Raw genomic sequence first — 144,179 nt, forward strand, 5'->3', positions numbered from 1 at the left:
TGAGTTCTGGGACAGCGGTTGGAAGATGTTCAAACGCAGAGCTGAAGAGCTGTTCCCAGACTGGGACCTGAGTAGTGTAACGATTGGTGAAGATGATGTGGCCCAGACCCCCCTGGACGAGGACATTGAAGAAGAAGAGCTTATATCCAGCGAGGAGGAATAACCAAGGGAGATGAAGAGCCCCCTCTCTGTGTTTGTTTTTTTTTTTATTATAATGAACTTGTGTACACATTGTAAATGAATAAAATTTCGTTTATGTTGTCAGTTGACTGTGTTGGCCTGTATTGTCTAAAATGAATGAAGTCTTGTCATAAAAACTGGTCATAAAAATTGTGCAATAAAAATTTCGTTCAAAGTTAAGTTAAAAGTTCCTCCCTGCAAAGTGAGATTGGATTTGTATGAAAATTGAAAGGATGATAGTGGTTTATTGAAAAATTGGATTATGAAATTGTAGAACATAATATTCGAATGGGGTTAGTACTTCCAGTTTAATAAGTACGGATGAAAAATCCATGGATGAGGACAGAAAAGTAGGTTGCAAATCGTAACTAAACGGTTAATTGTAAACTTGTAGAGAAGAGATTGGAGAAACAAGCTGGGTGGGGTAGGAGATAATCTGATTAGTAAATGAAATACGTGAGAACACCTTTGGAATCTAACTAAGTAAAAACGTGGTCCTGGAATTGTGAATAAGTTTCAAAATGTGACTGAGTGTTAAAAACGTGGTCCTACTTTACGAAATTTCGTGGATAGGATGATCTCAGCATGGAGTGCTCAGTTCTGGCTGAGGCTTTGAAGTGCTCAGTCTGGCTGAGGCTTTGAAGTGCTCAGTCTGGCCGAGGCCTTGAGTGTTCAGTCTGGCTGAGGCTTTGAATGCTCAGTCTGGCTGAGGTTTCTGAAGTGCTCAGTCTGGCTGAGGCTTTGAAGTGTTCAGTCTGGCCGAGGCCTTGAGTGCTCAGTCTGGCTGAGGCTTTGGGTGTTCGGTCTGGCCGAGGCTTTGAGTGCTCAGTCTGGCCGAGGCTTTCAGTGCTCAGTCTGGCGGAGGCTTTCAGTGCTCGGTCTGGCCGAGGCTTTGAGTGCTCAGTCTGGCTGAGGCTTTGAAGTGCTCGGTCTGGCTGAGGCTTCGAAGTGCTCAGTCTGGCTGAGGCTTTGAAGTGCTCAGTCTGGCTGAGGCCTTAAGTGCTCGGTCTGGCTGAGGCTTTGGGTGCTCGGTCTGGTCGAGGCTTTGAGTGCTCAGTCTGGCTGAGGCTTTGGGTGCTCAGTCTGGCTGAGGCTTTGAGTGCTCAGTCTGGCTGAGGCTTTGAGTACTCAGTCTGGTTGAGGCTTTGGAGTGCTCGGTCTGGCTGAGGCTTTGGGTGCTCAGTCTGGCTGAGGCTTTGAGTGCTCAATCTGGCTGAGGCTTTGGAGTGCTCGGTCTGGCTGAGGCTTTGAAGTGCTCAGTCTGGCTGAGGCTTTGAAGTGCTCAATCCGGCCGAGGCCTTGAGTGCTCGGTCTGGCTGAGGCTTTGGGTGCTCAGTCTGGCTGAGGCTTTGAGTGCTCGGTCTGGCCGAGGCTTTGAGTGCTCAGTCTGACTGAGGCTTTGAGTGCTCAGTCTGGCTGAGGCTTTTAGCGCTCGGTCTGGATGAGGCTTTGAGTGCTGCAAGTGAAAGTGTCATGGGAGCGACATACAGACAGTTGAATTATAAAAGCTGAGAACTTCGGTCGGAATTTGCATTATGTATTAAAGAGGAAAATACAACAATGTGACAATACAAAAGTATGAACTCATTGATAGTAACGCTTCAAATGTTCTGCATTCCAGGGATGGGGGAGGTCTCGGCCTTCCATGCCTTGAAGTTGGTAAGTGCCTGGTCGTGGTCGGGCTTTCACAACGTAGGGTCCCTCCCATTTGGCTGCCAGTTTGCCCTCGGTTGGATTCTTTGTGGCAAGAGTCGCTTCTCTCAAGACAAGGTCCCCTACAGAGAACTCTCGTGGTCGAACTCTGCGGTTGTAGCGTGTTCTCATTTTCTGCTGGTACGAAGCCAATCTGACAGTAGCAGTCTCTCTGAGCTCTTCGATGAGGTCCAGGTCTGTTCGATGGAGCTCTTCGGTTGAGGCGAGATCCAAATGTAAAACCCTGGGGGTGGGCAGACTGACTTCTACCGGAATAACCGCCTCAGCGCCATATGTTAAGCGAAAAGGGGTTTCCCCAGTGGGAGTGCGAGCAGTGGTTCGGTAAGCCCAGAGTACATTTGGTAGTTCCTCAGCCCAAAGGCCTTTAGCAGCTTCGAGCTTAGTTTTGATGATTTTCAGAAGAGAACGGTTGGTGACCTCGACTTGGCCATTTGCTTGGGGATGACCGGGGGAAGAGAAGCATGGTTGAATCTGGAGATCTGCACAAAATTTTCTGTACTCCGCGTTATCAAATTGTTTGCCGTTGTCGGAGATAATAGCTTGAGGGATGCCAAATCGGCAGATGATCGATTGCCAGATAAACCTGGTGGTGTTCCGCTCGGTGATTGTGGCAAGGGGTTCGGCCTCGACCCACTTGGTGAAGTAATCAATGGCGACAATTGCGAACTTGGTCTGGCCTCGACCGGTGGGAAGTGGACCAACCAAGTCGATCCCCCATTTGGCAAATGGATAAGGGCTGCAGAGTGTGATTAACTCTGTAGGAGGAGCATGGGGGATGTTGGCGAAACGTTGACATTTATCGCATTTGAGCACGAAATCGGTTGCATCCTGATTAAGAGTTGGCCAAAAATACCCAGTACAGAGTATCTTGTGGACAAGGGACCTACCGCCTGAATGATTACCACAAATTCCCTTATGGATCTCCTGCATTACATAAGTTGCTTGAGCTGGATTGAGGCACCGTAGATATGGCCGGAAAAAACCGCGCTTGTACAATATACCATCGACAATGATGTAATTGGATGCTCGGGATCGGACTTTGGCTGCCTGCTGTTGGTCATCTGGGAGTGCCCCTGTGGTCAAGAATAGAAGAATGTCGGATGCCCAAGGGATGGGTTCGTTTTGGATGAACTGTACAGCTTGCAGGTCGGGTGAAATGGCCGGGTGGTGTAGGTATTCGAGACGGACATCATGGCTGAGATTACGATGGTCAGCAGAGGCCAGCTGAGCCATCTCATCTGCTTTGGAGTTTTCCGCCCGAGGTATGTGCCTGATGTGGAAGGTATTGAAGAAGCGAACAAGAGGGAGTGCCATATCCCTGTAAGCTCGCATTGTGTCTTCCTTGGCGTCGAAGTCCCCCGTCATCTGACCGACGACGAGCTGGGAGTCGCTGAATACTTAGAGGTGGCTGACACCAATGTCCTTGGCAAAGCGGAGTCCTGCTATCAATGCCTCATACTCGGCCTCATTGTTGCTTACTTCAAACAAGAAACGGAGGGCACATTTGAAATAGCCGCCCTCGGGGGAGGTGAGGATGAGGCTGGCCCCACTTCTTTCTCAGCGAGACGAACCGTCGACATTGAGAGTCCAAGAATGAGGATCTTCTGGCTCTGTTGGAGTTGGTGGGAGTGGAGAGGTAGTGGTTAGGGCCGGATTGGTGAACTCCAGGATGAAGTCAGCTACAGCTTGCCCCTTGATTGTTGTTCGAGGGCGGTAGGAGATGTCGAACTGGCTGAGTTCTACTGACCACTGCATTAGTCTGCTTGAGAGTTCTGGTTGCTGCATGACCTTTTTCAAGGGCTGGTCGGTGAGGACCACTATGGAGTGGGCTTGGAAGTATGGGCGGAGTCGTCTGAAGGCAATGACCAAGGCTAGGGACAATTTTTCTAATAAGGGGTAGTTCTGCTCCGCTCCCCTGAGAGCCCGACTATTGTAATAGACCGGCCGTTGGATTGAGCCATCTTCTCTGAGGAGAGCTGCACTGACTGCGGTGCTCGACACTGCTAAGTAGAGGAAGAGAGGGGCTCGCCCATGATTGCCTGTGAAAGAAGGGGAGGATTGGCCATGCATTGCTTTAACTGTTGGAAGGCCTCTTCGGATTCAGCTGTCTATTCAAAAGTTTGCCGAAGAACTTTGAAGAATGGTAAGCACTTATCTGTTGCACGGGAAATGAAGCGGTTGAGGGCCGCCACTCGGCTGGTGAGTCTTTAAACTTCTTTGACCGTCCTAGGTGACTGTATCCCAACCAAGGCCTTGATCTTCTCAGGGTTAGCTTCAATGCCGCGCTGACTGACCATAAAACCCAAAAACTTTCCAGATCCTACGCCGAAGGCGCACTTCTCTGGGTTGAGCTTCATCTGGTACTTGCGCAAGGTGGCGAAAGTCTCTCGTAAGTCAGTGAGGTGATCGGAGGAATATTTGCTTTTGACTAGCATGTCGTCGACGTTGACTTCCATATTCCGGCCTATTTGGTGATGGAAAACGGTATTAACCAGTCGTTGATAGGTGGCCCCAGCATTCTTCAACCCGAACGACATTACACAATAATGGTAGGTACCTCGGTCGGTAATGAATGATGTGTATTCCCGATCAGATATGTGTACCAGGATTTGGTTATACCCAGAGAAGGCATCCATGAAGCTGAGCATTTGATGACCGGCCGTTGCGTCGACCAGCAGATCTATGCGGGAAAGGGGGTAGCTGTCTTTGGGGCAAGCTCGGTTCAGGTCAGAGCAATCGACACAGAGTCGCCATTTGCCATTGTGTTTGCGGACGAGGACCACGTTGGACAACCATCTAGGGTAGTCCACATTTTTGATGAATTGGGCCTCGAGGAGCTTGTCAACTTCTGCGGCTATAAGAGTGTTGCGCTCCGGATGGAAAATGCGTTGCTTCTGGCGTTGGGGTCGAAAGTGGGGTTCGATGTTGAGGCGATGGGTTATGAAGGAGGGGTCAATGCCTGGCATGTCTGAATGGGTCCAGGCGAATACATCTCTGTGCTCGGTCAAGAGAGCGGTAAGGTCGGCCTTGGCTTGGGAAGGTAGTTGGCTACCGATTTTGGCAGTTTTTATTGGGTTGGTGGGATCAATGTTAACTTCAACAAGTTCCTCCACAGGTTCTCCTCTGACCAGCTTATCCTCGTCTCGGACGTCAAGCCCTTCAATGATCATGGCCTCTTTCAGCTTGACTTCTTTGAGTGAGGCGACATAACACTCCCTGGCCACGGTCTGTTCTCCTTTGACAGTTCCGACGCCGAGATCGGTAGGAAACTTGATGGCAAGGTGATAGGTGGATGTGATGGCTTGGAAGGCGTTTAGGGCTGTGCGGCCAAGGATGATGTTGTAAGCAGAGGGGCAGTCGACCACAATGAAGGTGAGCAACTTAGTGGTCTGTCTCGGGTATTCGCCAATGGTTATAGGTAGATCGATGGAGCCGATGGAGGTCACACGGTCGCCGGTGAAACCGACCAGAGGGGTTTGGAGAGGAAACAAGCTTTTTTCCCCAATCTTAAGCTGGCGGAAGCAATTGAGGAAGATGATGTCTGAAGAGCTGCCATTGTCTATGAGAACTCGTCTGACCTTATAGTTGGAGAGGATGGCGGAAATGACAAGGGGGTCATCATGTGGGTAACGGACTCCTGCACAGTCGGTGTCCGTAAAGGTGATGGATTCGATCCACTGTTTTGACTGTTTGGAAGGTCGGTCCACCGTCGCCACTGCTTTGTCTGAGCCCTGCCTTATTTTTCTAAGCTCTGCCTTTTGAGCCGAGCGGGATGGTCCCCCGCAAGCAAGGCCGCCTGAAATGACTCTGATTTCTCTGACTGGTGGAGGGGGATTACCTGGAGGTCGAGGCTGTGGCGGTGGGTGATCATGGCCTTGGTTAGGTGGGGCTTGGTTCCGGGGTGGTATATGCCGGCGATTGTTCCTGGGAAGGTCGGTTCTTTGCCTCTGCTGAGGGCGGGTGTCTGTGAATCGGCTGAGGCGGCCCTGACGTATGAAGGTCTCGATCTGATCTTTGAGGTTAATACACTCGTCGGTGGTATGGCCATGGTCTTAGTGGAAACGGCAGTATTTGGATTGATCTTTCCGATTGGAAGGGTTTCGTGAAGGCAGGGGCCACTTGAGGGGGTAGTCCCGCTGGATCTGATTGAGGACGTGTTCCATGGGAGAGTTGAGTGGTGTATACCGCTCGAACCGATCGGACGGTCGGGTCGGAGCCGACTGGTCGGCTCGGTGGGGTCGGTAATTATAGTGGGGTGTTTGGCTATTATACTGGGCAGTCCTGGGTTCTGAGTCTTTCCTCTTGTCTCTGGGGGTCGGATTTTTAGTGATTGGCTCCTGCCGAGCGGCCAGGGAATCTTCAGCATTCATGTACTTCTAGGCTTTGGATAGTAGGGCTGCCATGGTGGTTGGAGGGTTTTTGGAGAAGGAGAAAAGAAAATCAGACGACCGTAGGCCGGCCATGAAAGCTGTGAGGATGACCTTGTCGTCGTTCTCCGCTACTTGAAGGGCTTCGGTGTTGAAGCGGGTGACGAAGCTGTGGAGCGACTCCCCCTCGGTTTGACGAATGTTAAGGAGTTGGGTGGCTGGGCGTCTCTGACGCTGGGCTCCGATAAAATGGCTCAGGAAAGAGTCACTGAGGTGTTGAAAGGTGGAGACGAAGTTCGCCGGTAACTGCCTAAACCACAACCGAGCTGATCCCTTCAGTGTCACGGGGAGAGCTCGGCACATGATCTCGTTAGGGAAAGCATGGAGGATCATGAGGGTGCAGTAGGTTTCCAGATGGTCGACTGGGTCCGTCGTGCCATCGAAAGAGTCAATGGTGGGCATTTTGAACTTGGCGGGCAATGGTTTGTCTTGGATGGAGGTAACAAAAGGCGAGTTGGCGGTGACTGAGGGCTTGTGCTGAATGTTCTGTATGACCCCTTGTAGTTAGAGCTTCATAGCTCGGAGTTTAGCGTCCCAGAGGGGAATGTTGTGGCCATGGTCGGTCAATGGAGGCTGGACGCTGCTGGCTTCCCCCACAGGGGCTAGTGCCACGACTGACGGGCGTGGGGGTGGAGGTGGTAGGCTCATATGTGGAGGAGGAGGAGGTTGTAAACCTTCTGGGTTGAGCGGAGGGGGTTATGGAGCAGTGTGGACCGGGGTTCTTTCTTGGTTGGGTGGAATATCTAGAGGTGGAGCGGGGAGGTTTCTTTGGAGTAAAGCACTGATCAGGGCCTGGTTTTGCTCCGCCATGCGGTTAATGCTATTGGTAAGTTCGATGATGTACTGTGGTGGGTTGTTTGGATGGGGAGGGTCTGTTTGATGATCGGCGGTATTATGGTGAGAAGCCATGGATCTAGTCGTGACCATACACCTGGACGGGTGAGAGGAAAAGGTAACGGGGAGAAAGGGGGGCTCCAGCGATAGTGAACACAACTAGCGCACAAACAAACCACAAGTTCCCACAGACGGCGCCAACTGATGATGTAGTTCGTCCTGGGTGGATGGGTCGGGCTGGTCCAAGCTCTTGAAGTTCCGATCCAGGCGGATGATTCCACCAGATGACCTGCAAGCAAGTCCAAAGGGGAACGGGGTAGTCCCCTAGTGAACCCTCCGGCGAGCAAATCAGTAGAGAAAGAAGGAAATATAGAGAGAGAGAGAGAGATAGAAAAGCTTAACCCTCCTCTTGTCTTCGATTCTTGCTTATATCCTTTGGTAATCATTTCACTGTCCCTTGCGACGTGCCCCCTTCCGCCGAAAGCCTGTGCCGTAGCTTACCTTGTTCAGGGTGAAGGGGCCCTGTTCCGACGGGGAGGTGTTGTCGTAATAAATGCTGTGATGGGCTGCATTAATGGTGATGTGTTGTGGCAATAACTCTGCAGATTTTTGTCTACTGATGTGGCCTGTGTTTCACCTGCCATGTGCCCGAATGTCATTGGCCCTCCATGCCCAGATGGCCTCCAGCTGTCCTGGGCTTTGCCAGTCGGGTTATGCTATGAGTCCCCAGCGATGAGTTTGGGGTTATTTGCTGTGGGCTGTAAGCCTTATAAGCCTATCCATGTCAATGTTTATTCTCTTTCAAAAAGTCAAATTCTCCACCTCAAATCCCACTTTTGGTGATTGAATGAAAATACTCCCATTTGCCCATTATCTTTAGTTGGTCTTTCTTTTCTTCTTTGCTTTATAGCTTTGAACATTTATAAGAATCTAACAATTTTTCATATTTTCTATATTTTCTATTTATTTTGGATCATACCTTCACTGTATCTTCTTAATTTAAATTTTAGATTTATGGAAAAAAAAAAACAAATAAACAATGTAAAAAAGTGAGCACGCAATTATTTTAGGTTAAATTATATATATATATATATATTTATTTATCCCTATAGCTCAATTCATATTTCATTTTGATTATTATTGTTTCATTTTAAATAATATTAGTCATAGATTTTAAATTCAATTTTAATTTGATGATTTTGTTTAAATTACCATCAATTTTATCTACGTTTACACTAGGTGTTTGGGATGGGCTAAAATAACTCATCCTAGACTAAAATAGTTAATAAAACAAAATATTCCATCATATCTCTCTATTTTTTTACACATCTTTTTCGTAAAAAGTCATATAATCAACTAAAATAACATATTCCCAAACGGAGCATTATGATTAATACAAGTTTAAAAATCTTGTAACTTACCATTCAATTTAAATAAACAGATCAAATTAAGAGTTCATTTAGAATGTGGGTTGACTTTTTGACTTTTTTATCCTAAGACTAAAAAGTTTCGTTTATGATGAACTTTTTGATTTTTTTGCCTTTTGTAAGAAAAAAATAAAATGATTATGATTTAGATGTGATATTTTATCTTATTAATTTTTTAGTTAATTTTGTCTTTTTGTGGCTATTTTAACCCCATAGCCTTTTCCTAAACGAGTGCTAAGGCTTTGTTTGGCAAAAAAGTTGGGGATAAATTAGCTACTAACAAAATAGGTTAAAACGACAAGACAAAACGTCATATCCAAATTATAATCATTTCACTTCTTATCTCATAAAAATCAAAAAAAATAAACCTAAACAAACTTGTTAATCCCAAATTAAAATAATCAAAAAAATTTAAAAATTAATTAAAAAAGTCAATTGCCAAACCACAACTAAAACTATATATAAAGCAAATCAAAATATCAAAATACTAATAAGGATTAGAGTCAAATTAGAGAATAAAAAATATAACTTATCTATTATTTTATTAACTTATCTATTATTTTATTTGATGTTAAATTGAAATGACGTGGCATAAAAAGGCAATTGAATTGGCATCACACATAGCGTCACAGCTAAGCCGTTGAAACGTTGAACAAATATTCCAATCGCACGATATAAAATCTGAACCGTACCGTTAAATACAACTGCTCTACGCTATCTTTCCCATTCGACTCTGATCGAACCGTTTGATCCCTCTCTTCGTCTCCAGTGCAGAGTTTATTAGAGAGAGAGAGAGAGAGATGAAGATCACGGGGCTGTTGGTGTTGAAATGCACTCCGGAGGGAACCGATCCGGTGATTCTTGCGAACGCCACGGATGTGAGCCATTTCGGGTACTTCCAGAGATCGAGCGTGAGGGAGTTCATCGTCTTCGTCGGTCGGACCGTCGCTAAACGAACCCCACCTAGCCAACGCCAATCGGTCCAACACGAAGGTTCGATTTCTCAATACTTGTTATTGGAATTAGGGTTTTGGATTTCTCAATTGTTGTGTTTAGATTGTTTTTGTTTTACCGACTGATCAGTTTTTTTTTTTTTTTTTTTAAATGTTTGGCGGAATTGGGAATTAGGGTTTGGATTTCGAAGTTTGATCCAATTTTGGGCAATTCGGTTTGTCAAGAATTTAGGCGTGAATTCTGTACTATTTTGGTGAAGAAATCGATGGTGTTGTGGTTTTGTAATTTTGGTGATTTAGATTTGGATATTTGAAGCTTGATCTGAGTTTGGGCAGTAGTGTTGTTAGGAAATTATGCTGGGAATTCATGAAATTCAGTAGTACCTTTTTTTTATGGAGAAATGGTATGAAGTACTGGTTTTGTATTTGAGTTTGCTGAGATGCTTGTTTGGTTTGAGTTTTCTGAATTAAATTTTTTGAATACTGATTTCTGTATTCTTTGGTTTTGTTTTTAGCGAATATTTTTTAAATTTTAAATATTTTTTTTACTTTTTTTTAGATGCACCTTAGTTAGATGTATCTAAAAGTAAAAAATTTGTGAAAAAATATTTTAAAAAATTAATAAATACATAAAAATATAAAAAAAATGTACTGAATTCTTTTCTTTTTTTTATATTTTTGGTATTTAGTAAATTTTTAAAAGATTTTTTTTTACAATTTTTTTACTTTTTAGGTGTATTTATGCTAGATGTGTCTAAAAAGTAAAAAAATTGCTTAAAATATTAAAAAAATTCAGTAAAAATAAAAAAACACGGAAAATAAGAAAGTAAAATTTTCTAAAAAATGAAAACAAGCAAGCTGACTTAGTGAATGGGGGTTTGGATTTGGAAGCTTGATCTGACTTTGCACTATTCTTTTGTTAGGAAATTAGGCTGTAAATCATAAAATTCAGCATTATTTGGGTGAAGAAGTTTTGGAACTTTTGCTTTCTTAAAGAAGCTTGAACTGATATTGAATTGGGAGTCTAATTTGAAGTAGTGGACTTTGGAAAAAAACTAGGAAGAGTTGAAGCATCTGGATGTTGTGTTGTTTTGGTATTAATTTTTCTTAACAATAGTTTTAATTGCTAGGAATTTGGTTTTATTTATTTATTTTTTAAAATAAATATGAAATTTCCCAATAATGAAAATTGATTAGAGCACTAGATCACCTTTATTTTATGGTTAGTGATTTGTGGATAAACTTTTGTCTTAAAGTGTGATATATATTGATTTTTTTACACAAATGAGAAATATATATATATATATATATATTTTGGTTCATTATTGTGTTAAAGTTTGGATCCTTCAAGGCCAGCATTGCCTTGTTTCTCAAAAGCAGATTAAGTAAAATTCATTCTGAGTTTTGCTCTACTAGTGGAATTTTTTTTTTTTTTTTGGTTTATGTCAAGATGCACTTTGAGTTGGCTAAATTAGAATTCTTTTGTTTTCTGCTTCACAGAATACAAAGTACATTCATACAATAGGAATGGCCTTTGTGTGGTGGGTTTCATGGATGATCACTACCCAGTCCGTAGTGCATTTTCTCTGCTTAACAAGGTAATCTCACTTTTGTTGCTTTATTTGCACGTGTATAATTTGATTTGAAATAATTTGGTTCCTTACCTGCTGGGCACCATAAAGTGTATAATTCTTGTACTATTTGAAGTGGATTATTAATCTGTCATCACTATACAAATTTATTTATGCTGCTAAGAAATGGTTCCTAGAAATGAACAGGCGCATTCAAAGAATAGTTCAATAATCATTTTATGTTGTTTTATTCAAATGTTATTATATCATCAAAAACATGTTTGTATTCTTTTAATTGAGGTCTAAGAAACACGGACACGAACACGAGACACAGTGATTTCAAAAAAATGGGGACATGGTGGGGACATAGCATTAAAATATTTTTTCATATATTTTTATTTGCTATTTAGATTAATATTATATCCGCAAACAATCAAAATTAACAAAAATTGACACTAATTCAATATTAAAAACAAAATCACTTTTAAATTAACACTTATCATTTATATCTTATTTATGGATGATCTATTAAGTATTTAAATCTCAGCAAAAAGAAATAAACATTCAACATCCATTAAAAGCACTAAAGAAAGGGGGGAAAAACTAGTTGGTGTGTCCCATCCCAAGTGTCCGTGAAAAATAAATAAATAAATAAAGAGACATGCCATGTGGGTTGTCCCATACGTGTTCCCATGTTCGACACGACTATGGCACTTATTTTGAAGTGTCGTTGCTTCATAAACCAAGGTAAATCGTTGTACAGAAAGCAGGTAAATCGTTGTATAGAAAGCTGCTTACTTGTTGGAGAACAGCGGGTGCTCAAGCTCAACTAAAATCTTTATGTAGAAATGCTAGTAATCATTATACCTTCAGATTCTGTGCTCCTGTGCTAATATGATTTAAAATTCAATTTTCCAATTCAAAGAAATACTATTACATACTTGGAGAGACATTGATTTCGTAAACGTTTACTACATATGTAGTTGTGACAAGAAATTTATTTTTAAATCATAAATTGTTGTTGTATGTTCAATTTTATGTAATTATTGTAGTGAGATCTCTGTAAGTAGCGGTTCATTCATTCATTCACACGATTAATAAAGATAAACGATGAAAAATAAGAAGAAACCATAAGATAGAAAATTTTCCACACACTGATTTCATATGATGTCGTTTATATCTTAGCATCTGTTATTGACATCAATGAATGAGATGTTAAATGATAGGCCTGCAAGATTTAATTATGTATGCACTTACATTTATTCTTGGGAAGGATCAATGTTACCAGAAAACACTAACACCCTAGTAATTTACATTTTGGAACACATGTTTCAAAATATGGTACACTTTCGTTCTAAAAAAATGAATTTAGCAATGTTTTTCATTAAAAGTTCTCTTTCAATAGGGAAAAATTTAAATACAATCAACTAAAATCTAGATGAAGTGGCGTTTTAGATTGACAAAATGTAAAATAATGGGTCATAGAATTATGTTATTGAATGATTACACTAACATATTGGATGCCAAAAATCAAGAATTTATCTCTATTGCACCACATTTCCGCGTTCCCATTGTTGTTCCTTGTACTAGAACAATTTGCATTCTAGGTAACATAGGGAAGGATTGATGACTTTAAATTTTTACTCATTCACTCTTTCAATAAATGGTTGCCTGAAGTTTATTTAGATACTATGTTTCTGTTGGATTTTGTGTACATGGTATGCAAATGTGAACATGTGCAGATGTTTTTATAATTCAGATTACAAGAATATGTATGCTGTTGATCCCAAATGTAATTTTCAGGCTGTTACCGTTTTCTTCTTGGAAAAAGTAAGTAGTTTGATTATAAACACAGTATGCATGCCTCCATTGGAGAAGTTGCAGATTGATGACTGCTAAAAGACTGAATATGTTGATAAGCATTGAAATGGGGACATATGGAAAATTTGTGTCTTGTTAGTCTATTGTTATTTTAACCATCTTCAGTAATAATTATTTGCTTCATTTGTCTTGCTTAAGGTTCTTTTTACTTCAATATGTCGCTTGCACGGCAGTTGATGTTCAGAAAGTGGAAGAAAGTTATTGGTCATGGCTATTACATTTACTTATACTATACCAACCCCTACTCAAGCAATTGGTAGAACTTAGTGGTTCAATTGTTTTACCAATTGGGTTTGGTTGGGGCTTCAAGTTGTGTTGGGTTACAAGACCAATTTATCCCTTTGTTCCTTTGTGTTCGTTCTAGTGTTCTAAAAACAATGGTCGTTATATAACAGTTTCAGTAGGCTATGGCCCTCTACAGGCTGATATACCTACACTGAAGTTCACAGACATATGTCTTTGTAGAGCTGTAGTGACTGCTATTACAGTATATCATAATGCTTTTACCAGCTTATTATGGTGCCATAATGGTAGATTGACAGTAGGAATTTTGAAAGCCATATATATATATACATATTTTATGGCTATATTTTGCTCCAAACCTTTCAAACTCCCCTTTTAACTTTGATCTAAATTTCTAAATTACTAATCTATAAGATTTGTGGGTAGATTTTTTTTTTTTTTTGATAAATAATAACTTTATTAAGAAAGCATCAAGAAGATGCATCAAAACCAAGACAACAAAAAGAAGAAAACCAAACTCGCCTAACCAATTACATTATCCAAGAAATCTAAAAAAGAAAATATATCCGGATCCACTTTACATTCTAACCAACTATACAAAGTAATCAAGAAACGATCCTCCAACCACAACACCGAACATTGAAACCCTTGAAAGATTCTCCTATTGCGTTCCAGCCAGACCAACCACATTAAACAAAAAGGCACCAACGACCACACCCGTCGCCGAGATCTCCCAACTCGGGCCCCCCTCCAACTCCACAAGATGTTGACAACCCCTTTTGGCTGCACATTAAACAACATTACGTCGTCAAATGTCTAATCATTGGCCTATTATGCTTGGTAGTGGTGGGTTTCGTAGTAGGCCGATGCCTTTCCGTTTTGAAAATATGTGGTTGCAGTCAGAGGGGTTTGTAGAGATGGTTCAAAGATGGTGGAGTAGTTATTTGGTTCGTGGTTCTCGTAGTTGCATGTTGGCTTAGAAATTAAAACTTGTTAAACCATCTCTACAAACCTCTCTGATTGCAACCACATATTTTCAAAACGGAAAGGTGTCGGCCCACTACGAAACCTACCACTATCAAGCATAATAGGCCAGTGATCAGACATTGGATGAGGTAATGTTGTTTAATGTGTAGTCAAAAGGGGTTGTCGACATGTTGTGGAGTTGGAGGGGGGCCCGAGTTGGGAGATCTCGGTGACGGGTGTGGTCGTTGGTGCCTTTTTGTTTAATGCGGTTGGTTTGGCTGGAACGCAATAGGAGAATCTTTCAAGGACTTCAGCGTTTGGTGTTGTGGTTGGAGGATCGTTTCTTGGTTACTTTGTATAGTTGGTTAGAATGTAAAGTGGATCCGGATATATTTTCTTTTTTAGATTTCTTGGATGATGTAATTGGTTAGGCAAGTTTGGTTTTCTTCTTTTTGTTGTCTTGGTTTTTATGCATCTTCTTGATGCTTTCTTAATAAAGTTGTTATTTATCAAAAAAAAAAAAAATCTACCCACAAATCTTATAGATTAGTAATTTAGAAATTTAGATCAAAGTTAAAAAGGGAGTTTGAAAGGTTTGGAGCAAAATATGTATTGAATGATATTATAGAGTTGAATATATTCTATACAATACAATGCATATTATTTCCTCTCTTTCTCTACTATTCTAACATGGTATCAGAGTTAGGTTAAGAACCTAGTATTTTTGCTTCACCGGTGGGCGGCAGCCTCGCCTTGGCCACTCGCTGGACCTCAACCTATTCCACTGTCATATTTTCTTGTCAATATTGCTTCGTGGTGATCTCTTCTTTTATCCGTTGGTTTATTCCTACCCTAAATGTCTCTATCATATATATATATATATATATATATATATATTTTTTGTGCTTCTGCTCCACTCGCTGAGAGACAATTTATGGTCGTGTTGGACCATTGTCGGAATTGGCTGGAACTAATGCCAGGACAGTTTAAAAGGGTCATGCCGGACCGATGTAGGAGTTAACCGGAATCAATGTCGGGACAATTTGAAGGGGTCATGCCAGACTGATGTAGGAGCTAATCGGAATCAATGTCGGGACAGTTTAAAGGGGTTATGCTGGACCGATGTACCGATGTAGGAGCTAACCGGAATCAATGTCGGAACAGTTTAAAGGGGTGTTTTTCTACCATTTTAAGTCACCATGAACCTCATAGCTATCATGAATGAAGCTTGCACTAATCCTCTTTGGCAACAAGTAATGGCAGATGAGTTACAGGCTTTACATAAGACCCATACATGGGATATGGTTGCTCTTCCTTCTGGCAAAACTCCTATTGGTTGTAAATGGGTCTATAAAATCAAAACTCATTCTGATGGTACAATTGAACGTTACAAAGCCCGTCTAGTTGCTAAAGGCTTCGCTCAGGAATATGGTATTGATTATGAGGAGACCTTTGCTCCTGTTGCTCGTCTTACATCTGTTCGTAGTTTACTTGCTGTTGTTGCCTCACGTCAGTGGGGTTTATCTCAGATGGATGTCAAGAATGCATTTCTCAATGGTGACTTGACTGAAGAAGTTTACATGCAACCTCTTCCAGGCTATGAGCATCCTCTAGATACTGTTTGTCGCCTTCATCGTGCTCTCTATAGCCTCAAGCAGGCTCCTCGTGCTTGGTTTTCCAAGTTCAGTACTACCATTACTCAGTTTGGGTTCTCTTCAAGTTCCTATGATTCTGCTCTTTTTATTCGCAAGACGCCCCGTGGCATTACTCTTCTATTGCTTTATGTTGATGATATGATTATTACTGGTGATGATCTTGATGGCATTCATGAGCTGAAACATTTTCTCAGCTCTCATTTTGAGATGAAAGATCTGGGTTCTCTTAGTTATTTTCTTGGTCTTGAGATTTCTTCTGCTCCAAGTGGCACTTGTATCTCACTCAAGCCAAATATGCATCTGATCTCTTATCTCGTGCTGGTTTCACGAATAGTAAGACTGCTCCTACCCCGCTTGAGTACAATGCTCGTCTTACCTCTTTGGAGGGCACTCTCCTTTCTGATGCCACTCTATATCGACAATTAGTAAATAGTCTGGTCTATTTGTTTGTTACTCGGCTTGATATCTCTCATGCAGTTCACATTGTCAGTCAGTTTTTGGCTATTCCTAAATATATCTAGGAAATCAATACCTAATATATTTAGGAATACCACATATACATTAACATCCTCCCTCAACCTCAAGGAGGATAAACATCTTGAGTTTGGAGAGAGAAACTTTTTTTTTTTTTTTTTTGAATCTTAAAGAGTGAAAGGTTGGTGGATATACCCATTTTTAATATGCTTTTAGATTTCTCTGTAAGATTAGTTTGGATCTACTCGATTTAAGTTAGCTTTGTTGGTGGATGACTTATTTGGTACTCCCTCTATCCCATTTTGTTAGTTCTTCTTTCCATTTTAGGATGTCCCAAAATGTTAGTCCTATTTTGAATAGTCAGGTTAAAAAATATTTATTTTTCCACAATTACCCTTTTTAAATGGCTAGAAATATATCAAAAATTGAAAAGAGAAGGGCATTATTGGAATAAGGCTCTAAAATTTGAATTCAAATGCGATGATTACATGCACCCTAAAAAAAGTTAAAATTTTCAAAAGGGACTATCAAAATGGGACGGAGGGAGTATTACATTTGTTGGTGAAGGTTCGTTTATGCCTTTCAGTGAAGAAATGAAAAACAAAAATAGTGAATCATATTGAATTATGAATTGTAAGATTCACTTTTTTAATATCATATATAATTTTATGTATGCTTACACATATAAAAGTTCACACAGTGTTTAAAATGAAATAAGCATTGATATAACTAAATTGTATGAAGAAGAAGAAATGAAAGAGGTGGAAAAAGGGAAAGTACAAAGAAGAAGAAAATTGAATGAGACCCCAAAATGGTAATTTTGAGCATATCCTCCATAAGTATTTGTATAGAATTGTCTCTTACACTTGCTATCAATAAATGACTTTGAATTTCTGACTGGCTGAGTTACTGAATTCTACATAAGCCAAGTATCAAGATTGTTAAAATTAGTGCCTTGAAATCCAGCACATATAGTTTATTGAGAGGTTGATTCACTGGGTTGATGATTTTAGGTGCTAGATGAATACCAGAAGAATTTTGGTGATTCATGGAGAACTGTGCAAACAGATAGTACTCAACCGTGGCCCTATTTGAATGAAGCTCTCGCCAAATTTCAGGTATCTGCCAGTTTTCGTTTAAGTTGAGTTAGCAGCGGTCATATGACATCATATTTATGCTCCTATTCATGTTTTTATCATAAAACATTCTCTGTTCAATTTGTTGACTTATACCGAAGATGAACTGAAGCAATTACTTATTCTGTAAATAAATTTTCATTTTCTAAATATAACGTTTGAATTTGATCATAGTATGCACATAGATAAACGAAATAGTAATAATTTACTTGCTGTAACCTCTGTCTTTTGCTTTCAATTCTTCAGGACCCAGCTGAAGCTGACAAGTTGTTGAAAATACAGAGGGAATTGGATGAAACAAAAATTATTCTTGTGAGTGTTGCGTTATAACTGCATTAGCTTAACGATATTTACAAAATCTTGGTTCCTGTTCTTATTTATTTATTTGAGTTGATACACTAGTTTTATTGAGTAATTAGTTTCCGTTGAGAGTGGAATTAAGAAATTTGATAGCTGATGATGGCATCATGTATCCATATTTTTAAGATTTACTTCTGCTGTGGTGTTCATGGTAATGTTGTTTTAGATGTGCACCTTTTTGATGGGCAAACTTAAAATTGTGTTTGTCATATATCATATAAGGTCATTTGGTGTCATTCAATTAACCATTTATATGTAACACATTTCTTGATCTCTATTGTAATACAAATTCCTTTTTGCATTTGTCTTTATGTTGACTTATGGATCTTCCTTGGTGCAGCATAAGACCATTGATAGTGTACTTGCACGAGGTGAGAAGCTGGATAGTTTAGTTGAGAAGAGTTCAGATCTCAGTGCAGCCTCACAGGTAATTTTCATAATGTGTTCACAATCTCGTACTGCATGTATTCACAATCTCATAGCCACTGTGATGTGTTCACCTAAATATTCAGTCTTAAAATGTGTATGGAATGTATCTGGTTTATTTGAACTATTTTATTCTATATAAAAGGTCAAGGTATGAATTTTATAAGCCCAACTTGTAGAGTGCCACAACAATCTTGGCCTTTTAGGTGTATAATTATCAACAAAATTCACAATGTATGAGCAAGTGTTCCTTTGTTAGTGTATCTGTTAGCCTGTTTGAAGTGCTGTTACAGTTCAAAATTGGGTGATGGCATTTTTGTCCAACAGATTAAATGGTATGCGTCTGGCTGAATCAATTCCAACTCATAGGCTTATCTCGTATATATTAGTTTGATTTGTATAGATATCATTGTTCTAGCTGTGAAGTGGATTTTGAGTGGGACATGAGCAATTAAGCATTTATGTCATTGGTTTATATTTAGCAACTGAGTGTGCATAAAAGGCTTTTGAGGTTGTTGGTGGTTAAAGCTATCTAACATGAATATGACTGTTCATCTAACTTGAGTACTTCTATAAAATGCTTCTAGTGGAGGTGATAATTGAAGTAGTGTGCTTGCACGCATGGTGCTCTTTTACTATGGGGGCATTCTTGGGATATAGTAGTTTTTGGGAAAAAAATCAAATTACTATTGTGCTACAGTACTATTGTGATCATAGTATCTGGATATTTCTTATCAAGGAACAACATATACTTTTAACTCTTTATTTGTTTTTTTAGTAATTTTTTGGAGGTCCCCTTGGCCGACATTAATAATCGGTGCAAAATGGCTTGTTGAGTGGAGTTGAATTAGAGTCCCAGTCATATAAAATGTAGTAGCTTTATGTCTCTCATGGATTTCATGTTATAAATACATTCTGATAAGTGAAACAGAGCGGCAACTACTGTAATGAACACTTCCCACATGGTAAGATTTATATTAGAGTACTGTGTTTCAATCTGATCTGATCTCTGAGCCGTATCCTTTCCCTATTCAGTGGACTGGTCTCCTCCATGTAATGCAAACAGGATTCAAGTTCAACTTGATAGGATAATCCACACATTCTTTTGTCCAATGAGTGGAATACATCATTAAGAAAGGCTTGAGTTTACATTTGTCTTCCCTATGTACCTAAAGTTGGATCAAATCAATTGTTATTCTTCTTATCTTCATTCCCATTTTAGGGTGCATAAAATAACCGTTATATCATAAATTACATTCTTGATTTTATTGTTTACCAATAATACTTGACTTCAGGGACGACAGTCAGGATGGGCCGGTGCCAAGATAAACGGATCCATTCTGAAAATTTGAGACATCTATAGTTGTCAACCATAATCATGTCCAACCTAAAAAGCTTGCAAAAAGGCATCTAGCGTTGACCACTCTACATGAATCTGCTCATCTATCAACTAATTGTTGTTTGGTAGAAAGATTTTTCTTTCTTTCTTTCTTTTTTTTTTTTTTTTTTTTGGTTCTTTAGGATGAAAAAGAAATAACTAAAGGAATTTGGACAATTTTGATAGTGAGATTAATGATAGTGATTCAGTTTTGCATGTTTTGGAAATAAAAGATCATGGACCAAATCTAGTGATGGTTATTCAATTTATTAAGATAAAATTTGTGATGGGCGATTTATTGTACTTGGCTTCTAAATTATAGATCTCATTTTAGATGCATCTCTTTTGTATTTGTTATAATAACTACCATGGAATATTTTTATTTATACTAATACAGGTACTTGATGTTGGTTTGTTTTTAATAGATGTTCTACAAACAAGCGAAGAAAACCAATCAATGCTGTACAATATTGTAAGCTTCTGAAGTGAGAAGGTGATCTTATCATGGCATTTACTTGTTTCTGGTGTTAAAATATGATGGATGACAAAATGTTGATTGTTGTTTTTATCTTTTACGATTGTTTGCTTGGCTGAATTCTATGGATTTCTCTCTCTTGTATCTTGGTTTCCAGATTGAAAAGGAAAAAAAAAAAAAAAAAAAAAATTGGAAGTGAATTGATTGACATTTGCAATGCCTTTCATAATTCATATCCTAATATTAGTGCATGTTTATGGTCCTTGAGTTCAGTACTATCTTCTTGTGTTACACGGATCATTCTTTTTTCCTTGTACAGATTTGAAATGGTAATATCAATTGGAATGATTCAATCATAGTACCATCATGTTTTCTTGTATTTGGAATTATATTGTTCTCTTGTGTTTTGGTTTGTTAAAAATTTGTTTGAAATTGATTCATTATGTAAAAGATATAAACAAGTGTCTAGTTTGTATGCATGATAACAATCATGATAACAATATTGTACGATCCTAAAAGATACTATCATGATAGTTAAAATATGATGGATGACAAAATGTTGATTGTTGATTGTTGTTTTGACCTAGATTTGAATTTGGTTTGGTTAAATTTTGAGAGGTGAACAAGTGTCTAGTTTGTGTGCATTTGAAAAACATAAACTACAGACTAATTGACTTGGCTTGTTACAACCCTAGCTTTATTTGTACCATCTTAATCCATTATCTCTCTTAAGTTCTGTTCCTGTTTGATATGATATGATTATCACAGTAAGTTAACTTGCCCTGATGACTGTAAAGGGTACATCTATCTGTAAAATAATCATTCACAGAATGGTTCATATACACGAGATAAACAGGACAAGACTTACATATGGGCTCTACTTTCTGTCTCTATAAAACTAAGGGTTGGTTTGGGATGATTAAATAAGTGTATTTTTTGACTTTTTATAAAATATGGATTAGGTTTGAAGTGATGTGGTAGAGAAGTGATGTGACTTAAATAGGATAATGATTTTTTGACTTTTTTAAATTATGACAAACAAGACTTAACTATTCTCTAATGGTTTCTGTGCATATAGCCATTGTTGGTATGTAAAACCCAAAGTCCCCAGGGTAAAATTTATTGCATTTTCCAACCCCTTCAAAATTATTTGATCTTATTTGATTGAGTTCGATTTTGTTCAGAGACATGACAAATGTTGAGCAAATCACCTATTTAGTGGTGGATTCTTTTGTTTTAAATGGGATTATTACACTTTTAAGTGGAGTTCATTACACTACTTCAATCAAAAGAAAATAGGATTGGACTTGCCTCACCTTGGACAGGAGGGTGTTCTTTGGGCTTATATAGAGCTCATCAGAAATTTTGTTTCGATGATTTGAAAAGTTTATGTTGTAGGATCCTTCATGTATATTGTCCATGAAAAAAGTTATATCAATTTGATAATTGTAGCTTATTCATTTAATTGTGTTTGTGTCTGAAAAAATAAATAACAATAGTTTTTTAAAAAATAGACTATCTAATTCTTTTTTTTATTTTTATTTTTATAGACGATGCAATAAAATAAAATTTTACAATTATTGAATTAATCTTTTTTTTATTTATGGACAATATATATGAGTAAAGGGTCTTACAAATTGAATGGTTTGGATAATCGAAATGGGTTCATCTCTAGAAAATATATTTTGTTGGGGCGGATTACACTAATAGTCCATATAGTTTGGGACTCGTGTCATTTAGATCCTAGACTTTTTAATTGTAACACATTTGATTCTGTATTTTAAATCTTGTTCTAAATAAAAATAATTGAAGATACAATTACTTAATTTCAAGGGCAAAATCGTTAATTTGATAAAATATAAACTAATTTGACAAAAATAAATATCAAAAAATATTTTTAAATTTTTAAAAATTATTTGTACCCACCAAAGATAAAATTATGAAAATTTGATAAATCTTTTAGACATTTATTTATTTATTTATTTATTTTACCAAATTAATTATTATTATGTGTTTGGATGATGGTCATATAATAGGTAGTTGTTAAGATTTTAATGTGTAATCAATATATTTAATATAGGAAATGTTTTTAGTTTTGGATTTTTTGATTTAATGGATTGATTTAATAATGATATCAAAGTTGTTGATATATTTAACTTTTGAAAAAATAGAAACTAATTTAATGAAAATAAAAACAACCACCCATATTATCATCCAACCACATAATAAAAATTAATTAGGTAAAAATAAATAAATAAATAAATAAATGTCTAAAAGATTTATCAAATTTACATAATTTTATCTTTAGTAGGTAAAATAATTTTTAAAAATTCAAAAAAAAAATTGACATTTATTTTTGTCAAATTAGTTTACATTTTATCAAATTGACGATTTTGTTGTTAAAATTAAATAATTGTCCTTATTTAAAACAAGATTTAAAATTCATGATTAAATGTATTACAATTAAAAAATTAAGAATTAAAGTGACACAAATCCTAAAGTGCAGGGACCATTACTGTAATCCGCCTTGTTTGTTTACTCCACCTGTCAATTGTGTGAACAAAATAATTTTCTTTCATTGCATTCACCTCAAAAGGAAGGGAGACATATTGGGGAATCGAGGGGGTGTCATTTAATATTAGATACGTGGTGTATTCCTATTGATATTGGATACATGGTGTGCACTTAATCAATGGCACAGTGGTAAACTTTAGGGTTGACTTTTATTATTATGTTACATTTTTTCTATTTGTTTACATATTTTTAATTCAATCTCAGCATTAATTTTTTTAAAAATATATAACCAAATTTAAGGGTGATTTAAGATTTAAAATTAAGCTAACTTAACTTACTAACTCACACATCTCTTGCCAGGTTTGAATAAAAAAACCAACTTTGAATAGGTGCCACAGTGCCAGTTACATCAGATAATGAGAACATATTTGAACAAGGGTGTACTAGAAAACAATGAGCATAAAATAAACAGTCAACATGATAAGGGGACCATTATGAGTTTCTATAGTTAAGGTCCACATACTAGAATTTAAGACCCCACTTGTCCTCCTTAGACCCCAAGTTTCTAAAAACATTATTCATTTCAAAATCTCACACTCAAAATTCAAAAAGCTTCACCACAAAGGAAGCTAAAAAATCTAAAATTTCAATGCACATGCTTCAAAACTTTCGTTCACAAGTTTTTAAAATGAGTTTTGAATTATATTTCGAAAGATAAGTTATTGAAAAAAGTTTTAAAAATTAAATATTATTTGGTTGTGAGTTTTTAAAATAGTTTTTGAATGATTTGTAATTTTTTTTTCAGTTGAATAGATGAAAGTGGGAAAAAAAATTTGATTAATTGATGCGTAGAATGTGAAAGAATGAGAGAGGAGAGAAAAAAAAAAATTGATTGATTTATTAATAATAAAAAAAAAAAAAGAGAAAGAGAGGGGAAAAGGAAAATTGAGTTTTGAGTTGTATTTTAAAAATTTGTTGACCAAACATACTTTTTATTTTTTCATCCAAATCATATTTTAAAAACTAAACCAAACATTACCCTAATCTCTTTACAAAATTATTGAGAAAATTACAAATTGAACTCTAAAAGTGATCTCCAAATCATATTTTAAAAACTAAACCAAACATTACCCTAATCTCTTTACAAAATTATTGAGAAAATTACAAATTGAACTCTAAAATTTGATCACTGTAATAAATCTTGACTTTTTGGTTTAGTTGTTTGATTATGGAGAATTGATAGAGGGATTTAATCCAGTGTCATCAGGCGGATTATAACATTATTATAGGCATCACATCTGATGGATTGTTGATGAATGCAGATGAGTATAGATTGGATTTGAAAATGGGAGATGGTGTCATGTGATGTGTGCATCAAAAAAAATTCTCTTATAAATAGGTTAATGGAAAAAGTCAGATAATTATTTGATACCACCACTTCAAAATCTTTTAATTTGAATTTTTTTTTTAAAAAGACTCAAGATTTTATTTGTTACAATAGTCTGGTAATGCCCAATTTTTTTTTTTTTTTTTTTTTTTTTGTGCTTAATTTGGCTGAATAATACCTCCTTTTTTAAGGGGTAAACCTCATTTAAGAAAAATATATTTCCTTATTGGTTACCCACCTATCAAGTGAGCAAAAAATAAAAAAATTTCCACAAAACTAATATGGGCAAAGGATAATCAAATACAGTAGAATTTGCAACTAGGGTTTTAGCCCCCATTATTTCTATGTTTCATGGACAACATTGAAAATTCAAAGGAAGCTATAAATCCACAGTGCTTCAAAACTTTCAACCACAAACTAAGCTTGTTACAAGAAATAATAGGGGTAAAGGGCACTAATCAAATAACAGCACTTTCAATCTAGAATTTGCAGCTAGGGTTTTAGGCCTAAAACCCTTTTATTTCTATGTTTCATAGATGACATTCTTTATCTAGCATTAGCCACTGCCTATTTTCCTAACATGGATTTAATCCACCAAACTCCTTTGGTGTCCTTGGGGCCTTCTTCTCCCTCTGGTGGGGGATTAGTGTGCTGTGTCTTCTTAAGCTTGCTCACATCATACCCTTCTTCTTTGGCCTTCTCAACAAGCTGATTGTAGGTCTCTTCATCAAGATGGTTCTCCCTGCATAATATCTAAAACCAAATAACACCACAAAAGAAAAGAAAAGAAAAGATTAACAATGAGAAATTGAGTTATTGAGTAACCAAATACATAAAACTAGCAAAAATTTCTTTGAAACTACAAGCTATCTTCAGCCTTTCATTATCCAAACTCTGATCAACATCATCATTTTGTATGAAAATTTGGTTCAATTTTTGTGTTTGCACAACATTACTCAAAGCAACAAACAACCATAGATAAACCAGGAAACCAAAATTGAAAGTAACTTTCGTATATATATATATATATATATACATACAATCTTGTGAGCAAAACTATATAGGAATCAAATTCATACAAGGAAAAGTATAAGTATCCCCCATAATTTTTACTGCCAAATATACAATGCCTTACTTGATAGTCTCTTAATTTTTACTCAATATTACCTTTACTTCCAATAATCAAGATAGAAGAAGAAAAACCCATGTCAAGAACTGAGATTAGAAGGTCAAACCATGCTAAAAACACTTAGAAACATTACAATCAGAACAATTACAAACATACATTCTTACAAATATTCATAACATTTTTAGATTTTTGTTTTCATTGCTTCATTCTTTTTCTCCATAATAGAAAAATAACCATTTAATTTAATGGAGCATATGCTTTGACAGAGAAAAATGGTATTAAATGATTCAGGTAACCAACCTCATTTGATTGAGACACAAGGCCTAATCTGATTTGGTTTGTTAAAAAAAAAAAAAAACAAAAAGTAAAATTGCATAAATCAATGTAAAAGAAGAAAAACACTTGTCAAGAACTAAACAGATCAGCAAGACAGCAACCATAATAAGAAAAGCCTTAAAAAACATACAATTAGATCAATTACAAGCAATTAAATTCTAACACAATTCATAATTTCATATATACAGACATAAAACATACATACCCAAAGATAATTTCTGGTGGGCTGTCCAATTAGGGCATGGTGATAATCACCATCAAGATACAAAACCCAGTAGTCCCCAACAACAGGGATGATGGGCAAGAATGGAGGGACATAGAATTTGACTTTGAGCTTGGCCTCATCACTAGATGGGTCAGCCTTGTAAGCAGTCCCTTCTATGAACCCTCTCTTGCCATCACTCCAAGTCTCATTCAATACATGCACAGTCCCATCATCCCTCAATGTGTAGGTAGCCCTTGTGTTCATCCCATTTTTGGGTTGAAATCTTGAAGGGAATGAAGCTATCTCATACCACCTACCCATGTACCTCTTTAGGTCTACACCCTTCATCACTTCCATTGCTTTCTTGGCCATTGATTCAAACAGTTGGTGTGTGTATGAGAGATACTGATTTGTGGGTATTGAGATATGTATGTATATATAGCTTTTGGGTTGTTGGCTATATATAAGCAGGAATGGTGTAAGACGTGGATTACTGAGGGCCTTGTGGTCAGTGTGGATCTTAGAAATGCCAAATTGAATGGGTCATTCTAGAATTGCTTTACTTTCACGGGAAGTTAAGCTGTGTGAACAGAGATATAGCAAGAGGAGGCCCAAGGTACAGAAGTGCCAGGCCGTTTGTTTTCAAGGGTTGGAGATTAGTAGGGTGGGAATTAAATAAAATTGCATTTATTTTTATGATAGAAGGGGTTGTTTGGGGTGTCCTAAATAAGTGTATTTTTTATTTTTTTGAATTAAAAAGTAAAGAAAAAAATATGGATATTTGGGTTAACTTTTTGACTTTTTATGAAAAAATATATATTAAAATATTGTATAAAATTATAAAATTATCATATTATTCTCGCTGACACAAGCAGCTGGACTGTGTAGTGTACCTATTGTCCCTTTTCAAATTTATTTATTTTTATGGCATGTGTGGCTGCACAGTGTTATGCAGCGCTGTTTTGCACTTCTTTTCTTTTCTTTTCTTTTCTTTTTTTAATTGTTTTTCAATTGAAACTTTTCCCCATCAAAAAGTGGTAAAGAGTATGGACTTTTTGGCTTTATGAATTTTTTTGATGATGCCAAACTTGGCCAGTTGTATAAGAATTGTTAAATTATTTTTATATAAAATAATAAAACAATTAAAAATTATAATTTTTACTTAAAAAAAACATAATTTATTAAATAATATTATTTCAAAATGTGCTACCCAACATGTGAAAAAAATAATAATAATTGCACTGAGCCGGTTGATTGGCCGGATGTCCAACCAAACGACTAGTAAACCCTAAGCCCAATAGACTATTTTTTAATACTATTTTCTCGCCCAGGCTCATAATCCACTCACTCAAGACATAGTCTGAAAGGAGTACGAATCTGAACTTCCATAAACAAAACAAACATGATATTCATTCCATAGGGTAATGTGAGGTTGGCTGTGAACAAATTAATTTACTTGAGTGGGAGATTGTTAAAATTTAATTTAAAAATGCATTAAAATTAATTTATTTATTTTTTTGAGTCAATCTTAAACTAACATTCATTACAGGATAAATCACCATGTGTCAGACCCCGACTTATTTTATCAGTAATGACAAAACATTACCCCCACAACTCCCAACCACTCATTTGTGATTTGTCCAAGTAAGAAAGAGAAAAAAAAAATAATAATAATACAAGCACATCATTGATCTACATCACTGTAAGAGTGATGGGAACTTCCCTAAAGAGGTTCCAAACATTTTCCCTTATTTTATCATAGCGGTCAATGAAAGATAATAACTTTTCCAAACACGCCTTACAACTTTTATTATAATGTGCTCCCCAAAAAATAACTCTTTCCAAAATCTCACTGAAAAGGGTGCTGAGTTGAAATTACATTCTAATCAAGGATTTTTATGATTTCGAAGAATCCAGCTGCAAGAGAATCACGACTGGAGAGTTTCCCCCCCCCCCCCCCTTTTTTTTCTTTTTCTTTTTCATCCAATTCCTTGGTCTTTTTCTTTTTTAATTTTTTTTTTTATTTGGACTCCTTAAGTTCATTTTAAGAATGATCATGAAAAACACCGTATATAATTTTAATATAAAATTAAGTTAAACACAAGTTCGTGAAAACTTAAGTGATTTTGTGAATTTACACGAATTTGTGTTAAATTTAAATATTTTTGTGAGATCATTTATATAAATTTGTAAAAATTTGTGTAATTTTGTATTAGAGTTGCATATGGTGTACATTACACACCAGAAAATTTTTCCTCCAATATTTACTGCCCAACTTTTTAGTTTTTTATAATACTGACGTTGTATTTAAACCCTCCAATAAGAATCAGATACGTGTTCATCCATGACCATGGAGATGCGAGTTATTTCAAAGGATAAATGGCAGAATTATGTTAAGAATCTAAAATAATCTATCAAATTTTTTATCAAACCTCTTATGTGGGTGTGAGATCCACATACCATATGACAGGTTTGATAAAAAATTTGATTGATTATTTAAGAACCATAATATTTTCCCAAATGGCAAGAAATAAGAGGGAATGAGGAAGGGAACGAGGCAGCCTTCAAAGGCCACATGAATAGCTGATGTAACAAAATAGTTATGCACAAAACTCAAATTCAAATTCACATAAATAGCTGATGTAACAAAATGGTTATGCACAAAATTCAAATTCAAATTATTTAAGGAGGAAAGTAAAGCCACAAATGTAGCTAAGGGAGTGGGGGATCGTGGGAACCACTTCGGCAGTTGCCATACACCATGTGAAGCCCATAAGTAGCTTACTCATTGAAGAAAAGATGCCTCCAAACAAATCAACAACTCCAACACTTCATTTCTTTTATTTTCAGTCCTGTTCTTTCCTTTTCGGTAGGAGTAGCCATAGTTTTATGCTGTTTTTAATTGAGAGATTTGAAAAGAAATTTAAAAAAAGAAAAAAAATATATATGTGAAATGTAAGTATATTTTATTTACATTTTATTTATATTTTTCTTTTCTCTTTTCAAATTCTTTATCAAATTTTCCAATCAAATACAGTATTAAAGTTGCTTTTCTTATACTGTACTTTCAACACTTCCCATTTCAAAGCAACAGGAGTAGCAGTGTAATGTATATAACACTGTAATTGAATTATGTATCTGTTTCTCCCTCAGTTCTTTCCAAATCGTTTGCTCATTAATTGTCTTCCTTGTAAGAATTGGCTCTTAATTTGACACTCACATTCAAAGTTGTCTTCATTGAGACCAAAAAAAGAAAAAAGGAGCAATTACATCCCTCTGTGACTTTAAAAAAATAATTATATATACATAAAAAAATTTATGATTATTTTTTAAAAATGTCACTGATTTGATATCCCCCCCAAAAAAAAAAAAAAAACTTTACACAATTATTTTATAATTGTTTGGCTTATCTTTAATTCTTAAGAATTATTCAATCCTTAGGCATGCTCGCAATTACAATTTTGACCTTCGAACTGCGAAAAAAGGCAATACGTACAAATTTATCAAGCCAAATAGTATGGTAAAAATTAAATCGCTCTAAGAATAACATATACGGAGAGGGACTCTCAAAACATAATATTATGATCTGCATTGAGTTAAAATATGACATTAACTCTTTGAAAAAATAGCACAATCGGTTAGAAATGGTCTAATGTGAATAAGTTGGCAATCTCTCCAAAGGGCATTTACATCGTTGAAATTATATTTGTCATTTAATTTTTTAAAATAAATATAATTTAATAATGTATTTACTTAGGGTTAACTTAACTCTCTACGAGCAATAAGCAAAATTTTATTGGGAGACTTTTTATATTTAAATGTAAATGTAAATAATATTTATTAGTTTTATGTTATAAATAATCATGTAAAATCCACATCTCTTTGATTCTCATGACTTAAATTTGGGGGTTTTTTAAAATATTTAGCTATAAAAAGAAATTAAAAGTATCAGAAGTTATCAAATGAATAGAACTTATAAATTCAAAATAGAGACTAAAAAAGGTGAAGATTAAACTTGTAGAACATATTCCAATTGGTAGGGGCCTCTTTTAAAGTGGGCTTTTTAAAAATTATATGTCATATGTTTTTAAAATTTGTGGAGCCCTTTTCAATATGGATATTTTTTTTAATGGAATGTGCATCTAAGAAACATATAACAAACCGGTGGACATATTTACCAAAATTTTGAAACATGTATATTATTTTCATATGAATGGATATTTTTTATTTTTTCATGAGTTGATTTTGTGGAGGCCTTTTTCAAAGTAAATTTCATGGAAAAATATTGAATTGTGTTATGACTTATGGTTATATTTGGAGAATTTGTAGCTTTTTACAAATGAGGCATAAAGTCATTGCCTCAATGGCTTTACACTACAGTCTACCTTGTATTTACTGATGTCTACTCAATTTATTTTGTTATACGAATTGTTGGAAATGGTTTTGAGAAAAGTTATTTTAGCAAACTTTGTGCTAAATTATAAGTTGGTCCCACTCACTATTTTGGTGAGTCCGAGTGGTGACGTGTTCTATGTCGTGTGGTGATGAATGCTATGTATTTGGTTTGACAGAACCATTTACAAGTGAATTGGAAATCGACTCCAAAATGAGTTTCATGAAAATGGAGTTCGGTGGGTTTCCTACACCAAGTTGATGTAGGCTTGTCTCACATAAGAAAGATAATGAAACTTATTATATATGTATATAAGATTCAAGTTTGACATTTGAGTATGGGCCCTTGAGGCATCTAAGTTTTGAAAGATAATGAATCTTATATATGTATATAAGATTCAAGCTTGACATTTGGCTATGGGCCCTTGAGGCATCTAAGTTTTGTAAGGAGAGTGATTATGGACAAAGTGGGTTTGAACTCAAACTACCACATGCATGCCGCCACCCCCACCTTGAACCGAGCCAAGTCGGGATCAAGTTGGTCTATATTATATTTTTTTAGATAAAATTTGTTTGAATTTTTTCAAGATTTTCTATGTGAATTTCAAACTTTAAATTTGTTGCGCCAAAATTCGAATTTGAATTTTGAATTTCCAATTACAGCCTTTCTGACCAATTGCCTTTTCCGGTTGCATCTTTCTGGCCAACTCCGAACAACCGCCATGGCAATCTGAACAACAACCTTCAATGCTATAAATAGCCTTTTCCATTCCAACAAAATTTTTATTCCAATTTTTGAATTTCTTCCCCTGTCTTCCTTCTTTACTTTATTCTGTACAACACTGATTTGGTTCGTCAAGCTTAAAATTATAGTGCTACAATTTTAAGTATTGGCATTGCATCTTGGGAAGCAGATGACAATCAAACTCAAAACACCAGAGTGAGAACAAAATCTGCTTTAAAAAGATTGTATCCAATACAAACATCGACTTTTTTATTACAGATTTTACAAAAACACTGTAAACATTTTGTAATGACCCCGTCCCACATTGAAAGTTTGCATGGATGATCTTGGACATATAAAGTACTACTATTTTACTACTAAGTAATTTGAGCTTAAACTTTTGGGTCATGTCAGTAGATGTGACGCCCTAAAATTTGGGATCATCATAATAAGGTTTAAAACTTAAAATCAATTTTCTTAATTAAGAATCCTTATCAATGTTGTCACCAAATTTACCATCTTCCATTAAATAACAGCACCAAAACTAAAAGTTCTTAAATTACAACTCCAGTCAAACTTAAAACTTTGTCTTAGTACACAAATAAAGAAAAACTAGAGAAAAACTAGAAAACTCAGAAAAATGATTTATGAAACTTTGGCACGCTTCAAGCTAATCAGGGCTAAATGTTACCTTCCAACACCTCGGTGTTTCCTTCAGTTTCTTCGGTACCTGGCATGAAACGCCAGGGCAACGAGGATGCCAATGAGCGACGAGCTCAATAAGATACTACAACCCGAAATACCCACCCCGATAATAATACCCATAATGAATAATGCGTAGTAATAGAATAACAGGTAGCATTTAATAAGTATAATAGGAATGCCATCAGTTGAAATAATAACAATAGATAATAAATAAATAAAAATGACAAACAGAGCCAGTATTTCATTATAAGGAAAATGCCCACTTTTCTTTTTAAATTCTCATAGATTTAATTTATCAGATAAGTTTAAATAACTCCCCGCGGAGCACTATTTCCACTCAACCGCTAAGCACTGGCCACGGGCAATTCTGACTCCCCCTTGGTCAAATATTCAAATGTTACTTACAGTAACTACCAATGATGCCCACGCACTAGGGTTACATACCCGAGTCGTGACATTACGGTCTGCTCCAAGGGAACGGTCTATGTTGTGACGCTCGCACCACCAACCTTATATCACCTACACCGATAAGAGCCGAAATACCTTCCCGTGCCATGTTAGGGTTCGCAACTCACTTGCGCAAGATTCTAAACCAGGCTCACCCCATCACTTTTACATTTTAATGTATCATTGGTTAAATTCCGTGTCTCTTTACTCGTTGAGATATTCACAATAATTCAAAATTTAATTACCAATAATGTTATACCAACTCATTAAAATTCAAACATAAAATATTACACATGTCACACAATAATAAACAATTGTACAACATTTAAATAAACAATTTATTTAAACTATGGTATGAAGTAATAATTTAGATACCAAAAAAAGAAAGGAAATAAATCATAATTACACACATGCATGGACTTTTAATCCATAAGATTAGACTAGCACAATATTAAATAAACCACAATACACCCATACATGGATTACTAATTTACAATATTTGATGAATTAGACCAACACAATAACTGATTTTTATCCAAATAAATAATTGAAGTGATGATCTTAAATCTGTCCAGAAATTTTCAGGTTATACTTTAGGTAATAAAAATTATAAATAAATTACTTATACAACTCTAAAATTTATATAAATCTACAGAATACTCAATAAACATGTTATGATCATTTTTCAGAAAGCATTTTCCAAAATAAATTATAAATAATTCTTAAAAATTCCAAGAGTGTTTATGACACAGATTTATCACATTTCCTTAATTAATTCCATACTTAAATTTTATAAATCAATTCCATGATCTAAAAATTTATTATGAAACTAGACTTCTAAAATTTCATTTTTTGCTTAGAAATTATCAGATTTGGTTTAATATAAATTTTTTAATGATTTTTCAAACACATAATAAAATCTGTCTATAGCTCCAGATTTGGTTAAAAATCTGTATAAATTCGTACAAAACTCAATAATTGTTGAAAAATTTTGTGGATGAACTAGACATCATTATCAACAGCTTTGTAGAAGAAATCATCTTCAAATTTTGAGTATAAAATTGTCTAAAAATTCGTACAACGTTTTAGCAGATTTAAAGGGCCAAATAACATCTTTAACAATCTTTTAATGGAATAAACTACACATGCAAGTCCAAATTCTACAATATTATCATGATTTTCAGACTACCAATATTTGATATACCATCATAAATTTTCATACTATTATAAATAAAATTCTATCTACAAGTTTGGATATTTTATCATATGTATATAATCTAAAAAATTTCAAATATAAAAAAAATGAGAGGGTTGAGAGGGTTTTCTTACTATGTTAGGTTGCTAACGATTTATCGTCTGAATTTGATTTATGATTATGATTGTAAGATATGACTGTCCTGGCTCCGTGATCGTCTTGCTGAAATTTCACATTAATCGGACGCGATCTGACCGTTGATCTTCCATTGGATTCTCTAAGAGCTTTTAGTTGTTGATCATCATCTTAGACTTAGAATTTGAAAGATCTAACCCCAAAAATAGATTCTACACGTCGAAAAACCTAAGGGTGGTCATCCTCAAAGTCATAGGACCACTCGATTAATCTAAATGTACTAGGATGCACCGTAGTACCATGAGCCGAGAAACGCTGGATAAAATTTACTTCATCTTCTCCTACAGCCACAGCATGCACGAACATAAGACCCAGAATTTTTGTTTCAATGTCACCAGTTCAAATGCTTGTATCTTCTTCATCGTAACTCCATTTTATCTTATTTTTCTGTCATTGGATTCACCTCACGGCTTAGTTTTTGGTTCACTACTCACACGCCTCGTTCCGTCTCTTTTTGCATGTCGTCAAATCTCCAAAATTTGACAAAAAATAAGATTATTTTCCTACCGTCTCGGACATTTTTTTTCGAACCCCATAACTTTCTTAATTCTTAACAGTTTTACTTCATTCTTTCGTCAATCTCTTCAACTTACTTCGTACTTCATCTTACATGGCCTATTTGTCTCACTTCTTCCCGAAATGGATGGTTTTGGCATGTCAAAAATAAGTCGAAAACCAACTTTTGAACTTCAAAATAAACTTCTCTAACTTTGCTTCTTTCTCCTCCATCTTCCTTCTTCTTCTCTTTCTTCACTTACAACACTTTGTGAATGGTGGTTCTAGATGATAATGGAAATAGGTGATGGTGGTGGTGGTGGTGGTGGCGGTCTGACAGTGCGCCAATGGTGGTGAAGTTCGCGGGTTGGTGGTTCGGATGGTGATAGTATGGGTTGAAGCCATGGCTATGGAGGTCGGGGGAGGAGGAAAAACATAGATAAGGAAGGAGAAAGAGAGTTTTGAGAATGAGAGGTGGAGGGAGAGGGAGAACTGAGAGAAGCTCAATTTATGGAAAAGATGAGGAAGAGTAATTGAAAAGAAATTAAAAGAAAGGATAAAAGGAATGGAACACCTGGTGGTATTGCATGTCCACTACATTTTTGATGCATAAAATGGATGCACGTTGAAGGTGGAAAGTGAGAAAACCTAGGGAGTAAGCCCATGGCTTTTTTTTTTTTTTTTTTGGATTAGGTTTTAGTATATAAAAATATTAGGTTTCAATGTAATTTGATTACAAAAAAATATAGAGAAAAATATAATAAAAATATCATAAGGTTCAGAAATTAATATTAAGTAATAATATAAAGTCAAAAAATATTTTATTTTATTTTATTTTGAATAAATGTTCAGTATAAAAATATACAGACTATTAAATTTAAAATATTGTGCATAATTATTTAAAAAAATTAAAAATATATATTATTTTTATTTTATAAAAATACGGGATTTCACAGTAGACTTACTGGTAACTTGGGTTACCAAGTAGTGGGCCGTTATACATTTATTTTATGAATTTGTTTATTATATATGCATTTATTTGCACCCACATTCACATAAAGAGCCACTAATATCACTTTGCTTGGTTCCATTTTTTTAAAAATACTTTTCAAAAAATTCTACTTTCTTATTTTTTGTTTTTTTTTTACTGAATTTTTTAATATCTTAAGAATTTTTTTTTTTTACTTTTTAGACATATCTAACATAAATATACCTAAAAAAGTAAAAAATTTGTGAAAAAAACCTTTTTAAAAATTCACAAAATACCAAAAATATAAAAAAAAATACGAGAATTTAATACATTTTTTGTATTTTTATGTATTTATTAATTTTTTAAAATATTTTTTCACAAATTTTTTACTTTTTAGATACATCTAAGTAAGGTGCATCTAAAAAAGTAAAAAAAATGTTTAAAATTTTAAAAATATTCACTAAAAACAAAAAAATACGAAAACCAAAAAATTTAATTTTAAAAAAAATTAATCTAAAAAATTTAAACTAAACACACTGAATATTATTTTCTAAAATTTATTTATTAAATATATACATTTATTTACACACACATTTACATAAAGAGCTGAGTTCTAACATGAATAATGTACTCGGAAGGTATTATAAGATGAACAATACGTCTTCTATGGAGCTCATCATAGGCACAATATTCACTGCTATACAAATAGTTTTTCAAGGCCGCTAGTCCTACAAAAATCAAAGGTAAGGGTATGAATGTGTTCATGATATTAATTTTTTATTTTTTTTTGTATACCCACAATTAGACCCTTTTCTCCTCTTTTTTGAGTGAAATTTCAATGAATCGGTGAAACCATGTCAAGAATAACAAGTGGTATCATTGTCAAATAATAAAACACCACATAAGACCCTACTTCAAAACATATCTACCATTCAACTCAATCCACTAACACACTCATTTGTATAGTGGGATATATTATGATTACATAGTAAGTCTTAATTGAATAGCGATATGATGTGTTAATGTTGATATGGTGATCACCATAGCAATAATTTTTTTTCTCCTGTCTCTCGAAATTGGAGGGATGAGGGATTGATGCATTGCGGCACTCACATTTCATGGGCTTCACATTTTTTTTTTTTTTTTTTTTTCCCTTCTCCTAATGACATGTTTCATGGATTCATAGTCCAATGGTTTTGCTAATAGCCTAAACTTCATTTAATAGTAAAAAGTAATTACGCACCTTTCATTTCATGTTACTCTATATATAAATTTCTTGTCTGTAAAATAAAAAAAATATATGTAATAAAATATAAATTTATTGATTTACATTAAGGTGATTATAATTTCTAGGATACTCTTGTATAAAAGAATAATCTTTTGATTTTTCTCTTCAAAAAGTTGACTTGAGGACTTGATAGTTTTTTCCCAAATCGAATTGCAAAATCTCCTCCAAGTAGCGCGAACGAATTTGTAGAATTTTGACTTGAGGGCTTGATAGCTTTTTCACAAATCAGATTATAGAATCCTCTTCAATTTAGTAGAAGAAGATAAATTTGATTTGTAGAGTTTGATAATGAATATTGATTTGAATCTCCAAACTTTATACTTTATGGAGATTGATAGGCTTTGGTTAAGAGATCTCGAGGCTTAGAGTTTTAATTCAATTGAGCTTTCTCTTACTTGATGTAAATTTTTTTCTCTACAACTTGATTTTGCGTATGTAGAATTATATGGAGAATTTTAAAAAATTCTAGTGGAGATCACCCTATTTATAGGAATGGATGAAGGAGAGTCTTAATGGACTTTAACTTTTTTTTAATAATTATCTCTCATATATTTAAAAATAAATATCAAAATAGCACTTTAATGGTATGTCATAATTTTATTGGCTTGACCACCTCAATGTGACAAGTGGCTTAATTTAATTAGTCAAAAAACTTATTTGTTGTATCACTAGACTTAATTTGATTAGCTAAGGAATTACTGCATCATTTTGACATGTGACAACTTGTGATTTTATTATTCATGTAATCTTGAATTAAGACCAAATAAGCATAGCAATATTTGATTTGCTAATAACTATATCATATTTTGTAGGCCTTTGTAGTACATGACAATCTATAATTGGCTGAAAATTTTCATGCTTACATTTAGTATTCTTGTTAAATATAGAGTTGTTTTAGGAATTGATTTTTTTAATAATTTTTTAACCTTTCATGAAAAGATGTGTTAAAAAATAGAGAGATGAGTTGATATTTTTTAATGACTTTTTAATTTTTTAACTAAAATATTAAGTTCCCAAAATAGGCCATAATACATAATATAAATACTCAAAACAATATAAATAATCTCATCTATCTATATAATAAAGCAAGTAGGTTTTTGCAAATGTGTTGAAAATGTCACAAATGTCATTGTGAATGGTGATGATTAAATCAATCTAGCGGTTGAAATTGTTCTACTTCAAATAGAGATGTTATTGAATCCATGGGTTGAAATCAACCCACTTAATTTTTTTTTTTTTTTTTAATTGGTAAAATTTTGAAATTTTGTTCTACTTATCCAACCCACATCTATTCTTATGACTGAATTCAAATTTTGAAACTATTTCATACATATCCTCTCTATTTCAATCTTCTCCTCTCTCTCTCTCTCTCTCTCTCTCTCTCTCACAGATCCATCACTCTTCCTCTTTTTTCTTTTTAAATGCATTTGAAAAGAAAAAGTGAGTTATAATGCATAATTTTTGTACAAAAAATTTATATATAATAATGTGTCAAATTAAACACTTGTTATCGTGGTTTAAAATTTTAAAAATATCGCTACCAAATATTTTGTACACATTTCATATATATAAATTTTATGTAAATTATTTTTTGTGTTATATTTGGTAGGCCAATTAAAATTTCATTACCTACTATGTGACATGAGATTTAAAAAATATTGAACATTTATCATTTTTTTTTCCTGTCTTTGATCAATTTATATCGCTTTTTTTTTTCTTCCATATAAATTGTAATAGTTATCAATGGTCACTTAATGGCTTTTGAAATCTATTACTTCTATTTTCATGATTAGTTTATGCTATTAAATATGTCGCTTTTTTTTTAGTGCTTTCTACTTATGTAATATTTAAAAAATAATAAATGATGAATTATTGATTTTTTAGTTTTATGGTGCCTTTTAGGCATAATGGCTATGGTCCAATAAAGAATGATTATATTATTGATATTTTGTTTTTAATTATTATTATTTATCTATTTTTGCGTACATTCCAATGTGATGCATTTGTGTTTTATTCTTTAGAAAGCAAATCCATTTTTTTTTTAAAGTTTCACCAAACTCATTTTTACATAGAATTTGTACCTAATAAAATTTTAATATGACGTAACATGTTTTTCAATATGTCACTATGACAAGTGCCTTTAGGCATGGGCCATAGCTAGTTATTTTAGATTGGATTTTAATTCGATAATATAAAATGCAAAAACTTAATATCAAATGGGCTTAAGGCTTTCCAAATTAGGTGTCGGTAACGTTTACAATTACTATTTTTAGTTTACAAAAAATATTGAACGTGTTTATATTTGTTTTGGATAAAAACAAAAACAAAAAATAAATTTGTTACACAATATTTCAAAATTTTATTTTGAAAACAAATGAAATGGGTGGTTGCGGGAGGTGATTGTCGATAATTGGAGATGATGGCTGAAAGTGATGGTTGTGGTTGCCACTGGTAGAAAGTGGTTGGTGGTAGTCAAAAGTAGTTGTTAATAGTCAAAGATAGTAGCCGAAGGTGGTTACGCTAGTGGGGGGTGGTTGGCGGTGGCCAGAGGAGGTCGTCAGAATGGTGGCCGGAGGTAGTGATGACAAATTTTTGGAGGTTGAAAAGCATTAGAGAAAGAGAAAGAAATGAAAAAAAATAAATTAAGGGGTTGTTTGGGAGTGTCCTAAATAAGTGCATTTTTTTGTCTTTTTGGACTAAAAAATTGTGGTTGAAAATATGAATGTTTGGGTTAACTTTTTGACTTTTTATGGAAAAATATGTAATAAAAAATTATAAAAATTGATTTGTAGGAAAAAATTCGAATTGGGAGTTGTGCAGCCGTAATTGTTGACTTTTGGTGAATAGTGTTAACTTTTTAACTTTTTGAGTAACTTTTTGACTTTTTTACAAGTTCCGAAACTTGGCCTAAATCTTAAACAAGTAAAATCAATTTCTTTTTGTGTTTACAAAACTTAAGTTTTATAAATGATTCACAAATTTTTGAAAACAAAAACATAAGGCAAACAAGTTTTTATTTATAATTTTTACAAATTTTGTAACATAAATAAAAAATTATAAATACAAATGTTATCAAATAGGCTTTAGAAATTTGGCTTGTTCTATATTTTTTTTTTTTATAATTTTTTTTTTAGGGTCATAAATGTAATTGTCCACCGTACAATTATATACTATCGAGAGCTTTTTAATTAGTATAATTTAGGGGTAATTCTATTTACAAAACACTTTAATCTTATTATACACAATTAAAAAAAATTTAAATTTTATTTAATCTTATTATACACAATTAAAAAATTTTAAATTTTAATTTTATCTTTTCACACTCATCAATATATCAATTCTGTCCCTATCTTTAGTCTCACATTCTCTCTTACACCCATTTTCTTCTCTTCTCTCTCCTCTATTCTTTTCATTTTTCTTTTTCATTCCACCATCTTCGGGCACCACTATTGCCACCTTTGACTAGCAATCTCCAGTCCTTCTCCACAGGCAACACCTTGCCACAGCCCCTCACCAGCAACCCCCCTTTCCCACAGGCAACATTTCTCCTTAACTTCCATTTTCTATGAACAACCTCTTCCTTACTACGTCACCCTTATTCATTTTTCTACCAACAACCGCTTCCTTAAGGCTATTTTGGAAAGATGATTATAATTAGTTTTTTGGTTAAAAGCTGATTATAAACTAATTATAATCAATTTTTTATAAGAAAGGGAAGTAGGTTATAATTTGAGAAATGGATTATAACCCACTTCCCAAAAGACCTCTTACTACGTCACCCTTTTCTTGCTCTCTTCGCCCATCGTGACTTTCTTTCCTAGTGGGCTGGTGGATGTGGTAAATAATAGGGGTGTAATGAGATATTATATTTAAACTTCTAAGGTTGCTTTTAATGGTCATTTTAAGTAGGAATAAAATTGTAATGGGTAAATTACATTTACCTCCCCTAAGATTTCTGACAAATACAGGGACCTTCCCTGTGGTTTAAATAATTACAGTAACACCCCCTACTTTACCTGACAATGTCAAGATTCTCCTAAAAGTTGACAGCCGTTTAAACCCCTAACAGACCCTGCTTATGTCATCAAATGTAAACAATAAAATGCCCATAATACCACTACATGAATTAACACTTTTGGCAACAAAAAAATTAGTTGCTAAAAGTCAATTTTTGGTCGGCAAAAGTTATCCACAACTAATTTTTTTGGTCGCTACTTTGGTCGCCAATTGAGGGTCGGCAAAAGTTAGATTTCGCGACTAAATTTTTGGTCGCTAAATATTTAATTACCGCGACTAATTTATTTTGTCGCCAAAATACTTTGGTCGCGAAAAGTGGTATTTTCCCGACCAAAAAGTTTGGACGCCAATTATCACATTCAACGACCAAAAAGTTTGGTCGCCAATTGTGACATACCGTGACAAAAAATTTTGGTCGCCAATCGTGACATTCCGCGACCAAAAAGTTTGGTCGTCAATTATGACATTCCACGACCAAAAAAGGTTTTGGTCGCCATTTGTTACTTTTCGCGACCAAAACTTTTGGTCGGCAAAAGTGAGTTTCCACGACCAAGAGCTGTTTTGGTCGGCAATAGATGTATTTTTTGCGACCAAAACTCTTGGTCGGCAATTGTCATTTTTTGCGAAAAAAATAATTTATTTGTCGCGACTAATAAATTGGTCGCCAAAGCAGGAAAACAATACACCTGTAATTCCTAATAATTCATTCAATCCATAATAAACCTATAATTTTAAAGTATCATTCAAATTAACTGAATCATTAACATTCGACACAATACATAATTCATTAACATTCGACACAATACAACTATTCTAAGTTTTCATTCACAAGTCACATCCATCTAGCATAACAAATTGAAACAATACATAATTCAGATTTACAGTATCAGGAAAATTGCTTAATCCACTAAGTTGCCTTGATAGCCAATCAAAAAGATCCTTGCGCCCTTCCGTGCCAAGCTTCGCATCCATCAAAGCAGTAGTGATGTAAGACACCTAATAAAGAAACAGAATTGAAAAATTTATCTGAGAAGCATGATAGTGGCAGCAACACTGGATTGCAAACCCGTATCTTTGCAAAAATCAATTAAATCCTGTAAACATGTACATCGTATTGAGACAACTAGCTGGCATAATAAAACTGTACCTGTTGCTATACCTGCAAATTTCAGTACACGATGATTAATAAGCTAACAGCCATAACAAATACAGGCATAGTTAACTATCAAAGCTTCATTGATTCAGTTCACTTTTATATATGATTTTTTTAATAAAGTTGGTAAAGATTGTTTTAACGAATAATACCACAGATTAATTAAAACATGAATGATTCTGATGTTCTTAGCTTTAGATTAAACTTTAGGTTGTAGATGAGCAGCTTGAGCAGACATTCAATCAGCACTGATGATCAAGGCCCCTAATCTAAGTAATCACACACAAAAGATTAACATGTACCAAAAATATATATAAATTTGCAGTTCACATAAATAAGGTGGCATCACATTTGTGCCTCCTTTACGTTCTCTTTCCCAAGACATCAAGGGAAAGCATATTCATCCATTCTGCTACCCTACCTACCAGATATGATATGAATGAATACATCTTCTGACGAGTTTTCCTTAAAAATAATAATAGAAAACAAAATTCCTTAACCATAATCAGGGAAAACTCCCAAAAAAAAAAAAATCACATTCATTTGTACAATGGTCGAAAGTCACTCACCTTCCTATAACAAATTAGAAACTAATGGCAAAAAAAAGATATATGGTAGCAGAAATCCTTCAATAGAGAACAAAAATTTCAAGAAACAAACAAACAAACAAGAAATGACCAAGCATCATATATAGATATCAAAGTAATGTATAACACAAAATTCTTACAGAATATATGCTTTCTGTCAAAAAGTTTAAGAAACAAATAAATTCATTAATCTAATACTAATAAAATGCCATAGGAATTTTGAATTAAGCTCACAGTTTTCATTGTCTTGCCTTTTTCTTTTCAACAAAAAATGGAAACGAATAATAGGAATAGACAAACAGTCAAGGTAAAAAAGACCTTATAATTGACGATTTGGACCCATATCACTAATTATTTATATATGGCTTTTCTATACCAAGAAGAATCCTAAAATTCAGCTAAACTGATTTATTAAAATGGTAACATCATAAATTATTAAACCTGGTTCAGTGTAACCAAGGCTTTTAGCAGATTTGACAACTTGGCTGAATGGCTTTCCATCTTCTACCTTGCTCATTACATAACCCAGCGTACCTATTCACATACAAGGATATGAAACAAAATGATAAAATTACAACTTAAAAAACAAAGCATGTTCGATATATGCAAGCAAGCATGAAGAAGAAATAAGACATTTCAAAAAAAAATAAAAAAATAAAAATAAATGCTATACCACCTAAGCCCCCAATGATATGGTGCACGGGATCTCCAGATGAAAATATACAATTTAAGGATGCTATAACAGGGAGGCCAGCACCAACCTGCTAGTTGTCATAGCATGAAATTATTATTTTTTATTAAATATCACAGCATGAAATTATGCAGACTATAAATGATTAATCCTATCAAGCTCAATTTTTATAAACAAAAACTAACAGAAACAATGAAATTTTTATAGTTATAGGAGAAGCAGAAGCAGGTTTAGGGAGCAAGATCAACTCAAGATAAATGGTTTTTCCCAAATGAAACAACTAATTGGCCAAAACTATTTAGAAGAGTTTATATTAAAAACAAGACTCCGTAAAGAGGTTTCCAATTTATTACAAATAGTGTCTTCCAAGTACCACCAAAACCACTTCCAATTTATTACAAACAGCTTACAAACAGTGTATGGAAAACATTCATAAGTCATAACTGGTTGAATGCTAATATTGGCAGACCCATCTCTACATCAAACAGAAAGCATACAAGTTGAAATATTTAAACCTACATTAAGAGACTTTATACATCTTAACTGGTTCGTAATTGCAGTAATATGTGAAAGAATGCAACAATGTATTTCAATTTAGTATAATTTCATCAACTGAATCACAATTTCAGTCTTGAATATTAGCTCTAAAAGACAAAGAAGAGATTAGCAAAAATTTCAGTTTTGATCTGCAAGTCATAATCATCTGTCCACTCACTATTGCACAACAATAGTCTCCGACCATCACATTCATATGTTATCTATGTTCCAAGGTGTAAAAGCACTTCTATCTACACCAACCAAGTAAAAAGCACACTCACAGTTGACTCGTGTCGAATGCGACGTGGATATGCAAGCAACTTATCATAATCTTCCTGCAATCCAGACAAAAAATAACTTTTCTTCAGACAACAGAAAGCAGATGAAATATTATATGAAATTTTTCCCCACAATTTGTCATGGTAAGCAGAACAATCAAACAGCAACCACATACTATCATTACCTTTATCACAAACAGAAACATCAAAAGGCATCCATTAACAAACTAGGGTGCGTAAGAAATACATAAAAGGATTAGTTACCATTGAAGAAGTAAGAGGTTTCTTATTGGCCATCACAACACAACAACCCAAATCTACCATTCGGTTTAGCACTCCAATAGGCTCAGAACTGGCAGAGCAATCAATGAATGCCAAACCTGTTGCAACAATTATTTCTTGCAATCATTCCAGACTGATCTGAGGCTGAAATTATGATGTACAAACTCTAGCTCAAGATATATGGAGATAAAGTTGAATGCTGGCACTTCTTTTTTAAGTTCACATGGGATAGCAAATAGAACACATGCTGGGAAGATAAACTGCTATGTCACCACCTTATGCAACACCATCTCTAAAAGTTTGGTAACGTTCAAACACACAACAAGAGAACCAACATTACAGCTCAAATGTGCACAAACCTGTAAATCCACCCAGAAGAGTTGTAACGTCGATGATTTTTCCCATAGCTTCAGGGTTTGAAAATACCTTGCATTGACCTACACAAGTACCCGACAATAACAAGAAGTGTAAGCATGTTGATTGGCTTTGATAAGCCAATAGCACTAGTTTGAGCCTTTTCAGTTTTTTGTTGTTAGTATGCTAATATATCATTTATAAAACACCAATTACATATACATATAAGAAAAGGTCAAAGATCAGACAAAAATTTATTCTTCAAATAATTCTTTCTATAAGCCTAAATAAAAGAAGCCATAAAATAGTATTCCATACTCATTGCTATTTATTTATTTTTAATTATATATTAAGAAAAAGCAAAAAACAAAAAACAAAACAAAATGGAATTACCTGAATTACCAAGTGTCAATAGAGAAGAGCCTTTCAACTTGACCTGGCAAACTTCTGTCAGAGAGGTATCATCCAACTTCGTTGTGAGCACATCTGATGCAACAAGTAATGCTTTACTATCACATACTCCCACAACATGCAAGTGCACTCCCTGTCAATCAAGTATAGTATACTCAAAAATTGCTATCCCCAAATTAAATTTGTCAAAAATATAAGCATAAAATTATTTATATTTCATATCTAACCATGTTTTGTATTTGAAGAGGTCAATCTAATATTGAAACTTCAAACAAGCACAAAAGACTATAAGTGGCACCATTGAAGCTTGAGAGAAGAAAAAGCTTAATTGCCCATGCTTTGACGAATTCCCACATCACCCTAATCTTAAAAAATTTAAAAATTCAAATCATAAAAAAAAATACGTAAAGTTAAGATAGCCATCAAACAAAAATCCATCCTACGAATGGCAAGCCTTAATGAAGGTCATGCCATCAAATGCACAATTTACTTAGTTATTGAAGGGAAAATCTACACAAATGTCAAATTACCAGAATTACAAATTTTTAGTTCAAACAAAAATCCATAAACTTTACACATTCCCCGGTATTCTGCACAACTCATCAGTTAGGCTTAGATGTAAGTATGCACAAGTGCAAAAGACACTCATAAATCATAGAAGTCAATGTTGTTAAAACCAAGACGCAGTCTTGTTGCATTATATTCCCTTTCCACTTAATTCAAATAGTATAACAAACTAATACAGTAATCACAGGGTGTTTGATATCCCCTTTAACTGAATTACCTCATAGAGTCTTCCATCTAATTCAGAGGCCCATGATTGACAATACAGTCATGACATTATCAATGCTAAAAGGAATTTTTTCAATGATAATTGACAACAACAAAAGTAAAATCAATGCTAAAACGAGCCTAGAAAAAAATAATAATAAAAGAAAATAAAATAAAAATGGAAGGAAACCAACAACGACAACAAAAAAAAAAATAGTAAACCAAGACAGTTGCCATCATTGGAATGCCAACTTGCCATTTAAAAAGTACTTTTCAGAGAAACAAAATAAAAAATAAGGTTCTTGAATGCTCTATATAATTTAAATGATCTTTTACCTTAGAGATATTCTATCATGTACTTTTTGGTTAGATTATATCACATTCAGGGTCGGCCCTAACTTGGGAATTAAAGATACCTCATATTGGTGCAATTTTTGAGAAATGAGGTTAGCATATTCTAAGAAGTCGGTTTCAGACTTGGGAATTAAGTTGTCAAGGGACTTCTCATTGCCACTCTCTGTAAATAGTTCTTCACTGGATTTAGGATTGCCCTCGTCAGCAATTCTGTAATAAGAGAAGCAATGGTACAAAACATTAGACACATTGTTACAAGAAATAATGCCAACCACGGAAAATTTAGACTTCTCAACTTCCAAACTCGTGAAAACAGAAATGAATGGTGAAGAAATGAAAATGGCAACATTATGTGGATGTACAAAAACACACTACTGCTCAAAATAATGGAGTTCAGAAACATGAACTGACAAAGAAAACAATGATTTACATAATAGTGTAAGCATTGTCGCAACTCATTAACATAAAAAGAACAATTAAGAATTATCAATGGCTAAAACCAAACAAAATAATTCCCAATAACGAATTCCAGGAGAACATTTCGAGTTCACAATCTATCAGCAACTCATTAACATAAAAGAACAATTAAGAATTATCATTGGCTAAAACCAAACAAAATAATTCCCAATAATGAATTCCAGGAGAACATTTCGAGTTCACAATTTGTCAGCAAGTGGCTCCATGTGATGTTGTTTATATAAGAGATGTACAAAGATGCTAAATTGCTAGAACCGATTTAAGTACTTGTTAAATATAACAATTACCAAACTAATATTTCAAGTGCACAATTCATATGCAAGGAGCACTATGTGATAAACTTAACGGAACAGTCAACATCATACCAAAAAAAATTCAGAATTTCATTTGAAATCCAAACTCAATTTGATAAACATGTACGATTGGCATCTCATGATATATAACAAAGACCATTTAAGCACTACAGAATCAGAACCTTGGCCTTGATTTATTGCAATAATAAGAAAAAAGGAAATAAAAATATTAAGACACAACTACATAAATGAATTATTTAAGCATAACTACATAAATTGTCCCCCATGCAATGGATCTGGAAAGACAAAATCAAACTGCTGTTCCTAATAGTTGACATAACTATATAATGAATTTTTTAAGCATTGTTTTTACTACTTAAGGAAAGAATGCAGCATATTGTAATTAATATTGTTAAACTATGTTATATAAATGTGATGTATTGCAACTTCTTTTTCTTAAGCTAAGCAGGAAACAAACCATCACCTTTGTTGTTGGAGCTTCTGTGCCAGAGGATCCAAAGAAGCTTCCCTTGCTACTTCAGAAGTCTTTGCTTTCTTGTCTATAGCGATCATGGTTGTCCCTTTACTGTTCTGTTGTATTCCGGACTCGGTTCTGTGGAGTTGGTAATTGTATCTATCTTGTTGTCGTCCTTTAATTCCATTTGTTTGAGTTATAGGATGTGTTGGGCTTGTTTCGAACAGATGGGTTGAACCTTGGTCTAAAAATCTTGTTGCCAGGTTTTTGGTCGTTCCGCTCGAGCGGGACTTGTTGCGCTCGAGCGGAGATTACACACTCCCAGTTTTTCGTGTCCCTGCAAAACTTCTGCAGGTGTGATTTTTACGCTCGAGCAGGTTTCTTTACGCTCGAGCGGTAGCGCTCGAGCGGGTACTCTGGCGCTCGAGCGGGTAGTACTTTTTGGTGTAAGTTCTGGGAGGGGAAAATCTACGCTCGAGCGGACTGGTTTTCGCGCTCAAGCAGATGTACTTTATTCTTGTATCTTGGCGCTCGAGCGAGCCTTCTTGCGCTCGAGCGTACCTAGTTTTTTGTTCTTGACGCTCGAGCGTTGTGTTCTCCGCTCGAGCTGGAATGTCGTATATCAGTTGGCAGCTGGGCATTTTAAAATCACTTTTTACTTTTTTTCTCTCTCTCTCTTACTTTCTAAAATGCTATTCTGAGAGCTCTTCTCTCTAGAAACTCCATTCTCTCTAGGGTTTGATCTAGTTAGAGTGTCTCTTTATTCTCCGGCCTTTGTAAAAAGTGTGTTGATCGTCAAGGGCTTCGTGTTGATCCGAGAATCGTAGTGTTTGGAGCATTTTCACTTTCTTCTCCTTCTCCGTTTGAGCTCTAACTTCGAGGTAGGGATATCCTACTCCTTCTCATGAGTTTTGTCTTTGAATTTTAGTATTTTGATGAGTTGGGGGTTGTTGGGTAATTTTGAGAAAGTTTGGGCCTTTGTGTAATTTTACAAAAGTTGGGGTTTTGTTTATATAAACGTATATGCATGTTTGGCATAGAGAAATGTGATCAATATTGGTCTATTGGTAAAAATGGAACCTTAGGGTTATGATGTTAATTAAGGGAAATGCTCTAATTACATTGATGAATTAATTGGTATAATTAATTTGAAGAAAAGAGGAATTAAGTTGAGAATGTTGGAATTGGAGGTGTTTGGGATTAAATGGTGTAGTTTGATTCGTTTATTGCTCACCTAGTTGAAATGTTGATTATATATCCATTTGGTGCATTTATTTTTAGTATAGAAGTAACTGCTTTGGGCCATCGGTGGAGGATAGTCTTGATTGTTGTAGACACTGCATGATGATTAGGCAAACTAAAACTAATCGATTGAGTATGCTATTGAATATAGCAAGTGGAATAATACATAAATTCTATGTATTGATTGATTGTATATGATCTATGTTTATATACATATATTATGTGGGAGGAGATGTGGGATGTACTCCACGATTTAGGGAAAGATAGGGGATGGACCTCTAAACTGGATTTTGTGTGACATTGATACAGCACTACAATGTGTATCAGGCTGCGAATGAGAAGTGTTTTTGTTTCATTAATACAGCACTACAATTGCCCTGTTTGGTACAGCTTAATTTCAGCTTATTTCAGCTTTCAGCTTAATTTAAGCTATTTTGATGTGTTTGGTTTAGCTTATAGCTTATAGCTTATAGCTTTGTGGAAGTCAGAAAACAGCTTATTCTTTAAGTGGGGCAGGAGATGCTTTAAGAATAAGCTGGAAATCAGCTTAAGCTGAAAGTTATAAGCTATAAGCTGTTTAGGCATAAGCTATAAGCACTTTCCCACAGCTCTACCAAACAGGGCCAATGTGTATTATTTGAGACTTATGGAAGTGTCTGAATTGATTTGATATAGCATTAAAATGTATATCGTTATCAATTGTAAAGTATAGAAGTGAATCTATGTTATGTTGATACAACATTAAAATGTGTATCCCTCATGAATTTTGAAAGTGTTTTAAAGATGAGTCTAAATCTCATTAAGTTATTTGGCTAGGTGTTGAGCCTTGTTTTCAAACTCAAAGTCGGAAAAGACATGAAAATGAAATGTAACATGGACTTAACGTCATGAAATCAAAATGTGATATAAGTGGATGTATCTGTGTTGACCATCTATCAACTGCTAATCTTTTAGTCATTGTTCATGGCTGGTTTAGTGTATTTCTACTGGGTTGTGGCTCACCCTTTATGGGATATCATTTTCAGGTACAGGCAGCATGCCACCTCCAAGGACATAACTTGGGAGGCTAGAGGCAGGCAGATTGTTTTGTTTACTTTCTTTTGATGTATTACATGTAAATTCAAGCCAAGGGCTTAATATGTATTGAGTTAGCACTCTTCTTTTTGTAACCAAGTGTTAACTTGGAAAGTTGTAAGCCCGTAGGGCATCTGCCTTTGTTGTTAACATGTAATACTTTTATAAGGAACTACTCTGATGAATAGAATAATATTTATCTTTTATACCAATGCATGTCTAAGTTGATGGATTTTAATGTTATTATTTTGAGGGCGTTACATTGTCTCCAGCCTTCAACATATTTTTTGTTCCATTTTTTGGTTGGTTCCTTTCACCCCAAACCAACCACATCAACGCCGACAGAATCAAATTCCATGACGTCCTTTTCCCCTTCCCTACCCAAAAGAGACAGAGATCGTAAATTAGATATTCAATGCGGTTTTCTTTCTTTCTTTCCTCCAAACATTTTAACATAGACCAAAAAACAAACACCTTATAGGCATGCCAAACACTAAGGAGAGACCATATGACTACTATCATTGATACATACAAACACTCTATTGTGTGTGTGTGTATATATATAGATGTAGAGTTCATCAATACCTGGTAAGGAGAGGCCAAACACACAAGCACACACTATATATGTACCTGGTAAGGATAGACCAAACACACAAGCGCACACACACACACTATATATATATATATATATATATATAGAGAGAGAGAGAGAGAATAAGAACTTCACCACAATACCAATAACGAAATTAAAATGTTTTTTGAAAAACGAGATGGTGAGGTTGGACAATGAAGGGGCAAAGATCTGAGAAGTTGAAAATTATAGTTAGGGTTTGAAATTAGGGAAACAAGAGAGAGAGAGAGAGAGAGCGTGTTTATCTGATGCAAGAGGTCTGAGATTGAGAGGATTAGCAATCGTAGAGTGTAGGCGGCTCGACACACTACCACTGAACATCCTTCCTCTCTCCGCCAAACCCATTGCTGCTCCGCCGCTGCTCCTGTTTTGTTTCGTGTTAGCGCCTTCTTCGTGTTTGCTCTCTACTTTGGCTAGTTCGCCGCCGACCTCACAGTAGGGAAACAGAGCGACACGACCATGGTGTGAGACATTTTTGGTGGTAATGATTTTGAATGGTGGCCTAGGGTTTGTGTTTATGTGAATGTCAAGGAGAAAGAGAAATAGACAGAGAGCAAAGAGAGAGATAGAGAATACATTGTGGGCAACGGTGAGAGAGAGGGAGAGGGAGAGCAAGCGAATTTTTTTATTATGTCTTCCACGTTTCAAATTTTCCTCCCAAATTTTTGGCGACCAAAAGACCATATTGGTCGCAAAAGAGGTACTTTCGCCGACAAATTTTTTTAGTCGCCAAATCTCAATCAACGGGGACTAAAATATTAGTCGCTAAAAGTACAACATTTGGCGACTAGTTTTTTTGGTTGCTGAAAATAAGTTTTTGGCGACCAAATTTTTGGTCGCCAAAAAATATGTGACCTTCCGCGACCAAATTTGTAATTGGTCGGCAAAAGTATACCACTTTCTGCGACCAACTCATTTTTGGTCGCCAAAATATAACCTTTTGCGATCAATAATATTTGGTCGCCAAAAATAATGATCATTCGCGACTAATTAATATTTGGTCGCCAAATGTCATTTTTTTGCGACCAAAGAATTTTTGGTCGGCAAAAATGGTCGGCAATTGTGTAAATTCTTGTAGTGTACCCTCAACCCATCTATGTATAGCAATTGCTAGAGTCTCCAGCTTCAGTAAATCCAAGTGAAAAAGAAAAATTTACAAAGGCAACCAAAACTAAAGAACAACAAAAAGAAGAAAGGGCCAAGCACAACACAGGTATGCTCCCAGTCACATTAACTATTTAAAAAAAAATAAAATTTGCATATGAAAATGCATTATAACTATGATCCATTATTGAGAAATGAAGCACAAGCACAACACATATGTTCCCACTCACATTAACTATTTAAAAAAAAAAAAAATTGCATTTGAAAATGCATTATAACTATGACCCATTATTGAGAAATGAAGCACAAACACAAGTATGTCCCATCAATATATATGTCCTGAAAATGCATTATAACTCTCACATTTCATGAATGTAGGTTCATTAGATGGATATATCATCATCAAGTAATGGAGGAGGGGTGATGAAATATAGAAGCAAGATCTGTTACTGTGGGAGCAAAGCAACAATTAAAGTCACTGAATCTGAAAAAAAACAGAGGCAAATTGTATTATTTATGCCCAAATGGGAAATGCGGATTCTGGGAGTGGTGCAAACCAGTAAACTCATCTATTGGAGAAGAAATGATGATGGAAGACACTCAAACAACTGTTAACAGACACACTTTATCTTATGAAGAAGAAAGTCCTGCAATGAATTTAATGAACCAAATGGGGGCTATGCAAACAAGGATGCAAGTACTTGAAGCAAACATGGGGTTTGTAAAGATGATAATGATCATGAATTTTGTGATGTGTTTGATTTCCCTAATGGTTGCTCTAAAAATGTAATGGTAATGATTTACCTAATGTTTTGTAATAGCCTTGTAATGGCCCTTTTGTAATGGCCCTGTTGTAATGGCCCTTCTGTAATGGCCCTTTTGTAATATTTTGTAATAGACCTTATGTTTGTAATGCAGTATGTTTTGTAATGGACCATATATAAATAGGATGAAGTTATTTCAGCATTATGTAAATATGCACATCTCATTTGACTAACATAATGACCTGTAAACATAAAAACCATTCCATTACATCATCTAAACATCAAGTAAAACCATTCCATAAATATGCACCTGTTTAATTACATCATGATTGTTGTCAAATATGTTCAAATAGTTTACTTACATCATTCCTATAAGATATGTTCAGTTACATCATCATTTATAAAATACTTCATGGCCACTACAAAAAAACAAAAATGGCCACATCATCATATTGCTATTCTTAGCATTGCATGTCCACTACAAAAATACAAAAAAAGTGGCACATGATCCTAACTAACTATACAGTCAAGCAACGTATATTTTATACCTTCAACCTATGTTAATCCTTGTACCCAAAATATCAACAGCTTAGCTAAGTCATCTGCAAAAAAAGTCAAACAAACAAACAAATAAATTGATGTTGTCTGACCTGTGTCACAAACAAACAAATATCAACAGCTTAGCTAATTTCATTGTAACTTCATAAGTAAGTTCATAACTAACATGATGTTGTGTGACCTGTGTCACACATTCAGCAGGCATTGGGGGGGGCCCTCTTGGAATATCCTAAATTGAAAACCAAAGTAAGGTAATAAATATGCATATCAATATCATAAATTGATAGAAAACAAATAAAAATCACAAATGAAAAGTCAAAACAAATAGAAAAAACTTACTTGTGCATGGTTGGCCTTGCCCTTGCCTCTCACTTGTGCATGGTTGGCCTTGCCCTTGCCTCTCCCACTTGAACTTCCCTTTCCAGCTGAACTTTCTCTCGTAGTCGTATTTCCCCTCCCAGCTGAACTGTCCCTCCCACTTGAATTGCCTCTACCACTTGCATTGCCCCTCTTAGCTGAACTACCTCGCCCACTTGAATTGCTTCTACCTCTGCCCCTACTCACAGATCTGCCACTACCCCTACCAGCAGTTTTGGCACTGCTTGTACCACTGGATGTGCCATCAGTTTTGTCACTGCCCCTACCAACAGCAGATGCTTCACCCCTGACTGGACCTCTTTGGCAAGTTCTCTTATTGTGTCCAAATTGCATGCACCATTTGCATCTCAAGGTACTAGACCTTTTGGTCTGACTTGTTCCAGCTGGTGGCTCATGAGCAACCCTCTTTCTTGAAGTCCTTGGCCTTCCTGGCAATCTTTTCAGTGGTGGGGGTTGTAAAGGGTCCCCAGGTATAAGTGTCCATATGCTATGGTGTAAGATGGGATGTATCATTCCACCATTGGCTCTCAAGTAAGTTGCCTTAGAATAGTAAGGGTGGACAAAATCTTCTATGTTTAACCTACTGTGAGAAATTGCAGCCACAGCATGCTTGCATGGAAGACCAAATATTCCCCACTGTCTACATACACAAGTCATTGCCCCAATATGGACAATGTGATTAACCCCCTCATTATCCTTCACCTCATACTCATTGCCTCCTTCATACTCCACTGTGCAAGTCCTTGACCATTTCAGTGTGACCTCAAGCTGTTTCTTCACATTCAATGTGACATTAGATTTCCATTGCATTGCCTTTTGGTACCTCATCTGAAACTTACCCATCAACTTGCAACTTATGCCCTCTAACATAGTTAAAATTGGCTGACTTCTCAAATTTTCTAACCAATTGTTGAAGGACTCTGTCATGTTATTTGTGATGTGATCACTTCTAATCCTACCATCAAATGCATGCCTAGACCTTCCTTCAACTGGAACCTTCTGCAACCAAATGAAAGCATCATTGTTCAGGTCCTTAATGGCTTGCATAGCCTGATCATACTCCATCTGATTGTAAGCCCTTGCTGCTCTCCAAAATTGCTTCCTCAAAATTAAATCAGGAAATTTGGCTCTAAAATTGTTATATAAGAGCATGCAACATCTTCTATGAGTTGCCTCCGGTATAATGTCACTCACAATCTTATCAAGGCCCTGCATATAAAAACAATGAAACATTACTAACCATTACAAGTTTAAAATTAGAGAGTCATTTGTAATTATGTAAGTAAAGTAGTTGTTGAATATGTCAGTAAAGTACCTTTTGTTGATCAGACATGATGGTCCATGGTCTAGAAGGTAGTGTATCTTCTATGATTGTTCTCAAGTTGTGCAAAAAAAAAAGACCAACTGTCCTTGCATTCACCCTCTACTACCACCAATGCCAATGGAAACAAGCCATTATTTCCATCTAAGGCAACTGCTGAAATTAAAACACCACCATAGGGACCCTTCAAGTGACAACCATCTACCCCTATGAATGGCCTACATCCATTAATGAACCCTGCTTTCATTGCATCAAATGATATGAAAATTCTTTGGAACAATGGATATTGAGGAATGGTAGGGTCTGGTTGTTCTCCATCTTCTGAAACTGGGGTAGAGGGTATGTCATAATTTATGATAACCAAGCTGCCAGGGTTTGTTTTGTTGATTTCCTTACCATATGTTGGCAACAACACATATTGGCTCCCATGATCACCCTCCAGCTCCTCCTTGCACCTTCTGTTGGCTCTATATAGTTGCATTCTTGAAGCCTCAATCCTAAATATTTTATTCAGTTTCATTTGCATGGTATTTAAGCCCATGTGTGGATTGTCCTTAAAACTTTCAACCATTTTTTTAGCAATCCAAGCTGATGTAGCTTCAGTGTTTGTGTTCATCCTACTACATGTGTGAGTAGGTACTAAGGTTTTAATCTTGTAGGTGATCCCATCTGGAAGTGGAGATGCATGAATTCTCCAAGGGCAGCCCTCAGCAGCACAATGGGCTGTTACTCTAGACTTCTCATTTTTGTCTCTTACTATCTTGAAACCAGTTTGCACTGTATAGTCCCTCAATGTAGCCCTGAAAGTATTCACTTCTGGAAAAATCATCCCTTCTTCCAATGCAACTTCTCCATCTTGATTCATATATGGCTCTTTCCCATTGTAGGTACCATCATACTTCATGCCTGGAAACCTCATCTCTTCATCATCTAGACAGTCTGTTTCATCATCATAATCATCATCAATAGTAGAATATGGCACTTCATCATCACCAGATTGGTAATCACTAAGTTCAGCATCATCACTTGAGCACTCATTATCATCATCACTCAAAATCTCATTGCCATCTGATTGGTTTTCATCCTCAGCAGTTGCATTCCAATCCCTATCCTCATCACTAAACCCATAAACATTGTCCTCATGGTACTCTTTATCTACATCTACAGTATGGTAGTCTTGCTCTACATCTACAGCATCTACTCCATGATTTTCATTTCCAACATTACTTTTATGTCCACTATCACTCATTCCAATAGAATATTCTATGTCTACATACAAGTTAATTGTTTTACTCCTACCTTGCACATAAAACATGTCTAGCACATTAAGATCATTTTCTACTAATCTTCTTGTGTTAGTACCAGGCATATCACAATGCAATGTGATTGCTATTGCTTCACTACAAGAAATGTGAGATATGACTGTTGCAGTTACATCCTTCAAGGCATCAATGTAGCAATACATATTTGGGTCCACATCAAACACTCTTCCCACTTTTCCTTTGTAGTTGATGATTAAATCAAAATAAGGAAATGCAGCCATACTGTGATCATAATGATGTACCAATTATAAAATAAAATAAGCAAGCCCATACAATGACAAATTGACAAGAAAAATAAGAAAAATGATGTAAAAATTAACTGAGTACTCAACAATTAACTGAAGAAAATATGAAAACATGAAGAAATCCCTAAATTACACTATAATTATACTAATATTAAACAATCATAAGTAAAACCCAACAAATCAGAAATTCATTCTAAACATACATCTCATGAATAACACCCAGAAAATTAGAAATTTATAAATTTTCAACAAATTCATTTTTTTCGAATCAGAAATTTTGCAAATCAAATAAAAGCCCTAAACATTGCAAATCAAATAAAAGCCCTAAACAGACATCTCATAAATAAAATCAAAAAAATCAGGAATTTATATTAAATCCCTACATTACACTATTATTATAGTAATATTCAACAAATTCCTTTTTTCCAGTCAGAAATTTTGCAAATAAAATATAAACTCTAAATATATATTTTCGAAGAAAACCATTTTCACATACATTTCATCAAATCAAACACAGAATACAAACAAATTTGTAAGAAAAAAGATGGAAAAAAAAATCGAAAATCATCAACACACATTTTAAAACACTATTCGAAGCTTACAGAGTTCGAAATCTTACCTGGAAGCCATAACAGCAACTTCTCACCGATGAAACTCTTTTACATTGTGTACTGCCAACGACGATCGGTTCAAAACCTCAAGATTTTTCGTTTTCTTCACAATCGACGATCGGTTCACGACGATCGCCTCCCTCTCTCTCTTCTTTCTCTGAACAATTCGATTTGTATTGTGAATGTATTGATTAGGGATTTTGTGAACAAAGGGCTTTTCGGTCTTTTTGCAAGCAAAAGCAAGGGTCACATGGTCATTTTCTATTGGATACTAACGTCGTTTGTGCAAAATAGACGGAATGGGGGAATCTTGACATTGTCAGGTAAAGTAAGGGGTGTTACTGTAATACTTCAAACCACAGGAGAGGTCCCTGTATTTGTCAGAAACCTCAGGAGAGGTAAATGTAATTTACCCAATTGTAATAAAATAAATTATAGATTGGAGTGTGTGATGAGCAATGTGTGTGGAATAAATAGAATCACTCTCCAGTTTAATATTTTATAAAAATGTGACATTAATATTTAGTGGGAGTCAAAATTGAGATTACACAAATAAAATATTATGCTACTTGATAATTTTAATTATTTGATTTGTGAAAATTTTTACAGCGAGAATATTTTTAAATATAAAATTCAAGAATGAAATGATTAAAGTTCTTTGATACATTTTTTTTTTTTCAACAATAATGCATTTAAGTGAACTCAATAGAAATTAGGGTAAATTACAAATATACTTCTTGAAGTTTGCTTAAAATATGAATTGCCCCCTGTGGTTTGTAAAATTATAAATATCTCATTGTCAGAATTTTTTATTTAACATAATTAATTGAAAAAGTAAAATTTCTAACTGTTTACCTGTACAATAATAAAATTATCTGAATTTTTAATTGAAATAAAATTTTAACATTATTAAAAATTATTAATTAACTTGATAATTTATTAATAAAATGACCTATTTGTTATGAAATTAGAAATCTTAGGAGGCATAATATAATTTCTAGAATCACAGAGAGTAATTTGTGATTTAAGTAAATCTCAGGAGGTGTGTTTGTAATTTACCCATAAAATTATAAGTGAATTGTTATTAACTCTTATTTTTTTATAAATACACCATAAAATTTGTATTTGTGTATTAAAAATGATGCTATGAGTAATTAAATATAAAAAAATATATAAAATTTAAAATATAGTTATAAAAAAGTCGTCGTCAAGTCATCCAGCGAAAATGCTGCCGAAACTTGAATACGAGATGATGAAACGCTTGGGTTGGGCCAATTAAGTAACTATACAGGATTGTATAGTCTTTAACCGGGGTGATTATTCAGTACTCCCGGAGTATGGACACGTGGTACTCCATAATGTTTTGATTGGTGGAGAGACACAAGGGCCCACGATTTATGTTGGAGATGAGGGGACAACATGGGGCTAACTGATTGGTGATTGGTTTGGAGTATGGACACGTGGTGCTCCGGGAGTATTGAATAATTTCCCCTTTAACCGTGTCAAAACTCAAAACTCGTAAGACCTTTTTGTTTAAAACTCATCAACGCGAACGCATTGAACTTGTTTCTTTAAAATATAAAAAACAAATGATAAATTACGACAATAATTCTTTCACTTTGATTTTTGTGTCATTTTGATTTTTGTGATTTTAATTAGTTCAATTTTAATCTTAAATTTGTAATTTTGTCTTAATTTAGTCCAATTAATTATAACTCTTAACATTTTTTATGAAAAATATATACATAAGTAACATGTGTTATAATTTTAAGAATAAAAATATAAATTTACTCAACTTAATTTAATCAACAGTAATTATTTTCCGTCAAAAATAGGGCTTCTTGAGGGCTAGTTTTGTGCGGGTCCGAGCCATGAAAAATGGATTCACAGCTGCCCAAATTGCGTGTTGCGGTTTGTGCAAGTGAGTTAATCGGTTATGAGGGTGGGTACGGATTGGTTGAGTGGGTTAGGCTTGTATCTTTTTTCATGTTTTTTGGGCTTCTCTTTTTGGATTTTTTTTTGTTTTTTATTTTTTGGAATTGTCTACTATCATATATTCTATTTCAATAGGCCAAAACATACATACATATCTATATTTATATCTATATATATATATATATATCATTTGATGGGTTCAATCTTTATTTTCAAGAAAAATAGAATCAACATCAATATGAATATATACACATAAACGTTATTTGCTTTGCCAAGAAAGAGACAGTAAGAGATGAGAAAAGAATGAAAAGTGACTCTTGAACTGCTTTGCTTGTACTAGGATAAGAATAAAAAAAATATATATATATATATATATATATATATATATATATTTTTTAATCAGTTGGGCAGACGAGTTGAATTTGTGCGGTATAAATCACAATCCGCGGACAACCCGCAAAAATGCTATTGTTATTACCAATTAGATCAAATTAATATAAAATTGAAAATTAAGAATTAAATTTGAACTAATTAAAAATATAGGGGCTAAAATAATAAAAGGGGCAAAACATAGGGTGCATTAGTATAATTTTCCCTAAAATAAAAAATAGTTAAAAATTGGGAAGATCAACTACCAAATGCATTAGATCTCATTCTTGATACTACTCACACACATAATACAGTCTCAGAGAGAGAGAGAGAGAGAGAGAAGAGGGGGGGAGATGCCAAGGAGATCAGGGAGGTGTTTAAGGGGTTGTTTGGTGTTATTCGCAGTGGTGTCGGCTGTGTGTGTGTGTGGACCTGCTCTTTATTGGAAGTTCAAGAAGGGTTTAAGGTTGGGACCCACTTCTTCACCTGCTTGCACTCCTTGCCTTTGTGATTGTCCTCCTCCTCTCTCCCTTCTCAAGATTGCTCCTGGTATATCTCCCTCTTCTCAACGTATTCCAATTCATAAATATGCTTCTATTTCCATATGTATAGTTCTCTGTATGTTGCTGTTGTTGTTGTTTTCCCTTGTGGGTAGTTGTTGATTATCATTTTAGTTTGACATTATGGTGTGTAGAGTGAAATTGAAAGGTGCTCATTTCATATTTCTAGATTCTTACTATTTTTCAGATTCTGATTTATTATGTTTATATGATCATTGGAAGAAAATTAGGGGCACTCGTTTCATGTTTCAAAGGTTTTTGATTCGTTGTTTGGGTTATTTCGGGATATTTGATCTCTTTTTGAATTCATTCTGGTATGTTGTATTATATTGATTGAAAAAAGAAGAAGAATTTTTTTGGGTTTTATTATTGTGCTTTATGTTATCTGCTTTGCTCTCCTTGCCGGTGTTAGACCTCTGCTTTTGCCTATAGAGGTGTTTCAGAATTTCCTATGTTCAGTTAAACCCAGGAATTGCCTGTATCCAGTTTGGAATTTCTTTGTTAATAAAAATGTTAACATGCTCCATAATTGATTTCGTATCGAACCATGTTGTTTGAATCACTAAGTCTTCATTTGAATCAAACTAAGTTGCGATTTTCATGAAATAACTTTTTTCCTTAAGATTCTTGTTTATCACAATAGAGAAATGAGCAAACTTGTTTTTGTCTTTTGTTTTTTTGTATGTTTTTGCTACTTTTCTTATGGATACGCAAGTATTTGATTAGTGTTACTGAGCTAAAAAATAAATAAAAAATCATTAAGAATTGGCTTGGCTTTCTCTTTGCTACAAGCCCTAAATATTTTCTTGTTCCCAAATTAGGCTCTCTCTCTCTCTCTCATATTAAGGTATTGGACCTCTTGTCAAAGGATTTTTAATTTGTCTAGATTCTAAGATCTATATTTTGAATAGCTTTCTGGAGGTAGTATGGATTGGGGGTTAGGTGTTTCACTGGAAAATGACAGACTAACAGTACATGTCACTGATACGGGGGATAAAGGGGATTTCTGAGCGAGAGAGAGAACAATTTGATAGGGGGAGCGAGGGAGAGGTGCACTATGGCATGAGTAAAGGGCTCAAAATATGGAGGTCAGAGATGACTTCTCTAGAGTACTTTGTGTATAATGTTGTGATGTGTGGAGGGCCCCGTTTTCTATAGAAGGTAGGTCACTTGCCCTTTAATAACCTCTTTGAATATTTTGGAATTCTATTAGGAAATGTGTCGGAACATATCATTTCCACTAGGATTTGTTTTGATCCCTGAACCTCCATATGTAAGCCCAATGGTGCGATATCTCTCTCAGTAAGATGGGCCTAAGCTGGTGAGGTGACACTTGCAGGGTATCACGCCGAGTGACACCTCGATCTCTAACCACCAAGCCACAAGACCAAGGGTCATGCGGTGCTTTGTTGAGAACTTAGGATTACTCAAGCCTTACCTCCTGGCTTAGGCATATTAGAATGTCATGGTACAACAACTACGATAGTAAGATGAGATTGGCATGGTTAAACAACTGAGGCAGCCAAAGTCATTTGAGTTGACATGTAAGGTACACATCATTGTCCACGTGTATACAGTGGTGGTTTAGGAGATATCCACACCCCAAACCAAAGATCAGCTCCACAAATTTCAGAATCACATTTGATGTTCTTACTTATTATAGGGTTATTTGTGTTTTCTCCAGAAATGCCTGTAATATGTCCACTAAGAGCGTATTTCTTATCAATAATAATTCATGTACCTTCTAATTCCTTGTGCATGTGATGTGATCCGGTGAAGTCCTCATTAATCTTGCCGACGCGTTTCCTCATAAATTTACATTGCCAATGAATATGACATGAACCTCTTCACTTGCTGCTTCTTTGTGCGTGTGGCCCCCACAGTTTTTGTGCCTTCACATTTGCATACCCGTTTATTTCACCTCTCAGTAACCTATCTCCTTTTGGATGTTTTAATATAGTGGAAAATATGTTAATCAAATTCTGTTTGTTTAAACTGAGTAGTTAGTTCCTTTCTTTTGTGTGTGTTATCAATGATTCTGTAGAAATTTTAATGTATAAAGAGAAATAGAGAATTGTATAGATATTGATTGTATTATTGATTGATATAATGTTATATTTATTACAATGATTCATGATTCCTATATATAGAAGAGGGTGAGTGTGTAGTAGGTAAGGAGTAGGTGAAGTGGAGGTGGTAGTGGTGTAGTGGGTTAGGTTTAGTGGAGTAGGTGAGGTGGTAGTGGTGTAGTGGGTTAGGTTTAGTGGAGTAGGTTTAAGTGGGTGAAGTAGGTGATAGGTTTTAACAGCCCCCCGCAAACTCAAGGGGGATAGGAACTAGCCAACTTGAGTTTGGAGAGAGTAACAAAACAAGAAAATAGACGAATACATAAAAGAAAAGAGGATAGGAGACAGAGGACACTGGATGGTTGTGTCAGACCGATGTAGAAGACAGTTTATGGGGTCATGACGGACCGTTGTAGCAGACAATATTGTGATAGTTGTTGTGACAGTTTACGGAGTCTTGCTGGACCCTTGTAGAAACTAACCGAAATCAATGTCGGGACAGTTTACAGAGTCTTGTCGGACCCATGAAGGAGCTAACCGGAATCAATGTCGGGACAGTTTACAGAGTCTTGTCGGACCCTTGAAGGAGCTAACCGGAATCAATGTCGGGACAGTTTACAGAGTCTTGTCGGACCCTTAAAAAATACACTGTATGATGGTGTATATAGGCTGCCCAAATATATATATATATGGATATATATAGTGAGCCCTCAAAAGTCGCGCCCTCAAAAGGCGCGCCCACTTCATCAAAAGGCGTGCCTGACAGAAAGCGTCGAGCCATCAAAAGGTGAGCCGGAGACGCGGCGAGGCACGTGAGCGACAGGGTGGCGTGTCGGCCTTAGCTATTTAACCAAGGTTGAGGCGGAGGCTGTGCAAACCAGTCTGAAACCGCCGAAAATCCTTTGAAAAAACTCTTCCGTTTCTGAGAAAGAGATTCTGGAACACTCTGTTGCCATTCTGTAACCAACCTTTCTCTGAAACACTCAGCAACCCAAAAAACATGGCCTCTTCTTCCCGTTCAGCTACCCAGAACATGGCCTCTTCTTCCCGTGGTCTGCTCACTCTCTTTCCTGACCTCAACGAGTCAACAAGAGAGATAACTGGTGCGGTGGCCCGTGAACCTCAACCAAACACCTCTGGTTTTGCTCCGTTGAACTTTCCGATGCGGTCGGTGGAGCAAAAAATGGCAGTGCAAACGAATATTGAGGCCAATCAGTATACATTGAAGTCATGTGTGGAAACCATGACTGCGGTCACAAACTTGTCGCACCGGCTGCAGAGTAGGACAAATGAGGTGCAGCAGTTAAACGCCCAACTGGCTCTGCTCCAGCGCATGTATAAGGATGCGCGAGCAGAGATAAGTGTGCTAAAGGCGGAAAATAAGGAGCTGAAGCGGAAGGCCACCGTTATGTTCCGATTTGGAGGTCCGCCATATGCTGTAGTGGAGGAGCAGGGTGGAGTGATCGTGCCCAGTGGAGTGGGAAACATGGAGGCAACACCGTCAAGGGCCGCCCAGGACGGAGGCAAGAAGAAAAGACCGGCGGCAGAATAGAGGAAGTGAGGTCGGTGGGTGACCGTCTGCAGAAAAGAAAACAAATCGTTTTGTGTTTGTTTTGTTTTTTTTTTTGTGTGTGTGTAAAAATGTGATCGGGGTTTATCCCTGAGAAGAATAAAATATGGTTTGGTGTGCAAAGCTAGATGGTATGAATGGAATTTGAAAACGATTAAAAATAATGTGAAAGAAAAATAAAGAAAGAAATAATAAAAATATATTTGAAATCAAAATGAAAGATGGGGGAAATAAGGAAAGTGGTTTGGAGAAAATAAATAAAAATAATGGATTTTGGAATCAAATGGAGGAGAGTGTGAACATATTGACGATGAAAAGTGAGAACCAACCCATGTGGGTGGAGGTGGTGTGTAGGGTGTTTAAACACTTAATTAAAAGGAAGAGAGAGAGACTTTGCTTTCTGTGCTGAAATAGAAACTGTGCAGGTTACTGTCTTACACTTCTTCAGGCTTGACTCACTGCTCTCTGTTTTTACTTCTCACACACTGACCGTCCAAGTGAGTGACAAGGAAAGCAATAGCATTGAAGCTGCCATTCCAGCAAAGCTTGTCATTAAAAGACTTTTCCTTCCTTGTTTGTCCATCAAAGAGGATGCTATTGTTGTACCAAAAACATTTGATGCCCCAACGAGAGCACTGGCTGCAACATCAGATGCGATTCCAACACTGCGAAATACAGACGTAGAATAATATACAACAGCATTTATTCCAGTCAACTGTTGAAACAAGAAAAGTGCTGCACCAACACTGACAACTTTCCAATAGCGGCTACTAAAAAGATCAAACCAACCAGCTTCTGGTTCTGAAGAACCTTGACTAGCTGCACTTAAGTCATTCATAACCTTAGCAACTTTTTCTTTTCCAAATAGAGTTTTTATAGACATTTCAGCTTGAGAAATTTTTCCTTGCTGATAAAGCCACCGAGGGTTTTCTGGAGAAAATGCCATTCCCAATGCCAATAAAACAGAGGGTATCATTGCAATACCAAACATTGACCTCCACCATAAAGGGTTTCCTGCTAAGGGCAACCCAGCCACCAATGCTGCAAGAATCCCAATACAGATAAACAGTTGGTTGACAGATCCAAGTGTGCCACGAATTTCAGTTGGTGAGATCTCAGATATGTAAAGTGGCACAATAGCAGATGAGATGCCAATTCCAATTCCAGCAAGTAAACGGCAAGAAGCTCACATCAAGACAGCTCGTTGACTTCTACCTGAACCGAATCCAGGAGCTGAATCCGGTGCTTCGCGGCGTAGTGGAAGTGATGCAGAAACAGTTGAGAGATGAGAGGTCCGGCGGGCGGCCAAGGCAAGGCTGCCGCCCGCCGGTGAAGCGAAAATGCTAGGCTCAACCTTGCTCTGATACCATGTAGAAATTTTAATGTATAAAGAGAAATAGAGAATTGTATAGATATTGATTGTATTATTGATTGATATAATGTTATATTTATTACAATGATTCATGATTCCTATATATAGAAGAGGGTGAGTATGTAGTAGGTAAGGAGTAGGTGAAGTGGAGGTGGTAGTGGTGTAGTGGGTTAGGTTTAGTGGAGTAGGTGAGGTGGTAGTGGTGTAGTGGGTTAGGTTTAGTGGAGTAGGTTTAAGTGGGTGAAGTAGGTGATAGGTTTTAACAGATTCTTTTCTGCTCAGTAGTATGTTGTCTTATTACATTATGTCTCTGAAACCTGTTTGGCTTTTGAAATTTCTTGGGAGATTATGAGTTACCTCTTTTATTTATTACTTCGTGCTATCTGGTGGTTTTTTGTTCATTGTTTTTTTTTGTTAAACTAGAGAGTTCATTTGTACTAACTCTTACTGGCTTAACTTGTTTTTGTATTCTTCCTATCCAGGCTTGGCAAATCTTTCTGTTACAGGTTAGAGTTCGCCCTCTAAACTCTTTAATTGGTTACTCTTTATATTCTTTTTTCCCAAGTTTCAATGAATTTTTTATTCTAAGAAATTGAACAGGCTAATTACCTGGTTCTTGATCTTCCATCCTTGTGAATAATTATTGAATGGATGATCTCTTAGTTTTGATTTATTTTATGTGCCCATATATTACTTGACATTGTGTGCCTGTTATGGTACTGTATTTTCAAACTTTGAAGTTGCATTTGGAGGGTTTAAAATTCGAAGACACCGAGTAAGATTCTCTTATTGTTTTTTACTCATGGCAAGATCTGTTCATATTGTTTTTTACTCGTATCATAAGAATAAGCAAGTATTATCTCGTGTATGCCTATTGACTCATGAAATTTGTTTGATTGCTACATAACTGGTTTTAATTTTCTCACTGTTAGAATTATTGTTAATTATATTTAATCTATATTGTTTGTGGTAATCTATTTAACATGTATATGAAAAACTATAATATTGGTGTCTTCTCTCGTGCGGGGACACATAACAGATGTGATTTTTCATGAGGTTCAATTTGATTTTCTTTTGTTCACTACACTGGCAATTGGATACTACCTCAACAAGATAGGTGTGGTACTGCTAGTGTTAGTTCACCCCATGCTCTTTGGAAAGCTCTCATTGGGAGATTTGATTCTCATGAAGCTTTCAATTTCCCAATGGTCTAAATTGAAGAGGATGGAGAGTAAATATTTAGTGAGCAATTGATGTAGAACAGCTATTAATAAATTCGTTAAACTGTCTAGTTGATCACAAACCTAGAATATGTGGAGAATTGATCCAAAAGAGAAGATCAAAAAGTTCAGAGAAGAACCAGAAGAGAGAAGAAGAACACAAGGGTCAAAACTCTAATCTCACAAAAATAGCCACGACCTTTAACTCAATATTATTATCTCAAAGCTAACCTAAAACTATTACATAAAGCCATATATATATAGGCAAAGCAGAAAACCCTAATTAAGGTTACCAAAAATAGAAAACTAACCTAATAAAGCTCTAAATTAAATTGAACTTCATAAATAAATAAAATTACAAAATATTTAATTTCTCTTTGAACTCCTTTCTGTTCCCCATCAGTAATTCTCCGTAAAATTGATCTCATAGTATGTTATCCATTCAATGGCACTAGCATTGCCCTTTTTTTTTCTTTTTCTTTTTTTTGAGTAGTCTAGCTTTTGTCATAAATTATCCTTATGTGCACTACTAATGGAATTGGCGTAAATTGATCAAGCTATACACACTTGCATAACTCGCATAACTCCTCATATTTACATTTCTTGCTTCATCCCTCTTTCTTATTTTAAGAGGCTTGATCACTTGCATGTGTGACAAATTGAATTGCATGAGGTATCCTCTCTGGTTTGTAATAAATTGGAAGACATGCTTGGAGAATCTATATGGTATAGCATATTTTTTTGTATAAAAATGGAGATCAAATTTTGGTTACTGATTCCTACAAGAAAACCTTACAAGGCCCATGGAATGACGAATTTGAATAATTTAATATGCCAAAAAGAGCTTGTAAAAGCTGTAAGTGAGATTTAATTTCAAGGCATATGGTGATTATTTTAAGCTGTAGAAGAATGTTGAGTATGACATACACTACCTGCCAAGGAGGAGTTGTAATTACATTCATAGATGGTGGAAATTGATAAGTGAAGGATACACATGGGATTAGTCATGGAAAGTAGCTTAGGTGATTGAAGTAAAGGTTTGTAGAGAGGAACTACGTTACATTGACTCTTTGGAATTTCGGAGGGCCAGTGTTAACACGACATGGCATGGGTGCGGGTGTGGGATACGGTCGGGATACGGCTCTTTACAAACTGATACGGCAAACGAAACGAAAGAGGAGAGAGCGAGGAGAGAACCTGGCCACCAACTTCAATCTGACCTGGTCGCAGAGCCAAATTGCAAGGCCCACAAAGAGTGAAATCGAAGTTGAAGCTGAAGCTGATCTTCGAATAGCGATTGTGTTCCTTCGTCTTCCCCTTTGGTCTCAATCTCTCTCTCTCTCTCTCTCTCTCTCTCTCTCTCCTTTTTAATATAATTGAAATTATATATAGTATAAACTATATTAATATAAAATTATTCACCCAAAAAAATATTATATAGCAAAATATATCATAAATAACATAATTTTTGTGCCTAAATTAAAATAATTTATTTTATGTCTAAAATAATTTTTGTAATTTTTATTTATAATTTATTTGCTATTTTTTTGAACAAAATTTGTAATTCCTTAATTTTTTAAAATTCATCTTCATATAATAAATATATTTGGAAAATAACTATTTAACATATCCTCGTAACCGTATCTAAATTTGGATCCATATCCATGCATCCTCAATTTTTAGTTTTAAAGTGTCCGACCCTTAAATACACTCCCACACCCGATACCCGCACTCGAGTCCATGTAACGTAGGAGAGGACGAAGACTCTGATATGTTTGTAATGGCATACATGACAGGGAACTTGGATCACAATATATGATGAATTTGCTTAGAAGAAAAAGCATCTCAGTTGATTTATCAAGTGAATTTCCAAGCGGAATAGTCCCATTACATGTACTAATAGTTGGTATTAGAATATCTTCTTGCATTATTTTGGAGCATTATGGAAGAAATTCATAACATTATTTATAGTTAATAACTTAACACCCTATCTTAAAAATAAATAAATTAACCAGAGAAATTAAAGGTAAATTTTAAGTTGGCAGTACAACTGGGTGTATTAGAATCAAAAGGTTTTTAGACCGAGCAAGACTAAACATATACAAATTGTATATATTAAGAAAATTGCGGTGTAGAATTAGGAAATTTTTATTGATGGTCGAATAATCCCTACAAATAATTATTTAATATCAATGGAGAGAAGTTTTAATAGGATATGTTCCCTAGAACTATAGGAACATGGATATAACGAAGGGCTTAGATGATGGGACTTTTCAACTTATGTAAATAATTTAATGAGATTGTCTTGTCATCAAAGAAGGTTTTTTTTTTTTTTTTTTGATAAGTATCGAAAAAGTATTTTCTTAATCCTGCATTCTGTTTGTTATAACTATATTATGCTATTCTTGAGAAAGTAGTAGCATGGAGAAGTAAAAGCAGGTCAAATGGTTCAATCGCATGCACAAAGATTGATAATTGCATCAGTATGATTGTAGCTCTAGTTTAAGGTAGGGAAAGACTTAGAAAATATGAAGAAGAAGAACTTAGAAAATATGAGGAAGAAGGAATATATTTCTGTTATATTCAAAACTTCTTATCTTACAAGACCAAATGACACTCCTTATATAGGAGATATTACAAACATCATCATAACCCATTATATGCCACTTACATATTATATATTACCACTATCTACCACTATCTTATTATATACATGCCACTATCTACCACCAACACCACTATCATATTCTATACATGCCACTATCTACAACCAACACCACTATCATATTCTATACATACCACTATCTACCACCAACACCACTATCATATTCTATACATGTCACTATCTACCACCAACACCACTATCATATTATATGCATGAACACAATTTCCAGCACTCCCCCTCAAGCTGGTTTGAAGATATCTTCCATAGCCAGCTTGCTAGTCAGCTTATCAAATTGCTTCTTGTGTAGTCCCTTCGTTAGCACATCAGCTAATTGTTCACCTGTTGGAAGGTAGGTCATACAGATTATGCCAGCATTGATTTTCTCCTTGATGAAATGTTTATCCACTTCTATATGTTTTGTGCGATCATGTAGAACTGGATTATGAGCTATAGATATAGCTGCTTTGTTGTCACAATAGACCTTCATAGGTGTCGGGTGAGAAAGCTTTAATTCTTCAAGAATTCTTTTAATCCACATTACTTCACAGATTCCATGGGCAACAGCTCTGAACTCTGCTTCTGCACTACTTCTAGCTACCACATTCTGTTTTTTACTCCGCCATGTAACTAGGTTCCCACCTACAAAGGAGCAGTATCCGGATGTTGATCTCCTGTCTGTAACACTTCCTGCCCAGTCTGCATCTGTGTATACTTCAACTTGAAGATGTCCATGTTTCTTGAATAGTAAGCCTCTCCCTGGAGTTCCTTTCAAATATCTTAAGATCTTATAAACGGCCTCAAAGTGCTCTGCCCCTGGTGAGTGCATGAACTGACTTACCATGCTGACTGCAAAGGCAATATCAGGCCGCGTATGAGACAAGTAAATCAATTTCCCTACAAGTCGCTGATATTGTTCTCTCTCTTTGACTTCTTCAGCCTTAGCAGCTTGTAACTTCAAGTTAGGCTCGATCGGAGTCTCCGCCATCTTACAACCAAGCATACCTGTTTCTCCAAGGAGATCAAGAACATATTTTCTCTGATTAACGAATATACCTTCCTTGGATCTTGCAAATTCCATTCCGAGGAAATACTTGAGGGCTCCCAGATCCTTAATGTGAAATTCTTTTGCGAGTTTCTCTTTGAGGGCTGCTAACTCTGCTTCATCATTACCAGTTAAAATGATGTCATCAACATAAACAATCAAAATTGCAATTTTACTGTTTTTTGAATGTTTATAAAATATTGTGTGATCTGCTTGACTCTGCGAGAAGCCACAACTGATAACTGCCTTTCCAAAGCGTTCAAACCACGCTCTTGGTGATTGTTTGAGTCCGTATAATGACTTGTTCAATCTGCATACTCTGTCACTTCCAAGTCTCTGCTCAAATCCCGGCGGTAGGCTCATGTACACCTCCTCTTCAAGATCACCATTGAGAAATGCATTTTTAATGTCAAGTTGATGTAGAGGCCAATCTGAATTTACTGCAAGAGATAACAGTACTCTGATGGAATTTATTTTAGCAACAGGAGCAAACGTCTCCTGATAGTCGATCCCATAAGTTTGAGTGAAGCCTTTAGCTACCAGTCTCGCCTTGTATCTCTCAACGCTTCCATCTGCGTTACATTTTATCGTAAACACCCATTTACACCCAACTGTTTTCTTGTCTTTGGGTAGATCAACTATCTCCCAAGTACCACTTCTCCTTAAAGCATTCATCTCCTCCATGACTGCTAATTTCCAATTCGGATCATCCAATGCTTCCTGTATATTCCTTGGAACAAACAAGTGTGAAATCCTAGATGTGAAAGCTCTATGGTTTTTAGACAGTCTTTGATAGGAGAGGTAATTTGCAATAGGATGTTTAATGCAATTTCGGACACCTTTCCTAATTGCTATAGGTACATCAAGGTCGGAAATAGAAGGAATAGGATTACCTAAAATTTCGATGCCAGAACTCGGGTGGACATTCGGGTCATTAGGATGGACATTCGGGTCATTATTCCTCAGATGAAATCGCTTCCTAGTATAAACCTGAAGCTCAGGATTTAGATCATTTTGTAGTACTTCTCCCCCTAAACAAGAATCTTCTTGACTAGGCACCATAGAACTTGGTTCTCCTAAGTGATCATTATCAGACAGATGTGGTTTTTGTGTAGGATAAATGACATTGGGGAGCGGGATAGAAATATCCCAAAAACGGTCTTCTACTCCACTTGTCTCCCCCTGAAGAGAAGTGTTGGGGAAATAGGATTTTGTTTCCACAAAGGACACATCCATACTCACATGAAATTTCTTGTTTTAAGGATCGAAGCACTTATACCCCTTTTTGTTTGAGGAATAACCCAAAAAAACACATTTTATAGCACGGGGGTCAAGTTTTGAACGAAATTGACTGGGAACATGAACATAGGCAGTACATCCAAAAACTTTGGCGGGTAAATCAAAAAACAACCTCGTGTCAGGAAAAAAAAGTTTTGAGACAATCAAAAGGTGTTTTGTATGTTAACACCTTTGTAGGCATCCTGTTTATCAAATACGAGGCTGTTAAAATTGCTTCACCCCATAAATATTTAGGAACATGCATGTAAAACATTATAGCACGTGCTACTTCAAGTAGATGTTTATTTTTTCGTTCTGCAATGCCATTTTGTTGAGGGGTATCCCGACATGTAGATTGATGAAAAATCCCTTTTTTTTCCAAAAACTCACCCAACTGCTCATTGAAATATTCTGTTCCATTATCAGAATGTAAAATACCAATTTTGGTTTGAAATTGGTTTTCAATCATATTGTAAAAATTTGTGAATAAATTTTTCACGTCAGATTTTTTATTCATCAAATAAATCCAACATAAGCGGGTATGGTCATCAATAAATGTAACAAACCATCTTTTACCAGAAAGAGTAGTGATTTTAGAAGGGCCCCAAACATCACTATGAATCAAATAAAAAGGTTTTGAAGCCTGGTAAGGTTTTGGCAAATAAGTAGAGCGATGAAATTTTGCAAAAATGCAACTTTCACAATGAAAAGAAGAACAATCAATCCCTTTAAATAATTCTGGAAATAAATGTTTCAGATAAAGAAAACTAGGATGTCCTAGCCTATAGTGCCATAGCATTATTTTTTCTCGAACAGAGATTGAACTGGTACTATTAAAGCTCTGAGCTTTTTTATTACTAACAGGTACTTCATCAAAGTAGTAAAGACCTTCAAGCATCCTAGCACGCCCAATCATCATCCCCGAGTTCTGGTCCTGAAATTCACAATGGGATTCAAAAAATGTAACACGACAATTAGAATCCTTAGATAGTTTACTGACAGACAAAAGGTTACAGGCTAAGTTGGGCGTTTTCACCGGAATGGCAGCGGCAGGGGTTGAAGTGGTTCCGGACGTGACTTCCGACATGGCTATGACGGTTTTAGGGCTGCTGTGTTTTTTGTTGCTCTGATACCAACTTAGAAAATATGAAGAAGAAGAACTCCGAAAATATGAGGAAGAAGGAATATATTTCTGTTATATTCAAAACTTCTTATCTTACAAGACCAAATGACACTCCTTATATAGGAGATATTACAAACTGTTAGATTTGCATAAAAGAAAGAAAAGGAAGAGAACTGTATATTATTCACTCACATAAACCTATTAGGGTTACACATACTTATAATAAAAGATTAAAGGAACAAAAGACATAACTATCCTTAACTACCCTTATACAATAATACTTAACACTCCCCCTCAAGTTGGTGCAAAGATATCTCTCATGCCCAACTTGCAGCAAATAGGATGGAAAACTTTACTACTAAGACCCTTAGTAAAGACATCAGCCAATTGATTTGCAGACTTCACAAAAGGCATACATATGAAACCCTTATTCAATTTCTCCTTGATGAAATGTCTGTCAATCTCAATATGCTTGGTTCTATCATGCTGAACAGGATTGTGAGCAATACTAATGGCAGCTTTGTTGTCACAGTACAGTGTCAATGGTTCACTACAAACAAACCCAATATCATTCAACAAGGACTGGAGCCACATCAATTCACATGTACCATGCGCCATAGCCCTGTATTCTGCCTCTGCACTAGATCTGGACACCACTGTTTGTTTCTTACTACGCCATGTCACTAAATTTCCCCCCACAAATGCACAATAACCGGAGGTAGATCGCCTGTCATCTATAGAACCAGCCCAATCAGCATCTATGAATGCCTCCAACCTCAAGTGACCATGATTGGAAAATAAAATCCCTTTTCCAGGAGCAGATTTAAGATACCTCAAAATACGATACACTGCATCCAAATGAGGGGCACGAGGCTCATGCATAAATTGACTCACTATCCCAACCGCATAGACAATATCTGGACGAGTGTGGGATAAATATATAAGTCTTCCAACAAGTCGCTGGTACCTTTCCTTCTCCACAAGATCACCAACACCACTACAAAGATGGTGATTAGCCTCAATTGGAGAATCAGCAGGTCGGCAGCCTAACATGCCAGTTTCCTCAAGAAGATCTAGAATATACTTTCGCTGAGAAAGAAAGATGCCTTTGTCAGATCTGGCAACTTCAATCCCAAGAAAGTACCGCAATGAACCAAGGTCTTTGATCTCAAATTCCTTGGCCAACAGCATCTTAAGATGTGTCACTTCTTCCTCATCATTACCTGTCACAACTATGTCATCCACATACACTATAAGCACAGTTACCTTATTTGCGTGACGTTTGACAAACATTGTGTGATCTGCATTGCTTTGCTTATACCCGAACCTCAACATAGCCTTTAGGAATCTGTCAAACCAAGCCCGAGGAGATTGTTTTAAACCATATAACGCCTTTTTCAACCTACAAACTTTCCCAACTGTAGACTGAGATGAGAATCCTGGTGGTATATCCATATATACCTCCTCCTCCAAATCACCATGGAGAAATGCATTCTTCACGTCTAACTGCTGTAAAGGCCATCCCAAATTAGCTGCACATGAGAGAATAGCTCGAATGGAATTCATCTTCGCCACAGGAGCAAAGGTTTCTTGGTAATCAATTCCATATGTCTGAGTAAATCCCTTGGCCACTAACCGTGCTTTGTACCGTTCAATTGTTCCATCTGCTTTCTGCTTGATGGTGAACACCCATTTACACCCTACAGGCTTTTTTCCACTAGGAAGAGAAACCAACTCCCAAGTGTTATTCTTGCTTAGAGCTTGCATCTCTTCTACCATAGCTACTTTCCACTTAGGATCATTGATAGCTTCTGTCCAACCCTGGGGAATACATGCAGAAGACAAAGACGAAACAAAAGCACGATATGTAGAAGACAATGAATCGTATGACACAAATTTAGAAATGGGGTGTTGAGTACATGCCCTAACCCCCTTTCTAAGAGCAATAGGAAGACTCGAATCATTGACAACAGGACTCTCAACTACAGGTAGAGGGATAGACTGAGATGCATTACCTGGAACTGGCATGAGGGATGATGATGGGTTTGGTGGCACAAGAGATGCTTGCTCTTTCGGACGTCGAGAATAAGTCTTAAAATCAACCCTGTCCAAACGACCACTAATGTCAGGCTCCACATCAAGAGAACTATTAGGCTCCCCCTCACCACAAATAATAGTCCGCTGACTAGGAAGGAAAAAAGACAACTCGTGTTGATAGGCCATCTCCTCATCCGCAATCTCATCCATACCACTACTCTCCCCCGGAGGAGATGGCGGAGGAGAAGGAAAGAAGGACACAGCTTCACGGAAAGTGACATCCATACTGACATACACTTTGCGAGTGTGAGGATCATAACATTTGTAACCCTTCTGAGTAGCAGAATAACCAATAAAGACACAACGCACAGCCTTAGGATCGAGTTTCCCACGAGTACGAGGTTGCAAATGAACAAAACAGACACACCCAAACACCCGAGGAGGAAGAGACGAGGTGGGATATGCGACAGGAAGCAGTTGAAGAGGAATCTGGAATTGGAGGACACTGGAAGGCATACGGTTGATAAGGTAAGCAGCGGTAAGAACAGCATCACCCCAAAAAGACTTAGGGACATTCATGGTAAACAAGAGAGAGCGAGCAACTTCAAGAAGATGGCCATTCTTGCGTTCGGCAACCCCATTCTGTTGAGGAGTACCAACACAACTAGTCTGATAAAGAATGCCATGCTCCTCTAAATATGCCCGAAAAACTCCATCAACATACTCAGTCCCATTATCACTACGAAGAATTTTGATTTGAGCATTAAAAAGATTGGTCACCATTTTATGAAAAGTTTGGAAACAAGAAAAAACTTCACTCTTAGTTCGAAGCAAGTAAATCCAAGTCACACGGGAAAAACAATCAATAAAAGTAACAAACCATCGATACCCAGAAGTAGAAACCACAGGGGAAGGGCCCCACACATCAGTATGAATAAGCATAAAAGGAAAAGTACTTCTTTTATTAATTGAAGGGTAACAAGTACGTTTATGCTTTGCAAGTTCACAAGCATCACAACCAAAAATACTCCTAGGACAATCACGAACTAAAGAAGGAAAAAGTTTCTCTAAAACATTAAAGGAAGGATGACCCAAACGGCGATGCCACTGATGAAGGAGAGAAAGAGAGGAGCCAATAGTGCACTTGAGAGCTTGAGATGGGACGACAGGAGGAACGACATCCAGAAAGTACAGCCCACCTTGTGCTCTACCATTGCCAATCGTTTTTCCCGTAGCCAGGTCCTGAAAGACACAATGAGTAGGAAAAAATGTCACTGAGCAATTTAGAGAAGTAGTAAGACTACTAACAGAAAGCAGATTAGTGGAAAAAGTAGGAACATGAAGCACAGAGGAAAGAGAAAGCAAAGATGAACAATGAACTGAACCCTTGCCAGAGACAGAGGATAAAGTGCCATCAGCCACTCGAACCTTGTCTCGGCCGGAACAAGGAGAATAAGAATAGAAAAGACTAGAGGCACCTGTCATGTGATCGGTGGCACCGGAATCAATAATCCAAGAAGGCGATGATAAGGTACTAAGAGCACTAGCAGGAATACCTGTGTTGGCAAAATTGGAAGAAGCAGAAGTAGAAGAAACTGTGGTAGAAGGAGAGTCAAGTCGAGCCATCAAACGTCTGAGAGTGTGTAACTCATCCTGGGAAAGAGTGTTGGGCTCAGAAGGACTCACAGCAATCTCGGACACATGTGCTTGGGGTCGAGCTGTACTACCACGACCTCGACCCCGAGTAGGGCGACCATTCAGTTTCCAACAATGCTCTCGATCATGTCTGTCTTTCCCACAATAATCACACTTCAAGCGATCTCGATCAACCAGTGTACCCTGACTCCCAGACTGAACTGGACTAGGCCGAGGAGCCCGAGGAGGAGGAGCAACAGCTAAAGCAGAACGATCCTGAATAGAGGAATGTACCATAGCACTACGGCGACTCTCCTCTTGCTGGACAAGGGCATAAGCCTCGCGTAGGGTGGGAAAAGGTGAACGACCCAACACCTGGACGCGAATCTGATCATACTCCAAGTTCAAGCCAGCAAGGAAGTCATACACACGCTCTTTCTCAACGGTTTGTTGAAACAACGTGGCATCCTGAGAACAAACAGCCTGGAAGCTTTGGTAATAGTCTAGTTCCTGCCACAAACTACTCAACTCAGCATAGTAGACTGCGAGTGATCTATCTTTCTGATCTAAGCTCCGAAGCTTCTTCCTCAACTCATACGCCTGTGCATCATTACCTTGTTGGGAGTACATTTGGGCTGCAGCTGTCCAAATCTTATGAGCAGTATCTAATAAAAGGAAACTCCGACTAATAGTGGGCTGCATAGAGTTGATGAGCCAAGTCATAACAAGAGCATTTTCAGAAATCCATTGAGTATGGAGTGAGGCATCACCATCCGGTAGGGGAAGAGAACCAGTAATGTAGCCAGTCAAACGGCGAGCAGCAATAGCAAGACCACATGAGCGGGACCAAATCAAATAGTTGGAACCATCCAATTTAACAGGACTAATTTGAAGAGAGGGATTGTCGGTAAGAGTCATAACACGACGGAGGCCACCATCATCACTAATTGTATCCTTAGTCTCACCCTCAGCCATTGAAAATTAAATGCCCACAATAGGAAAAAAGCAAATACCAGTCGAAAAACAGCAAAAACCAACAGAGGCAATCCACCAACTCAACTTAGGGACAATAGTTACCTCTAGAGACAAAAACAGAGCCGAAACAGGGGCTGGAGAGACCAAAACCAGTCAGAAACTAAGAGAAAACGTGCTGAAACTGAGGAAAATTGACAAAAATAGAGTGAAAGCTTGCCAAATCATCAAAACCAGTCCTCCCAACCCTAGATCAGTCCCAGTCGGCTCCCAAGGTAGAGGGAGGAAGGGAAAAAACAGCCAAAAACAGGCCGCAGCAGGGGCTTCCAAAAAATCAATCGTTTTTTCCAAAAATCAACAAAAATTGGAAAAACACTCAAAAACTCATCAAAAAATTAAAATAAAAATCTAGGGTGAAAACCCATCAAATTTCGACCATAAAGGATTTTTTTTTTTTTTTTTTTTTTCGATTTTTTTTTTTTTTTTTTTCTGATTTTTTCTGTGTACAAGGAAGAACGAAAGAAACAAGAAAAAGAAACGAATCTTCAAGAAGGAAGATGATGCTCTGATACCATGTTAGATTTGCATAAAAGAAAGAAAAGGAAGAGAACTGTATATTATTCACTCACATAAACCTATTAGGGTTACACATACTTATAATAAAAGATTAAAGGAACAAAAGACATAACTATCCTTAACTACCCTTATACAATAATACTTAACACAAACATCATCATAACCCATTATATGCCACTTACATATTATATATTACCACTATCTACCACTATCTTATTATATACATGCCACTATCTACCACCAACACCACTATCATATTCTATACATGCCACTATCTACAACTAACACCACTATCATATTCTATACATACCACTATCTACCACCAACACCACTATCATATTCTATACATGCCACTATCTACCACCAACACCACTATCATATTATATGCATGAACACAATTTCCAGCAGTAAGGTCCAAATTGTGAAGCTAAGAGGTTTTGTCTTGTAAATAGAGACTGTTAAAGGGCACGGTGGCAGGTGTGGCCATTTAACTTACCCAAAGTATGGCTGTACTTCATAGTTGTTGGAAAGGTGCAAAATAAATCTGTAGTCAATTTGAAGAAGTTTTCTTCTTCTTCTTCTTCTTCTTCCCCTTTTTTGTGTGTGTGTGTGTGTGTGTGTGGAAGAAACAAGGAAGCTTTATTTATATGTATGAAAAGATCAATTTAAGTCCCCAGTCAAAGGGGATATGTACAAGAAGGGGGAATGGGGTGGATGACAAAAGAATCTCTGGGGACATCCCTGTTTTATCAGTGCATCCACTCAGGAGTTAGCTTCATGCAGCACGTGTCCCACTTGTACCGTCCACTGCCTTGCCAGGAGGAGCCTGCAATCAATGTTCAAAGTAAAGAGCCATAAGGGACTGTCTGCATTCTGAGATACAAATGAAACACAGCCACAGAGGCATCACATTCCAATATGACATGTTTAAAACCTAAATGCTAAGCTATTCTCAATACATCTCAGATTGCCCACCCAGGGTTCAGCAGTGAGAGAAGTGGGAAGTGGGAAGTGGCAGAGTCAATTCTAGGAGTAAATCCCAGAAAGCCATTGGTGATGGTGATTTCTAGAATACCACTTGCTCCAGCTGGTCCTGGATTGCCAACAACATTGCCATGTCATCTGTGTTGATCTTGATGATACAAGAATAGGGTGGTGGTTGCCATTGGATGTGAATTATTAACACACTTTAACTTGGGGTTAGGGAGAGAAGGACAAACAAGATAAATCATCTCATAAAGAAATAAATGATGTAATACACATGAAGTTTCAAGTTTCTGTACTTTCAAAGAAAGATAAGAATAAGGAAATCTCCTCTTTTGAAAATAAGGAACAGTCACCAAAAATGGTGTATTCAAATTGCTTTTGTAATAAATAAAGAGTTTATTATTAAAGATGCTGTTGCTCTGGTGGATAGTGGAGCTGATGTGAATTGTACTAAAAAAGGATTCATTCCATCAGAATAATTTGATACAACTACACAATCAAATGCAATGACATCATTGATAATGGAGAGGATTAAAGGAAAGGATAAAATATAATCCATTCCACTTTGGAATTGAGTTTGACAAAAGTAGAATCTACTTTTCCGAAATGGATTTTGTAAAATCTGTTTTTCCAAAAAGATATCAGAAGTGGCAATAACCTTGTCACAAGGATAACAGTAAAAGTTGGCAACACTTTTTGATCAATTTGCATATGATACAAAAATTCAATTTCCTAAATCACAGGAAATCTAGAACTGTAAAAAAAATATAAAAAACCTTATAAAGGAAAAAAGCAATATTATAAAAAACTAGAATCTTTGAATACGAATTTTCAGAAGGTTAAGAGATCTTATCCTAAAAGTAAAAATTTTAATGCCAAATGTTACAAATGTGGCAAAATTGGTCACTATGCCAATAAATACAAAACTAAGTAGAAGCTTAATAGTCTGCAAATTGATGAAGATTTAAAAGAACTGGATAAATTTTTGTTAACCTCTAGTGAATCAGAAATAGACCTTTCAGAGAATAAGTCTGAAGAGATCTTTGATCTAGAATCCATTTTGTCATTTACTGATGGAGTTGCTTAGTTTCTTGTATGGGTTGGGGATCATTGGTGTGGGGGAGGATGTATTGGTTTGGAATGGTTTGGGCGCTAATGGGCAGTTTTCTGCTTCATTGTTTTATCGGAGTTTGCTAGGGGGTGAGGTGGTAGGGGATTTCCCTTGGCAGAGTATTTGGGTTCCAAGTGCTCCTTCTAAGGTGGTTTTCTTCTTGTGGACGGTTGCTTTAGGGAGGAATCTTACAATTGATAATTTGATTCTGTTAAAAATGATGTATTATTGATTGATATCTGATTGATGTATTACAAGATAGGTTAAAAATGATGTATTATTGATTGATATCTGATTGATGTATTACAAGATAGATATGTTATATTACAAATCAGAGTAGCTCATTATATAGGAGAGGGTTTGGGTAGTAGGTGAGGAGTAGGTGAGGGTAAATTGGTGGTAGGTGTAGTAGGTGTGGTAGTAGGTGGTGGTAGGTGTAGGTAAATTCTAACAGCCCCCCGCAAACTCAAGGAGGATAGAAACTAACCAACTTGAGTTTGAAGAGAGGAACAAAACGAGAAAATACATAAAAATAAAAAAAGGATATGAGACACTGTATGGTCGTGTCAGACCATTGGTGAAGACACTGAATGGTGGTGTCATAACGTTGTAGAGGACACTCGATGGCGGTGTCAGACCGTTGTAGAAGACAGTTTATGGGGTCATGTCGGACCGTTGTAGAAGACAGTTTATGGGGTCATGTCGGACCGTTTGTAGAAGACAGTTTATGGGGTCATGTCGGACCGTTGTAGAAGACAGTTTATGGGGTCATGTCGGACCGTTGTAGAAGACAATGTTGTGACAGTTTACGGAGTCTTGCTGGACCCTTGTAGAAACTAACCGGAATCAATGTCGGGACAGTTTACAGAGTCTTGTCGGACCCTTGTAGAAACTAACCGGAATCAATGTCGGGACAGTTTACAGAGTCTTGTCGGACCCAGAAAGGAGCTAACCGGAATCAATGTCGGGACAGTTTACAGAGTCTTGTCGGACCCTTGTAGAAACTAACCGGAATCTATGTCGGGACAGTTTACAGAGTCTTGTCGGACCCTTGTAGAAACTCGCATCCTCAAAAAGTGCGCCCAATTTTTCAAAAAGGCGTGCCATCAAAAGGCGTGCCCAATCCATAAAAAGGCGTGCCATCAAAAGGCGTGCCCAATTCATCAAAAGGTGTGCCGGACATGATGGCGAGGCACGTGGGCGCCTTGGCTTGCGTGCCCGTTTGTCGGCTGGTGGTAAGAGGCGCGCGATGCGCGTGGCTGCCTCGGCTATAAGACAGAGGCTGAGGCTGAGGCAAAAAAACAAAACCTGCGAGAGATATTCTGAGAGAGATTTCTGAGAGAGATTCTGTAACACTCTGTTTTCTGAGAGAGAATTCTGAGAGAGATACTGTGTAACACTCTGGTGCCTAGTAAATGGCTTCATCGTCTTCCCGCGGGCTGCTCACCCTCTTTCCCGACCTCAACGAGTCAACAAGAGAGACAACTGGTGCGGTGGCACTGGAACCTCAACCAAGCGCCCCGGAATTTACTCCGTTGAACTTTCCGATGCGGTCTGTGGAGCAAAGAATGGCAGTGCAGTCGGATGTGGAGGCCAATCAGTATACTTTGAAGGCATGTGTGGAAAGCATGACGGCGGTCACAAATTTGTCGAACCGGCTGCAGAGTAGGACAAATGAGGTGCAGCATTTAAACTCCCAGCTGGCTCTGCTCCAACGCATGTATAAGGATGCGCGAGCAGAGATAAGCGTGCTAAAGGCAGAGAACAAGGAGCTGAAGCGGAAGGCCACCGTGATGTTCCGATTTGGAGGGCCGCCATATGCTGCAGTGGAGGAGCAGGGAGGAGGCAACTTGCTTGGTGGTCGAGGAAGCACGGAGGCAACACCGTCAAGGGCCGCTCAGGACGGAGGCAAGAAGAAGAGACCGGCGGCAGAGTAGAGAAAAAATCTGGCCTGTGGATATGGTGGTTTTTTTTTTTTTTTTTTTTTTTTTGATGAAAATTGTGATCGGGGTTGATCCCGAGATGAATAAAATGAGTGTATTGTGCAAGTTCGTCTTCTGCCTGTTTTCGTTTTTTTTTTTTTTTTTTTTTGTTTTTTGTTTTTTGTTTTTTTTTTTTGTTTTTAAATAATAAAAAATAATAAAAAAAAAAAGAATAATAATAATAAAATAAGAATAATAAGAAGAATGGAAAACCGTGGGCTTCAAAAACTATAGAATAATAATAGATTAATGGTGTGATTGTGTAAGAATAATAATAATAATAAGAATAATAATAATAAGATAGAGTAAGAGGGAAAGCATGTGCTGGGAACAGCTGCAGATAAAGAAAAAGAGAAGATAAAATAAAATAAATAAAGGTAAAATGGGGGAAAGTGAGAAAGTCTATTTATTGGGACATGTGGGGCAAGTGTGGAGAGAGAAAAACAACATAATTGGGTGATCAGCTGGCAGCATGTGGACATGAATTCAAAACAGGGAAAGACATAAGTGCAGCACCTGCAATATTCTTTATCAAACAAACCACGTCTTCCCCTTTCAATTCATTTACCTCCAGCCAAACAGAAGTAGTTTCACTTCCTGTGAACAGGTATTGACCAAGAAAGATGGTGTGCATATCCATCAAAGAGGTAATACGACTTGGCCTTCGGGTTAATACCTGTACTAATGAGCACAGCAATAATCAGACCATAAATACCCAACACACCAGCCATAACAACGGGCACAATCGACTTCATCACAAGCTCTGGTCTCATTACACCCATTGATGCCACGCTCACACCGCTCTTTGCAGTTCCATAGGCAGCACCCATACAGGAGAAAACGAGGGCAGCAGCGGCGCCGAGGAAGCCGAAAAAACGGAGCAGTTTCATCGCCGCTGAACGTCGATGCCATTAGATTTCCTCTCTTCTTCTTATCTAAATTATAATTCAACAATAACCAGTCCTTAGATCGGCGTGTTCGTCGCGAGAAGAGACGGTGGGGATTTTGTTGATGAGTTGGAAGATGCAGGAAAGTGAAGGTATGTAGAAAATTCTAGCGGACTAGGTTGAGGTCCGGCGGGCGGCCAAGGCGAGGTTGCCGCCCGCCGGTGAAGCGAGAAATACTAAGGTCTTAACCTTGCTCTGATACCATGTTAAAAATGATGTATTATTGATTGATATCTGATTGATGTATTACAAGATAGATATGTTATATTACAAATCAGAGTAGCTCATTATATAGGAGAGGGTTTGGGTAGTAGGTGAGGAGTAGGTGAGGGTAAATTGGTGGTAGGTGTAGTAGGTGTGGTAGTAGGTGGTGGTAGGTGTAGGTAAATTCTAACAGATTCATCGTGGTCACATTTTAGTGAATCGGTGTTGTATGTGTTGTGCTGATGCAGAGTCGGTGGATCATTTATTCCTCCCTTGTTCAGTGGCTTCGTAGTTGTGGGGTCTTATTTGTTTTTTGGGACTGTTTGGGTGCAGCCGAAGGGGGGGTTTTGGAGATGCTGTGGAGTTGGAGGGGTCTTCGGCTGGTAGGCATCGGTGGAAGGTATGGATGTTGGTGCCGTTATGTTTGATGTGGTTGGTCTAGTTGGAGTGGAATCGGCGAATGTTTCAAGAGGTTTATCATGGTGTGGCTTGGTTAGAGAGTTGGTTATTAACGGTTTTGTATAGTTGGCTGGAAAGGAGAGCGGATCCAGATTTATTTGTTTTCTTAGATTTTTTGAATGATGTTATTGGTTAGGTGCTGTTAGTGTTTTCTCTGAATTGGGTCTCCCTTTTGTATTCTTTGTATCGTCTTGATGTTTTATCAAAAGTTGCTTATTTATCAAAATATATATATATATATATATATATTGTATCACTGGAGAAACCAATTAGGAAATCATGTTTGAATAATCTCTGGACAAATTTTGAAAAACCAGGAATGTTTCTTGATTGGATTCTGGTAATAAAAAACATTAGTGAAGGCATTTATATAACCCCAACAATTATAGGATTGTCCTATTACTTTCAAACTTCTGGGCTGATTCGGATCCAAATCCCATTTATCAGTTTGTTAGACCTAAAGAATAATAGCCTTACTTACTTTGATAGGGCTACTTTTCTGATTAGGAGTTTCCAAATGGTGTGTGAATTCCACATATGTGATTTCCATAAGAATAGCTTCTTGAATATACCGATATTGACCATTTCAAAGGGTAGATTGCTGAGTAGCTAAATATCTACTCTTGGCTTCCCATGAGTCAGACATCCATTGGATGTCCTGGTCTCCCAAAATAATTACTGATTCAGTAATTTGTTAATTTTGTAAATATTGAGGACCCTCTAATTGAAGGGTATCTTCCATAGATTTCTGAGATGTTGTATTCCCCGGAGAAGAACTGGCAGCATTGGGCCACAAGCAATCTCAGAATGCATGAATTGGTGTTTTAGGTCGTTGATGGACAACTTGGACAACTTGTATTCTTTACAGAATGGAGGGAGGTATGTGTGGGGTATATGATTGTGGTAACATTTCTAAATAAAGAATTTGATCATTGTGGGGCCAAGAGACTTTCAAATCCACCTCCATCTAGCCTTGTCGAGGAAAATGTGTCAAGTTAAGAAGTTTTAAGAAGACCAAGTAGAACAAGAATCACGTAGATTGCTACATGTTAACTGATTTGGACTATGAATTAAATCTTCCAGGCTTCTTTTCTTAGGGTTCTGCATTTGTTTTGACATAAATATTTTACACCCGAACACAATTTTCATGTAAATTGATTTTGCACAAAAACAATATATATATATATATATATATATATTATTTTCTAGTGTTTGATTGACACTTTGAAACAAAAACTTTTGTTAAAATCCACCTACTCTCCACCTACTTCACCCACTTAAACCTACTCCACTAAACCTAACCCACTACACCACTACCACCTCACCTACTCCACTAAACCTTCACCCACTTAAACCTACTCCACTAAACCTAACCCACTACACCACTACCACCTCACCTACTCCACTAAACCTAACCCACTACACCACTACCACCTCCACTTCACCTACTCCTCACCTACTACACACTCACCCTCTCCTATATATAGGAATCATTGTAACCATAACATAAATATCAATCAATAATACAATTCTCTATTTCTCTTTATACATTAAATTTTCTACATGGTATCAGAGCAAGGTTAAGCACTTAGTATTTTTCGCTTCACCGGCGGGCGACAACTTCGCCTTGGCCGCCCGCCGGACCTCAACCTAATCTGCTAGAATTTTCTACACATACCTTGAAATTTCTTCGAGTCCACCACCACTGCCTCTCCTCTCACTGTTGTCCTCCCATACACCACCGTCTCGATCGTCTTCATCTACAATGTTGCAGTGAAGGATCTCAAACGTGGTTTTGTTGCATCCAACTCAAAGGATGATCCAGCCAAGGAAGCTGCAAATTTCACCTCCCAGGTTATTATTATGAATCACCCGGGTCAGATTGGTAATGGGTATGCTCCAGTTCTTGACTGTCACACCACCTCACCTACTTCACCACTCCTAAGTACTCAAAAGCAAGGTATGATGAAATTGTGCAGGAAGTCTCTTCCTATCTGAAGAAGGTTGGTTACAACCCTGACAAAATTCCTTTTGTCCCCATCTCTGGTTTTAAGGGTGACAACATGATTGAGAGGTCCACGAACCTCGATATGATTACACAGCCCAAGAGGCCATCAGACAAGCCTCCTCTTCTCCACATTCTTGATAACACCAACAGCAACAGTTTGACGCATTTATTAGAGAAAAGGTCCAAAGGCAGCTCCTGTCAAAGCTGATGCTCAGCAGGCTGTACCACCTATTGAAGTGCCAGCACTATCCTTGCACATGGGGGGCACCCACTCATTTCTTTATTGTTTTCTTTTACTCACCCATGTGACCCACGATGCAACCTATACTTTTTCTTTTCTTTACACTCTTGTTCCCCACTTTCTTTATTATATATATATATATATATCTCTTTTTATTATATTATATTAAAAAAAAAAAAAAATCTTCATCTCTCCTCCGTTTGATTTCCAACTCCATTATTTTTATTTTTATTTATTTTCTCCAAACCACTTTCCTTATGTCCTCCATCTTTCATTTTTTGATTTCAAATATATTTTTATTATTTTTTCTTTATTTTTCTTTCACATTCTTTTTAATCTTTTTCCAATTCCCTTCATACCATATAGCTTTGCACACCAAATCATATTTTATTCATCTCAGGGATCAACCCCGATCACAATTTTACACACACACAAAAAAAAAAAAAAAAAAAAAAAAAAAAAAAAAAACCAACAAACAAACAAACCACCACAACACACCCGCACCCACAGTGGGATTTTTCTTCTCTACTCTGCTGCAGGTCTCTTCTTCTTGCTTTTCTCTTGGGTGTCCCTTACCGGCGCTGCCTCCATACTACCCACTCCACCGAGCACGTTCACTCCACCCTGCTCCTCCACTACAGCATATGGTGGACCTCCAAATCGGAACATCAAGGTAGCCTTCCGCTTCAGCTCCTTGTTTTCCGCCTTCAGCACACTTATCTCTGCTCGCGCATCCTTATACATGCGCTGGAGCAGAGCCAATTGGCCGTTTAAATGCTGCACCTCATTTGTCCTACTCTGCAGCCGGTGCGACAAGTTTGTGACTGCCGTCATCGTCTCCACACAGGACTTCAAAGTATACTGATTGGCTTCAATGTCAGTTTGCACTGCCATTTTTTGCTCCACAGACCGCATAGGAAAGTTCAACGGAGCAAACCCTAGGGCGCTTGGTTGAGGTTCACTGGCCCCCGCACCAGTTATCTCTCTTGTTGACTCGTTAAGGTCTGGAAAGAGAGTGAGCAGACCACGGGAAGACGAAGCCATTTTCTGGAAAACAGAGTGTTACAGAGTATCTCTCTCAGAAATCTCTCTCAGAAAACAGAGTGTTACAGAGTATCTCTCTCAGAAATCTCTCTCAGAAAACGAAGAGTTTTTCAGAGTTTTTCTAACAGGTTTTTGTCTCTGCTTCCAAGCCTCAGCCTCCGCTTCGGTTTATAAAGACCATGACAAAGAGGTCGACACGCGTTCTGTGGATCACGTGCATCGCCGCGTGTCTGGCGCACCTTTTGATGGCACGCCTTTTGAAAACATGGGCACGCCTTTTGATGGCATGCCTTTTTATGGATTGGGCACGCCTTTTGATGACACGCCTTTTGAAAGATTGGGCACACCTTTTGAGGGTGCGACTTTTTTAGGGGTCCGACAAGACTCTGTAAACTGTCCCGACATTGATTCCGGTTAGCTCCTTTATGGGTCCGACAAGACTCTGTAAACTGTCCCGACATTGATTCCGGTTAGTTTCTACAAGGGTCCAGCAAGACTCCGTAAACTGTCACAACAACTGTCACAAGAGTGTCTGCTACAACGGTCCGACATGACCCCATAAACTGTCTTCTACATCGGTCTGACACCGCCATCCAGTGTCCTCTACACCGTTATGACACCACCATCCAGTATCCTCTACATGGTTATGACACCTCCATACAGTGTCCTCTACAACGTTATGACACCACCATCCAGTGTCTTCACCAATGGTCTGACACGACCATACAGTGTCTCTTATCCTCTTTTCTTTTTATGTATTTTCTTGTTTTGTTACTCTCTCCAAACTCAAGTTGGTTAGTTCCTATCCCCCTTGAGGTTGCGGGGGGCTGTTAAAATCCACCTACTCTCCACCTACTTCACCCACTTAAACCTACTCCACTAAACCTAACCCACTACACCACTACCACCTCACCTACTCCACTAAACCTTCACCCACTTAAACCTACTCCACTAAACCTAACCCACTACACCACTACCACCTCACCTACTCCACTAAACCTAACCCACTACACCACTACCACCTCCACTTCACCTACTCCTCACCTACTACACACTCACCCTCTCCTATATATAGGAATCATTGTAACCATAACATAAATATCAATCAATAATACAATTCTCTATTTCTCTTTATACATTAAATTTTCTACAACTTTATATTGTATTCGTTGGGTAGAAGCCAATGAAGGGCTACCTTTTTACCTTTGTAAAGATCAATGTGCTAAAAGGGCTGAGTTGGAAGTGAACTTTTTTAATGGTAAGCCACTTGGGGACTATGACGAAAAATATTTTTCTTAAAAAATGTTATACTTACTTTTTGTTCAACCGAACAATGAAAAATATGTAAAAAAAATTTGAGGAAAACATTTTACGTCGAAACAAACAGAACCTTAAAGTGGAACCCTGATTTACAATCTTTCTTCGAAGAAGGCAAAATGTCCTTGAACAATTTTTGACTTGGACCAGAAAAGGGAGAAACCTATGCTCCTTTGGGCTTTCCTCTAATCCCTTTTCACCTACACATCTCTATACATAGGCTTCATCAAGTTGTGGCTTCTTAGGACCTAACTTACGTAATGTTTTATGCAGATACACTTGCTCCAATCTCAAATGATGGGAGCAAATAAGAGTTAAAGCAATACAATATATGTGCCAAGCAATTGGGATCTAACAGTCTTTCCTTGCTTGAGTTGCTAAAAGGTTTATTAATGTAGAGATAATAAAGGTAGTTAATAAATTGATGGTGTTAAAATGGATGATTATGTAGGACACAAGTGAATTAATCTAGATGTTGAAACTAGGGGTTCTTCTAGAGCCAAGTATCTTTTTAGAAGTTGTTCATGTTAATACGTCATATGCCTTTTATTTGATAAATAGGTTGGATGCTAAAATTTGCTTCCTCTGTTATTGGCTAGTGGCGTATAATTCTTTTTTCTTTGATAATCCAATGTATCTCCCGGCCAGCCTAGCCCAATTGGACCCGAGTTACATTGTATTTGTACAACCGAGAACTAATCCCTGGAGGCTCTGAAGTTAAAGACTAGGCAAACCTCCAGTGGAATATCTAATCTCTTGCTATGTTTTCCTCCAATTCAGAATTTGTCAATGTGAACTTTGATAGCCCAAGTAATTATTCTGAAAGATTCTTGCTTCTAGTGGTCTACAACCAGGAATTTTATTTGGGCATCTTTATGGACTACCCTAATTCATTGTGTGAGCTTTGGTGCCTCTAATTATATAAAAGAAACTATCGACTTCTATCCAATGAGCTAATTCTTTCTATTTTATTGAGTCTTGGAAGCAAAAGCCATTGCGACGCTGCATCCATTATCTTTTTTGTGTTTTGTTAGTGGTATGCCCTAAAAGCCAATTTGGGAGATGTAGTTGGGATACTTCAGTAATATAATATTATCATTTCATTAATAAAATGATAAGTTTGTTTATTATCATAATTACTTTCTGTGTTAATGTTTGCATGATCAGTCTACAGATTTAAACTGAGAAAATGTGTTATTAATGAGTTAAGAAGGGGAGATTTCTCTGGTCATAGGGTTACTAACTAGGCATTAGTGATTCGGATAGACAAAAACAAAGAGGGGAAAGAAAACATGCACAAGAAGAGACAGCCAGAGAATTCTTAAAACGAACCTTAATTTGTACAAACTGAAGATCACATGTCAATAGAGAAGTATTTAGAGAGAATATTGGGGTTGTTTGAATGCAAAACCATTATTATGGCAGTTGAAAAATGTGAAGGAGGATTTCAATTTCATGCAGGAACCTTGAATAGGACGACTTCAAAACAGATTGTTTTCAAGAAAATGAGGGAAGTATTCAAGGAATGGGATCCGAAAAACATTGGATGTACAGTGTCAGAAGGCTACTAGAACATGCTATGCTTGCTCAATTAAGAGCATGGATAGTCTCGACTCACTTGTGTTGGGACACTAAAGCAAATATGTGTGTGGGTGTAGAGAATAAGTTTACTGAATGTGACCCACTTATTTGTAAAATAGATGTTCATTGGTTTGCAGTTGTGCATGTAATCCTTATACTTGAGAACATCATGGTTTTTTCAGTGTGCATTGCTACGCTTTAACAATACAATGTATTCATGTTCTAACTTCTAACTTTGAACACATTGATTGGGCTTAATGAGGCATACATAGAGGTATATGAATGTTTAATAAAGGATCTATTACTCTCAAGTAAGAGGAAGAATTAATTGATCTAATAGGATATGACTTGAGTAAAAAACCTTGGCCCGTGTGAAAATTAGAAAGTAGTTCAGGAGTTGATAATAGTTAGATCGTCCACATATGATTGAGTTAGATGTTTGAAACATGCCCTATTGACTCTCACATGACATTATATGATGGGACGATTGAATTGCATGGTAATTAACTGAAGGATTCACTTTGAATATTCATACTATTTGCAGTGATTACAATATGCTGTTAGCATGATCTGTAGAAACCCATAAGAAAAGTTCTATGGGAGAAATTAGGGGTTTTAATTCAATTAGAAAGAGATCTAATTAAATATCAAGAGTTGATATTGTTTCTACTCCCTGGGTAAGTGTTATCTTAAGAGGTCACACACAATAAGGCAATGTGTAAATCCTAAGGGATAAAGAGAGTTAATTCCAATTAAGAGTTAATTAGGGACTAAATTAAGAGGTTGATTGCAATTACAAACTGATTGTGATATAACCTCTTTTTTTTTTGGTGTGTGACAAGGAAGACTAATTCTTGTGGGACAACGTAGTCAAGGTCTACAAATGGAAGAGCTCTCATAAGAAGCACTCTAGTGATTGATTGTCTTCCTTCTATCTTTGTCTCTCTAGAATACTTGTAGATTGAGAGTGACTTTGGATTCAAGATGTGCTTTGTGTAGAAGCCTTTATGCTGTGTTTGGTTAGGGGATTTGGGGAGGAATTTGGAAAGGGAAAGGGAAAGAGTGTGTGAAACTAGGTGAAATGTAGGTATATGTTATTTACATTTCACCTAACTTTTTCCTTTCATTTTCCAAATCCATCCTCAAATTCCCTAACCAAACACAGCGTTAGAGATTGGGCGATTGAACTGCTGAAACTGAGTGGACTAAAAAGATTTTAACATGGAATTGGATTTTTTTCATTTGAGATATTTATTCTAATTATCTGTATGGATGATTGTGACACGTAATATATCACAAACATGATCTAGGGTTTATGGAAATCGTTAAAAGCATTCTGCTGAGCTTACCCTGTGATTCCAATGTGTTTAGCAGTAATTGCTAATGCACTGATGACCATTGATCCTGTATGCCATTAAATCAGCGAGGCAATTGCTAATGCACTCATAATCATCGACCCCATCTAGGTTCTTTATGTTTTTTTCGTCATGGATATATTACTCCACTGATTCAACATTAGAATGTGAAATCGTGAAATCCAAGAGTCACAAAATAATGAACTCATGTGGCCAAAAACATGATTACCAAATTTCTGTTGATGATTGTGAAAATGTATGTACAGCCTAAACCCTAAATCTAAACTTGGGTCAAGTTATAATTGTTCAAGTTGACTCTGGTATATTGGTAATATGATCAGCTAAGCCTTGTTTAGCCACTCCAGGCTCCAGGAGCAACCGTTCATGGCCATTATGGGGAAATCCATTGCAAATGAGATACATGTAGCTCTAAATGTACTCCAAAAATTAGGTTGGGCACCCCATTACTTGAACACCCCAATTAAGAATTTAAATATTTATTTGTTTGTTTAGACACCCCAGATAATACCCATTATAACTCTAAAAATCAAAAAAATATAATGAGGGACATAGTCCATTGTCAAAAAAATATAACGAAACATCTTCTATAGAATACTGCTTGGAAACATCTTCTTAACCTATAGAAAACTGCTTGGAAACATCTTTTTCATTGTCTATTGTTGATTTTAATATTGGGGCTAATGATGAATGGGGTGTCCAAAACACTTTGATTTACACTTTTTTTAGTGTCAAGTACTTTTTGGTCATTTTAAAAAGGGACTTAATGGTAATAAAAATGTTTCATTAAATTGGGTTGCCCAACTTAATTTTTGGGGTGCGAATAGAGCCACCCATATTAGTTACAATTATATATGAAAATTCGAGATCTTGTAATATAATGCATGATCTTCCAAAAGTGGAAGAAGTGTAAGAAGTGTGTTCAATTGATTTAGTATCGATGAATCTAGAAAAAGCGGTTATACATGATTTTGATATTTAGAATTTTTTTGAGCCCAGTAAATATTTATGATTTAAATTTTATTTGGCATAAGATTATATGATGAACATTATTTATCAAAAAACAAAAAAGATGATATCATGGACATTTGGAAAATGGCCTTTTCTGGTGGATACAAATTTGGTATGAGTGATAATTTTAGATGATTGTTTGATGATATTCCTCAGCCAACTTAGGCTCCATTCCACTCCTTAAAATGTTGTTTCTCATTTTGTGCTATCTGTGAGAACTTGATACATTTTTTGAAGTCATGATCAACTACACATAAATGATGTTTTGTGATATAAACAGACTGTGGAGGAGATGACCCAGATCTCAAAGAGGAGATGGAAAAGCAGTTTGTGGATCTGTTGACAGAGGAGATGAAACTGCAGGAGACAGTAAATGAAGAGCATGCGCATCATATGAACATTACCTTTGCAGAAGCAAGAAGGGTAGCTTCCCAGTATCAGAGGGAAGCTGAAAAATGCAATGCTGCCACAGAGACTTGTGAGCAGGCGAGAGAGCGTTCTGAGGCATTGTTGATCAAGGAGAAGAAAGTAACTTCCTTGTGGGAGCGACGTGCCCGCCAAATGGGTTGGCAAGGGGAATAAAAGTTCAAATTAGTTGTATTTCTGTCATACTTGTGCAAGCGAATTTTGCCCAGGTTTGTCATCTTGTTAAAGCAAACAAATGCTCTCTCTGTCTCTCTCCTGCTTGTATTCATTTTTTTGTGGCCTCAAATGGCTTGCATCATTAATCTCCACTTATGGCATATTTGCACATGTTGTCAACTATCACTTGGTATACAATACATCACTTCAATATTGTCTTTTGAATGTCTGTTCATAATTTTACAGCATCCTGTATATGACGAGCCAGATATTTTTATGTCACTGAAAGATAAGACTCGTGATGATGAGGACCATGTAAATTGATTCAAGGACCATACAAAAAATAAAATATAATTAGTTTGCATGATATTTGCATTTTTGGTCTGAATTTTAGAAGAAAGGTAGCACAGAATGTTTGACATGGGCATTTGTATCGATTCAGCTCACCCAAGAGGGTTTTGATGCAAACAATTGGACAAACACAGTTGACCATTCTGTAGACTCTGAATTGAAAGATTAAGGAGTCAATTATTAACATAAACAAATACTGATTCTTTTTTACTTATTAGAAGTTTTTTTTTTTCGTCGTTGTTGTTGAGAAGCAAGTTTATTTTTTTGTTGTTATGTACTTTCTTAATAGGGCTCTTTCTTTATGTTGATATATAATGAATGATGGACATAGGCCTATTTTGGAAAGTGGATTAAAAGTCACTTCTCAGCTTTTAACCTACTTCCCTCTCTCACAAAAAGGCAAAAAAAAAGTCAAAAAGTAACTTTTAACTATCTTTTCAAAACACATCATAGTGATTGTTGCATGTATTGTAAGACTTTTTTTTGATATAATTGACTGCTTAGTTTGATGTAATTTTAGTATTTGTAAAATAATTTTCTTTAATTGTTAAAAAAAAAAGGGGAGATTTCATCCAATAGTTTTCTTTTTTTGGTCCAATAATCTGGTAATATATACTCCTTTCTTCTTTCTCTCTCTCTCTCTCTCTCTCTCTCTCTCTCTCTCTCTTTTTTGTTGATATATTAGCAAAATAATGAAAGGAAATATGCTTCTAATCTTCAAAAGAAAAATAATATGCAAGTTCTATTTTCTGTATCTTTATTTTTTAAACATGTTGGATTTTAAAACATGTGCATATTGATCTTATGATATAATACTCTGTTCTTACTACTACTACTGCTTCTTCCTCCTCCTCCTCCTCCTCTTCTTTCTTTCTTTCTTTTCTTTTCTTTTCTTTTTTTTTTTTTTGTGTGTGTATGTTAGCAAAATCGTAAATGAAAATATATGTCGTATTTAAATAAAATTAAAAATGATCTTAATAAAATAAAATATACTTTAAATAAAATAAAATAGGAAAAATTACCCCAAAAAAAAAATTATTAGGGTTTGATCCTTATTCAATTTTTAATTTTGTCAGTTTAAACCCTAAACTTGTTAATTTCCATTAAGTAAAATCAACGAAAAAATAGTATTTAATTATTAAACTTAATGAAAAATAATATTTTAGACATTTTATATATACCTATATTAAGTTTAATGATTAAAATATTATTTTTCCGTCAACTTTACTTAACGAAAATAGATGGATAGTTTAAATTGAAAACAAACCACAATATTAGGATTTAAATTGTAAAATTAAAAATTCATAATTTATTTTGTTTTGTTTGTAATTGTCCCAATAAAAAAAATATATTTCAAATTTAACATTACCATTGTAAGTAATTCAAAAAGACAAAATAATCTTTTGAGAAGTTATTATTCTTTATAATTTCTTAACTAAACATGAGATTTACTATGATAGTCATTTCCAGATATCAAATTTCATGACAAAACAAATATCGAACAGTCATAATTTCTAGCAAAATAGTTCAAGAACTATTTATCCCAAGATTAATAATCATTTGCATTACAATCTCCCTTATTCAATTTATCCAAACAAATATAGTTCATGACCACTTAAACAATTAACCAGGTCACATTACCCTCTCTTTGAGTATCCACGTTAAGCTCACTAAACCATCGCCTTAGCTATTTTATAGCCCAACTCAATTAAAAGAGCACTTCATCAAATTCGTCAATTGGTTAGTTATTTTGGTTGAGCTCAAAACCATTGCTATTAGTTATTTTGGTTGAGCTCAATTGGTTAGCACTAAACAACTCCACAAATGATTTTAAATTATAAAATATTTAATAATGTTATAATTATTATATTTTATTTCTCAATCACTTTTTTTATTCAACAAGTAGAAAATTATTATTTATCATCAATTTTATTTCACAACTTTATTTTACTTCCTAAATGTATTGATGCAACAAAAATCATATATATATATATATATATATATATATATATTTAAGACTCACCAAATTTAATAATAAGTAGTGAAATTTATCAACATAATAGTCTGCATAGAAGGTAAAGAGTTTTAGTAAACTATTTTGGTGATATATAGCATGGTTATAAAATTATTATAAAATATAAGTGATGGAAGTATCAGACTAATGGGTGATTCTATTTACATACCACTAATACTCTAAGGTTATGTTTGATTCACAAGACTAATAGTGGAGTATTAATGATCCTATTTAGTGTGGTATTCACTATCCAATTGGATTAATATCCATTGGATTAATAATCTCACCCCTACCCCATTACTAATAATCTTACAAATTTGTTAGATTAATTATCCATTGGATTAATAATCCTAAACCAAAATGTTAAAACAAACATAGGATAATTAGGCCCACAGATTAATAATCATAATCTCATACTTTAATCCACCAAATCAAACATGCCATAAGTACATACCATTACTTAGTATACATACAAAATAATTTTTAGAGTTTAAAAATATCTTATTTCATATATTAACTTTCCATTACTAATTCTATATTAATGCATCACTAACTATTTGAATACACACTATTACACACACCAAAAACTCTTCATCTTCACCACTACATACAACAAAAACCTCCACAATCTTCATAACAAATACCATCTTCTTCAGTCTTGATCTCCATCATCGGCGGAGATTTCTTCGGTCTTCATCTCTGCTGGTGTTGATCTCCATAGTTTGTGTTGAACTCTGTCGTATCTCATCTTGTTGTCTCGTTGTTTCAAATCGCCGACGGAGTGTTTCATTCGGTCTCAATCTTTGCTGGTATTGATCTTCATTATCGGTGTGGAACTCTCATCTCTCGTCATCATTTCAAATTGCCATTTTCACCCTTAATTCATGAGTGTATGTGTACGGGGAGGAAATAATTCTCCTCGTATAATCCTGTTGACCAAGTCCACGCTCCTCCGTACGACGTCGCTTTGTCACCTGAAAACACAAACGTGAGCTAGCCGGCGGGTGTGTGCCGGAAACCTCTCCGATGCCTAAGTCAGAAAACTTGACAAATAGACAAAGCTCTAAATTCTCAGAAAGATTGTGTTCAATTACCTCCTCCAAGGTGATGCTTGTGAGCTTTTATAAGTTTCATATGGCTCAATCCTAGTAGGACTTGTATTTCTCCATGCAGAGTCCTCCTAGGATTCATACTCTTAAGGATAATGCTTATCCTTTCACACCCTCCCCCACTGCTTAAACCAAGTGGGATGGTTCTCTTTATGGCCGAACTTCCATTTGACCGAAGTAAAAATGGCCATGCCGAGCCACAAAGTAGGCCGTACTAACAGTTGTTCGGTTCTTCTTCATGCTACACCATATCTCGGTTCTCTCATACACGAACCGTGGTGTGTTCGGACCGAACCAACGACTCGACCGGTATAACTCTCAAACCGGTATGCCTCTAAGGCCGGTATAACTTCAAGTTGCTCCCAAACCGAAGTTCATTTACAATCTTCTAACCGAAGTAACTCTACCATTCGTGAGCCGAAGTAATTTTACCTCCTTGGGCCGAAGTAATTTTACCTCCTTGGGCCGAAGTAACCTTGTCTTCCCAAGGTCGGAGTAACTTTGCCCTTCTGGGCCGGAGTATCTATTGCGGCCTTCTTACTTAGTCCTTCGCGTTTTGGGCCTCAATGCCCAACTCGCAGCTCGGCCCAATTTTTCCCAAAAATTACCCTCTCAATTGCCCCTTAATTCCATCTGCATAGCATGATTGGGATTACCAGTCCATCAGCCGAGCTGACGTCGTTTTAAGCTATTCCAGCCGAGCTAAAAACCCTCGAATTTTTCAGCCGAGCTAATTTTACTCCGGGCCCTGTTTTGTCCGGTCAAAAACGTCTCTTCAATCATAGTGTCTGTAACGCTTCCCATTCTTATGACACGTGGCATGTTTTGATTGGTTAAGGACGGCTGTCACGCCGTCTTCGTGTTTCGTGATTTTGAAACAGTTCCCGCCTTTTCTTTCCGCCTTTTTCTCTTTCTTCTTTCACAAAACAACCTCTCTTTTCCTTGAATCACTTCACCTTCCATTCTTCATTTCCCTTCTGTGTTCTTGCTGTGCTCATGTCTCCATTGCTGCTGTCGTCTCCATCTCTAGCTTCTCTCTTATACGGGTAAACACGCCTATCCTTCTTGTTTTGCCTGTTTTTTCATCTGTTTTTGTTTTGTATGCTTTTTGCAAACATTTTTCTCCATTTGTCTGCTTTGCTTTTGTACTTTTACGAAGAAACCAGTAAAACTCCATGTATGTATGAACTATTATGTAGAAAACCAGCCCTAGATCCAAAATCACATAGTAACCGAACTAGGATCCTGTTTGCCCCCACAGGTAGATCTCTGTAGTCAAGAACCGAACTAGAACTTAAAAGCTTCAATGGGTTACCAGAGCCTGACTCACTTTAGCCGAAATAAGACCACCACATTTTGAATATAGGAAACTAGGAACTTCGGTTGTCAACCGACCTAAGCTTTCGGGGCCAAGCCGGTCTTCTTGGTTCCTAAACCGAACTCAGAAAGCCGTCCCTAGAAGCTTAACCGAAGTAACTTTATTCATTCCACAACTGATTTAGGCCTTGGGACTAGACCAGCTTTCTTAGTTTTTTAGACCGAACTCAGAAAGCTGCCCCTAGACGATAAACCGGTCTAATCTGCTCAAGACCGAGGTAACAAACCTTTTGATAAACCGAGGTAGAACCAGCCCACTAAGCCAAAGTAGGATTTGCATATCTTGCTTATAATTTGTAGCGTGGTCCAACGATCTGTGCTTAACCCCTTTGTTTTCTACCTTGCAGACTTAGGTTGCCCAGGCATTCCTGCGTGTGCTCAACCGAGCTACTGAGCCTAATTCTTGTACCGAAATAATTTATTCATAAATTATACAACAAATGGGCAAGTATAGATATTTAGTCGAAACCCCTGGTGGCATGGCCGAATTTAGGCAAGATTACCAGATTCCTGATGATGTCCAACTGGTGTTGGCCAAGAAAGATGCTACTCCCTGGGACAATGAAGGCTTCGTCCCTTTTACCCTTCAATCCATAATAGAAACCGGACTACGGTTTCCTGTCCAACCGCTAATCTGCGAATTTCTTAGACAGACTAGGTTGTGCCCCACCCAACTGTCCACCAATACATATCGTATTATAATGGGAATAGCCGCATTAAACCACCAAACCGGACTAAATCTTGGTCTGGCCGAGATCTTTCATCAATACTCTATTGGCTCAAAGAATGCTGGGTGGGTCTATTACCTTAGAATTCGCCGCCGCCGAGAGAAGATAATTAAACACACTCCGGACAAAGATCTTAATGATGATGATTTCTTTTGGGTCTCTGGGAACTTTGAGGATTTTCAAGCTCAAATTCCTGGCCGACCTATAAATTGGAAAATGGGAGAGCCTGGTAATTTAACTTCGGTCTTCTTACTTGCATTTTATTTCGGTTCTTCAGTCCATTGACCGAACTAACACTTCTCTTTTTTGCAGATTTTGCCCACCTCCGTTCTCTATATAGCTATCCCAACCTTGCGATTTTGCGAGCCGCACTACGGTGTCAGGAAAGGAGTTGGGCTAAGCTTCTGAACTTTGAGCCGACCTACAGGTATAGCGGTCGCCGAAAAGCAAAAGTAACCGATTTTCTTCTTGAGGAAGCACCGGAACCGGACCCAACTTTGCCCGAAATAAGACTTGTTCCATTGACTGCTGAGGAAGAAATGGCAAAGAAGAGCAGAGTCAGGGCCCTTCTAACTTCAACAACCAGAGCCGAAGTACAGCCATCCATTGAAGCGCAGCCTGCCGTAGTGGCCCTTCCTTCTCAGCACCCTTCTTCATCTCGGCCCTCCAAACGCGCCCGAACTACACCGGCCGAACAGCAACTTGTTGAAGAGGTCGAATCCATCCCACGAAGTCCTCAACCTTCCCCCCAACCGGAGCAAACTGACCGACCTGGATCTCCGAAGTGGGCTCCGCCGCTGACCTTCAACGACCGAGACATCAAAGCTACTGACTCGGTCGTGGCTGAAAAAGACCACCTATTGGCTTTTAACCTGGCAAAAAGTGTGTGCCTCCCTAAGGATATGGAGCACCACTTGAAGCAGCTGAACACCGAAATGAAGTCAATTCGGTCTGCTTCTAAGTCCATGATCTTGGTAAGTAGCTTTGTCTGTTTTTTCTGTCTAAATTTTTCCAACTTTTACTTCGGCTGAAAAGAAATCTTCTTCTTGTCAGGCCTTGCAGAAGAACAACATCACCTACAAGAAAGTTCAAGAACTCTGCAAAACCACAAGGCAGGCGATGGCGGAAGCCGAAGCAAAGGCGGCCGAACTAGTAGAAGCCGAGAAGAGATTGGCCGAGCTACAAGCGGAGAACGGCCGTCTTGCCGACGTGGTTAGTTCAGCGGAAGCGGAGAAGCAAAAAGCCGCCATTGTTATGAAGGACAAGTATCTGCGGGAGTTGTTGAAGCTTGAGAAGAGAAAAGACGCCGAAATACGCGAACTAAAACAGGGCGTGGAGGCGGCCAAAAAGGAGGGGTACAAGCGAGGTTACAAGGAGGCTGAAGATGCCTATGTCAAACAATGCGACGCCGCCAAGGAGCTTTTCTTCAAGTGCGGCTGGAGGGCGGCTGTGGAGAAGCTCGGTCATGTTCAACAGACCGAGGTCTTCAACCCTCCAGAGTACTTTATACCGAAGTCCCTTGCGGAGTATGCGGATGCCATGCAGCAGCAATTCCTTGAAGGTTCAGATACTGACGAAGATTCTGCTTCTGAGGATACTCCGGTTGAAAACGTGGATCAGATAGATCGGCCGGAGTCCAGAGTGGAAGATCTGACTATTGAACAGCCAAATGAAACTGTGGCTCCGGTCGATACCACTATTGTGACTGAAGGAGTCCTGCCGCCAGAGACCGGTCTTCCAGTTGACACTGATGCTGCCTTTGATGCCGAGATTGAAGATCTTTTCGCTTGACTTTGTATTCTTTTTCTTTGTAACCGAACTACACTCGTTTGTAATGACTTTTTCTTTGAATGAAAATTTTACGCTAACTTTTATTCCGGTTGTGGTATGTATGCCTGTATTTTGTAATGTCTTCTATTACTCCAACTGTTATTTCGGTTTTGGTTGGTTAAACTATATTTACCAGCCAACCACTCCTTAGCCGACATAATTACTTCGGCTGAGGAGTACTAAGTGTTGGTTTAATCCAGCCAACCATTCTTCAGCCTTACACTTACTTCGGCTGAAGAGTAACAAGAGTTGGTTTATTCCAGCCAACCATTCTTCAGCCATACCCTTACTTCGGCTGAAGAGTAACAAGAGTTGGTTTATTCCAGCCAACCACTCTTCAGCCATACACTTACTTCGGCTGAAGAGTAACAAGAGTTGGTTTATTCCAGCCAACCACTCCTTAGTCATGCACTTACTTCGGCTAAGGAGTACAAAGTGTTGGTTTATTCCAGCCAACCACTCTTCAGCCTTACCCTTACTTCGGCTGAAGAGTAACGAGAGTTGGTTTATTCCAGCCAACCATTCTTCAGCCATACCTTTACTTCGGCTGAAGAGTAACAAGAGTTGGTTTATTCCAGCCAACCACTCTTTAGTCATGCACTTACTTCGGCTAAGGAGTACAAAGTGTTGGTTTATTCCAGCCAACCACTCTTCAGCCTTACCCTTACTTCGGCTGAAGAGTAACGAGAGTTGGTTTATTCCAGCCAACCACTCCTTAGTCATGCACTTACTTCGGCTAAGGAGTACAAAGTGTTGGTTTATTCCAGCCAACCACTCTTCAGCCTTACCCTTACTTCGGCTGAAGAGTAACAAGAGTTGGTTTATTCCAGCCAACCATTGAAGTTAGTTTTTCCAGCTAACTTATAGTATTTGGTTATTCCGACCAAATGTCCTGCAGCCTGGATCCTTATCCTGGGCTTAGGAAGGGTGTTAGTTTAATCCAGCCAACCTCTGAGTTAGTTTTTACGGCTAACTTAGAATAGAATGCTTACAATATACTTAGTCTTTAAAGCTTAACTTTTACAAAGAATAATTTGTGTTGAAAAGAATTTCTCATTTTATTGAAGGAAGAGAAAAGTACATATGCTTGAAAAAAGATAAGCTAAAAGTAAAATAACTTGAGATTGGCCGTATTCCATGGCCTAGGGATTGCCTTGCCATCCTTGTCTTCTAGGTGGTATGCCCCTTTGCCAGCTAACCCAACCACCTTGTAAGGACCTTCCCAATTTGGGCCTAACTTGCCGTCTCCTGGGACCAAGGTGTTTTCCATTACTTTGCGTAGTACCCAATCCCCAATCTTGAATTGTCTTGGATGCACCTTTTTGCTGTATTTTCTGATTAACTCTCGTTGGTATGAGGCGATGTGGACTAGCGCTCTTTCTCTTCTTTCTTCTGCAAGGTTGAGTTCTAAGGCTATGGCTTCTCCATTTAGGTCTGGATCAAAATTTTCGCTTCGGATTGTGGGGAGGCCGACTTCTAGTGGGATTACTGCTTCCATTCCGTAGGCTAAAGAGAATGGTGTTTCTCCTGTTGATCGCCGAGGTGTGGTGCGGTAAGCCCATAAAACATGAGGGAGTTCATCCGCCCACTTGCCTTTTGCCTTCTCTAGCCTTTTCTTTAGTCCATCCAAGACGACTTTATTTGATGCTTCAGCCTGCCCATTTGCTTGAGGATATGCCGGTGTGGAATTGTAGAACTCTATCTTGTATTCTTCACAAAAGCTTCTAAAGATTCTGCCGTCGAACTGAGTTCCATTGTCTGAGATCAGTGCTTTTGGTATGCCAAACCGGGTGATAATATTCTGCCAGACAAACTTCTTCACATCTTTTTCTTTGATTGACGCCAATGCTTCTGCTTCCACCCACTTTGTGAAGTAGTCTGTTGCTGCGAGAAAGAATTTTCTGCCCCCGGGTGCTGTTGGAAGTGGTCCTACTATGTCCAAGCCCCACATTGCGAAAGGCCATGGGCTAGTTAAGGGTAGGAGTTCTCTTGCTGGCTGATGTATTTGGTGTGCGAATTTCTGGCATTTTTCACACTTTTTCACATATTTCTCTGAGTCTGCTTGCATATATGGCCACCAATATCCTTGCGAAATAGCCCTGTAAGCGAGCGACCTTCCCCCTTGATGACTTCCACATACCCCTTCGTGTATTTCGAACAAGAATGCTTCTACTTTGCTGGGATGAACGCATTTGAGGTAAGGCCCAGAGAATGACTTCTTGTATAATGCCAAAGATGGAGATAGCCAAAATCGCTGCGACTTTGCCCTTATTTTGTTGGCTTCTTTTTTCTCTTCTGGTAGGATGCCGTCTTTCAGGAACAGGATGATGGGATCCATCCAAGAAGGGCCTAATTCTGTGCAACATACTTCTTCTGCTTCGGGGTGTTCTATGCTTGGTCTTGGTAAGAAGTCGATGAGTAATGGATGAGGGATTGATGTATCTGCCATTGAGGCAAGGCCTGCTAGCTCGTCCGCTCGGCTGTTTTCCTCCCTGCCAATTTGTTCTATCCTTACCACATCAAACTTCTTGATCTCCGTTCTGACTAACTCTTGGTACTTGGCCATTCTGTCGTCCTTTGCTTCGTATTCGCCAGAAATTTGGTTTACCACCAGCAGAAAGTCACTGTATACCATTATTTCGGTTGCTTTCATGAAGTGTGCTGACTTGAGTCCTGCGAGAAGCGCCTCATACTCCGCTTCATTGTTGGATGCTGGGAAGCCAAGGTTGATTGCTTGTTCTATAACCAGGCCGTCTGGAGAGATGAGGACTATGCCAAGCCCTGCACCATGTCGGTTGGATGCTCCATCCACAAAGAGCTTCCACATTTCTCCAACGAATAGTTTCCAGCAAGTGGAAGGATCAGATGATGCCATGGGGTCAAGGATGGTGTTTTCTTCAAAGTCCATGTTGGCTGTTTGTCCTTCGTTGTAACAACCCTCATACTGTTTACTGATTAGGGACTGATTGATTACCGATAATCACCGATTACTGTTAAACGAAGCTGATAATGACTGATAACGAACTGATAATCGAACTGAATGAAATACTGAACCGACTGACTGAAATTGGAATCTGAATTAACTGAGTATATGATGGTTAATTTCATTCTATCTGTTTGATTGTCTGATTATCTGTTCATGTTTATATGTTTAAACTGCTAATTGAAGGCCTTATCGGCGGCCGAATTAGAAACCGATTGATGTTCCGTGACCCTCATAATTAATGTGATTTTATGGTATATTTATCTGAAAATTGATTAGGTATGATTAAATTAGATTAAATAAGCTAATTAAAGAGTTCGGTTTATTTACCATATTGCCACCCTTAGTGGCACACTACCTAGTGATGCTAGAGCCTTGCACACATTGAATCAAAACATTTCATCAGCCTTTCTCCTTGCTTTGCCGACTTAGAGAGAGAGAGAGTGAGAGTTTGTGTAGTTCTTGGGTTTTGGCTTAAACAACTTAGAGAATTGAAGGTTGATTGTTGCTTTGTGGTCCTACACTAGTAATTGAGGCTCTAGGTAAGAGAACTCAACCTTTATTGATGTGTTTGAGCTAGTTCTTGCATGATTCATGTTAATTTGTAGAGCTAAGTCATGATTTGGTCCATAAATGATGGATTGAAGATCATTTCTTGCATGCATGTTGGTATTGTTGCAATTTGAGGTTGATTACATAGACATTAGTGCATGCATGCTCATATTGTTGTTATAGACCATGTTTCTATCTGATTTGAAAAGAAATGAGCTCATTTGATCAAGCTTTGGAGCTTTAATTTGGTTTAAAACTCATGCATGACATGTTTGAATGTTGTTCTTGAAAATGGGTTTGAATATGGTTCTAATTGACTCACCTTTGGGGCTTGAATTCATAAATTGAGCTTTGAAACTTGTTATACATTGAATTTAGTTATGTTTTCCAGAATTTGGGCCCAAGAGGTCGAGTTTGGAGTGGTTGAATGCTTGGTTTGAGCTTGGGAGGCAAATCTGGAAATTCCAGATTTGGCTTCCTCGCTCGAGCGAAGGATTCCCCGCTCGAGCGAGCACCTTTGTCCAGGGCTCCGCTCGAGCAACCATCGAGCGACCATCGCGCGTAAAATTTCAGCATCCAGTACTTTTACTGTTTTGCAGACCGCTCGAGCGAAGGATTACTCGCTCGAGCGAAGCCTTTGATTTTGGACTTACGCTCGAGCGTAGAAGGTCTCGCTCGAGCGAAGCCCCTATTTTCAGCAAAGTTTGCAAAATGTTTTCTAAGTGTATTTTTGCACCCTCATCCCATCCTAGGCATTCTTAGGCCTAGTTTAAGACATTTAGATGAGGATATCATTGTAGAACACACCAAGGCAAATTAGGGATTAAGTTATGAGATTTCCCAACTGTGTAGCTTAGTGTGTTCAACCTGTGAACTGTGTAGGGTTGGCAACTGGGGAGACACGCTCTAGCATACTGTAGCCCAGAACTCTGTGAGTAACAATTGTGTAAAGATATGTTCAACTGATTATCTTCTGAATACTGAACTGAACTGTTTACTGAACTGGTATTATTTACTGAATGAATGTATGTCCTTTATTTCTGAACTGTACTGTGGCATCCTTAGTATCTACGGTTTACTGTTACTGTTACTGTCACAGAGATCTCTGTCGGTTTCCTTGTGAAACCACTACTGTTTACTGACTGATGGCCATCATTACTGTTCGGTCTTTTAAGACCTACTGTTACTGTTATGCTAATGGATGTACCACATATGACTGTTTACTGTACTGAACAACTGAATGACTGATTGAAATGAACTGTTTTCATACTGTAAGGACATTCATTCTTAACCTCTTTACATATTGTGTTATTCACTGGGCTTTAGCTCACTGCTCATATATATATGTAGGTGTACAGGCACCAGACCGCAGCTAGAGGCGTCAGGGTTACTCCAGTTTTGTCAAGCCAGCCTTTGTGCCTCACTGTGAGGTTCCGAGTTGCCATGCTATGGCTTGGGGGTGTTTTGTCTGTTTTTCCCCCTTCTGTACTGTTTTACTGTTTTGTATAGACCGTACTGTTTTGTACAGACGGAATGTTTTCTGTACTGTTCTGTAGGGTTGAGTCCCTAGTTGAATGGATGTGAATATTGTGTATACTGTTCTGTACTGTTTATGTATAAATGTGTGAAAAGCCTTTTTGCATACAGACTGTCACAGCTCAATGGACACTATTTATTTACTGTATTGGCTTCCGCCAGGCCCTGTACTCTGTTTTACTGTATTACTGTTCTGCAGGCCTTCGGTAATCTCGGATTACTGGCCGGTTACGGTACTAAACCCATAGGGCCGGGTTTGGGTCGTGACATTCGTCCTTTGTTTGAACTGTTGGTGAGCCTTTGTTTGCCTTTTCCTTGTCCTTAGTATGGTCTGCCTTGGTGCTTGATTGACTACCTTCTACTAGGGGTTGCGCTATTCCGGCGTCAACTTCCGTCCCTAGATCGGTTGTGTCAGTTAGGTCGACTGGGCAGATATGATGACTTCCAGGAGTAAACTCTGCGACGAAGTCTGCCAAGGATTGGGCTTTTACTGCGGTCTTGGGTTGGAACTTGATGTCGAATTGTCCCAATTCTACTGCCCACTTCAAAATTCGCCCACTAAAGTTCGCCCTTTCAAACAGAGCTTTTAATGGAAAGGCTGTGAGGACGACTATGGTGTGGGCATGAAAGTAGTGCGCCAATTTTCTGGATGCCATCATTAACGCTAATGCTAGTTTCTCCAAGGGCAAGTATCTTGTTTCGGCTCGCAACAATGTCTTGCTGACATAAAAGATGGGCAGGTGTTGTATTCCTTCTGCACGAACCAACACTGCGCTAACTGCGTGCTGAGAAACTGCCAGGTACAAAAAGAGTTCTTCACCAGGTACTGGAGTAACAAGTAGTGGTGGGGAAGACATGTACTCCTTCAAGCTTTCCAGAGCTCGGTCGCATTCTTCATCCCACTCAAACGTGGCTTTTAGAGCTTGGAAGAACGGTTGTAGTCTGTCCGACGATCTGCTTATGAACCGGTTGAGTGTAGCCGCCATTCCAGTGAGATGCTGCACTTCTTTGACTGAGTTTGGTCTCTCCAACTCCTGGATTGCTTTGATCTGAGAGGGGTCTGCTTCTATACCTCGGTTGGTCACCAGGAAGCCCAAGAATTTGCCAGATCCAACTCCGAATGCGCATTTGGACGCATTGAGGCGTAGCTTGTGTTTCTTCAGGATCTGGAACATCTCGCCTAGGTCTTTAAGATGGTCATTCTCATCCTTGCTTTTGACCACCATGTCATCGATGTAAGCCTCCATTGTTCTGCCTAACAATGGTTCGAACATCTTGGTGACCATCCTCTGGAATGTCGCCCCAGCGTTTTTTAGGCCAAAGGGCATGACCTTGTAGCAATATAACCCCCTTAGTGTTGTGAAGGATGTGACCTCTTGGTCTGGTTTATGCATGGCGATCTGGTGGTAGCCTCTGTATGTATCCAGAAAGCTAAGTCGGTTATGCCCTGCCGTCAAGTCCACCAGTTGATCTATCCTTGGTAGAGGAAAGCTATCTTTTGGGCACGCCTTGTTGACTGTTTTGTAGTCGACGCAGACACGCCATTTACCATTTTTTTTCGGCACTACGACTGTGTTGGAGATCCATCTTGGGTAGTGCACTTCCCTTATTGCTCCTGCCTCCAGCAGGTTGCCTACCTCTTCTGCCACTATTTCGGCGTGGTGGAGTGCCGATCTGCGTGTGCGTTGAATGACTGGTCTGGCGGATGGGTGGACATTGAGTTGGTGACTGATGAAGTTTGGATCAATGCCTGGCATGTCGTAAGGTGTCCAGGCAAACACTTCGATATTAGAGGTCAGGAATTCCAAGACCTCTAATCTCTCAGCGCTGGACAACGATGAGCCAAGCAAGAAGAACTTATCCGGGTTCTTCTCATCTATTTTTACCTCCACCAAGTCCTCCACCGCTTTCTGATCAGCCTCTTTGCCGACGTCCGCGAATAGTTCATTACTTTCTGGCTCTTCCACCGAATGAACGTATCCTTTGGCAGCTCGGCTTCCATTCGCTGTGGCGAAGCATTGTTTCGATATGATCTGATCGCCATAGACTTCTTCAATTATACCGGCGTCATTGGGGAACCGCATTACCTGATGGTATGATGACGCTACCGAACGCATGGCATGCAGCCATGTTCTGCCCAGGATGATGTTGTAGGTGGAGGGGACCTTCAATACCCAGAACTCCACTTGTTTTGTTACACTTCCTGCTCTGACTGGAAGGATTATTTTGCCGACAGGCCATTCTGGCATGGAGTTGAATCCAATCAGGGGAGAAACTGCAGGTGCCAAGTCTTTGTCTTGTAGCTTTAGTTGCTTGAATGTGTTGTAATACATGATCTCACATGAACTACCCTGGTCAATCAGAATCCGCTTGACGTCAAAATCCTTGACTCGGAGAGTGACAACCAGGGCATCATTATGGGGACAGTAAATTCGTTCCAAGTCCTTATCCGAAAAGGACATGACGTTTGTTGCCTCTGTCCTCTCCTTCTTGATGGCAGGTTGGGCACTTAATACTTCCCTAAAGTGCTCAGCCTTCTTGATTGAACCTCTGAGCTCGCATACGCGCTCAGGTTCAAAGACTCCATGAATTACATTGATAATGCCTTGAGGTGGTGCATCGATTGGCATTCTATTGGGATGGTCATTATGATCTTGGGGGGCCGGTTGCGCTCCTCCTTCAATGTATTTGTCCAAGTGACCTGCTGCCACCAATTCTTCCAAGTGCTGTCTCAGTGGCGTGCAATTCTCAGTTCGGTGCCCCTTTTCTTTGTGGAAGGTGCACCGTGATCTGTCGTCGTAATTCTTCTGAGCTTCCCCTAGCTTGGCTGGCCACTTGACAAATGGCTCGTCTTTTATTTCGCTCAGAATCCGATATATTGGTTTTTTGAACACCGTGGTTATGGCAGTGCGGATTCTCAACCATCTTTTGTCTGGGTCTTCTCCGTTATCTCGTCTGCCACGCCCGTTCTTATTCTGCCTATCTACTGTATTGACCTTTGCTGAGGCCTTCTTTTCTGGTACCGTGTTTGCACTGGATTTTGCTTTTGCCCGTGCGCCATCCTCTTCTACCCTGATGTGCTGATGCACTCTTTCCATCAGGGCCTCCATGGTGAGGGGTGGCGTCATGGTAATCGAATCCCTTAGTCTGTTCCCTACTGGTAGGCCTCTTTTGTATTGCGCAATGGCTAGATTGGTGGGGCAGTCTCCAATCTGGTTGAAAGTCTCCCAGTAGCGACTGTTGTAAGATCTGAGGGTCTCTTTTTCACCCATGTCGATAGAGAGTAACTGGTCTATCTCCACCGGTGTTTTAGTGTTTGTTCGAAACCTTGTTACGAACGCTTCTGCCAATTGGGCCCAGGAGGCTATGCTGCCCTCTGGGAGTTTTTCGAACCAAGTCAAGCCTAGGTCGCCAAGACTTGACGGGAAGAGTATGCACATCAAGGCCTCGTTTCGTCTGTACACAGCCATGACTTGGCGAAAGTGGCTCAAGTGTGAATATGGGTCCGTCTTCCCTTCATATGTGGTGAATTTCGGCTGAAGGAAGCCTGATGGTAGGGGCGCGTTTTCGATTGCTGGGACAAACGACGAAGTCTGTAATCTCGCCAATGCCTTGTCCGTTGGTTCGTAGGCCGGTCGCGGTATTGGCATTCCAACCTCGACGCTTCCATGTGTCCGAGGAGCCAACCGTTGTAAGGCCGAAACTCGGTGTGGATCCCTTGCCCTGGCATCCTCCTTGCATCGTGCTTTTTCTTCGAGTACGGTTCGTAAGTCGGATGACCTGGGCAGTTCTGTTTGTCTAGATCTGGTTTGGTGTGAATGGGAAGGCCAATACGTGCTTCCTTCAGTATATGATTTTTCGGATCTCGTCCTCTCAGACCTGGAGTGACGAGTCCTGGAGGTCAAGGAGTGAGTGTCGCCCGTCCTGAGGCTTCTGCTCTCTCCTTGGGAGGGTGTCGTATTCCTACTACGATTCTCTGAGTGGCGAGGGGGCGTCTTGTGCTTGCACCCCTCTCCTGTCGCCACCTCTTTAGTCTTCATCTGGCGTTTCAAAGCCTCCATGTCCGCCGCCATCTTCCGGATTAGTTCATCTTGTTCTTTCACGCGATCTTCCAGGGCTTGAGGATCAATCCTCCTCCTTTGCCTGTCAGGACTTTGAGAGTGACGAGGGCTGCTATTCCGCCTTCCCCTGCCACTCCTCCTGGAGTTATGTTGTTGGGACTCTAGATCTGCCATAGGAGGGACAGAGGGTAATCCTTCTCGCCTTGCGCCCCCGTCTGGAGTTAGCCCGTCGACGGCGGACTGCGGTAGGTCTTCAATGTGTGCCATTGGTTTGTGAAAAAAGGAGAAGCTTAGTCAAGAGGTTTTTGTTCTTGTCTGTTCTTCCCACAGACGGCGCCAATTGTACGGGGAGGAAATAATTCTCCTCGTATAATCCTGTTGACCAAGTCCACGCTCCTCCGTACGACGTCGCTTTGTCACCTGAAAACACAAACGTGAGCTAGCCGGCGGGTGTGTGCCGGAAACCTCTCCGATGCCTAAGTCAGAAAACTTGACAAATAGACAAAGCTCTAAATTCTCAGAAAGATTGTGTTCAATTACCTCCTCCAAGGTGATGCTTGTGAGCTTTTATAAGTTTCATATGGCTCAATCCTAGTAGGACTTGTATTTCTCCATGCAGAGTCCTCCTAGGATTCATACTCTTAAGGATAATGCTTATCCTTTCACACCCTCCCCCACTGCTTAAACCAAGTGGGATGGTTCTCTTTATGGCCGAACTTCCATTTGACCGAAGTAAAAATGGCCATGCCGAGCCACAAAGTAGGCCGTACTAACAGTTGTTCGGTTCTTCTTCATGCTACACCATATCTCGGTTCTCTCATACACGAACCGTGGTGTGTTCGGACCGAACCAACGACTCGACCGGTATAACTCTCAAACCGGTATGCCTCTAAGGCCGGTATAACTTCAAGTTGCTCCCAAACCGAAGTTCATTTACAATCTTCTAACCGAAGTAACTCTACCCTTCGTGAGCCGAAGTAATTTTACCTCCTTGGGCCGAAGTAATTTTACCTCCTTGGGCCGAAGTAACCTTGTCTTCCCAAGGCCGGAGTAACTTTGCCCTTCTGGGTCGGAGTATCTATTGCGGCCTTCTTACTTAGTCCTTCGCGTTTTGGGCCTCAATGCCCAACTCGCAGCTCGGCCCAATTTTTCCCAAAAATTACCCTTTCAGTATGTTAATGGTGAAGATGATGAAACATGAGCGCAACTCTTTTGTAACACATTCACTTTTGTAGTCAATAACATAATTAATTTTAACATTGCTACATTGAATGAGTATAGAATTCTGTAAAAACTTTAACAAATTTATTAAATCAGCCACGTTCAAGAATATAGAGGCCTCGTTTGCCAACCGAACTTTTTAGCCAAAAAGTTATTAAGGCCTCGTTTGGGAACCCTCTTTTTTAGCCAAAAAATCAAAAAGTTACTAATTAGCCAAAAAGCCAACAATCCATACCAAAAAGTCAAAGATTCTCTTTTCTCTCTACTTTTTGCACATCTTTTCGTAAAAAGTCAAAAAGTCATCCCAAACATATTAGTTTTTTTTAGTTCATATTTTAGCCAAATAGTCAAAAAGTTACTAAATTAGCCTGTTCCCAAACGAGGCCTAAATTAGTCAAAAAGCCAACAACCCATACAAAAAAGTCAAAGATTTTCTTTTCTCTTTACTTTTTGCACATTTTTTCGTAAAAAATCAAAAAATCATTCCAAACATACTAATTTTTTTTAGCTCATATTTTAATCAAGTAATCAAAAAATTACTAAATTAAACAAACTTAGACAGTGTTTGGAAACTAGATTGAGGAGGCTATTTTAGCATCACAGCTGAAATAGCAAAAAAGCATATACAAACAAAAAAGACCAAGCTTTGACACTGTCAACTTAGGTTGTCAAATGTCCAAATTGCCCCTTGTCAGCATTGAGATTCACACCAATGGATGGAACCCAAATACATTTCCTAAGTCAGAAGCCAATGCCACGTCATTCAACAAGGGCATACTCTTCTTAGGGCATTTTATCATTTCATTGTTCATTTCATTGTTTAATATCCTTTTAAACACAGTTTTCAATATAATAATTTAACAAAATTTTAATCTATCTTTCTAAATATAAAAATTAAAATAGCAAAATAGCTAAAAAGTAGTCTCCTTTCTCAAACAAGGCCTTCATATGTTCAAAATTTTATATTTGAACAACGAATAAAATTTTAATTTATTTTAATCGAATTAATTTAAAATATTCAATTTTTTATGTATGAACATTGAATGTGTGGTCAATCTTAATAATTTGTTCAAATATAAATAATCGAACATTGTGTAAAAGTTCAACTCTAGTTATATGAACACGACGAATAAACTCATCTTCCCAACATACGAATGAAATAAATAAAAAATAAAAAAGTTAAGTCATAAACTAACATTTTCCATGTTCAAATTAATATTTTCAATATTTATATTAGAACCAACTATCTCAGTGTCATCTATCATATAAATTTTCAAAACTAATTGATCTCAATATTTTTAAACCTTAAATCTTTAAAGGTAATAATATTTTAAGTTTGAAAATTAAGTATAATGGAGGAGATAATGAAATGAGCTAATTGAGAATGAATGATATCATGAATGTATGTTAATGGTGAAGATGTACAATGTTTATATGTTAAAATCTTAAACCATATAGAAATGATAGCGTGTAAAGAGTATTTTATATTTTTAAATATGAAATTTTTGAATGAATAGAAGACACTCCAAGTTGTCCCTAATATTCATTTCGTTAAAAGATATTATTATAATACAAATTTAATTTACTAGTAGTGTGCACTGAGCGTATTAATAGTGTGTAAATAGAATCACCGTACACTAATATAATTGTAACACGGGAAATGGTGAACGGATGTAAAAGTATCATTGTTTACTTAAAAAAAAAAAAAAAAAAGTATCATTCTGTCATTATTATAAAATTTTGGATAAGGATACTGCAATCCCTCTCTTAAATATTAATCTGTAACCGAAAAAAATTAATAATATAAAGCAAGAATAAATAAATAAATAAATAGAGAGCTTCTTGAAGAGTTTATTTGAAAATGTGATTAGTTAAAATAGAAAAGTAAGTTTTTACTCAAAATTTAACTAAAAATTTAATTAATTTGATATAGATGCTCTTAACAAACACGTCGTAGCATAATTTAAGAAATAAATTTGTGGTTTTAACATAGTTTAAAGGAATAAAATTGTCTGTCCACTAAATTATCAGTGGATTCCAAGTTTACTGGGGTGTTTGGTGGGATTTTTTTGAGCCAGCTTATGACTTCTGGCTTTTAAAAAATTATTTTAGACTGTTTGGTTAAACTTATTTCAAACAGTTTCTGATTCTAACAACTTATTTTAAGCCAAAAAAGCTGATTCTGAGAAGCTGCTCACCTATTGCTTCTGATTATCAGCTTCTGCTGTGGACATGTTAATTCACAGTTATACTCTTAGATTTTTTTATTTTTTATTTTTTTAAAAATAGAAAAAAAACCCAAATGGACTATAAAATATTATTATTATTTTTCATGAAAAATGTAGACAAACAGTGAATAATAAAAAATAAAAATTAATTGAAAAAGCTACTTCACAGCTTATTTAACAAACACTACTCAGCAACTTAAATCTATAATCCAACAATTATGCCAAACAGATTAATAGCTTTTAATTAAAGTCATAATCTATAATCTGTTAAGTTATAATCTATAATCTGTTTTAACAGTTATACCAAATAGCACCACTGTAATGCCAAAGTGGAACTACTACATTCTCAGTATCCAAACAGGGTTGAATGCATGCATCTGGCGTTGTATCCTAATCCTCTTCATTATGTTAACCAAGTAGAGTGCAAAAGGGTAAATTACAGATACACTTTTAAGGTTTGTTTAAATTATAAGTTGCTCTCTATGGCTTAAAAAATTATAAAAATCCTCTTACTAAAAATTTTTATTAAACAAAATTGATTAAAAAAATAAAATTCATAATTACTCTTCTATATAATAATAAAATTACTTAAATTATTAATTGAAACATATTTCTAATATCATTAATAATTTGTTAATTGATTTAATAATTTATTAATAAAAATGATGATTTATTATAAAATTAAATTTTTTTATAATTTTTAAAATTATAAAAAAAAATTTATATTTTAATCAAACTTAAGATGTATTTGTAATTTATCTGAGTGGAAAATTGACCTTTTTGTATTCTTTGGTTAGGACACACCACCAGTCAAACACTATTTGTGCCCCCCACAAGCAAAAGACCCCAACAATGACCAAAACGCGGTTTCAACTTTCATGAATTGAAAATTAGAAAAATGCAAACTCAATACAGCTGTGTTATACAATTACACTCAAACACACAAAGTCATTGCCTTCTTGTTATCAGATCTATATATCCCAAAATGAGCTAAGGATCTTTCTTTTTCCTCCAAAGTTTTCAGATCACTACCCCTCCACGTTTTTTTCTGGAATAAGAGTCATCCCAATTTTGAAAAGTAGTCTTTCTTTGTTATTTAGTTGTTTTTTTGAACTGGGTTTGTGAAATTTCAAACAAATCTTTGGTTTTCTTGCTTAATCTGGAAAGAAAACTAAATCTAGGGAGGTGGGTTAGTTTTTCTAAGAATGGAAAGTTCTAGAGGCAGGAGAGTGGAGAAGAGAGTGTACGAAGAGAGTTTGGAGGATCAAGATGATGGGATGCCTCATTTAAAGAAGCCAAAGCTACCGGGTTTGGCTAGGTTTGTTGTGCTGTTTCTGTGTATATAAATGTTTCTACTTCTGAATTTCTTGATTCTGTTCATGGGTATTGCTTAGATTCTTTCATTTTCTATTCAGATTTGGATTTATGGTATTAGAAGTTTGATATTTGCTGCATATATACACATATTATGTTATGCTAGTGTGAACATGTGAATTTATGTGTAAGTTATAGTTTAAGCTGTGATTACTGTGGAAAAAAACTGGGAGAACCATTTAAAAATAATTTTTTTAAAAAAAAGAAAGCAAAATTAAGAAATGAACTATAAAAGGGTGCAAAATGAATTGGTTATTGAATCTGTTTACTTGATAGATTTAGCAAAAGAGGTCATGGACTTGTAGTATATCATTTACAGATTTAAGCTGTGTTTGGATCATAGATTCGGGAAGGAAAGAAATGGGAAGGGAACACTAATGAAATATAAACTAATTTTTTTTCATATTTTCCTTTCCTTTTCATTTCTCTTCAAAAATCCTTCTTCAAATCCATGATCCAAACATAGCCTTAGGTTAGGAGTGGTAAGATCATTTTAGGAGTTTGAAGGCTCTGTTTGGGATGTGGATTGTTGGCTATGTTAGCAAAAAAAAAAAACGAAAAAAAACTAAAATAGTTAATAATAAAATGTCGCATCCAAACCATAATTATTTATTTTTCTTCTCACAACCATCAATCCAACTGCAAAAAATCCCAAAAATCATCCTAGACACAACTTTTTTAGTCAGGCTAAAATGGTCAAATAGCTAAAAAGCCAGGCTAAAAAAGCCCATCGCAAATGAGTAGGCCTATAAAAAAATAAAAAAATAAAATTGGGAGTACAATGGAGTTAGAGCACACATCATATATTTTGTATCTAAAATGGTGGCAAAGTACTCATCTGGAGATTGTTAAACAGAAAAGAATGTACGACTTAACACTTGAATTTTGTACTATTGAATATAATCGCTTTAATCACTCAATACTGATTCCACACTTTCTTTTGTGTCTCATTCACTTGAATCATGAAAGTCATATGATATCTGATAAATGCGTGGAACCTATATATAAATAAGATGCAAATGTATAGGAGTGGGGGGATCGTGAAAAACATTAATGAAATCCTTGCAGTGTGGAGACAAAATCAGATTGTTTTATGTATCCACAAGTCTTGTTAATGAAAGTAAACTTAATGTCATAAAACATTTTTCAAGATGGTTGTGGGGTACTTCCCATTTGATATGATGGGCCCGTTCCCCTATCTTATTGGTAATATACGTTTTTTTTGGAATTAAATTCATTTGTCTTTTTCTATATCATTGTTGGGAGTTATTTTTAAATGTTAAATATGGTATGATTCAGTGTCTAAATAAATCCTAGTGTCAATATGGAATCCTAGCATTATGGCATGTTATTTAGATATTGATTTTATTTTTCCGTCATTCAGTTTATTTTCGTAAATAACATCTTAATGTGAATTGAACTTTTTTTTTTACTACTCAGTGCCAGTGTTAGTCCATAAGACAGGATTCTACTATTAAGTTACAATGTTTAGTAATGCATAATGATTAATGCTATGAATTGGATCTCCTTGTTTCTAAGGCGATGATCAGAAAATAGATGTGAACTGTAGTGAAAATTATGTCAAGGTTTTGCAATAACAAATCTGCTCACAAATTGCCATTTCAAAGGAAGTGGTACTGATGCAACTCCAATGTGAAAACAGTATTTTCTAGTCTCAATCTGCCGTTAACTATTTCTACTTTGACTGACTGAAATAGTTTCAATGTGTTTGAGGCTTTGTCATAAGCTCTAACTGCTTAAACTTCCTTGAGATTTCGATTCTTGGTTTTGGATAACATATTCTATCTGTGTAATATGCTCTATGCAAATTTTGACATCAATTTTCTGGGTCAGTTTAATTTTTTGTGGTATAATGTTCCCAGTGTGATTCTGGAAGCTTTGAAGGTGGATAGTTTGCAAAGACTTTGTTCATCTTTGGAGCCACTTTTCCGCAGAATTGTAAGTTATGTTAGTTTATTTACCATGAAGTAATTGTTGCATTGTTCACATTTTTACCATTTTATTCTTTTATTTGGTTTCTTGCAAGATTAAAAAATGAAGTTAAAACTTATGACACTACTGCTCTTCTGTTAGTGTTAAGTTAAATTTGTGTCCTGATTGCTAGTGAAATCACCTATAAGATCTTTTTAATGGAAAAATGAAGTGGAGTTGCAAATCTTGCATACATATTGAATTAAGCAAGTGATGGTAATATGAAATTGTGAATCCTTGAAGACATGCTAGACTTTTTTGTGTTAAAAGTCTTAAATTATTCTCTGTTGTTCCAATTAAAAAGACAAATTTGTGATGCTTTAATTTTGACAGTATATTCCATGTGACTCAAATGATCTAAAGTAGTGGCGAATTTGACTTCTTAATAATCTAGAAGAGTTCTAATGCCTCTTTGGTTTTTGGGTGCTTCTTTTGACTCTGTAGTGTATGCTTGTAAGTTTTTAGATCTTATGTTTCAAAAATCTCTATTGTTCTCCATATTTTTTAATTTGAAAATATTGTTTTATGCTTCATCTCCGCTCATTACTCTATCCTAAAATTTCACTATATAACGTCTTACAAGTTATAACTTGGTCTGATACCATGATATTCATCTCCGCTCATTACTCTATCCTAAAATTTCACTATATGACGTCTTACAAGTTATAACTTGGTCTGATACCATGATAATCAGTGCAACTTTGAATATCACCTCTATTCTTATAAATTGGAACCAATGTACTTTTCCTCCATTCAACAAAAGTCCTTGTAGTATTTAAGATTTTGTTAAACTGATTTGTCGACCAAACTGTTCCTGCATTATCCAAACACTTTCAAACTTGATCCAAATTTCATCTAGTCCTCCAGCTTTTCCCATTTTAGGTTTGGGTTAGGAAGTTGTAGCTGAACCAAAAACATTTTGTATGTATTTACAACCATACTTGAACTTTGTAAATTTTGTACTGTACCTGGTATAGATGTTTTTCAATTTATTACATCTGAATCACATTTGGATTTTTGTTTACACATAGTAAGGTCTCCCACATTTGTTAACATTGGACAAATTTTATTGAAAAAAAAAACAGGTAAGTGAAGAAGTGGAGCGTGCTTTGACAAAATTAGGCCATGCGCAGCTGGCTGCAAGGTGTGTTCACATATTTAGAGCCAGTTATTAGCGTCTCTGATCTGTTATCATTCAAGATCTCCATGATGCTGATAAACAATTACTAGTTTTACTATTTTATGTGTTTTTTTGGCTCATTTAAAGCATTCGCAGACTATGTTAGCAAGTTGATTGACAATTTTGTGGAAATTGGCTAGTGAAACTTAAGAAAAAGATGCTTTATAATAACAATGAAAACATCATATAGTTAGAGTTATTGCTAATGGTATTGAAGGACAATGGGCCTCGTTTGGGAACAAGGTATTTTAGTAACTTTTTGGCTTTTTTGGCTAAAATATGAGGTAAAAAAAACTAGTATGTTTGGGGTGACTTTTTTGGCTTTTTACGAAAAAAAGTGCAAAAAGTAGAGAGAAAAGGGAATCTTTGACTTTTTGGTATAGGTTATAGGCTTTTTGACTTTTTTAGTAACTTTTTGGCTAAAATGTTAACTTGCGAAACGAGGCCTGACTATTTCGTCATTGATATACAACCATAACTTGTGAGGAGGAGATGAACATCGAAATCCAAAACCAGAATAGACATAAGAAGAATGACCACGAAGGTTGGGTGGTGGAGGGTTTTGGTTTGAAACCAAGGAAACACAACCGAAATCATTCTCTATCTCAACAGCAACTGAAAATCTGAGTGTTGAATGTGCTATTTATGGAGTTTTTGCATGAGAACACTGAATACGAAAATAATGGAATTATGTCTCAGAGATGACATCAACTTTGGAGTATAACTGTCTCATAAATTGATTAGGAAATGGTTTTTACAGTCAAACACAACTTGTTTCTTGATGTTAAGAATTATTTAAAATTGGCTTACCACAATAAGGGTGAGGCCATGTGTAAAAATAATGTTACTGAATTTTCTGCCTGCGCGTGCATGTGTGTGTGTGTGGGAAAGTTGATCGTCTCGTGCATCTTTTATTTGAAGCCTATCCTAATGGTAGGAGTTCCATAGGAACTTAGACCACCTATGTGATGGTAAACAAAAACACCTAGATTAGTTGGTTCACTTGGTTGCCAGTTGCATGTGGATTACCTATAATAAATAGAAGTAATTTTCATGCTATATATATATTTCAACTAGAATTGAAATTTTTTACAGATTTACTTATTTGTTTAGGTTTTAGTGTTGTGCGAAGTAATCGATCGCATTTTCTGTAACAGATCTTCACCACCAAGAATACAAGGTCCAGAAGGAAAAAATTTGCAGCTTCATTTCAAAACAAGGATGCCACCTCACCTATTCACAGGCGGAAAGGTTGAGGGAGAGCAAGGAGCAGCCGTCCATGTTGTCCTGCTAGATGCAAGCACTGGCAATGTAGTGCAAACTGGACCAGAATCAGCAGCCAAACTGAATGTTGTAGTTCTTGAAGGTGACTTCAATGAGGAAGCAGATGATGATTGGACCAAAGAGCACTTTGAAAGCCACGAAGTAAAGGAGCGTGAGGGGAAAAGGCCACTTTTGACTGGGGATCTACAGTTAAGTCTCAAGGAAGGGGTGGGAACGCTAGGAGATATTATTTTCACCGACAATTCAAGCTGGATAAGGAGCAGAAAATTCAGGCTTGGTGTGAAGGTTGCACTTGGAAATTGTGACGGGGTTCGTGTTCGTGAGGCTAAAACAGAGGCTTTTGCAGTTAAAGATCATAGGGGAGAATGTGAGTTTTCCGGCACTAGCTACTTCCCTTATTTATTTTTATTTTTTTGGTTTTTAATTTAAGCAAAAAGCTTGCCACTTTGTTATTGCAATTTGCAATGGCAGACAAATCAAAGTTGTGGAAACCAGTTTGAGGTAAAGATCAATCAATATAATAATATTTAACTTGGACTCGCGGCTTTGATTTGTCTGCAAGATCTAATGGCATATTGTCATGCTGGAATGCTTGCGCATGTTCCATAGTCTTTAAAAATAAAACAAAATTGGGCATTTTCCTCTGCAAACACAACTCAATAGCATGGAGATTCTGCAAACACAACTCAATAGCATGGAGATTCGGTTACTATGTTCATGCTATGGGTGCAAAGCTACTATTGTTTTTGTTCATGACATTGTAGATGTAGGAATATCTTTATTGTAATTGTTAAAGTTGCCAATCAACTGCTAATTCACTGTTCACAGAGCCATGTAACAGTAGAGATGTTCTCATTTAATTAAAAGAGACAGTTCATTGCGAAGGTGCCCTCACTCTATTGCTAAAATTAAGACGGCCTTTCCACCCTAGTTGTTAGCATATAAAGGTTTGCGAAAGCCTAGTGATTGTAATGACTGTAGAAGAATTGACACTTGTACCTGAAAATTTTTCTGCTTAAGTTTGCCCTGAGTGGTGATTGTCATGTAGTTAGGAATGTCTAAACAACTAATGGTAAGTCTGCTAACATCATGGGGAATGTTTGTTAATGATGGTGGATATTTTCAGAGTTGGGACATGCATATGGCATGAGGAGAGGAAGATCTGCAAATCCCCTTGATAGAATTCCTCATTTTATGTTGTCTTTTATCAATTGGATGATTTTACAAGGACATTGAGTGAGAATAGGTTAATATGGTTTGGTCAGGTACAATGAAGACGCAACAATAAGGAAGAGTAATATGATCACCGTAAATGATTATGTTATCCCACTTGGGTCTATCTTATCATCACTGAATTTTTTTATTTCCAAAGTGATTGTGTTATCCCCTCTTGGGCATGTATCATTCTGGTGTCTAACGAGATTCGAGCAGTTCAGTTAACACACTACATGACACTCATCAGACACTTCCCAACAGACACAAATGAAACACATTATGAGTTTTAATAAAATAACTTGGAATCCAATGATAAAACAAAAAACAATGTAAATTTATATATCAATTCTCCTCCTTCAGACTTTAAAAATTATTATTTTTAATTTAAATATTCATATATATAACATAGTAATATAATGATTTTTCATCCTTATATATGCATATAATAAATAATAAGAATATAAATTTTGCTCATGTCACTCACATGTTGTGGCCTATATTTTTTGAAATTTTTAGTGGCGATGTGTCCAAATTGTGTCACGTGTCCCGTGTCCGTGTCTTTCCTTCTTAGGTTTAATGCATTATCAAAACAATTAGCAAACAATTTAACGTGTTCTATAGATATCATGGCTTTCAAGTTAATGAAGTGTTTGTTGTATTGTAGTATACAAGAAACATTACCCACCTGCTTTGCACGATGAAGTTTGGAGATTGGATAGAATAGCAAAGGATGGAGCACTGCATAAAAAATTGATCAAGGCTGAAATCATAACTGTTGAAGATTTTCTCAGGGTTCTTGTTAGGGATCAACAGAGTTTAAGAAATGTAAGGGCTTTCAATTTTATATCTGTTTTTTCTTTTTCATTTTTTATTTTACGGTGTTGAAGAACATAATTATCTTTACCTTAGAAAATTGATTGTTTGTTTTTTTGTCATTTTTTTTTTTTTTTTGTATGTTGTTTATGGTGTAGATTCTTGGGAGTGGTATGTCAAATAGGATGTGGGAGAATACAGTGGAGCATGCCAAGACGTGTACTTTGGGTGGGAAGGTTTATGTTTACTATGCAGATGGAACGAATAGCACGGGCGCTGTCTTCAATGATATCTATGAGCTTAGAGGCCTTATTGCTGATGGACAGTTCTTCCCTTTGGAATCACTTGCACAAAATCAAAAGGTTTGAGTTTTCATCTTCTCAAAAATTTTAAAGACAATACATCTTGGAGTTAGATTCTTAGATGATTAAAGTTGATTGATTTCTAGAATTACTTGGGCTTTGTCTAATTGCATGGAAAATTTGGTCAAAAAAAAAAAAAAAAAAAGAAGAAGAAGAAGAAGAAGAAGAAGAAGAAAAAACATGAATACGATTTTAGGTTGGATTTGGATGAATGTTTTATGATGAAGCGTCTTCCTTTTCATTCATTATGAATTCTTTGAAGTCGAGCAGAAAGAATGCTTAGAAAAGCACCCACACACGGAATAATGGTCCCCTAACAAGCACGGGACATGGTGATGTCAAAAAAATGAGGACACAGACGCCACAATAAAGAAATAATTTTAGATATATTTTTATGTCTACGTAGATTAATATTATGTCCACAAACAATCAAAATTAAGAAAAACCATTAATTCAATAAAAAAAAAAAAAAAACCACTAGATTTAAATAGTTAATAGATCATCCATATAAAAGACAAAAAAAAAAACATTCAACATCCAACATCCATCAAAAGAACTAAAGAAGAGAGAAAACTAGTGTCCCCGAAAAACAAATAAATTAAATAAAGGGGCATGCCATGTATGTGTCTGCAGTGATCCTGGTGTTTCGGACACCGCTACAGAACCTGTTTTGGAGTTTCCATGCTTCGTAGGTGACCCTTTTGCAGAATGATAATCACCTTTCTTTGCATAGATTAGGCGATGCTTGGATGCTATGAACAGAGATTGACCAACTACTTGCTTTTGTCCATGAGTTGGATGGACCAGCAACTTGCTTGTGTCCATGAGTTATAGACTCTTGTTTCTAGTATTATAGTATAAAACGTTGTGGAAGTTGGTCAAGTTAATGCCCGTCAGACAGTGAATTTGACTTGTTCAGTTAGTCAAACATGCTAACTCATTTGTATGTTTTTTAACAGATTTCTGTGGATTCTCTGGTGAAGAGAGCATATGAGAATTGGAACCAAGCTGTAGAATATGATGGTGAAGTCCTAAACTCTCTATCCATTGGAAAGAACGAAACAAGAGCCTCAGCTTCCGCTATATCCGAACACAATCATGTCACAACTACCCAGAACAAGCAGCAGTGTATCTCCTTTCAACCAAGCCCACAATGCCAAACCAAAAACAACCTTTCAAACTCTCAGTTGATTGAATTTCCATTCATAAGGTCTGATTCAGTGGCGGGAATGGCGATAACTACCCCACAAGCTGAGTTAGCTGGCACCATGGATTATGGATCGGTTGGAATGTCGGCCTTTGGTGGTTCTTATCTTCCGGTAGAATGGTCAAGGCCAAGGGATGGGCACGGATTTGAAGACTTCTTCTCTGAGGATATCCGATCAAGGAGTTCGGAGATGTTGGAGAGTGATGACATGCAGAGGCTATTAAGGACATTCAACATGGGAATTGGTTCTACGTTTGGCCATTCTGATGAGGCTTGTTTTTCTTACAATGCCCCATATGAGCATCAGTTGGGTCAGACATATGGACAAGAGCGTGGACGAACTTCGGGAAAGGCTGTTGTAGGATGGCTTAAGTTAAAAGCTGCTCTGAGATGGGGGATATTTATAAGGAAGAAAGCTGCAGAGAGAAGAGCTCAGCTTGTTGAGCTCGACTAAATCAATCCCTCGGTCTATTTTGATTTTTGTGGGTTTAGTCCGAGTTGACAAGCAATGGGAGGGCAAAGAGGGGGGGCGGTTGGTGGGTGTGTGTGTGGACTCAAACCTTTGTTTTCCATATTTGTCAAAATGATTAATTTTATTTTCCTTTCTTTTCATGTTGTTTGTTAAGTTGAGTTTTTGTTTTGTTTTGTTTTGCTTTCTTTTCAGATTACCATTTCCCATTGCTTGTCTGTTTTGTTTTCGGTTTCCTTTTTGTTTGGATTATTTTTCTTGGTTGTTCTTCCCTGGTCAAAGAAAGGCTGCCACTTGTACACCGTAATATCATTTTTCCCCCCTGATAAATTAGAAATATATTCCCGAGATTTGTATAAAATACAAATTACTCTCGGTGATTCTGAAAGTTACATTCCATTCCCTTGAGGTTTAGTATGACATTGCAATTTCCTCCCTTCATCAGTCAACCATGAGGTAACAGAATTGAATGATGTGAGACCGCCTATTTCTACGCATGGTTTCCTTTCACTATACGCATCTTTTTATTCGGAAATCAACTTTCAAATAAAATTATATAGTTCAGAAATCAACATTTAAACAGAAGTATTTGATTCAACTGTATCTTTGGTTTGGAAATCAAATAATATTGTTCAGATATTAATTTATGAACAAAAAATTTGAACATTGTGTGAACTAAGATAATGTATTGTGGAAATATAAGCTCTATTTTCCAATATACCCATTTTACTCAATACTTTATATTTTTTTTAATTAAAAAGATTTTTTTTAAAAATTATTTTATACATATAAGAGACACATTTTTTTTTCCTTTTACAGTCTCAATTAACACCAGTGGCTGATAAGGGGGTAATTGTAATTTTCATAACCACCAAAAAAAAAAAAAAAAAAAAATTGAATTTATATTTATCATAAACCTCTATTTATAATTTTTATCATTTATTTATTTGTGTTATTCACAAATTGATGATTTAGCTTTTGGTGTGTGTTCTGCATTACCTTGCAAACTTAATCATGCTAAAAATTTCAGATCTTCAACAACATGAATTGTTTGTTTTTCCAATGCTTTACTAAGCATGGAAGATGAGTAGTGATTTAACTTCGAAGTTTTGGGTTAGGGCCCTAACTACAACCATTCTTTCAATGGCAATCACTGTTGCCAGTCTCTTCTTGCAGAGGCTAATTTTAATGGGTCCTAACAGCAACCATTCCTTAACTCAAGTGTGCTGATAATATGCTTCTTTGACACGCTGCAGCGTGATTTCTAACTCGATGTGCGTAAGTGTATTTCTTTAGGTTCATGTACTATGGTGGCCAAATTGAGAATGAACATCATGGAAATTTGTGCTTGTTGTAGTGTTGATGAAGTCGTAGCATCGACAAAAACATAAAACAAAACGAATCTAAATAAACATATGAGAGGCTCATTCTATGGTTACATACTCTTGTTGGAGACTAAAGGAGAGAAGCTTACATTAAGGTTTAAAACTTACGATACAATAACTAGGGGGCCAAAAAGGGAAAAATGAAACAAAATTGAAGAGAGGAAAAAGAACTTGAGAGAGGAAATGACGAGGAAGAGTGAGTGACTTCTTGGTAGGGACGTAGCCAGGAATTCCCTCAGTGGGGTCATTCAGAGGGAGAGATAGAGAGAACAAATGAAGAAATGCATCAATGGCAATGCAACAATGGTTGTTAGAGAATGAAGCGTTGATGGAGTAAATGAATGAACAAATACTGAGCTAAAATTGACACCACTAAACAATGAATAGCTCTAAATATATGTAATATATATATATATATATATGTGATATTGATCTAGATTCACTGAGATCATTTTGTTAAAATTGACACCACTAAACAATAAATAGCTTCAAACACTGGGGTCATTTTGTTAAAACCCAAAACTATTAAACAAAATTTGAAAGTTCAGTGGTGTCAATTGACACCACTGAATTACACATAGCCCTGCCCTGCTTCTTGGGAAGCAGCAAACTACATGAGATTTCAAGTGATATGCTTTGGAAAATGCCAGTTTAATTAGGTCTAGGGCCTTACATCAGTCCTTGCTTCATAAGAACACTCAGGGAGACTCCAATTCAAGGTTATACTTGAACAGGTCTGAAAATAAAACAAAAATGCAAACCACTCGAGTCCAATTGATGCACGTGATTTACAAGTGATTGTGCATATCCGCCACCTATTTCCCCACCGCCACTTGCCACATCCTCTTTTCCCTCACTACTTCCACCACCTCTTCCCCTTACCTTGTCACGTCCTGATTTTCAAAATTTTAATTAGGTGAAAAATAATTAATTTAAGCGTGATCTTTTAATAAAATATTTCCGTTTAACCTTATTCATTTCCTTCCCAAAATTCTCTTACTTAGCCACTTTTGAAGGGCAAAAAACGTTTTTCAAATTAAAACCTTACCAACACCACATTGCATTGCCACTACCACTACTGTCACCGCCACCCCACCACCACCACCATTAATACAACTACTAGTACATTAGTTTCAAAATTGCAATCAAATATAGAAAAGTATTTTTTATGAAAAATATTTTTCAAAATAACATACAAACAGAGCCTAAGACAATGGAATAGCAAGCATAAAGTGTGTGTGTGCGCGTGGTTTTTTTTTTTTTGTAAATACCAAAATTCTAAAGAGACATTAACAGATGAATTGGCCCAATATTTGCTCTTCCATTACTCTTTCAACCAGTGATGGTTTGTACATTACATGAACCTTGACTCTGTTTATTTTACATGAAATTCAGATCAAGTCAGGCGACGATAATCTCAAAGCTTTCTGACAAAAGAACATGCTACCAATCAGACCGTGAAGGTAACAGCAAGAGTTACCCCTTAAAAAATGGTTGACTGAGCAAGATCTGAAATAAATAGGCTAAAAATGTGTAACTTTTATCATATCACAGCCTTGAACAAACATACCGAGCCAAGTGAGCTTCGTGGCTGAATTCTGGGTTGATCAAGCGAGCATACTCTTTTCCACTAAAAGCACACCTTGCAAAAAACTAGCTATCTCTGTTCACTACATGATTGAGTCATCTTAGTCCAAATCTTAAGCACTTGTTGTGTTTGGATTCTGCTATACTTGTGGTAGGAGCGTGGCGTGACTTGCTTTCTTTCTTGAAAGAGACTTTCTCCATTGCATTCAAGAACTTGCGCAAGTGCTTAATGTACTCGGGGAAAGTTTCGAGGTTGCAATGACCACCGCCCTTGACCCATAATGGGTCGTATTTTTCCTTCGACAGTTCCCACAATCGCTTTCCATGGGACCAGTCAACAATGTCGTCGTTTGTTCCCTGCAAAGAATTCAACGGAAAGGGAAAATAACATAACAGCATCAGATTAGGACTTGAAACCAACACAAGTTACTAGTTGGAATGAAAATATTGGAACCATGATGTAGGAATAAGGAGGTTTTTGGTAGAAGAATACCCGTATCAATTAATCTAAATTTACTACTACTATTGTGATTAGAGCAAAAAGAACATCAAGGTGTTTTTTTGTTTTGTTTTGTTCAGCACAAAGATTTCGCATCCAAAATCAAAGCACTGGCTTGTGTTTACTCGCTAGAAATTGCTTTCCAGACTAGGCTAATAATGTGCTTCCATACATCACTTCAAACCAATCACAACAACTGAGTAGTTGAATATATATACAATCAAATTATACAACCAACCGTAAATTCACCTACATTTTAAGTCAAAATAATGTCTGATGGACTGCAAACTTGGCAACTATAGATAAAAATGACAGTCTCAAGGACAGGTTGTGAATTCAAATCACAGTCCAATTGGAGAAATAATTATAGGTTAATTACACTTTACCCCCTCATAGTTTAGTTCAAAAACACATTAGCCCTTCAGTTTTAAAAATTGACATATAACCCCCTTTGTGGGTTGGGGCAAAGTGTAAAATCCAACTCCATTAACCTTCTTTTTTTTTTTGGGAAATTCTATTTACACACCACTAATTCTCTCAAAACACACCATTACTTAGTACACACATAATAATTTTTAGAATTTAATAATATCTTAGTTCACACCTTAACTTTTTATTACTAATCCTAAGGCAACACACCGCCTGTTTGTTTGAGTACACACCACAACCTACACCCAAAGATCTTCATCTTTAGAACACTAGAGATCTCTATTGTAGGTGCTGAAGATCTCCATCGCTGATGGAGGGTTTCATTCGGCTGGTGCATTGTCATTGTTTCAGATCTTCATCGTTGTCGTTGTCGTCTCGTCGGTGGCTCACTAGTGCATTGTTGTCGTTTCAAATCTTCATCGTTGTCGTCATCTCACCATTGTTTCACTTTGTTGGTGTTGAAGATCTCCAAAGATTTGCGATTCTCACTCTTGATTCTCACCTTAATATGTTTTTTTATCTGCTGTTGATTTGTTTATTGATTCAACTTCCATAACAATTTCTATTTTGAGTTTGGCTCAACTCTAGTTGTCTGAACATAATATTATCGTACCAAAAAATAAAATTGAAAAAATTGAATATGTTCAAAATATTTATATTGAACAAAATAAATAAGTTCATACTTTATATGCTGAACAACTTCAACTTGTTCAGACTTAAATTTTATATGTTATTTCTTTTTTGTAAAATATTGAATACATTTACTCTTTGTAAAAAAGAAAAAAAAAATACCAAAAATAAATTAAATTATTAAATTTAAGAAATGAAATTCTTAAGGAATCAAATTAAAAATAGAAATATTTTAAATTCTAGATTTAAAAAAAAAAAAAGAAATGACAAAAAGGAAAAAAAAAATACATAATTAAAATTCAAACATAACATAAAATATAAGTTTTTTTTAAAAAAATTAAATGAAAAGTTGCTTTGTTTGCTTGGAAATAATAAATTGAACATTAAATATCTGTTCAATTTTTTATGTATGAACATTTAATATTTGGTCAACCTTAATAATTTAAACAAAATAGTTTCGTTTGAATATAAATAATTGAATATTGTAAAAGTTCAACTCTGGTTATCTGAACACGTGAAACAAAGTTATCTTCTCAACAATTATATGACCAAGATAAATAAAAAACCAAAAACTACGTAGTAAATTGACATTTTCATTGTTGTATTGTTCGAAACCAATAATCCGAGTGTCATCCATGGTGCGCAAATATTCAATATCAATTGATTTCAATGTTCTTAAACTCTAAATTTTCAAAGGCTATTATTTAAAGTTTGGGAAATAAGTATAATGGAGAAAAGAATGAAGTGAGCTAATTGATAATAAATATCATGAGTATAGTGTGTTAGATAATAATATTTTTTCTCTAATTTTTTTCTTCATACCACCACCACATCCTGTCTCTACTACCATTTCCTCCCAAAAAAAATTTCCCGCTTCTTCTCTATGCTGCCATCATCAACTGCCATGCCCACATTACTGGCCACCATGATTGAAAATCTCCAAGCCCGCAAGTCTGGATTTGCTAAAATTGAAAATCTCATCTTCAAAATGAAATTGACCCATTAACGAATAAATTTGGACTCACTTTGGTGATATAAACTGTTCATCATATACAACTAACTAAGAAAATTATCTATGCAAAAAAAGTAAGTTGATCCAACATCGGTTGTCATACTATTAGATCATTTTTATCTGTTAGGATTCACATATTTTTAAAAATAGACTGTCCATATGTTATAATTTATATGTGATTGATTATGTGATTATTTATGTCTAATCAATCTAATTTTTTACACTCATGTTCTTCTCAATTTATTATATGAGATGAACAAGATCATTGACATGAATACAAATTAGTCCCATAATGCGCTAACTTTTGAGATCTTCAACTTTAGCAAATCCAAACTCTATAACTATTTTTCACAGAAACCACCACTTACCCATGTCCAACAGCTACACCCCTCACTCTCACACCCCACAACCCTATTGTTTTAGCTTGAATGCATCCTACATGCTTACATATAATAAAAGATATGAGAAAGTGAGACATTCAGGAAGCCAATATTGGGCTTTTCCTACTGGTAAGCCATTTTTTGCTCTTAGTATTGATTTTATCAGTGAATACGCCCTCTCAAAGAGATGATCAAATTCCACAACATTAGTGCCAACTGAGATATCAATGATTTTTGATATCCAACCTGTTGTACAACATTAGCTTGATGTAAATGGGTTATCTGGTTTTTGAGTTTTGAGTGTAAAAATTTTGGGGAGTGTGGTGAAGGATAAAATTGTCATTTTAGCAGATAATTTTATTAGTTTCTACACAGACAAGCAGTGCATGTATTTTTATTGAATTCCATTAATTTTACACTTTAATCCAAATAAAGAGGGAGTTGTGTATATTTTTAAACCTTAAGGAGGTGATGTGTTTTCAGGGTAAATCTCGGAGGTAAAATGTAATTAATCCAATATTTATTTATTGACGGCATTAGACGCCCTCATAACATCATTTTATTGGGAACATATTATAGGCTATTTACAGTCTTATGTAGCTTCTTTATTCTAGACTCCTATGCAAATTGCAGTGGCACAAGGGATTAGTGAGATCTAGAGAGCATGACATCTCAGCATAACAGTGTCAGGTTTAGTATGTTGAGGTCTATATCAATTATTTGTGTGAGCACAATTCCATTTTCATTTAATGATAAGAAGATACCATTACTTGGTGGGAAAAGGTAACATTTGGTAGTGACTAAGGAGATCATCAGTAGTTCATTATATTCAGAAACCAGCAGAACAAGATAAACAGAGTAGCATCTGCAGAGAATCTTGAGCGAGGGACTAATATGTATCGGCACTTTCACCAAGTTGTATTAACAGCACAAATATTGTTGCAGATAAACATGGTACGCTTGTCAAGGAATTCAAAATAACATTGGCAACTTGTATGGTTAACATCATCTTCAACCAATGCTTGTCTGAACTGTTGTATTCACTCACAGTCCACTGATTAGTGATTACAATCCTCCTTTCCTTTCAGTAATAGACCACCTTTCACCAACTACTTGGAACACAATTAAATTTTATCTTCATTCAGTTATGCATAGAGCAATACCTCTCAGTTAAATCTATTAACGAAAAAAATCTAAACTAAATCCTTGATAAGTTTTTTCTTTTAGATAAAAAAAATACTTGACAAGCTATGTTTTCCAATCACCTCAACCCACGATTTTTATGTCCTCTCATCTTATTTTACTCTTGCCATTAGATTAGTGCTTTGTTAGATAGCATATGACCCAACCATTTTATCAATTTTCTATCTATCATCCCTGATTAGCACCTCCTTTAACATCCCATTAAAGCAATCATATCTTATACAATCATGTATGTAATTTCCAGCAACCCGTCTTAGCATCCTTATTTTGGCTACACATCCATTCACCCATCTTCATCCTCCAAAGATTGTAAAACTACTCCTTGATAATTTGAAGGCTAAGTAAAAAATTAATGCATTTTCACTAATGCATTTTCACTATCTAAAAAGACTTAAGATTTCTAATTTGGATCGTTCAATGTTGTAGGAAGATGAGAAGAACGCCTTTCTTTTCAAAGTTGTCTTGAATTGGAAAAGAGACAAAAGATGTCAGACTTGCAGACTACACTATCTCCTCACTTGGATGCATGAACCTAAGAGTCTTTGTATTATTGAGGCAATTACAGACTGGTAAAATTGGGCATCACAGTGAAACATTAAACACGGACTATGCACTTGCATCTATTGAGGGGTTGAAAAATGCAATTCATTCTTTTAAATCTTTTGATGATCTAAGGGAAAAAAGATGCTTTTCAGTAGATGCAACCATCAGAACCCCTATTTTTGTTATAAACTGGTTTATTGACCATTGTGAAGAGAAGTGACAACAATGGCTATAATTTTATGCTCTAAGAGAGAGGATCAAACAATCATTCAGTGTACATAGCCCAACTGGAAAGATAAATAATTGAATGTATGCTTGTTTTATAAGTACTCAAAATGCTCTACAAAGCAGCCCACAACTACGACTATTCAATCTTTTGCAAGCAGCTTTGCTCAGTCTTACTTCACTTTTTCTTTCTGTTCTCTGTCACAACTCTTTCCCCTCTATTTCTCTTCATCTCTTTTCTTCTACTCCTGTCTCCCCATCCTTCTCTTGTGAAGAGCTTTGGAAGACACAATACACCCGCCCAGTTATATCTTCTCGCTCTAGTCTCTGTCTTGTCTGATTCTCTTCTCTTTGTCTTCACAATTTCACAAATTTGAATGACTTTAAAGACTAAAAAAATACACATATCTTATTCACTCTTCACTTGCCATGTGTTCAAAGAAAGTCTTATGATGAGAGCCGAGTTACAGCCCCATGTGTTCCTCTAGAAATTACATTATTTGGATTAAAACATACGAAAATGGTCACATCTTTTTGTCTATGTCAACAACGATTGTAAGAATTAATAGTTGTGGTGGTCTCCAACTCTTTCCAGAAAGGGAGAGGTTAAATGCTAAACCCAAAACCATTAAATAAATATTTACCCAGTAGTATGGGAAGCAGCAGATAGGAAGAATAAGAGGACAAAAGGATCAGGGTAGGAAAGAGCTTATCATAAATCTATTCAGGTAGTTATTATACGATTAACTTCTGTCAAAATGTCTACCAATTCACTTGTGTTATAGTTCATGACTAACTATTATTTCATTTTTTAAACTGTCAAGACTGTTCAATTTTAAACGAAAATATCATGTCTAGGATCTTATATAGTTGCTTTTAAAGATTTTTTGACATTATTTTGGATGGCTTGTCACATTTGTTTTGACAGCCTTCTAAATGAATTCTAAACATTTTTTTCAAGATTGGCTGATTTGAAAAATTTCCCAGACTTCATGGTTGATGCTTTTCCTTTCTCAAGTTGTTTTCTCTTTCTCGCAGTTGTATTTGCTCTTCCGTTTTCTTGTTTCTTCACTCTTTCCTACCCCTGCAGCTTCTTCGTTCTTCTCTGTTACTGCCACTTTCTTCCCTACTCTTTGTTTCTCTTCAGTCTCTCGTGTACAGCTGCTGCTTTGTTCCTCAGTTGCTGCAGCTGCTGCTTCTTTTCCTGCTGCTGTTGTTTTCTCTTCCCTAGTCTCCTCTGTTTCTACTCTACCCTTAGGCTGTGTTTGGATCTTGGATTTGTGGAGGGAAAAGTGAAAAAAAACAAAAAAAAAAGAGCTTAATTTTTTTTCACTTTTCCCTTCTCGTTTCTTTTCCCTCCACAAACCCATGACCCAAATACAGCCTTACTGTTCTTCTCTATCTCTCCCTTATACTATCTGTTTCTTTCTCATATCTTCTCTACTTCATACTAGCATTCACCAGATATTTTGTTAAGTAGTTCAGCTACTCTCACCACAATTTCAGTACCTCGGGTGCTTCCATCAGTAGTGATAAGGTGTTCTTAACCCATAAATTACATACTTTTTTGGGCTCAAGGTTGGCTGTGATTACCCCAGTGAGAACCTTCCTTTGCATTTTCCCTTACCAACCTTTCCAATACTTCAATAGCCTCCTGTCCTGCACACAAATATATACTTTTCCCTTTCTGCTTACAGTGTCTGGTGGGAATATTATGTAGAGTAATGGAGAACCTTTTTTTATCACCTTTTTTGATCCTCAACAAAGAAAATTGTATTAGAGAACAGGCCAAGGGGGCACAAACCTAGTAAAATCAAGAAAAAAGAAAAGAAACAAGGAAAAAGTACAAAAGAAATATCCAACAACCCCATTTAAAACCTATAAAAAAAATTCGATCCCATCTAAAAATTACTTTAAAATTGCACCTTTAAGACAAAAGATGCTTTCTTATCATCCATCATCCACTTCCACTTTTCTCCACCCACTTTACCAATAACAACAATAGATTTTTTGACTGGATGTTCCTCTTTGAATTTGCTTCTTAAAATGGATGTTCCTCTTTGAATTTGCTTCTTAAAATCTTCCATAAAGAACCCAACCCCCCCCCCCAAAAAAAAAAAAAAAGCACTAGACTTTTCAGACAATATCCTTCCTCCCAAATGTGACTGTTCAGGCCCTTTAGAAGACAATCCCACACTAATATTCTCACCCAAACTGCCAACCCAATGTCCTCAATGTACTTCCCCACTAAAGGTTTACTCCTATGCTGTCCATGATCAACCATGCATTGAAGCTTTTTAAGCTCCCTATCTTTCCTAGAGGATACTTTTCCCCCTCCCTTTTTCCTTCTTAGCACAGTCATCAAACTTTTCTACCACCTTTTAGCATAATAGCCAACTCATTAATCTTGTTAATCACTAGCTCAATATAATCTTTATTCAAATAATCACCCTTATATAGAAGTCTGACAGACAACTCTCAACACTCCTACCAATTCTTGTAAGTTTTCTATATATTCAACTTGTTTTCTAACGCAATATTACATCAGTTTAAATAAGAAAAGACTAAACCCTAAAATCTAAGTATGGAAATACAACTCGTATGGAAATACAACTAATTAGCTAACTATGGAAATACAACTAATTAGCCTAAAATATATACAACCATATATGCACACTCCAAAAATATCTACAATATTCACAATTCCCACCTCCTCCCCATTAAACTGATCACTTCTAACCCCATTGATTCCCTTTGGAATCACTCTTTCAACTTCTTGCAGATTTGGCCCACCTTCATCCCTCAACATGTCCAGAGGGCACAACCCTTACACAATCAAGAAAAATTAATAATAATAAAATAAAGGAATAGTACAAAAGAAAGATCCAACACCCCTTTTAAAACCCTAAACAACAAAATTTTAATCCCATCTACAGATAACTTTAAAATTGCACACTTGAGACCAAAGGTGCTTTCTCATCATCCGTCATCAGCTTCCATTTTTCTCCACTTACTTTACCAATAACATCAATAGATTTAATGAATTGATGTTCCTCTTTGAATAGCTTCCTAAAATCTTCCGCCAAAAAAAAAAAAAAAAAAAAAAAAAAACTAGACTTTGTAGACAATATTCTTTCTCCTGATTGTGACTGTTCAGGCCCTTTAGAAGACAATTCCAAATTGCTCCCCATCTATCCGTAATTAAATCAGAACAACCATCAACATTCCTCACAGCTTCTTGATTAGTTCCAAATACTAATTACCTCACTCAAATGAAGATGGTTCCATCACCAAAAGAATAACTCAAGCAATATGTAACATCTTGTTGAGGTCAAGCTAAGCCACATGGGTAAGCATATAAATGTGCTTTATTATTCCTGATGCGGGTACTAGTAATAGTAATTTGACTCTTATTTACATAGTTAAAACAAGAGAACAAATGTGCACCCCACAAAAAACAAATAAATACATAAAATAATAATAATAACAAAAATAATAATTAACACAATGATCAAGAAAAACTACAAGTTTGAGGTCACTGCCAGTTTCAAATAATGCAATGCTAAAGCCTGAAACCTTGGCAAACACTTTCCCACACAAGTTTAATTGTTCAAAAATTAAGTCAATGCAGCATTTTCACAATTACTAAACTAGCCATAAGGATATAGGAAACCTTGGCAAACACTTTCCCACACAAGTTTAATTGTTCAAAAATTAAGTCAATGCAGCATTTTCACAATTACTAAACTAGCCATAAGGATATAGGAAATGAAATATATGAGCAACGAGAACAGAGTGCTAAGTTCACTAAGGATAGTTGTACGGGGAGCAAATATTCCGGCATACCCGTACTCCTTTCTTCCGAGCTCCGTCGATGTCCGATCACCTGCGAGCAAGTAACGGTGAGCTACCCGGCGGTGTGTGGCCGGAAAAACCCTCCGACGATCAAGTTAGCACACACCTTAGGATGGATAGAGAGAAGGGAGAGAGTGTTTGAGTGTAAGAAATTCCTTACAGAGTGTTCGTCTGTCGCGTATGGGGGGCGCAGACATGTTTATATACCCTCTGCGCCCCATATCCACTCCCAGTCATCTCCTGACACGTGGCTCCGCTATCCCATCTGTCAGCATAAACCTTGCTGAACATCACCTAATCCAACTGCCCGCCCATTCTCCTGGGAGCTCGGCAGCCGGGCAATTCCATCTCGGCCATCGTCTGCCATGCTGCGCTTCATGCCCAAGTACTCCAACAGCTAAGCTTAGATGAGGACCGGACTCGGCGGCATCTCGGCAGAGCCGAGCTCGGGACTACTTACGCTTGTCTGCGGTCGACCTACCTGCCGAGCAAACAGGTACCTCGGTCCAACCTTGCCTTTCCTGGCGCTGGACTTTTCACCTGACCGGCTTCGTAATCACGGATCCTTGCAGCTCGGTCAATCAACGCGCTGCCTTAACCGAGCAGCTTCCATCAAGGCCGGGCCACACAACTTGGCCCAACACTTGTTCGGCCCAAATCTGTCTGGCACAACTCTGCCCGGCCCAAATCTGTCTGGCCTAACTCTGTCCGGCTCAAATCTGTCCGGCACAACTCTGTCCGACCCAAATCTGTCTGGCACAAATTCCATATCATTAATCTCCCTCTCAATTGCCCCTTAATTCCGTCCGCTGAAGCGTGACTGGGATTACCTATCCTGACCGGGGTAATACTTCCTCGGTCCTCAATATGCAAGATGGTGACCGCACTAAGAAAGCGAGCAAGGTCCGCTCCACGACTTTCTTCTTGGCAAGCAACATCAGCTCGGTCAAGGAACTTCCAAGGTCGGCGAGCAAGGTCCGTTCCGCGACTTGCTTCTTGGCGAGCAACAACAGCTCGGCAAAGAACTTCCAAGGTCGGCGAGCAAGGTCCACTCCGCGACGTGCTTCTTGGCGAGCAACATCAGCTCGGTCAAGGAACTTCCAAGGTCGGCGAGCAAGGTCCGCTCCGCGACTTGCTTCTTGGCGAGCAACAACAGCTCGACAAGGAACTTCCAAGGTCGGCGAGCAAGGTCCGCTCCGCGACTTGCTTCTTGGCGAGCAACAACAGCTCGGCAAAGAACTTCCAAGGTCGGCGAGCAAGGTCCACTCCGCGACGTGCTTCTTGGCGAGCAACATCAGCTCGGTCAAGGAACTTCCAAGGTCGGCGAGCAAGGTCCGCTCCGCGACTTGCTTCTTGGCGAGCAACAACAGCTCGGCAAGGAACTTCCAAGGTCGGCGAGCAAGGTCCGCTCCACGACGTGCTTCTTGGCGAGCAACATCAGCTCGGTCAAGGAACTCCAAGGAAGGCGAGCAAGGTCCGCTCCGCGACTTCCTTCTTGGCGAGCAACATCAACTCGGTCAAGGAACTCCGAGGAAGGCGAGCAAGGTCCGCTCCGCGACTTCCTTCTTGGCGGACAAGATCAGCTCGGCCAAGGAACTCCAAAGAAGGGGAGCAAGGTCCGCTCCGCGACTTCCTTCTTGGCGGACAAGATCAGCTCGACCAAGGAACTCCAAAGAATGGGAGCAAGGTCCGCTCCGCCACTTCCTTCTTGGCGGACAAGATCAGGTCGGCTAAGGAACTCCAAAGAAGGGGAGCTAGGTCCGCTCTGCCACTTCCTTCTTGGCGGGCAAGATCAGCTCGGCCAAGGAACTCCAAAGAAGGGGAGCAAGGTCCGCTCCGCGACTTCCTTCTTGGCGGACAAGATCAGCTCGGCCAAGGAACTCCAAAGAAGGGGAGCAAGGTCCGCTCCGCCACTTCCTTCTTGGCAGACAAGATCAGTTCGGCTAAGGAACTCCAAAGAAGGGGAGCTAGGTCCGCTCCGCCACTTCCTTCTTGGCGGACAAGATCAGCTCGGCCAAGGAACTCCAAAGAAGGCGAGCTAGGTCCGCTCCGCGACTTCCTTCTTGGCGGACAAGATCAGCTCGGCCAAGGAACTCCAAAGAGGGGGAGCAAGGTCCACTCCGCCACTTCTTTCTTGGCGGACAAGAACAGCTTGGCCAAGGAACTCCAAAGAAGGCGAGCAAGGTCCGCTCCGCCACTTCTTTCTTGGTGGACAAGAACAGCTCGACTGGACCCTCGGAGTTGAGCAAATCATCAACTCGCCAGCCGGAGTAAAACATCTCGGCTGGAACCTCGCAGTTGAGCAAATCATCAACTCTTCAGCCGGAGTAAAACATCTCGGCTGGAACCTCGCAGTTGAGCAAATCATCAACTCTTCAGCCGGAGTAAATCATCTCGGCTGGAACCTCACAGTTGAGCAAATCATCAACCCGTCAGCCGGAGTAAATCATCTCGGCTGGAACCTCGTAGTTGAGCAAATCATCAACTCTTCAGCCGGAGTAAAACATCTCGGCTGGAACCTCGCAGTTGAACAAATCATCAACTCTTCAGCCGGAGTAAATTATCTCGGCTGGAACCTCGCAGTTGAGCAAATCATCAACTCTTCAGCCGGAGTAAAACATCTCGGCTGGAACCTCGCAGTTGAACAAATCATCAACTCTTCAGCCGGAGTAAATCATCTCGGCTGGAACCTCACAGTTGAGCAAATCATCAACCCGTCAGCCGGAGTAAATCATCTCGGCTGGAACCTCGTAGTTGAGCAAATCATCAACTCTTCAGCCGGAGTAAATCATCTCAGCTGGAACCTCGGAGTTGAACAAATCATCAACCCGTCAGCCGGAGTAAATCATCTCGGCTGGAACCTCGTAGTTGAGCAAATCATCAACTCTTCAGCCGGAGTAAAACATCTCGGCTGGAACCTCGCAGTTGAACAAATCATCAACTCTTCAGCCGGAGTAAATTATCTCGGCTGGAACCTCGCAGTTGAGCAAATCATCAACCCGTCAGCCGGAGTAAATCATCTAGGCTGGAACAGAAGAGTAGGCCCCTCATCCACTATTATTTCGGACACAACAAAGGTCTTCAGCAAAAGTAATTCACTTCTATTACATTGACAAAAAGAGTATTTGCATTCAGAAGTGTAGGGGAAACAAGTCCCTCAAAAAATTACATAAGGCCGCATTCCATGGCCGGGGTATGCCTTTGCCATCCAAATCCTCTAAGTGGTATGCCCCCTTGCCCGGTTATCTTGTAAGGCTCTTCCCAGTTTGCCCCTAGCTTGCCTTCACCCGGCACTAGTGCGTTGCCCATGACCTTCCTTAAAACCCAGTCGCCCACTTGCCCGTTGCCATCGAGGTTGTCTCCACGGTGGACGTCGCTGCATCATCCTCTACTCGGATGTGCTCATTGATGCGCTGCATTAGGTGCCACATGGATGTCTGCTGGTTCATTGTAAGCGAATCCCTCAGCCTATGTCCGAGCGGGAGACCGCGCTTGTATTGCGTGATTGCAAGGTTGACCGGGCAATCCAAGATCTCGTTGAAGGTTTCCCAATACCTCGAGTTGTATGCCTTCAGTGTGTCGCTTGGTTCCATCTTGACACTAAGTAAATGATCGACTTCCTTTGGTGTTTTTGTGTTGGTTTTGAAGCGCGTCACAAACGCTTCGGCCAACTGATGCCATCGTTGTATACTCCCTTCCGGCAACCTCTCGAACCACTTCAAGCCCAGCTCGCCTAAACTTGACGGGAAGATCAGGCACATAAGTCCGTCATTTCGCCTATGTCCGGCCATAACCTGTCGGAAGTGGCTCACATGCAGGTAAGGATCGGTTTTCCCGTCGTAAAGCGCGAACTTTGGCTGGTGGAAGCCTGCCGGAAGCGGTGTAGTTTCTATTTCCAGGGAGAAAGGGGTGGCACTCAACCTGGCCAAATCTGAATCCACTAGGAGTGGTGCCGCATGGCGGGGTGGAGGCATTCCGACCTCCTCGCTGGCGTGAACCCCGTAGGATAGCCGCTGGAACGCCGGTATCCTCTGAGCTTCGCGCCGACGAACCCGCTCCTTTAAGACCGCCCGCAAATCCTCTGAATGAGCGGAGTAAGAGTACCTCGAAGTCGTCACCGGACGTGAGGGCCGGTAGGTGCTGTCTTGCGCGCTAGACTTCTCTGCATGCACGTCGGAATCACCAACCTGGTAACTTCTGGTAATAGAAATGGATGAAATGCGTCGCTGACTCTGACCGCCTGAACGGCGGGATGGGGTGCGCTCACTGTGGTCACCCACTCTAGCTTCACCTTTCCCTTTGACATGCCGCTTCAGATCCTCCATCTCCGCCGCCATTCACCGGATGACAGCGTCTTGGTCCCTCAACTTATTTTCCAGACGTCTGGCGTGTGAGTCTCTCCTCCGCCGGTGACCGTCTGGACTCCGTGAATGACCATGACTTCTTCCGCGCTTATCCCGCGCGTCTCCCGACTGTCCGCCAGTGGGCGTTCCCAAGTCAGCCATTGGGTGGACAGCAGGAGGTCCCTCTCTCCTTCGGGTATACTCCGGGGTGGCTCCGTCGATGGCGGACAACGGAAACTCGTCGTTGTTCGCCATGGACGGCGATCAGATGAACCTGGAAGACAAGGTTTTGTCTGTCAAGCTTCCCACAGACGGCGCCAATTGTACGGGGAGCAAATATTCCGGCATACCCGTACTCTTTTCTTCCGAGCTCCGTCGATGTCCGATCACCTGCGAGCAAGTAACGGTGAGCTACCCGGCGGTGTGTGGCCGGAAAAACCCTCCGACGATCAAGTTAGCACACACCTTAGGATGGATAGAGAGAAGGGAGAGAGTGTTTGAGTGTAAGAAATTCCTTACAGAGTGTTCGTCTGTCGCGTATGGGGGGCGCAGACATGTTTATATACCCTCTGCGCCCCATATCCACTCCCAGTCATCTCCTGACACGTGGCTCCGCTATCCCATCTGTCAGCATAAACCTTGCTGAACATCACCTAATCCAACTGCCCGCCCATTCTCCTGGGAGCTCGGCAGCCGGGCAATTCCATCTCGGCCATCGTCTGCCATGCTGCGCTTCATGCCCAAGTACTCCAACAGCTAAGCTTAGATGAGGACCGGACTCGGCGGCATCTCGGCAGAGCCGAGCTCGGGACTACTTACGCTTGTCTGCGGTCGACCTACCTGCCGAGCAAACAGGTACCTCGGTCCAACCTTGCCTTTCCTGGCGCTGGACTTTTCACCTGACCGGCTTCGTAATCACGGATCCTTGCAGCTCGGTCAATCAACGCGCTGCCTTAACCGAGCAGCTTCCATCAAGGCCGGGCCACACAACTTGGCCCAACACTTGTTCGGCCCAAATCTGTCTGGCACAACTCTGCCCGGCCCAAATCTGTCCGGCCTAACTCTGTCCGGCCCAAATCTGTCCGGCACAACTCTGTCCGACCCAAATCTGTCTGGCACAAATTCCATATCATTAATCTCCCTCTCAATAGTGATACACCCATTTTTCTCATAAGCAACTATAGAGTTAACATAATAAAACGAAAAATAAAAAATCCAATACTTGTAGATTTTCTTAAAATTGCATGTACATCACAAATCATCATGAGGGATCATCATTTCTCAATTAAAAATTTTGAAATTTCCTTGCCTTGTACTTCGTTCTCTCAACACAGCACACGATATTTGGTAACATGAAAACTTGAGGAATATAGCTTACAATAATCATAATAAACCAATCAAACAATGAAATATAGTTATTCTTATAGAAAATAGCAGCAAGCTGAGATAAATATAGATCTATATTGCAGAAACAATTTAAAATATTATACAAACCAAAATCTAAGAATGAACACATGAATACTGGCAGAAAACAAAATGGGCATGTATGAACTATTCTGGTAAAGAATGAAGAAAGATAAGTGAGGTAAAACTTACATGTATGACTAGAACTGGACAGCTGACATTGCGTATTTTGTCTATATTCTGAAGATATGAACAGAGGTCTCTTAATACAAAACTGAGTAATCAAAACATGGAACAGAAGAGAATAGAAGAAAAACCACTTGGAACTTACTTTGAAAATGTCAAACCAGAATGTCATTTTTACGTTATATAAAACTCGTATGCCTGAAAGGATGGCACTATGAAGAACAACACCTCTCAACCTCTGTAAACGAGAAGCTAAGTGTAGTGTGGGCCCACTTCCAACAGATTGGCCATACAAAATCACATCCTCCTGCTTAATTCCATATTCACTCTTCAAACAATTGTAGACAGCCTCTATGTCATAGTATGTGTTGAACTCAGATGGCTGTCAGAATAAAAGCAGTAAACACTAATCAGGAACAGATTTAGGCCCCTCAAAAAAAGAAAAAAGTACCTTGAGCGATAAGGAGCTGGATAAATAGATTATGGCAACAAATAGAATTTTCTTTCATTTATTTTTTCCTCTTATTTTCCTGAATCTTTTGAATAGGAAAGTTAATGTGTAATGATGAGTTCATATAGAGCATTCTAGATATTCAATTTAAAAAATTAACTCCATATGAAGATTGGTTTCATATTATTCTTACCTTACCAGAAGATGCTCCATACCCTGAATAATCATAACTGCAAAATAGAAAAATGCACTCAGTCAATACTAAATGCATCGAATCGGCACCCTATGAAGGTTTTTACTACTGAAGAATCATACAATCTGCAAGTTAAATTCCAAACAGGTATTAACCAAATATTTTTACAGACTAATAACCTATATAATCAAAGAAGTACAAGCATTTTCAAACAAACTCATCCAAATGGTTGATATGAATAATAAGCTCATTAAAGCAACAAATTCACGACAATATATACCGAAAAAATACGTAGAGAACCCTCTTTCTTCCATTGCACAGACTGTATGAAAACTTCAGTCAGTATAGACTCATTATCCCAGTACATTTCACAGGGAAAAGAAATATGAAACAGTTATAAACCTTGCAAAAGAGAAAAAAAGAAAAAGAAAAAGAAAGAAACAAGCCAGGAGACCAAAATGCAAAATCAAAATAAAAAGAACAAAACTTTCGCTTTGTTGTTGGCACATCCACCACTAGAACTCAAATAGACAAGAATACAGACCATGAATAATAGCAACAAACCTCATATAGCTACCTAAAAAAAAGTGTTGGAAAGTGCAAACCAAAACTAGAATCTAGGGATTTAACCCATTTCACCAACACACCGATAACATGACACATGCATGTGTGAAGAGAAAAAAAAGAAAAAAAAGAAAAAAAGAAATGGGGAAGGCAAAGCATAGGATGAACAAATATAAACAAAACCACCTACCATGTTTTCAGAAATTCAAACTAGAACATAGAGACACACAAATCAGAAAAGGATATTCAACAAATATACAATCAAGCAACAAATAGAGCATCAAGGACCCAGACAAAAAAAGTAGACAAGACACACCTGTGCCCTCAAGCACATACAGAAACATACAATAATGAAGGTATCAAACAATTCAACTGACCTGACAAATGGAAATGAAAGATCAATCACAATTTTTGCCCAACATAGAAGAACAACCACCACATACAACCATTTCAATTATATCAAAAGCCAAACACCAACCAAATCAACAAACACAAAAGAAAAGAAAAATACAAAACCAGAATCAAGTCATTTCAACGTCATTCAACAAGCAAACATTACTCAGATTCCAAAATCATAAACCCCAAACAAGCATTAAAAAACCAACACCACCCATTACCCCAAAAAAACCAAATGAAAAATCCCACAAACACCCATTTCAATATCATCAACAACAAACAAAACCCAGATTCCCAAACTGACAAATACACAAACACAAGATAATAGTACCACATGATGTTGACACGGAGGTGAGCTCTGAGCTCAATGAAGAGTTCTTGCATCTGACCCAAATCAGCAGCGTTGCCATGAGAGTAGAGAAGCGTGAATCTCCCATAAGGGTGTCTCCAAAATGTGGCCACAATCTTGTTCCCACCCTTGGTGTCTAGCAAATGGACATCAACGTTCTTGTCTGCGGTGAGTCCCGTGAAGACAAGCCTCCCATCATCGTCTCTGTACACATCGTAGGTTGGTGGGTCAGGTGGGAAGAATGCAAATTTCGCAGCCACACTCGATGTTACATTGCCCATTAGAGCCAACCCACCAAAGAACACCCACCAATTGACGGAATCAACGAGGTTTTAGGCCATGAACATGAAATTTTCTCGTGTTTTCTGAGAGAAAAATTGGTAGGAAAATGTGGGATTATATATATATATATATATATTTGAATATTTTTAATAGAATATGTTTTTAAGTGGTTGGTTTGTTTGTTTGTTGTTGTTAATAAGGATGAATATATGTAAATACAAGTGGCGTAGGAAAAGGGGGTTGGGGTAGATTATGGTAGATAATAATAGATCCGATCCAAGCGGCAAGAGCTTGAAAGCCCCCAGAAAAAGTTAAGAGAGCAGAGAACCAGGTGGTGCTGATGACAATGATGGTGGTGATAGTTTTGATATTTAACAGTTGAGACATCTGATTAACAAAAATCAGTGAACAAAAAATTTTGATTGATAAGAATTTTTAAATAAATTAATATTTAATTATAAAAATATTATGAATTTTAAATAATTTATTCAAGTTTTAACCAAATCTTTTAGATAGATATGAGATTCATACAAATATACATGTATAAATCTCATATCTATATAAAAAATTTGATAAAATATTTAATAGATTATTTGTCACTCTAATATTTTTTCATTGATGTGATCATGGTTGTAGCGGCCATATGTACTATGTGGATATTTGAATCAAAAAAAAAATATGTACTATGTGGATATGGTTGGTTTGGTTATGATGACTCCAAGTCAAATAAATCAGATTCATATTCCTTAATCCTACTTTTATTATATTTATTTTTGAAAATTTTAATAATAATTATGATGTTGAAAATTAGGGATGCAACTCGGGCGGGTTCGGTCGGGTTGGGGGTCTGCCCAAGCCCGACCCGAATTGTATTTGGCAGTGCCCAAGCCCGCCCAAGCCCGACCATGAACCCGAGCATTGCTGCCCAAGCCCGGCCCGAGCTTTGTATTTTGAGCTCGGGTTAGCCCGAATTACCCGAATTGCTCGAGTCCAGAAACCTGTAGGTAGATCTAAGGGTAGACATAAAAGATGCTAATCTAATGGTAGAAGACTAACAAAAAATAAATAAAAAATAAAAATTAAGACTAACTCTTTTACTTAATAGAAGACTAACAAAAAAAAAATAAAAAATAAAAATTAAGACTAACTCTTTTACTTAATTTATATATATTATATAATTTATTAAATTATATATATATTATATATTATATAATTTATATAATATATTTAATTCAATTCGGGTTCGGGTTGCTCGGGTTGGCCATTGGTTCTGCCCAAGCCCGGCTTGAATTGCAATTCGGGCATCAAAATTTTGCCCAAGCCCGTCCAGATTGCAAGATATAGTTGCCCAAGCCCTAAAAAAACTCGGGCTGGGCTCGGGTTGCTCGGGTTGAGCCCGCCCGAGCAAATGGACATCACATTAATTTAATTTTTTTTTAAAATAATTAATTGTAAAATACTTGGGCCCCTTTTTTTTGAGACCCCTACAACCCTCTTTGTATCTCAACCATTGATGTATGTGTGAAACTTACTCATGTATGTGTGGGGCCTATACCACTAATGGTTGAGATCTATAAGAGATTGTGAGAGTCTCCAAAAAAAAAAGAGGGTCTCAATTATTGTTATAATTAATACTGAGAGACTTAGAAGATAATGATTTAAAGAAGAATCCAAAACCCAGATAATAATATCCATTCAGGGTGTTTGTGAATCGAATTGGGTTGGATGATCTCATCTCCCATATGCTTGAACTTAGGCAGATTGAAAAAAAATAATTCACATCCACCCACTTAGCTAAAGGATGTGGATTGAGTAGGCCGTGCAGGTTGGCCATGGATATGAATTAGTTTGGCGATTTTTTTATCTTTCTTCAAATTATTTTTCAGTAATTCTTTACTATTTTACGTCCAAATTTTTTATTGCTCATTTTTTATAATAAAAATAAGGGAGCCTCTATTTGCACACACCATTTACCCTCTTTATACACACTTAATGAATTTTTTTTTATTACATTTCAGTCCTAAAATGAAACTACCAAAATAACCTTTCTCTTCTCCCCCAACCCCTATCTCTTTCAGTCCAAAAACCTAACCCTAACCCTAACCCTAACCCTAACAATCAGTCACCACCATCCTCCATGGCCGCCGCCTCTCTTTTCCTCCACCGCCGTTACTTCTTTCTCCACCACTGCAACTCTCTTTCATCTGCGAACCTATTGCCTTACCGCTTCTCTTTCCTACCACGTCGGGCATCGTGGAATCGCCTCATTTTCTTACCATTCGAACTACCAGTGTCGAAGGAATTGCCTCCGTTCGGAAATCAACCATCGAACCAATGAATTTGGTTCGACTATCACCATCCGAACAAAACACATTGGTTCGACCATCAACATCCGAACCCCCTTTCGTCTGCGAGTCGCCATCGCCTTTCGTCTGCGAGTCGTCGTCGCCTTCCTTTTCGCGACTGAGAGGAGAGAGAAAGAGAGGGGGGTTGCGGTACGTCATCGGTGTTGCGTCGCCGCCGGCAAGGTGGTTGCTACCTAGGGTTAGGGTTTGATCGTTGCTTGCTGGTGTGGAAGAAAGTGTGTGGATTGGAAGTGTGTGTATGGGGAAACTGGAATAAAATTGTGTGTGTTGAGTAAATTTTTTTTTTTTTGGTGTGTGAATTAAGAAAGATGTGTAAAAAGAGGAATGTGTGTGCGTAAATAGAACCTCCCTAAAAATAAAGGCATAACTTTCATATTTCCTAAATAGTAAATATAATTATTAAATAAAATATTATATTTTAAAACAAAACATAAAAATATAATTTCATTTTCTTAGAAGTGTTGGCAAATCAGATTGAAAAAAAAAAAATGTATCTATATCCATCCGCTCGGATCATTGAAATCATTCATTTTGTGTCGAGTTAATTCAGACTATTCAACTTTAACAGATAGGGTCGATACTTACCCATCCTTACTAATCCATACGTATACACACGAGGAGCTTATATTTTCACATTAAATTTTTTTCTCAATGTACACTTTTTAAAAAATTTTAAAATTACGATTGTATTTTGAAAAATAAATTACCATTAAGAATAAAAGGTACATACCCT

General features: G+C 37.2%; 5 protein-coding genes, 1 long non-coding RNA gene and 2 pseudogenes across 11 annotated transcripts; 3 read left to right on the forward strand and 5 right to left on the reverse strand.

The window, feature by feature from the left end:
• Positions 1 to 9,070: 9,070 nt before the first annotated feature.
• YKT61 (SNARE-like superfamily protein) lies at positions 9,071 to 20,309 on the forward strand. Its single transcript, XM_082924991.1, has 6 exons — positions 9,071 to 9,574; positions 11,035 to 11,132; positions 17,338 to 17,442; positions 17,707 to 17,772; positions 18,161 to 18,247; positions 20,050 to 20,309. The coding sequence occupies exons 1-6, from the start codon at positions 9,382 to 9,384 to the stop codon at positions 20,098 to 20,100; spliced, it is 600 nt and encodes a 199-aa protein (XP_082781117.1). The 5' UTR covers positions 9,071 to 9,381; the 3' UTR covers positions 20,101 to 20,309.
• A 4,002-nt stretch (positions 20,310 to 24,311) lies between these two features.
• LOC114284344 (temperature-induced lipocalin-1) lies at positions 24,312 to 26,314 on the reverse strand. Its single transcript, XM_028227241.2, has 2 exons — positions 25,671 to 26,314; positions 24,312 to 24,753 (listed from the first exon to the last, which is right to left on the reverse strand). The coding sequence occupies exons 1-2, from the start codon at positions 26,040 to 26,042 to the stop codon at positions 24,568 to 24,570; spliced, it is 558 nt and encodes a 185-aa protein (XP_028083042.1). The 5' UTR covers positions 26,043 to 26,314; the 3' UTR covers positions 24,312 to 24,567.
• A 15,398-nt stretch (positions 26,315 to 41,712) lies between these two features.
• Positions 41,713 to 46,859, reverse strand: LOC114284350 (uncharacterized; annotated as a pseudogene). The gene is made up of 8 exons (XR_014365891.1): positions 46,771 to 46,859; positions 45,579 to 45,726; positions 44,374 to 44,524; positions 43,986 to 44,063; positions 43,609 to 43,724; positions 43,322 to 43,401; positions 42,666 to 42,709; positions 41,713 to 42,415 (listed from the first exon to the last, which is right to left on the reverse strand). The product of XR_014365891.1 is annotated as an uncharacterized LOC114284350 (transcript).
• Positions 46,860 to 58,365: 11,506 nt separating this feature from the next.
• LOC114284345 (uncharacterized) lies at positions 58,366 to 91,503 on the forward strand. Of its 2 annotated transcripts, XM_028227242.2 has the most exons (3): positions 58,366 to 58,864; positions 64,366 to 64,389; positions 90,977 to 91,503. In XM_028227242.2, the coding sequence occupies exons 1-3, from the start codon at positions 58,669 to 58,671 to the stop codon at positions 91,276 to 91,278; spliced, it is 522 nt and encodes a 173-aa protein (XP_028083043.1). In that variant the 5' UTR covers positions 58,366 to 58,668; the 3' UTR covers positions 91,279 to 91,503. The 2 variants fall into 2 exon arrangements, with proteins under 2 accessions (XP_028083043.1, XP_082781118.1); XM_082924992.1 differs by lacking the exon at positions 64,366 to 64,389 and having other exon boundaries at positions 58,583 to 58,864.
• Positions 62,564 to 64,024, reverse strand: LOC114315177 (plastidic glucose transporter 4 pseudogene; annotated as a pseudogene). The gene has a single exon (XR_014366603.1). The product of XR_014366603.1 is annotated as a plastidic glucose transporter 4 pseudogene (transcript).
• Positions 91,504 to 112,032: 20,529 nt separating the features above from the next.
• LOC114284346 (Calmodulin-binding protein) lies at positions 112,033 to 121,307 on the forward strand. Of its 2 annotated transcripts, XM_028227243.2 has the most exons (7): positions 112,033 to 112,586; positions 114,526 to 114,601; positions 115,720 to 115,778; positions 116,972 to 117,465; positions 118,978 to 119,138; positions 119,285 to 119,488; positions 120,448 to 121,307. In XM_028227243.2, exons 1-7 carry the CDS (start codon positions 112,474 to 112,476, stop codon positions 121,147 to 121,149), a joined length of 1,809 nt encoding a protein of 602 aa, XP_028083044.2. In that variant the 5' UTR covers positions 112,033 to 112,473; the 3' UTR covers positions 121,150 to 121,307. The 2 variants fall into 2 exon arrangements, with proteins under 2 accessions (XP_028083044.2, XP_082781119.1); XM_082924993.1 differs by lacking the exon at positions 115,720 to 115,778 and having other exon boundaries at positions 112,122 to 112,586.
• A 2,543-nt stretch (positions 121,308 to 123,850) lies between these two features.
• Positions 123,851 to 141,702, reverse strand: LOC114284347 (uncharacterized). 2 transcript variants are annotated; one of them, XM_028227245.2, is made up of 5 exons: positions 140,781 to 141,702; positions 139,490 to 139,526; positions 138,991 to 139,227; positions 138,852 to 138,899; positions 123,851 to 124,493 (listed from the first exon to the last, which is right to left on the reverse strand). In XM_028227245.2, the coding sequence occupies exons 1-5, from the start codon at positions 141,077 to 141,079 to the stop codon at positions 124,233 to 124,235; spliced, it is 882 nt and encodes a 293-aa protein (XP_028083046.1). In that variant the 5' UTR covers positions 141,080 to 141,702; the 3' UTR covers positions 123,851 to 124,232. The 2 variants fall into 2 exon arrangements, with proteins under 2 accessions (XP_028083046.1, XP_082781120.1); XM_082924994.1 differs by having other exon boundaries at positions 124,428 to 129,412; positions 140,781 to 141,440.
• Positions 129,891 to 133,943, reverse strand: LOC145824665 (uncharacterized). The gene is made up of 2 exons (XR_014366604.1): positions 132,731 to 133,943; positions 129,891 to 132,633 (listed from the first exon to the last, which is right to left on the reverse strand). It is a non-coding gene; the product is annotated as an uncharacterized LOC145824665 (long non-coding RNA).
• Positions 141,703 to 144,179: the final 2,477 nt, after the last annotated feature.

The sequence above is a fragment of the Camellia sinensis genome, chromosome 4 (assembly GCF_055761805.1).
Source record: "Camellia sinensis isolate YWXY chromosome 4, ASM5576180v1, whole genome shotgun sequence".
Lineage (NCBI taxonomy): Eukaryota > Viridiplantae > Streptophyta > Magnoliopsida > Ericales > Theaceae > Camellia > Camellia sinensis.

What these genes read in the sequence shown, in the direction of transcription:
- YKT61 (XM_082924991.1), top strand. Translation starts at nt 9,382, where the DNA reads ATGAAGATCACGGGGCTGTTGGTGTTGAAATGCACTCCGGAGGGAACC. An exon ending in CCAATCGGTCCAACACGAAG is followed by an intron (nt 9,575 to 11,034) that starts GTTCGATTTCTC and finishes TCTGCTTCACAG; the next exon opens with AATACAAAGTACATTCATAC. An exon ending in CATTTTCTCTGCTTAACAAG is followed by an intron (nt 11,133 to 17,337) that starts GTAATCTCACTT and finishes TGATGATTTTAG; the next exon opens with GTGCTAGATGAATACCAGAA.
- LOC114284344 (XM_028227241.2), bottom strand. Translation starts at nt 26,042, where the DNA reads ATGGCCAAGAAAGCAATGGAAGTGATGAAGGGTGTAGACCTAAAGAGG. An exon ending in CCACCAGAAATTATCTTTGG is followed by an intron (nt 24,754 to 25,670) that starts GTATGTATGTTT and finishes ATTTGGTTTTAG; the next exon opens with ATATTATGCAGGGAGAACCA.
- LOC114284345 (XM_028227242.2), top strand. Translation starts at nt 58,669, where the DNA reads ATGCCAAGGAGATCAGGGAGGTGTTTAAGGGGTTGTTTGGTGTTATTC. An exon ending in CCTTCTCAAGATTGCTCCTG is followed by an intron (nt 58,865 to 64,365) that starts GTATATCTCCCT and finishes CTTCCTATCCAG; the next exon opens with GCTTGGCAAATCTTTCTGTT. An exon ending in GGCAAATCTTTCTGTTACAG is followed by an intron (nt 64,390 to 90,976) that starts GTTAGAGTTCGC and finishes TGATATAAACAG; the next exon opens with ACTGTGGAGGAGATGACCCA.
- LOC114284346 (XM_028227243.2), top strand. Translation starts at nt 112,474, where the DNA reads ATGGAAAGTTCTAGAGGCAGGAGAGTGGAGAAGAGAGTGTACGAAGAG. An exon ending in TAAAGATCATAGGGGAGAAT is followed by an intron (nt 117,466 to 118,977) that starts GTGAGTTTTCCG and finishes GTTGTATTGTAG; the next exon opens with TATACAAGAAACATTACCCA. An exon ending in CACTTGCACAAAATCAAAAG is followed by an intron (nt 119,489 to 120,447) that starts GTTTGAGTTTTC and finishes GTTTTTTAACAG; the next exon opens with ATTTCTGTGGATTCTCTGGT.
- LOC114284347 (XM_028227245.2), bottom strand. Translation starts at nt 141,079, where the DNA reads ATGGGCAATGTAACATCGAGTGTGGCTGCGAAATTTGCATTCTTCCCA. An exon ending in TCTGGTTTGACATTTTCAAA is followed by an intron (nt 138,900 to 138,990) that starts GTAAGTTCCAAG and finishes TCATATCTTCAG; the next exon opens with AATATAGACAAAATACGCAA. An exon ending in GTCCAGTTCTAGTCATACAT is followed by an intron (nt 124,494 to 138,851) that starts GTAAGTTTTACC and finishes AATTCTTTGCAG; the next exon opens with GGAACAAACGACGACATTGT.